We start from the raw sequence: 119,630 nt of genomic DNA, 5'->3' as shown, positions 1-119,630 counted from the left end.
CTACTCGAAAGTTTTTGTTGAAGAAGCTCTCTCGTCATCTATTTTTCATATTTATAGGATTCAATTCTGCTTAAATAGAGTAAAAAATTTACAAACGATTTGTTTCGACTTTCGATCATTGTTTGAGAATCTTAAAGAGTGTTCTCGTCGATTTTACGAAGAGTAGATATTTTATGAGATGATATCATATATTTTTATTCAAAAAACTGAGTCAGTCTTCCTTATATTACAATAAAAATAATACTTTAGACATTAAAAATTATATTTTTTCGTGTGTGCTTTAAATAAAATATATATTTTATAAAATTGATACGTGAACACCGTATATGTTTTTTAAAATTAAAATATATTATTTTAACATTTCTCTTACAGTAAAATTGACCATGGTGGGGAGAATTGGATTCACTCCGAGATTTTATTTTGTTTTGAATAGATCTGATTCTGCCGATAGCTTTAATTGCCGGGGAGGTCACCCAACTTGACTTAGAAATTAACTATTTAAATCACGAGACAAGGAACATTTATCCTTTTAAATTAAATGATATTTTTATATTACAATAAAATATATAAGCTTAAATTTAGTGCATTATTAGTGAGCATGTCTCTTGTAAAACGATCTCACGAATCTTTATTTGTGCGATGGGTCAATCCTACAGATATTTACAATAAAAGTAATACTTTTAATATAAAAAGTAATATTTTTCATGGATGACCCAAATAAGAGATCTGTCTCATAAATACGATTCGTGAGATCATCTCACATGATTTTTTGTCATTATTATTTTGTTGAGAAAAAGGATATTGCATCAAAATATATATTATCGCTCAATAAATAAATTATTAAACCATCATATCGATATTTTATATATAGTTTTTTCAAAATTTTATAATGCATTTAATTACATATTCCAATGTGGTCATGTCGACGACATGAATTGATCTATTTAATGTTTTTTTGCAGAGGTTTGGTTGATTTTTCGTCAAATGTTATTAATATGTGGGACTGAATCTGAAAATGGCAACGAATTAAAAATACAATCAACTGATGGGATCCAGGGATTACACGAGAAAAGAAAAATTCCTTTAAATAAAAATATATAATAATATAACAATAACATTGCCAAATATTTTCTTTGTGTATATGAATATAATATATATCTTATTAATTAATTAAACTTCTTACAAAATATATCATGCTATCATGGTCCCACAATTTATTTTTATTTTGAAAAAACAATTATTAATTTATTTAAATGTTCAACACCACGCCTTTTTTATTTTTCTAAAATTTGAAATCGAGAATACACATTGTCTTATCATGAAGGGAAAATACTATTTTTCAAAATCAAATCAAAGCTTTCATTTATTCCAAAATTAATTAAATTAATAAACTATTGAAATATTTATAGAGTTTGCTAATGTTATTGTACAATGTAATATTTATTATTTATTATGTTATGTATATACGCAACGTTTGTGTATCGATGAATAGTATGAATAAAATATTCACTTAAAGCAAAAATTTGTGTGAGACGGTCTCACAGGTCGTATTTTGTGAGACGAATATCTTATTTGTATCATCCATAAAAGAATATTACTCTTTATGCTAAGAGTATTACTTTTTATTGTGAATATCGGTAGGGTTGACCCGTCTCACAGATAAAGATTGGAAAGATCGTCTTACAATAGACCTACACTCACTTGATGTGATAGCTTCTATATTTTAAGCAAATTCTTGATTTTGAATCTTGTGATAACAGTAATATGAGATGGATAATTTTTAAATTTTACTATACGACAAGAGCACAATGAAAACTATTTAGTGTCGGTAATTTAATTTGTTCGGTATTAAAAAATTGTTCAGAAAAAATTTAATATTTGCAAATTTTTTATGTCAGAAAATTTTATAATCTGAAATTATCCGATTAATATTATTAAAATAATCATTATATAATATTTTATCAAAAACTTTCTGATAGATTATAACATGGATGATGCATGCAAAAGTAACCAAATTCATGCAACTTGGATTATTAAATAAAATAATAATAAAATAACTCATGCAACTTGCAACCTTCACGGACGAGGCATCCACACATTTAGACATGGATTATAGTTTGTTTATATTCCCCATTTTGTCTATATAGTTTTGCAATGTGCTAAATATATGCCTCAAGTTTTTTTTATTTCGCCCTAGATTGAACGAGCAACATCCATAATCTTTAATTTTATTGTGCTCTGCATAGCTTAATTCTCAAGGTATAGAGATGTAGAGCATGATAAATAAGAGAATATGGATGTTGATCGCCTATTTTATGAAAAAAATGAAGTCATATGGTTCTCTCGTGTGTTGCCATCACTAATAATGTCCTCGAAGAGTTATCGTTAAGATATATCCGATAATCATCACTATATGTTTTATATATATATATATATATATATATATATATATATATATATATATCGGAAATACAAAAACTTGTGTGAGACGATCTTACGGGTCGTATTTTATGAGACATATATCTTATTTGAGTCATCTATTAAAAAATATTACTTTTAATGCTAAGAGTATTATTTTTATTGTGAATATCGATAACATTCACCAGTCTCATAGATAAAAATTCGTGAGATTGTCTCACAAAAGACCTACTATATCGGAAAATACTCAAAACATAAACATCTTAAAAAGCTAAAAAAAGCACGAATTAATAATATCTTAATAGAAATAAAAATATGGAAATCAGAAAAATAAGATAATCTCAAATTATTTTATCCGAGATATATAAATGAATCAACTCAAATTCAAACACCTTGGTAAGTCAAGCTGAAATACAGCCCTAAATAGTTCATTTTTTTTTCAGTTTTGAGGAGGCTGAAATAACTCGAACTCGAGTGCTGTGACCACATTTTTAACCACAAATAATACAATCACAAACATGCCCATCAACATACAAGGTATAATTTGGTACATGCTCAAGTTTTTTTAGAAGTCATATAATCAAATTTAAACCAACACACACAAACAACATGAACCATAAGAGCCATCACAAAACACCATAGTCAAACTGGAAAAAAGACAATGGTTCAATTCGACGCAATATACGGTTACACCATGAGAAGACGCATAACATTCGACGCAGTATACAGTTACACCATGAGAAGACGCATAACATACTAAAATAATAACCATTACTAATGCCTCTTCTTCTATGTCATCACTCCAATTTGACAGAAGAATAGAGGTACACGGATGATAATTTTCATACCATAAGCAGAGTAAGATTTGGTAAGTTGAACCCAGAGCAGACTCCAAGTACGTTTTTGGTTGACTTTCCGTCATAGACCATAAAAAGTTGTTTAACCTTTTTCAAATTATATAATTGTCACGACCAGGAAAACGTTAGGATCCTTTCACATTGCATAAATTATCTCTCCACTGCTGTCAATGTCGAGGTCAGGATCGGAATCCAGGTCTTCCATATCATCATCCATCATGTCCAGATTATACAAACCAGCAGGAGGTATGGTGGCTTCTGAAACTATCTGCATGATGACTTCCAGGCTCTGCATGGGCTGGTCCGGCTCTTCAAACTGGTTGCTCATTGTCCTCTCATCCATCAAATCCGCAGGAAGGTTCTTTTGAAACCACGGGTGATTCGTGATTTGGGGCATTGTAATTCGCTGTCCGAGTATTTGAAAGAGGTAGCATCAAATTAAAACAAGTAGCTGGATCACTAATACATTGCTTAATTAAAAAAATAAAAATAAACAAGGAACAAACTATATGGTAACATGAGACTTGGGAACCGAGTCTTGAGGTTAGTGTTGGGGTACAAATATAGACTCCTCAGACGAGCAAATTTGAGAGATGAAGAAATAGGGATATAATACGTCAAGATGGATGGTCGAGACAAAATTTGCTCACCTGAAGAAAAACTTCTGGCTACGCCTATGATGCATTTGGGGCATGTCTAGATAAGTTAAATGGGTAAGAGACGGAAAATGGATATTGGTTTTCACCAGACAAGTTTGAATTGGCTGACGAGTTTTATAGGACCTGACCTATTTAGTGAAGAATTTTTTATGATGAAGATTATTACAGAATGCCGAATGTATTTAATGACACCGGATAATTAATTTGATTGTGTGGTTTGTTATAACGACTTAATTTGAATTTTTCTATTTAATTTTTGTTGTAAATATGTTAGTTAAAAATATCAAAAACATTATGAATCCATACGAGTTGGGCTAGATATGGACCCCTTGTAATCTTGGTCAAGCCTCGGGTCCAAGCAAATCTACCCATTGCCATCCCTAGGTTCAATAGGCTTGATTTGCATTGCTACAAATAATTAATTTTGATAAAGTATCATATGCTCCATCCTACAATTAATATTACGGCTAAGGTCAATTGAGTTTGGTCTCACAACCTTTAGTAAGGGGATTATTTGAGATTGATAATTGCCCTTACTTTAAAAAGAGTGGATGATGCAGATCAATTGCTAAATTAAATAAAAAGCTGTAATGACTCACTTGTGCAGGGTCAGCAACAAAGATCCTCGAGATTAGATGCCTACAATCCTCGGATATATTGATATTTTCTGGAATCGAATACTGAACACTTAAGATTCTTTGAATTGTCTTTCGGAAGTCCTTGGGTTCTGCAGGATCCTCAAAGGGATAGGCACCAACTAGCATAACATAAAGCGTGACTCCACAGGACCACACATCCGCAATCTGAAGCAAAGGCATTGTAAATATTCACGACCTCTATTCAAAGATCATTCATAAGTAGAAAGGAATGACAATAATAAATCACATCGTTTAAACGGGGTTAACAACATTTGTTTATATCGTTATGCAGGGGTTATTATGAAACACGTGAAGACTTTCTACCAACGACACAAGGCATCCTCTATAATGCAAGATCCAAATTATCCAATTAACAAGTGCTTAAAACCACATTTATATTTCCTAGATCATAACATGCCAAGGGATATAAGGACAAATCTATAATCAATCTCTCCAGCTAGATTCACAACTGTTGACAAGCTGCAGGTGAAAATAAATTACCAATTTACATTAGAGCTACGATTGGAGAATTGACACCCAGGAACATCATATGCACATAATGGAACAACATAACGGCAGCAAGATCACAAAAAATTAACAAGAAAGTTGAGTCAAGCGTAAGCTTCAATAAGATGCAACCTATTCAAGAAACCAGAGTATAGAGACTAGGATCAACTTAAAGGGCGAGGGGAGGGAGTTGGAGATTTGAGTGTGAACTTCGTGCAGCCAAACAGATTATTTCTGGCATTAGGTCTTCCACGAGATTCACCACTAAATTTGATATAAATGACTGGGACACGGGACGGGAGCACATTTTAACATTGGTATTACTAGCATAAGAATCCATTACTTATTTCCTAATCCCTAGAAGATGCAAATATAAAATGAAAGATAAAAAAATTGGGCCGGAAGGTACAATTTACTACATTTTACATCTTCTGAACAAAGCTCCCAATAATGAACAAAAGATAAATGACGAAAGGGATAGAGAATAATTTGATGAACAAAAGTAATCGGGTAATAACCAAGCATACTGACATTTCAGCACAATATCACAATATAACTGGTACAACCGTACAAATAAAATTTGACAAAGCCAATATTTATACGACATGTCAAATTGTCTTGGAAGAAGATATACAGAAATTCTTCAAATGAAACCACATGCAGGCAAATAAAAAAGCAGATTACAGTTTCAGTCAGTGAATCTTTTTTTAAGAAGGCACCAAATTGTTTTACCTTGCCATCATATTCTTTCCTAAGAAGCACTTCAGGAGCAATATATGCAGGGGTTCCCACTGTAGATTTTGGTTGAGAATGGAGCAAAGAAGACTGTCAAAGCACAATTATGATCAAATAATGATCAGAAGATAGTAGATGACTATGTTTCAAATTGGCTTTTAAAATGATTATACAAATATTCTTCTTCAGCACGTGACAGTGTCTGGCTCAGATTACCTTTGAATAACCAAAATCACATATCTTCAACCGAGGAGCTGGGCTCCCATCCAATAAAGTGTTTTCCAGCTTCAGGTCTCGATGGCATATTTGCTTCATCAAGAAAATGAGAGATGAATCAGATTTCTATTATGCAAGGACAAAAAATAATTAAATCAAGAAACTAACTTTCCGATATAAAAGAAAGTTTTGATACCATAGAATGGCAGTAGCTGACACCAGATATAAGCTGTTGGAAAAAGAAACGAGCCTGCATGAAAAACGTGGACAATGAGTAACTCTGATCACAATCACACATTGCATAAAACAAACATATATGAGCAAATTAAGAACCTCATCCTCACTGAAACGTCCTGCATTGCATATCCGCTCGAACAACTCTCCCCCAGATGCATACTCCATCACTATAGCCAGATGAGTTGGTGTTAAAATCACCTGAAAAAGCATAAAATTAAAACTCACTGGTATGAAAAGTCAGACAAATGTGAAAATAATGATGAGAATTCAGAGGCTAACCTCTTTAAATCTAACAATATTAGGGTGCCTCAAAGACCTGTGATTGATGATTTCTCTCTGCACATTTTCATCTATCTGCCATAAAACCAACACGTAACTGTCATAGCTAGAGCACTATTTTACATAATCCCAACCCGGTCTCCAGCCAAAAAAAAAAAAGATGAATATGCCAGATATAATGTTTAGATCTTAGCTCATAAAATGAGAGAAAACACAGTGGGCAAGGCGAAGGACATAGGGACAAAAGGCAAGAATGTACCAACAAAATATAAATTGATGCAGAATTAGAAACAGATGCCAAATTTAAATTCGACGGCCACTAAAAAAATGACGAAACAATCTATTTGAAAATGGAGCACATGGTTTTTTCTCATCGTGAACAGATCTTCAATCAAGAAACTTCTTTCGGTGCAACAATGTTCTTTAATGGTTAAAACTTAAGAGTTCAAAACACACATCAAAACACATGATATAGAATAAGCACTGATGTATACACATTCCTGAGTTCAAAACACACATCAATTGATCAAAGACAATCTTGCCTAAGAAAGCAAATAAAATAGATAAACCAACAATCAACAAATATATAAATGCCCTCAATGTTGAAAGCAAAAAATATTTAAAACCCTCATTGTACTTCAAATGTTATTATTGAAAGAAAATGCAGTAATTTGCCACCAGTAATTTATTTACCAAATTAGAGCGCTAACATTTCCTAGAAAAAACAAGGACATTATTATTGTTGGAAAACCAGTTTCAATGGGAAATAAAGACAGATCAAATAGACATGTTTTGCGATGAAAATGCAAATCTGACCCGGTTGCCTCGCTCGATATACTTAATAGCAACAAACTCATCAACCTGTTTATCTTTCATGAGCCGGGCTATCCCAAAATTACCAGATCCAATATTTTTAACAAATTCATATCGATCACTGTCGTGCAAGATGGGTACGTCACTAGGAGAATACTTTCTGGTTCCAGACTCCATATGGCATATACACAACCAAATTCTTGCTAAGACCTCTAGAAGTAATAGAAATCAGCACACCCTCATCACTTAAAGGCCATCCATAACAAATGATGAGACGACAAGGAAAATCAGAGATAAAATTTGCCTTGGTTTCCAAATGGACTATATTAATTGATTCTGTAGAAGACAATTACTTTCCTATTTTCGATTTTAGAGAAAGGGGGATACTTTTCTCTGCGTTTTGATGGAGTATGAAACAGGAGGGTGGTGGAGATATAAGTGATGCTGACTAATACATTGTCGTTTAGTGCCAATTAAACGGTGGTAGATATGAACATTTTCTCATCTTAAAATGAAAAAAGTGTCATTTGTATCTTCATTTTTCCGTGACGCGGTTTTAACACGTGATTTAATTTAGGGATGAAATTACGACCGCATCCCTAATAAATAAACTACTAAATCGCCAGTGGTCAACAGAAAATACCTTGTTAACTGTTATTGACTTAAGTATTAATTATCATTACTGAGCTCAAGTAACATTCATATTCTGGGGAAAATTGTTTCTTAAAGTACAAGCTTGGTTAACATAAAACATTATAGGATCAGACAAGACTGTTGTTCCTACAAGTTATAAATGTGATATACGGGCACCTGCCTTTCCCAGCTTATCCTCTCTACCTCCTCCTGATCAACAAAACTTGTAACATCAGTATGTATACAGTGGGTTTTTCCATGGATTTTTAATTCTGAGCATATGTTCACAATCAATAATTAATTTACAATTAGGAGTTTCTGATACGCATGTCTAACCCCAGTAACAAATTTCTCACGAGCAATGGTAACTTCTCTATGAAGTCAGATCTTAGGATGATCCTGCCGAGCCTCTCTAAACCACTAGACCATAATGAAGCACATGACCAGTACGATGGAAGACAGGAGATCACAAAGAATGGGAAAACAATTCACATCCAATGTCCACTTGAAAATTCTCTATCACAGAATTAGCGCCAAAATCGAGGAGTGCTTCTCAGAAGTCGGAACATAGACGACAAGATCGAGTAAAGCTCATAATTACAAGACTTGGAAACAAAAAAATCATACTATCTTAAGTAAAAACGAAAAATGGAATATATCAAAGTAATTCCATTACACAATTATACAGGAATTCGTTAACCAACACAGAAAAGAAATACGTGACCAGTGCGTTTGGAAGATAGGAGATCACAAGCTAAAGAATTTAGGGAAATCAATTCAGACCTAATGTCCCCTTGACACTAGAGAGTTCTGTTACAGAATAAAATTAAAAGATTTGAAAATCAATAACATAAAATCTTAATTAAAAACAGAAATGGAATATTTCAGAGTAATTCTATTACGGCCGAAAGGTGTGGAGGAAAACATTTTTATAGAGTTGTTCGTTAACCACCACAGAAAAGGAGAATTTCCCCAGAACAGACGAAAAGATGCAAGAAAAACCAACACAAACCTTAACAGAATTTCTTCGAAAAAAAATCTCAATCCCATCACAAGCAGAAGAGATCTCTCTGAAACTAGAAAACCTTCTGTACAATTCCATTCATAATCCATCCATGAACATTAATCACAATAACACACAAACCTCAACCTAACAAAATAACTAGCTCCGAAGAGCTGATTACAAGCAGAGCCGCAGAATCTCAACTTTATTATATAAACTAATCATATAACGATAATCTCCAACTTTAGCAGAAAAAAAGAAATAAAAATGAAAACAAATATCAATCCGGTCTCGGGAATAGCAGCTTTTTCACGACTATCCAATGTCAAAATCAATGAAAGCTCTAAAAATCCCGACCATACCAACAAAATTTCCAAAAATAGACATTCCATAATTGCGGCATCAGAAACGTTGGACCCGAGCTAAAGGCCAGCACGACTTACCAAAACCGGAACCAATAGGAAAACCTACTACAAAAAAGCACGAAACTGACCTTATCCCCTCGTTCAATGTATTTAACCGCAATCAACTCCTTGGTCTGCTTATCTCTCATCAACCGGGCCACGCCGAAGTTGCCCGACCCGATGTCCCGGACTAGGTCGTACCTATCACTGTCATGCATGATCGGCATATCCATACCCGACCCGACCGTAACCGCCGCCCGATCCATTTCCACTACCAAGTCAGCACTCAACCTAGGATTCAGCTGGATTCACTCGCATTACCCAAGCCTCCAAAACGACGGCGTAACGTCCACCGGCGACGATGATTGCGGAGCAGTTGACCCAATGGGGGGAGGCGAGGCTTGTGGTAGTGATAAGTCTGTTTTGCCCCGGGAAGGAAGTCAACTTATAGGGGGTGGCAAGAGGGGCATCTCCGTAATTTCAGTCCTCTGTGGTCGGCCATAGGGATAGGATTAATCTGTTTTTTTATTCCATCGAAGCGTGGAGAAAGGAAGCAAGGCCGATGAAACGGCGTCGTCTAGCGAGGGGCCCCTAAACGACGGCGTTTAGCGCAGGCTCGATCGATCGATCGATCGGGCGGGCGGAAGATTTTGCGTTTGTTTTTGTTTGTGGGGAGTTTTTGTTTTAGTGGGGTGTGGAATTACTGAAATGTCCTTGACTGGATAGGCTTTGGCGTGACTCTCGATGTCTCCTCATATCTTTCTTCCAAACAATGATGCTTTTGGAATATGGGGGCTGGTTTTCACCAAATTCTACCACTAGCACTTTCGCGAAACCAAAAAAAAAAATTATATTTTTTTACGAAATTAGTAACTGTTTGTTTAGATTGTGGCACACTATGAAAAAAATTTAGAATCGTAACAGATAAAAATTTGTGTGAGATGGTCTAACGGATCTTATTTGTGAGACGGAGTTCTTATTTGAGTTATTCATGAAAAAGTATTATTTTTATGCTAAGATTATTACTTCTTATCGTGAATATGAGTAGGATTGCTCCATCTCACAAATTAAGATCCGTGAGACGGTCTCACATATGACAAATTCATATTATTATTAGTTATATTTTTTTCTAAATGGACAATTTTGTGGTTTTAAAAATATTTTACAACTTTATTTTCTTCTATGTGTGATAACGTTGAACTTTATACTAAACGATCAGTAAATATGAGGAGTTGTATGTATTTGAATGATAATGACTCATATTATTTGGCTCATGAATTCGAAAATAGACATAATTTATTGATGTTGTCTCGTATCATTTTATAAATATCTTTTTGTTTTTTTAGGTAGTTGTCTGTAACCAAATATCACTTTTACTTTTTAAGATCTGATTTTATTTTTTACTGTTCACACTATCAATCAAATCATGTAACTACATCGAGAAGTTGTCGATAGAGACATTTCCAAAAAGTCATTAATCTTAACATTCTCTAGTCCAAACATGTTTAACCCAAAAATCTGTATCCTTGAAACTTTAATGCAAAGATGACTTTATGATTTCGTTCGCGGGGTCACCATCTCAATTGCAATGATTATGTTTTAAATTTTTATGATCTGTGATCAAAATCGAATCGAATCGAATCAAATTATGAACCATCAATTTTGATTTTTATTTTTCGAAAATGATTTTAGTTACAATTTTCAAAAACTAATCCCAAATTCATGAATTCACCGCCAAATCAAATCAGTTTAAGCCAAGTATATGTCGCCCAAGGAAAAACAGGAAGAAAAAAAAACCGTCGGAATAAACTACATTTGGTGCAATGCATCAACAATAACAAACATTTTGCATCTTATAAATAGGTTGTCTGAGTTAGTATCGATTTCTTCTCTTTCTCAAATTGAAAAAAATCGATCAATGTTTCAGCATGTATATTTTTATGCTGATCTCTTACAGTTCTTTCATGGTCTCTCAAATCTCCTTACGTGCAACCTACACGCTCAATCCTTCTAAACTCAATCTCAAACAATCACATTTATTGACAAGTTGCATCGGCTGTTGCAAACTGTTGATTTAGTGTTTTTTTTTATGCAGAAACACTATGGTGTGAACATAACAAATAATACATTTGAAGATGTCAAAAATGGATGATTATGACTTTATATGAATATAGCGACAAACCAATCAGGACCATTTTATTCATTCACAACTGAAATCTTTTACTTATATCTAATTCTAACATCTTCGCGAGCTCTTTCTTTTCTTGGTTGATAACTATTTATTTATTTACTCAATCGGTCATTTGTTTGCCCTTTTTTAAGGTATATAATTTTTTTTAGATAACTTCCTTTGTTTTCGTACTTTTCTTGATATTGCTCATTCTCGCAATTATCATGTATATTGGTTATAGAAACCAAAATACATCTTCTAACCATTCAAATTTCATCCCAATCTCAGAAGTTGTCTCCAATTTGGGGGTGTATGCATCCTAGGGTGCATGAGATCCATGAGCTAGCGCCCATGTGTGTTTTATTTTATTTTTTAAAAACGGCGGTCTGATTTAAAAAACTTAGAAAATCAATTGAATCTCGAGAAAAATCACACATTATTTTCTTTAATTTCTATATATAAAATATGACAATCACATATGTTTACATAATAATTTATAATCAAACGCAAAATAATTTTTTTAAAAAAAGTAGGTATGAGAAAAATTCTTAGCGATGACAAAATAATCGATAAATTCAAATTTTTATTTTTATTTTTTTAAAGTGATGATATAGAATGTAAGTAGATATTATTTTACAGAGATTTTTTTGACAAGATATCAGACATTACCATAGAATCTGTTTTATTATAGCAAGATTGAATTTAGGAAATACACGAGGCCAAAAAAAAATGATGATATTTATGTGCTGAATCTACTTACAATAAGACCGTGTTTATATTAATCAAATCATTAATTATTTATTTTATATCAATTAGATTATTGAATTAAAATTAAAATATTATATTATATATTTATTTTATTTTATATTAACTGACTATCGACAATGATAAAAGTATATATTTTATATAGTTTTATATCGAATTTAATGAATTAAACTAAAAACATTATTATTTATTCAATACTATTCTACAACAGACTCAAATATTTTAAATAATCACAATATTTAGGGTTTTTTTTAAAAATAATGTTAATTTTTTTTTCAAAATTAATGTAAAAAAAAATTGTTTGCAGAAATACGGCAAACCGTGCTTGTGAAGCACGGACGCTGCTCACGTGGAGCAGAGTTTCGTGCTTTGTAAGCACGGATTGTGAACCACGTTGGCATATTAGCCACGGTTTTTAACATTCGTCGCTAAAAGCGACGGATTTAGGACCGTCGCAAATAAAAACGTCGGCAATAGTGATGATGTGTACAAAACAATCGCCGATTCAAAATTTGCGCCGGTTTTCTTAACTCCGTCGCTATATAACAAAAATGATGAATAATAATATTGACGACATACGATTAATGTACGTCGTTAATGTCTAGATATGATGTTTTTAAAAATATTTTACTATTAACAGTGCACATAAACATATCTTTATTGTGCGCTGCGAATATGCATTTATTGTGATAATTAAAATAATAATACAAATTTCATATTGTCAAAGAGGTTGATTACGAAGCTTTGGTCTTTGTTAAATATTGGGATTTTTAATTAAAATATTTGAATTGATATCATTATTTGTAATTTTTTTTTATCTGGCTGTAATACTAATGTAGCAATTGAAAATGTATTTATTTAATTAATTTATTATATTTGTGTTGTAATATATTTCATATTGTCAATAATGGAAAATAAAAAACAAGGTAGCAGATCTTTTATTTGGGTGCTCCATGAAAATGTATTATTTTTTATGATAAGAGTATTAATTTTTATTGTGAATATCGATGGGGTTCATCCGTTTCACGGATAAAGATTCGTGAGACCATCTCACAATAGACTTACTCAAAAAATAAACGTTAGTAATCATAAAAGAAAGCCTTATTTGAATATTAAAGACGCCATTTGATTCTTTATTATTAGGTAAAAATATATAATCAATATGCATAAATGTACCTGAGAACAAATAATTATAATGATTATTCTTAATTATACGATTGCATCCGATGGGAAATTCGGAATGCCTACCCTTAGGGGGTGTATTCAATCTAAACTTTTAATGACTTTTATGGAATTTTAAAATCTAGAGGTATTCAATTTAAACTTTTAATGACTCTATATATGTTTAGTGATATTCAACATGGATTTTGATAGAGTTTTAAAAAGTCATGTGGTATTCAAACTTGACTTTTTAAAACTCTACAAAAGTCAAGAGCTATCCAAAAAATCCATAGATTTTCAAGGATTCTTATTTTATTATTCATGTACAAACCTTGAAGCCTTATGTACAATTGCAGAAAATCTAAAATATTCTTCCACCTATACCAAAGATTTTGATGGACTTTCTTTTTTGAAAAATACGCTATCTCTCTTCAATCTCAAGCCATCTCTAGGGTTCTTCTCTCTCTCAAAAAAATTTCTTCTATTCAAAGGTATTATTGGTAAATCTTGAATTTATTATATTGCCAATATTTATGTGTAAAAATAGATGAATTGTTGTTTTTTTCTTGAATCATTATGATTATTGTATTTCATAAATTGTTCATTTTAATAAAATTTTATTATGAACTTATAAAAATATTGTTCATTAATATGTTGAATTGACATAAAGAATTGAAATTTTGATTTCAATAAATTGGATAGTTCATTTGTCGTTTTTCACAATTAAATTATTAACCTTTAAATAAGTAAAATTTATTTACATTTCATAAATAAAAAAAATTAAAATTCATATGTTATACATGTTTCCAATAATTATTTAAAAAAATTAATAAAAAAATACACCAGAAACAAATTCTAAACGTTTACAAAAGTTTACAAAAGTTACAAAAATTTGAAAAAAAGTCTATGAATATGTTTTATAATTCCATCAGATCTATAAAGTCGATCAAAATCCATCCACTCCACAAAAATCCACCTTTAAAACCAAAATCATTAAAAATCATTAAAAATTTAGATGAATACACCCTATTAGATTTTAAAGTTGGTTTTTTAAATTTCGAAGTTACCATCAAGGGTTAAAATGATAATAAAAATAGAAATAAAGGAGCAGGAATAAATTTGTACTTGGTCCTTTTACTTCAAACAACACTGTATTTCTAAGGTCCATTTTGTTCCAGCAAACCTTTTATATTCCAATCCAAACCTAAAAACACAGAAGATAACCGGGGGAAAATGGCGTCGGATTCGGAGCTGATAGTCCGGATGCGAGAGTTCCTCAGCACGTCGGACCTGGACACGACCACCACAGCTATAGTGCGCCGGCGGCTCGAGGAAGATTTCGGCATCGATTTGTCTGATAGAAAGGCGTTTATCAGAGAACAGGTCGATATCTACCTTCAAAGCCAATTCAAAAATGCTGTTGATAATGAAGACGAAAGTAACGGCGAAGGAGATATTGCTGAATGCGTTGGAGAGGTAATGGAAGAAGAAGGGGATGTGGAGGAGGAGGAGGAGGTTGATGAAGAAGAACAATCATCAAATGCAGCCGCAACGGGAAAATCCTCTTCCAAAAAACGGTTAGTATCAATTCTTTATTTTTTGATATTTCCTGCATGTTTAATTTATGCAGTTGAATCGGACTGCTGTTAGTTTGGGGTTTCTGCTGTTTTCCTTTGTTTTTCGTATATTCGGCGTAATTACTTGATTTTCTGATAACGATAATGCTATTCCTGCAAATGCTTGGGCGTGGTTACGTGCAACTTTTCTTGTTTATCCACTTGGAAAATTAGGAATTCAATCGAGTTTTCGTTTCTCTGGAGCGTAATTATTTAAGTCAAATACATGATTGGAGATTTGTGCTTTTTATTGATTTATTCGGCTGAAGATTGGAGATTAATTCGTTAAATTTTACGATTACGCATATAAACGTGGGAACTTTTTGCGTTCTTGCGAATTTGGAGAAGGGGTTGATTATTATTTTTTTAAAAATAATTATACCCATTTATTCTCACTAATAATTGGTTGGTAGGCTCGCATTGTTTGCTGGGTGCAGCAATGTGGGGCAAGTCAGCAATTAGCTAAGAAGTGGAAAGTGTCAAGACATAATATATATTTGTGATTTAGTTCCAAGTTAATGCAAATAAATAGCTACCTCTGAAGTATGATGTTCAATCAGCTAAATTGAAGTTTATCATTCAGTGGCAGTTCATTGCCTTAAAATTTGATTTATCAAGTCTTCATCTATGCACTTGTGTATGTATATCTGTCATTTTAGAGGTAGCAAATAGTTTCTCTTTTGAAATGACATTATTTACATCTTGGTTGGTGTAGAAAGAAGGAGGTGAAGAAAAGAGGTGGCGGGTTTGCCAAATTATGTAAGCTTTCACCAGAACTAGAGAAATTTACTGGAGTACCTGAATTGGCTCGGACTGAGGTTTTTCATCTGTGTTTCATGATTTATTCGTTGTGTATTTTAATAAATTTGATATATTGATCAAAATGTCTTTGTTTTGTAAAAAGGTTGTGAAGCAATTGTGGAGCTATATTAGAGAAAATAACTTGCAAGACCCAACCAATCGGCGGAATATCATATGTGATGATACACTGCGCAACCTTTTTGCCGTAGATTCCATAGATATGTTTCAAATGAATAAGGCACTGACAAAACACATATGGCAATTAGATACTAGCGGTGGTATGTTGTCTATCCTCACTTTCTTAATATTAACTCTTGATAGTAGTTGTTTTGCCTACCTGTTCCTTTCTTTGTATTTACAAATTCTGTTGGAGAAATAATTATTCATTTGTGCAATAAATAGGGAACCGGTATTTCTGATTTGAAAAAAATTGCTTATCGGGAGAGGAAAAAGCAGTAAATGAAAGAGGATAATGGTGTGAATGATCTTATAAGCTGATTATTGGAATTACATGTATTATGTATAATCAAAATATTGTAATGCATTAGTTTCGGAGAGAAACTGAAGTTTCTGTTCAGCATTTGACCAATGATGCCAATATTACTGTCTAGACTCTAGCCCATTGAAGGAAAGGAACCACTGGCAAGATTTGTGCATAGGCACATGGTATAATCCTGTGAGGATGTAAGATCATGCATGGAAATACCTGTGGTTTGAGAACTGAAAGATTAATTGGTTAATGCAGATAATAAGCTTGAAACTAGATAAGTATGGCAACCTTCGTAAAATTCCTAAATGTCCTAGGCGAAATTTTTTTGTAATGATGGGCGTGTCCTCGGTAGTTTTTATTGAACGGTTGAACCTCGGACAAAATCTGTCTATTGTTAGTTATAGCCGGAAAAGATTTCATACAAACACTTCATGATGGTTTTATTGACCTTTAGGGTTCTTATGGTGTGGCATCGCATTTATGTTGACAATAGTTATGCTAATTGTAGATGAGCTAATGATGTGGGCTATTTTCATTCAATCAACTTATTTAATTTTGTGCCTTTACAATCTGGCAGTTGCAGTTATTTCTGCTCCAAAGGACAAACCTCGGAAGCAAGAGAGAGATAAAGGTTGGGAATCTGTACCGAGCTCTTATAATGCTGTGTTATTCTTTAACAGCTGATTTCCTTCCGAGGTGATTGCTCATATCTTTTGACCTGCTTGAACTGGTGATAAAGTTGAAATAGGTTCGAGAGAGAGGGCCAGTTATTGTGGCTTGGTACTTGTATAACTCTTGGAAAAGAACTTCTTTTTGGCAAATAGCAGGACAAGGTTCTGGAAATAGGGGTTAGTGTGAAGTTGTTGTTCTTTCACCTAACATGAGATTTTAGGGAAAAAGGAAGGAAATATTAAAATATCCAGAGGAAGGAAGGGAATTAATGTTTATTCCTGCATGTTCCTGCTCTTTTTCTATGTTGTTAAATGCAGAGATGCCTGCTACTCTTGGAGCATGCTTAGGCTTTGCTTGATTAATCATGCAATTTTTTTCTTATGTTATGAACTCTGAAATTACTTTCTATTTTGTCTTTTTTAGATCAAGATGAACTGCAAAGAAAAGAAAAGCGGCAGAGGGGGGGAAATTCTGCTTTTCTAGCTCCCCTGAAACTTTCTGACGCTTTAATGAAGTTCCTTGGCACTGGAGAAGGCGAACTACCCCGTTCTGATGTCATTAAGAGGATTTGGGATTATATCAAGCAAAACAACTTACAGGTATGAGATTCAGCAGAACCATACACATTTAATTTGCTTATCAGGTTCTTTTATGATCTGTATTATTTATGATGTAGAATCTACTTTGGAATACGGAATTATATCATATATTGCTACAATCGATATGTTTTTTCTTTTGTTTTTTTAACCTATAGATGGATCTATGACACTTGGAACACTTGTCTTTTGATTTATCTACTTGTTTTCATCGTTTCATATCTCTTCATGCCTATTATCTGTGGAAACTGAAAGCACTAATTTAACCTTACAAAAGTGGAAAATTTTGTTTGTCCTTCCCCCAAGTTGCTACTAAACACGAGTTCACAATTTTTTTGTTCAAGCACATGCTGAATCATCTCATAAAGCAAGTGCTACTGACACAAATGAGAATCCCTCAATTTTCATTTTGTACGCTCTGTTTCTCTTATTTTTCTCAAATGTTGCTCATACCATTTTTCTTTTTCCGAAGGACCCATCGGACAGAAGGCAAATATTATGCGATGAAAAGCTGAAAGAACTGTTTGACGTTGACACCTTCCGAGGATTTTCTGTTGCAAAATTACTCACAGCCCATTTCATCAAATCACAACCGTGAGTTACTCAACAGTTGCCTTTCCTAAACCCTTGGTAAATCACAAAGTTTAGTATGGTTACACTAGCGTACACGATCTTTGGTTGCCTCCATCTTTTTTTGATAGCATAACTGGTTTATTTTACCAGAAAAAGGAAATTTGTTAATCTCTTCAACCCTCTGACATGCCGTCATGTAACTCTTGCTAATTCACCAAGCTTATGACAAACTGTATCCGAGGTAGATCTGAACTATTCTAATTGCCATTCCATGTTTCTTCTGGAATCAGAGAAGAGTTGAAAAACATAGAAAACAATCGACACAGTTGCAGTGGTAGTTACTACTCATGCTTTGATAGAATATATGACTTCTGCCCCATATTTTCATGTAATATCATCTTTCAGGATCCGTACATTTTCTTCAAGCAAAGTATATCAAATCTTCTTTTTTGCTTCGAGCACGATGGAGAAATTCCCTGTTCCTTGATTTATTCCTTTATTTTTATTACTTGCAATCAATCTTATGGTTGAAATTATTTCATAGTTCGGCTGCATATATCTGTTATGTGGATATTTGTGGCATATTTTTCAAGAGACAAGGACTAATTATCCATTCGGGGTAGCAGAAGAGGTATGACGATATGATTGGTAAGTCTTGGTTCCTGGAGAAGGTAATTATAGTTCTTGAAATCTGGAAATATGGTTTATGATTCTTTTGTCGACCAAAGGCCATCGATTTTTAGTGCCGCGAGCGGAAATAGTTTGCTGAAATCAAATGTAATTGTGGAATCTCATCCTTTAATTTGATAAACTTTTGAAGCTCTTCACATTCCACTTGTTAATGAATCACCGTATCAGGGCATCGAGTTCTTTTGGTTTGAAGTATATCGAGCTATGGCTGATTTAAAACCCAAAAATATTAACATTAAATTTCAAATACTTACAATTTCAAGAATATGACTCATGTTCGTCTCATGGAATTTAAAAAGAGTTATGAGATATGTAATGGTTATCTCATCAGAATGACAAAATAATTGAAATCCTTTAGACATTAGTAATTTTTACTTTTAATACAATGTCTCTAATCATATTTGTCGTGGAAAAAGACTACAAATGAAAAATAGAGACAAAAACTTGTGTGAGACGGTCTCACGGGTAGTATTTGTGAGACGAATTTCTTATTTGGGTCATTCATGAAAAAGTATTGTTTTTTTATGTTAAGAGTACTACTTTTTATTGTGAATATGGATATGGTTGATCCGTCTTACAGATTAGTATCCGTGAGACGGTCTCACATGAGAATCACTCTTATTATTAATGCTCTCTAGGCCAATTTACGGGCAATTTCCGAATTTTTTTTCTGCCAACTCAGAACATTGAAGCGACTATATGTATGCATATTGCACGTGTACGTTTAAGGATATTGTAATTATTATATGTTATTACAATCTATTTTTACTATCTAATACTATTTTTAAAAATCTCACGAGAATGCGACGACTTGTGTTTGAAATTAGTCAAAAAAATGCAAATCAATTAGTAAATTTGTGTAACTTTTAAAAGATGTTCTTGCATTACCATTATTTTCTTTACAACTAGAGTATCTATTTTTACCGAGTATAATATTTTAATTGCACATGCTTTATAAAAAATATATTAGGTAATTCATAATTTTATATGTATTTTATTTGAAATATTTCGAGATTCTTGATTTTTTTTTAATTCATAAAACTGACAATAAACTTCATAGTAACATAACCTAAAATTCCCTAAAAAAACATACCCAAAAAGGGTAGTGGAATTTAATACGATTTAGCATAACAAAACAAATGTAGTAAATTATTATATAAACTCGATAATTTGTTATTATTTCTCTTTCCGAATTCTTATTTTGGTTAAAAACTTTATCTCATACCTCATTATTTTTTATTAACATATCCACCACTTAGTTCGAAGAACGAGAATTTTTAAGAATGAATAAATCTGATTCTCTCTAAAAATTTCCTCAATATCCAATGAATCATCAATCATGAATGAGAATGAAAATATTGAAATCCAAGAATAAATGCTATAATCCCATTCAACAAAGTGAGGATAAAACGAGCATAATCCCTAATAAAGTTTTCTTCTTTGAATGGCCTATAGTGATTATCTTGGGAAATTGATTACATATAAAGTAGTAATTGGTTAGAGGTGAATCTCGAAATTACATGGAATCTCTTCCCTTTAATCCAAACAAAGATTATACCAATCCTGCGAATCAGGGGCAAAATAGACAAACACATTAAATAATATTCAACGCTTATCGAATCAGATTACTCATGAAATTTCAAACTTTTTCATCATGATAATATTTCATTCCGCAATGTTTTGTACATAAACGAATTCCATATATATAGTATGTCTCTTGTGATACGCTCTCACGAATTTTTATCTGTGAGCCGGGTCAATCATACAGATATTCACAATAAAAATAATACATTTTCATGGATGACCTAAATAAGAGATCCGTCTCACAAAATACGACCGTGAGACCGTCTCACACAAGTTTTTGCCATATATATGTGTGTGTCTCAAATTTGAAGTGAAAATACTATTTGGAAATATACATTTATATTATTTTAGAAACTGTTTCCATACAATTTACAACTGTTTTTTATATCATAAAAAAATATTTTAAATAATTTAAAAATCTAATCAAGAAAATCCTTCAAAATGGAGAAAAATCATTTAAATTTCATATCCCATTACAAAAATTTCACCAATTTATGCGGCCACCAGAATATGAAACTCACAACACAAAACCTAAGGAATCTTTTGATTCTAAGAATCCCAAATTCTTTTTCCTTTTTTGCCCCTAATTTACATTTAACACTTTACACCCTACTTGCTCCACACATCTATATAAATGGGAGAAACCCCAAACTCTCCATGCACACAAAGCACCAGAAAAACCATTAGAAAGAGAGTACATACAGAAACATAAAGATTTTGTCAACATATAAATCCTTTGTTTTTTAAGATTAAAAATGGCTAAGATTTACAAAGAATTTAATGAAGAGCTGGGATGGATTTATGTTCCGAAAAGCATAGCACAGATTCTCATAGACGTTTCAACAATCGATGATGTTTCGAGGAAAGTAAAGATCCTAGAATTTCATGTGCAAGCATTGGAGGAAGAAATAAGGCGTATTGACAGCTTCAAGCGTCAGCTTCCTCATTGTATACACTTCTTAGAAGATGGTCAGTTTACAAAAATTTAGTGCCCTCGGTTGCCTTCTAGTGTCCATGATCTTTTTTATTTTTTTTTGCTTTGCAATATAAAAATCCTATGAATTTGGTTATATTTATTAATGATTTTGTGTGGTTATTAAGCTTTTCTGAAATATAATTTGGTTATATTTATTAATGAATTTGGTTATATTTATTAAGCTTTTTGAATGGTGATTTGCAGCAAGTGAGATAATAAAACAGGAGATACTGAGGTGGAATAAAAATGAAACATGCCCGATTGTAGAAGAATTCATGCCACTGAAAACTGGCATGGAAGGATCTTCAGGGTTAAAGGAGTCGAATGATGTTGGGGAGAAGAAGGAATGGATGAGTACATTTCAGCTCTGGACCGCTCCTGTTCAGTGTGACAATGTTTTGCACCAAAAATCTGTGAGTTTGTTTCATTATTTCCAGTACACAATATGAATGATTCAATCCATTAATTTCATGAATTTTTAAAATAAATTTATATTTTTAGATAGATAAAAATACAATAATGGTACTCTATGTTGACCAATTTTGGGGTTAATTAGTCGTCAAATTAGTAAAATTTGATATTAGTCCTGTAAGCATGTTCCTCTTTTTTCTTTTGATTCCATTATCATGTTGGGAGTGCTAACTTCGACTAAATAAGAATAAAAAGAAAAACTAAATTACAAGACCAAGACTTAATTTTGAATATTTAAAAGATGATCAAGTCCCAAAACAGACGAATTTAGAGAATGAATTTGGCTATTTTTTTTTTAAACATCAAATATAAAATTTATTTTTTTGGTAAGATTTGAAATGACAACAAATGCTACACACTTCTGGTACCCACAATAACTCGATAATTTTTTTTTTTTTTTGAATAAATTGATGAATAATTGGATATTCATCCGTCCTACTTATGGTTAGTGTACAGTACCGTACCGTATCGAAATCCTATACCATATATCGTACCGAAAATTTCGGTATAAGAAAATTCATACTGATATCGTACCGAAAATTTCGATAAATATAACTAGCATACCGATATCTTACCGAAATTTTTGGTTAAAATTTTACGAGTTTATTTTTTTAAAATATTATATATCTTAAAAAAAATTATATTTTTTCGGTATATCGTATATACCGAAATTTTCAAATTACATACCGATTTTACGAGTTTATTTTTTTAAAATATTATATATCTTAAAAAAATTATATTTTTTCGGTATTTCGTATATACCGAAATTTTCAAATTACATACCGTTATCGTATCGAAAATTCAGAATTCTTACCGTACCGTACCAAAATCTTCAGTATACCGAAAATTCGGTAAATTCGGCATTTTTTCGGTACGATAATCTCGATATACTGAAAATTCGATATTTTTTCCCACCCCTAGTCCTACTCACCAAATCATAAAAATCGATTGTTTCGAGAAAAAAATATAAACTAAATCCGAAACCTTTTTGTTTTGCAATGGTTTGTAATCAAAGTTTACTCAAATATTTTAATCCCTAAAATAATTAGGCGTGATGTTTATGTATTTATTACTACTCTCCAAAAATGTGTTTCCAATAATTACACCCATTTATGGCTCATTATAATTGAACTTGTGATTTGGATTTTTATATTAATTGTGGGATTGAGAATAACTATAAATAAAAGTAACTATGTCATTTAAATCTTTTAAACAATTTGACCGTACGTCCAAGCGATATATTTCGACTTTACATTTTATATGATCCAATTTTGACATTCTTTTACATTACACATCCAATTAAAATTTCATATTTAATTGGAAATATTGTCATTAAGTTTTACTTTAAATAATTATAAGATCAAGTTTTTTTTTTTAATCATGATTTCGTTTTCGAGAGTTTCTGTCTAGTTATATGTACATATGATCCCTTAAATACCTACCTGTAATTTTTTTTTGCAGAGTTTTCAAGGAGATCAAGCAAGTGGCAGTGGGGGGAAGTTTAAGCACAAGGCAGAGGCATCTATGCCTTTTAAGAAATCTACACTGAAAAACAAAGGGGTTGATCTAGTTTCTTCCTCAGCTGCTGATCAGTCTGAGGTGGAACTGATTGATTTGAATGTAACAGGGAAGAATCCACAACTACAGGAACCGTACCCACAGCCGGCGCCGAAGAAGCAGAGACGCTGCTGGTCTCCGGACTTGCACGATCAGTTTGTTAATGCACTACAACAGCTTGGAGGAGTAGATTGTATGGAGACATAATCCTTCTAATTTATTTATCATGTCATTTCGTTTGTAGTTTGAAAATTTTAATTTTGCTTTTTCATATTTCTTTCAAGTTAGTTTCTTCATTTGCAAAGATATTGAAGATTGATTTAAAAACGAAATAGGTATATTGACTTGAAATCATTTATTTGTTCATTTTACAGCGGCAACACCGAAGCAGATTAGGGTAATGATGAATGTTGAAGGCCTAACCAATGATGAAGTCAAAAGCCATTTGCAGGTAACCCTAAAAAACTATTATTAGATTGAAGGAATTCGAATAATTCACCATAAAAGTTATATATATATATATCCATATTTTATTTTATTTTTTATAAATTTTATTATCATTGGCTTCGTGCATATATTTGAATCTATAAGATCAATTATTTTCTGGTCATATATATATATATATGTGACAACGTTTTACATTTCTTCTTTTCCAGAAATATAGGCTTCACCATCGAAAGCTTCCATCTTTGGCCCAACAACTGAGTCACTCGTGGCTGGTACGAGACAACCAACGTGGTGGTGCGGCACTGGTGCCAGTGGTTGCAAACTCCGGCAACTCACAAAGCCCTAATATGCATATATAGAGCTGGAGGATCGGTTTCGAGGGGTTGCATGTAGTTTTGATCTGAACCATTCTAATTGCCAATTGCCATTCAATATTTCTTCTGGAATTAGAAAAGACTTGAATAACAGAGAAAAAATCGACACAGTTTGTAGTCACTAGTCATGCTTTGATAGAATATATGACTTCTGCTCCACATTTTCATGTAATATCATCTTTCAGGATCTGTACATTTACTTCAAGCGAAGTAAATCAAATCTTCTTTTTGTTTAGGTCCTTAGTTTGTCACCTTTATTTTTAGTAGTACCGCGAGGCTGCAATCTACTACACGGTTAAAATTATTTCGTTGTTCGCCTGCATATATCCTGTTACGTGGCTTATTTTTCAACAGACAAGAACTGATTATCCATTTTTCTAAAAAAATATAACATGAAATTTAAGTTCCTTTTAACATCAGGAATATGGTTATCCTGTTCATTTTAGTCCATTCTAGCCCATATTACTATGGCAACTGCACTGGGTGTAGATCACCCCGATATAGCATAGAATTTACCGTAATGAATAGATTTGTTTATAATTATGTTCCATTAGTACTGTTTTATCAATCTAATTATGCATCTGAATAATCCTTCATATTGGATAAGAACAAAAATTTTATACACGTAGATCAAGGGTTTGATGCTGCTACTTTAAGCTTGAATATATAAAGTGGAATAATCCGAAAAGGGAACCTCGATTTGCCTAACATATTTTTTATCGAATTAACTTTTGAACACGGAGGAGTGAGAATCAGTTTCTAACCCAACACTCTATCAAAGAACTATTCAGAGTATGACCGTTCAACTCTAAGCAGGTGTAAATTTTGAATGAAAGCTTTTCTTATTTATAGAAGAGTGGTAAAAATCTTACAATAATTCGATTGATATCCCTCCCTAATTCGGAGATACTACTTCCATAATTTCGAGATAATCCTTTCATAAATATTAAGATACTTCTTTGTTGAGAAAAACTGTCTTGTATGTAATATTTCCTTCTAATTAGATGGATATCCAGCCTTAATTTATCGCGTATCCTGAACTGAATTTCGAATTCCATGTATTTATTGGCTTGGAATTTCAAATACCGTGTATTATTTAATATTTTCGAATTTATTATTTTTACAATAATACTCGAAAGAAATTCTTATACATGTTTATATTTAAACAAATAATTACACGTCCAAAAATCTAGGTTCTCACATAAGCAGATTAGGAACTGATGAATGTTAAAGTCATAACCAATGATGAAGTCAAAAGCCATTTGCAGGTATCCTTAAAAATACTATTGGAATGAAGGAAATAGAATAATTTACTATAAAAATTTCATATATTCATAGTTTATTTTTTTATAAATTTATTTATTATTGGTCCCTAATGTTTCTTGCATATCTTTTGATCCTATATGATCAATTCGTTTTCTGGTCATAAAATTTCTTTGTTTGTTCAGAAATACAGGCTTCACTTTCGAAAGCTTAAATCTTCACTGAGTCACTCGTGGCTGGCACGAAACAACCAACGTGGTGGTGTGGTACTGGTGCCGGTGGTTGCAAACTCCAACAACTCACAAAGCCCTAATTTGCATGTGGCTGGAGGATCGGTTCCGACTGGTTGGAACAATGCTGGTCTAAGTGTGGAAAGAGCAGATGAAGAGAAATCTGAGGATCCGAGCAAGAATGTGCGATTTGGAAAGGATCATGGAAAAGGTCCATAGGTTCTTCGATCACCTAGGAATTCGGTCCACGGTGCATTTTTAGGTTCAGGATTCAGTTCTTCAGATTAATGGAAAACTGATAGGGAGCATATTCGAGGTAGCTAGCTAGCTCCTCAAGAATATAAGAACAAGATAGAGTTTAGAGAGAAATTCTCATTATGATTACCATTTACTGAATGAATACCATTGCAAGTCTTTTTCATCTTTAATTTGCATATGTATAATTAATATATATGCATGGAAGGTAATTTTATAATAAATTTGAAAATTATTTAATTTGAATAATTAATGCAACGGAATAATTTCTTCTTAAACATCCAATCACCCAAATTTAATTATCATTATATTATTAAATTTATAAATAGATGTCTAATTCTTTATTTTATTTTAATATTTATTTATTTTTAAGAAATACAAATAATTAATTAATGGTTTAATTTAATGAATAAATAATATAATAGTCTCGTGATATTTTTTTTATTAATTTTAAAAAAATTGTTATATTTATTTATTTATTATTATATTAAAATTTTTCCATTATATCTTTAAAGAATTTTACTTTTTCCACATATGATTTTAATTGTCATGCCTAGCCACCGCGAGAGAGGTCTTATTTTATTTTATTGGACTTTTTCCTGCGTGATTATTTATGTATGATGTCTTGGTTTCAAGATCGGAATAATTTAAGATAGTGATCATGTTATTATCAATCGAATGAGTGTCGCATGTGAAGACATGCTTTATATGGAAACTTATTAATAAATCGCACGTGTGTCGCACATGAAAACATGCTATATGTGGAAACTAGAAGGTGACATCAATCGAGAAATTTAACATTAAAAGATTTCAGATCTTTCAAACAAATCTACCTAAATTGTTTTTAAAATTTCCTTTTAAATAAAAGTGAAAAGTGGGGACAAATTATTATTAATCCTATCTATGCCAATTTAAGGGGGCAATTTTTCGAATTTTTTTCTGCCAGCTCAGAACATTGAAGCGACCATATGACAGCAAATTATCGACATCCAATTAAAATTTCATATCTAATTAGAAATATTGTTATTAAGTTTTACTTTAAATAATTATCTGATCATTTTTTTAATGATTTCGAGAGTTTCGATCCAGTTATATGTACTTATGATTCCATATACCAACCTGTTATTTTTTTTTTTGTAGAGTTGTCAAGGAGATCAATCCAATGGCAGTGGAGGGGAATTTAAGCACAAGGGAGAGGCATCTAAACAAAGGGGTTGATCCGGTTTCTTCCTCAGCTGCTGATGATCAGTCTGAGGTGGAACCGTGGAACTGATTGATTTGAATGTAACATGGGAGAATCCACAACTACAGGAACCGTACCCACAGCCGGCGAAGAAGCAGAGACGCTGCTGGTCTCCGGAGTTGCACGAGCAGTTTTCTGCTGAACCTTTCCATTTTCTGAATTATTGATGCTGATCACGAGTTTGTTTCAAGACTCCAATAATTTATAGTACAATGGACTGTTTTATATTATTCTGAATGGTTGTGTTAATATTATTTATGTTGGGTGCACGACAGTCGCACGGACTTTCTTTTTGTGCCTCACAACCGTCGCACGACACATTAATTAACCTAGTATGAATCGAATGATGATTGATATTATGGGAGAAACATGTTTTTTTATTAGCGCCGTTATGTGCAAGTGGGAGATGTTCGACTTAGTCGCACATTTGGGTTTTAACCCGTTCAAAGTAATGAAATGAGATATTCATTAGTTTGAACAGAATATCTATATGATAGATTTTTGATTAGATATCAAACAACTTATTTTTCAGAATATTTATATATGATTGTGGTTTCTCCATATGTAAATTGAAATTTTTACTTACCAAATTCTTTCAGGGAAATGATGAATGTTGAAAGCGTAACAAATGATGAAGTCAACAGCCATTTGCAGGTAACCCTAAAGAATATTTTTAGAATCGAGATATATTGTATGTATCTGCAAGTATTTTATGCCTGAATATCTGAAGTATTTATGTCTGATGTTTTGGTTTGAAGACTTCAATAATTTACAGTACCATCATACCATGAATTGTTTCATGATATATTGTATGTATCTGCATGGAGGAAATTTGTAAAATAAACCTAGTCAATTATTTTTTTTGAGAAAAAGATCACCTAAAGTGTATTTGAAATATATATATATATATATATATATATATATATATATATATATATATATATATATATATATATATATTCGAGGAGATTATTTTCTTAAAAAAAAAATAGTTGACCGATGTGTGCGCTATATATATCGGCCTCGGTGCGATTTAAAAACCTTCTGCAAGAACACCATATCGAAGATAAACACGGACCATTCAAGATGATTCTATGAAGGAAGCTGGATCCACAATCAACTTTCTGCCCTCCTCTTCTGTCATTCTCTTCCAGTGGCTCCGGCTATATGATTGGCCCGTTTGTTTTTTTTTTTTTCAGTTTTAGTGGTTCTGATCTACGTCGTATTGGTGTTTACAAATACTAAGTTTACAAATACTAAGTAAGAATAATGGCTAAAGGATTTCTATCTAAAGATAGAGAAATTTAAACAAAATAATTTAAGTGGATTTGTTTGAAAGATTTGAAATCCTTTCATGTTTAATATCTCAATCCAATGCAACCTTATAGTTTCCATATAAAGCATGTTTGTGCCATACACGTGTGACTTGCTAGTAAGTCTTTACGTGCAGTACTGCGACTTGCTAGTAATTATATAAAATAAATTATTCCCGTCTTAGCTTGAAACCAACACCTGATACATAAAAATTTATTCTCCCTAAATAAAATATCTCATACGGTTTTTTGATAAAAAAAAAATATTCGAAATTTTAATAAGAAAATTTGTAAAATGTTTCAAATGTTCATTAACGTTTTGTGTAACAAATGTTGATGGTGAGATTCACGAAACTGGTTTCATGAGTTTTTCTTGCATTAAAAAAATATTAGTATCATCAAGAAATTAAATAATTAATGTATCCATATGCCCTTAGTTTTTTATTTTTTTTAATTTATTAATACTGGTCACTATACGTGTATATATTTGATCTGTGAGATCAATTGTTTTCTTGTCGTATCAGTATTGCATTGATAAATATATTAAATATAGGAAAAACAACAATTTTAGTCGATTTTTTGAGTTTTAATTAGTAATGTAACTTTGATTTTTTTCATCTATAGCCATTAAATATACCGAATATTATTTATTTGAAATTAATATTGTTCTCTTACATGTCTCGTATATATGACGAAAATAAAACACATATTAAATATGTTAAAATATTTTTAAGCAAAAATTAAAAGTAACAACAAGTTTTTTCCTCTCATTTTGAAATTTTTGGCTGTCTTCTGTCTTATTTTTATTTAAATTATTTTAATGTGGGTAGTATAGGTTTATTCTTGCTACATGCAGATGTTATGTGAAAGACCGTCAATGCTAAATAAATAATATTCAATGGTTTATTTGTTTATGGTAAAAAAAAAGACCAAAACAAAAAAAAATCCAAATTACTAGATCAATCATATATTGATGAGTTATATTAGTAAAATTCAAAACAGACTAACTTGTACATCGATCTAAAATTATGTTTTCTCCTAAATATACTTTTTTTTCCAGAAATACATGCTTTACGTTCGAAAGCATTCATCTAAAATTATGTTTTCTCCTATATATATATATATATATATAGATATAGATGTTGCCCTTCAACTTTGATCACGTGCGGGAAACACTCACATATCAGATATAATGAATCATATCAAAATTATATGCGAGTGTCACCTCATTAGTGGGTACACAGGTGAGCACGGTTAGTGAACACTGAATATCATAACAAAACTGTATATATATATCGAAGAAATACATAATAGAGTTCTTGAATCTACGCAGATCTACATCTGAATCCCATTATAAATTAAGTTTTCTACACATATCAGGGGCAGACCCCTATTTGGGGCGCAAGAGTTAGATGCATGTAATAAGTATTATATTTGTAAGAATTTTGAGAGTCGTCATTTTTTATACTTATAAATTAGTAAGAACAAACTTCATTATACAATAACCTAAAAGCCTCATGGAATATAGTTAGAGTTATGAGACATATAATAAATATTCAACTAGCACAATGAAATAATTGTAGTAGAGTATTATATGAAACTCGATTATTTGTTATTATTTCTCTTTCCGAATTCTTATTTTGGTTAAAATTTCGTTTTATTGCTGTATACCTTGTTTTTTTTAACGTATCCGCAATTTATTTTGACGAACGAGACTTCGAAGAATGAAAAAAATCTGATTCTATCCCTTAATTTTTCCTCAATATGTCATGAATGATAATGAAAATGTTGAAATCCAAGAATAAATGTTATAATCCCATTCAACAAAGTGAGTATCAAATGAGCATAATCCCTAATTAAGTTTTCCTCTTTGAAATGTTGAAATCTAAATATTTTGTGAGATTGATTTGCTTTAATCCAAACAGAGGTTATACTAATCTTGCAAACTAGGGGCAAAATAGACAAAACCACCAAATAAATGAATTCCATATATGACATATTTTTGCAAATTTGAATTGAAATATTATTTGGGAATATAAATTTTTATTATTTCAAAAAGAGTTTTCTAACAAGTATTTGAATTTTGATGTGTCTTAATTTTAATCACAAACTCTTTTTATATACTTGAAAAAATTTATTATGAAGAATTAAAAGAAAGTATTATTAACAAATTAAAATTCCAAGTAAAAAGTCCAACCAAAATGTGAAACATAAGACACAAAACCGAAGGAATCTTTTGATTCTAAGAATCCCAAATTCTTTTTCCCTTCTTGCCCCTGATTTACATTTCACACCATCTATATAAATGGGAGAAACCCCACAACCTCCATGCACATAAAGCACAAGAGAAAAAACATTAGAAAGAGAAGAGTATACACACAAGATTTGTATCCCATATATATTCGTTTTTTGGATTAAAAATGGCCGGAATTTATAAAGAACATTATGAAGAGTTGGGATCGGTTTATGTCCCGAAAACCATAGCACAAATCCTCGTAGATGTTTCAATGAACAATGATATTTCAAGGAAAATAATGATCCTGGAATTTCATGTCCAAGCATTGGAGGAAGAAATGAGGCGAAGTTGCACCTTTATGCGTCCACTTCCTTACAGCATTCACTTCTTACAAGACGGTGCGACATATATACATATATATTTATACATACATACATATATATATATATATATATGTATATATATGTATAGAATTCTATGAATCGGGTTTTTGAAAAAAAGAACTAAATGAATTTTTTCATTTAATTCGAGAAAATTGATTTTTTTAGACAGTTAACTTATTCAATTTTGAATTTTGGTTCATTATGTTTTAAAAGTTTGGTTTTGATACACTAACTTCTAATTTTTTGTAATTTTGATCAAATTGCTAACTTTACATCTGCAAAGTCAACAATTTTCCATGTAACGTCAGCATTTTTCGATATCATGTCAGTATTTTCCGGTGTTACGTCAGCATTTTCCAATTTCACAATAACAATTTGATTAAAATAGACGAGTATTAAATGTTAGTTTACAAAAAGCAAAATATTGAAAATGTAGTGGACCATAACCTAAACTTGAACAACTTCGCGGACCAACATAAACTATTAAACAAAAGCAAAACTTTTTATTAATTTTTTTTGTTAAATTATTGGTGATTCGCAGCAATTCAGATAATGAAGCAAGAGATACAAAAGTGGAAGAAAAGGGAAACAAATCCAGTTTTTGAGGAATTAATGCCACTGAAGAGTTGCTTTGAAGGGTGTTTGGGGGCAAAAGAATCGAAGGACATCAACGACAAAATGGAAAGGATGGGTTCAGTTCAGCTATGGAACACTCCTATTCAGTATGACAATAATTTTGGCCCCAAAAATCAAGACTCTCTTTTGCACCATAAATCAGTAAGTTTATTTTATTACTTGTAGGAGAAGTGGGATGGTATACGTATCAAAAACCGTAACGAAAATAAGGTTTTTCCCCCTAAGTAGAACATAAAAAAATAAGAATTTAATTTTTTTTTCTCCTGATACCTAATCAAAAACACCGGGACCCAAATATTCGGAAGCCCGAAAGTTTGGGATCTCTTCGGGTAGGGAGATGATATCCCGTAAATTCAGTACCTTACAGGACATGGAGATGATATTATGATAAATAGAGATTGAACAACGATGTGTTCCTTCACTTTTCTAAGTTTAGGCTGAAGTGGAGAAAATGATGATAAATTCTATTTTTATTTTGTACATTAATTTAATTTTAATTATAGTATTTGTTTATGTGATTATTATTTTTTATTTGGATGAATTAGTTAATAATTTAATTTAAGCCTTAAAATCGTCATTTATGTGCTAACATATTTTAAACACGTTGCCAATTTCTATTTGAACTTCGATCTAATATTTTTTTTTATTTAAAATTACAATCTTTCAACTCAATGTATTAATAATATTATTATATTTTTTTAAAAAATATTAAAATAATCGAGTCAGTTCGAGAATCCCATTAGGTGGATATCGGTTTCTCAACCCCTCTCTCGAGATTGATCGGGATGGAAAAAATCCCGAAAACTGGGTGAAGAAAAATGTGGGTCGGGATTTTTTCAGGATGGAAAAAAGTTGGGATTCAGGAATAATCAAGATAGATCGGGATTTTCAATTTTTTTGCCGGCCCTAGAAATGACAACAAATCCTACACATTTTATGGTGACAACACAAATTAAATATAACGCGCATATGCTCCTCGCGTAATGGATTCGACAATTTTAATTAATAATAAATTGGATATTGAAAATATCGTATTCACCAAATCTTAAATTTTTTCTTTAATAATAATGAACAAAATCTTAAAATTATAAACTATGTATTCGAACGCTCGTCGCTTAATCAATTGCTATTTCAAGCATGATTTCATTCTATTTCTAGTTAGGAGTATTTATTATCATACCATTAATCATCTTCCCAATAATTACACTAATTAATAATTCATTACCATGATTTTGGAAAGAGCCCCCACACCCAATCAACGGCCAAGATTCTTTCATGGGGGGGGGGGGGGAATTTTTAAAAAATATATATATATAAGGGCCAGAAAAATTCTGGCCCACTGCCTGCAGGGGCAGGATGAAATATTCCCATGATTTTGATTATGATATCGATATAGTATTAAGTGCTCACTGCTTTATGAATAACTATAGTTGGTAACTGTACAACTCAAATTTATTTAACATGAAAATTATATGTTTGGTCTTGTAACTTGCATTTTTTTCATTTTTGTTCATGTTATATGTCAATCCACTATATTAGTCCACTAATTTGCTAATTTTCTCTTATTTTTACAGAATTATGAAGGATTTCAAGCTAGTGGAAGTGGAGGAAATTTCAATCACAAGGCCGGGGCGTTTATGCCATATAAAAATCCCACCATGGAAAACAAAGGAGTCGTTCCTGCAGTTTCATCCTCGGCTGCTGAGTTTGAGGTAGCACCAATCGATTTAAATGTGAAAAGGAAGCATCCAAAACAGCGGAAACCATACACAGGGGCAGAAAAATTCTGGCCCACTGCCTGCAGGGGCAGGATGAAATATTCCCATGATTTTGATTATGATATCGATATAGTATTAAGTGCTCACTGCTTTATGAATAACTATAGTTGGTAACTGTACAACTCAAATTTATTTAACATGAAAATTATATGTTTGGTCTTGTAACTTGCATTTTTTTCATTTTTGTTCATGTTATATGTCAATCCACTATATTAGTCCACTAATTTGCTAATTTTCTCTTATTTTTACAGAATTATGAAGGATTTCAAGCTAGTGGAAGTGGAGGAAATTTCAATCACAAGGCCGGGGCGTTTATGCCATATAAAAATCCCACCATGGAAAACAAAGGAGTCGTTCCTGCAGTTTCATCCTCGGCTGCTGAGTTTGAGGTAGCACCAATCGATTTAAATGTGAAAAGGAAGCATCCAAAACAGCGGAAACCATACACAGAAGAGCCAACGCAGAAGAAAAAAAGACGTTGTTGGTCTCCTGAGTTGCATAAGCAGTTTGTTGATTCACTGCAACAGCTTGGAGGAGTCGAGTGTAAGAAAAATAATCCTTTATACTAATTTATTTATTTATTATGATAGTTTTTTATTTGAAATATAATTAGGGTTTTCTAATGATAAATATATTTTTAAGTAAAAGTTTGCTGGTGGTATTGAAGCTAATTTATTCATCTTCATGGTAAACAAATTTCGTTATTAATAAAGAATATTATTTTTTGAGAAGGGAAACTATATATCTATTTTTAATAAATTAAAAGGGTTCTTGACCTTTGGAATTTTTTCAGAATACTTATTTATGATGGTGGTTACTCTATATATCATGATCCCTTTCCTTTTTTCTAACTTTAATTTAGAAAACAAATAGCTAGGTATATACAGTTTAGTAATTTATTTGTTCATTTTACAGCTGCAACTCCAAAGCAAGTTAGGGAAATGATGAATGTTAAAGGACTAACCAATGATGAAGTCAAAAGTCATTTGCAGGTAACCCTAAAAAGTATTATTAGAATCAAGAAATTAGAATAATGTACCGAGAAATATCGTATGTTCCCGCTAAATTTTTTTTTTTTTTGTAAAACTATATGTCCCTAGTTTTATTTTCTGATAAATTTTGTCTATATTGATCACTGTATATATATTTGATTCTATGAGATCAATTCGTTTTGCTGGTCATACCAGTATTGTGAGAAAATATTATATTTTTTTGTTTTCAGAAGTACAGGGTTTACATCCGAAAGCTTCCATCAACAGCACGACAACCGAGTTACTCGTGGCCGATACGAGACAATGGGGAACGTGCATAGGTGATCTCTAGCCACCGCAAGAGAGGATTTCTTTTTAATCGGATATTTTCTTGTTTGAAGTATTTATGTATGATGTTTTGGTTTGAAGACTATAATAATTTACAGTAGTAATAATAACTTTATGCTATATTACATCATAATAATTAAATTTCAGACGTTGCTAGCTGTGCATGCTATTATGGTTGTTACATGTTGCCCTAATTTTGTGCTTTATCTTTATGAACTTTTTTTATGTATCTGCATGTGTGTGTAATAAAAATCTGCTGCAAGAAAGAGGAACAATAGATCTCAGGTAAACACGAACCATACAAGATGATGATCCTTTCAAGGAAGGATCAACAACCAGCTTGCATCTGCCCTCCTCTTCTGAATCTTTCTCCTTTCGCTCTGGCTATATGATTGGTCCGTTATTTTTTTTTCAATTTTAGTCTTTTTTCTACGTGACATTGACACGTTTTACAAATATATTCACAAAAAACTCAAGTGCATTTCCACAAATAAAGTTTGATATGATTAAATTCTCTTTGAACCAATTAGGTTTCCTTTTGATTGGATGATTTGAGTTATTTCAAATCATTAAATTCAAATGAGTCCGTATAGTAAAGATTTGAAATCAATCATTATCATAAAAAAAAACTAAGAATGATGGATAAAGGATTTTATATCTATAGATTCAGAAATTAAACAAACAATTTAATATATTTGTTTGGAAGATTTAACTTGAAAGATTTGTTTGAAATATTTGAAATAATTTCATGTTAAATCTTTCATATAAACATGCATGTCTTATGTGCGGAACTCGTTAGTAATATAAAATAACATAATCTCAAGTACTTTGAATTATTTCAAGTCTTGAAACCAACACGTCATACATAAAAATATATTTTCCCTAAATAATAATATAACAAACGTTTTTTTAATAAAAAATATTGAAAATTTTAAGAGTAGGTCTCTTGTGAGACGGTCTCACGAATCTTTATCTGTCAGGCATGTCAACATTACCGATATTTACAATAAAATGTAATATTTTTTAATGGATGACCCAAATAAGAGATCTGTCTCACAAAATACGATCTATGAGACCGTCTCACACAAGTTCTTGTCAAATTCATTAAACAAATATTATTAGATCAATAAATTAGAATAATGTACCATGGAATATATCACTTGTCCCTTTTGTGATAAATTTTATTAATATTGGTCACTATATGTGTATATATTTTATTCTACGAGATCAATTCGCTTGCTGGTCGTAACAGAATTGCATTGACAAAATATTTCCGAAATACAGGCTTCACATTCGAAAGCCTCAATCTTCGGCACGACAACTGAGTTAGTCGTGGCCGACACGAGACAACCATCATGGTGGTGCGCCGATGCCAGTGGTTGCAATGACATAATATCTTCCATCTTAGGCACGACAACTGAGTTACTCGCGTCCGACACGGGACAACCAACATTGTGATGCACCGATGCCAGTGGTTGCATAATTTGGGACCTCATAACGCTGGTTCAAGCGTGGGAATTAAGAGAAGAGGGTGAGAAATTCCCCATTGGTGATCTCACCTAGGAATTCTGCCGATGCAAAGTTTGAGAATTATGTATGATGTGTTGTTTCACGACTTGGAATAATTTAAAGTAATTTGGATTGTGTTATTTTATATTACTAGCTAAAAAGTCACTCGAAAACTAACTAAAAAGTCGGACGTGTGTCGCACCTGAAAACATATTTTATTTAAAAATTCCATTTACGGCATCCCTCAGTTGTCACTTCACATCTCAGAACACACCGTGAGGTTTTATTACAATGATAGATTTCGAATTTTTTACTATCTTGACTCATTAGAAATTCATGATTTGAAATGAAATAATCCAATTTAAATGAAGCTTAATAGAAATTGGTTCAAAGAAAATTGAATCAAATCCTTTATTTGTAGAAATAAATGTGAGGCCTTGGGTCGAAGAGGACGGGGGTGGTCGCCGGTGCTATGAGGTTGCACAGACAATGGGGGGCTCCTGGCAGACTTCTAAGCGGAGGGAACATGAATGAACCGATCTTACACAGGAAGGAGAGCGATTTCGAAACTGTTCAGGTATGAGACTCTGCACTTATATCAAGAAGGTGCATCTTCTTTTCGGTAGCTCATTACATAAGAACTCCAAAGTTAAGCGTGCTTGACTTGAGCCAATTCTGAGATTGGTGACCCTCTGAGAAGTTTACTAGGGTGCACCATGTGAGTGTGGACATAAGCACGCTGAAAAAACTCGTCTTGGTACAGTGAGGGCAGTTGTCGAATCTGAAGCGTTACAATAAATGGATGTGTTTTTTCGTGAGAATTTGTAAAGAAAAAAAATTATATATAAATTAACCTACGTAATAATTATTGATTAATTATATATGAATAAAATATCAATTCCAATTTATAATCTCATCAACAATATTTGTAACACTATAACGTTAACGAACATTTTATGATTATATAAAATTTTTATTAAAATTTGCAATATTTTTTATTAATTTTTTTTTAGTTTTTTATTTATTAGTGTATTTACGTTGTTTTCCATTGTATATTAAAGAATTTTTCTTTTGCACAATATAAATAAATATAATTCCTCACCACTAGCTCCTTTATATATATATTTCCACAAATATCTTTCTTCTTTATTTATATATATTTCCACAAATATCTTTCTTTTTTATTTATATATTTTCACAAATATCTTTAGCAAATATCTTTCAAAATCTTTACAATAATCCTTTTTGTGTGGACTGATGGCTACTTCTAACGCATCATTTGTTTTCAATCCCTCTATGATTAAATATTCTATATTTTAAATTTCAATCTAAATTCTTTTATACAAAACTAATAAATTAATTTTTCGTATTATTACATTTTTATTTATATTTTTAAAATCTATAAATAAAATCCTCTGGCTTTCTAAGCAAAAAACTTGTGTGAGACGGTTTCACGGATCGTATTTTGTGATATTGATCTCTTATTTGGGTCATCCATAAAAAAGTATTACGTTTTATGCTAAGAGTATTACTTTTTATTGTGAATATCGATAAGTTGACGCGTCTCACTGATAAAAATTCGCGAGACAATCTCATAAGAGACCTACTCCAAGTTCCATGGCGTGTCATTGTAGATTTCAAATTTAAAAGATGAGAGGATATTAGCTCATTACTTTTTATATAAAAAAAAATCGAAAAACACAGGTTTGTATTTTGCGTTAATTAAAAATAAGATTTAATGTACTAATTCGACTTATTTCATACTATTAATCCACTTTTGTTGAAATTACGTTAATACGACTTGATGAAATATGAAATTTTTTTCCAACAAAATTACAATTTTTTCCGAACAATGTTGTGATCTTTAGTAGTCCGATTTTATGATACCAATCAGTTTTTTTTTTAAAAAAAACTTATTTATTTAGATAAATAATATTTTTTTTATATAATTTACTCATAACAATAATATCTATTCTACTTTAAAAATACAAAAATTCACCTATTATTTCTACAAATTACATATTTAATATAATTACATTATCTTTATCCACATGTCTTATTTTGTGAGACTGATCTCTTATTTGAGTCATCAATGAAAAAATATTATTTTTTATGCTAAGAGTATTACTTTTTATTGTGAATATCGGTAGAGTTGACCCGTCTCACAGATAAAGATCCGTGAGACCGTCTCACAAAAGACCTACTCTTAGTATATATAAATGAGTGATGAAGAATTATATTTATTGAAATTATTGGGACTCAATAATTGTGAGTGTATGTATGTATATTCACAATTATTGAACACATGTCTGTATTCACAATTATTGAGTCCCAATAATTCCAATTTAGATGCGTGGCATAATAAATACATGGCCCACGCAATCAATAATGTAAGGAGATATGAGATTCAAGGTTGAGGAGAATAATTGAATGTAATTACAAAAAATATTTAACGTTGAAATTTTTTAGTTTGAGACATACATAAAATCATCATTTGTGCCTATTTTAAGAATAAATCATTTTCCCAAGTTATAATCAACAAAATCGATCCTATTGTAATTGAATGGGCTTACATAAATTGTTTCGTTCGAAGCCAAAAATACCATATTTAATCTATTAGTTCCGAAAATCGTACACCATATATATAAATGTAAATATCCAAATCCTCAAGAAAAAAAAATATCCAAAAAAAATCTAGATATTATAAGTGTTCGAGAGGCTAAGACGAATTTCCCAGCTAGGGAAAAGTCAAATGGAGAAATTGCTAAGGAAAAGTCAAGTGGAGAAATAGAGATCCAATCTATATTTTACTAATTTACGTCTTAGTCAGAATAAACACATTTGTAAGAAAAAAATAGAATAAATTTCAAAAGACGCAATTATTACTTGAATTCGAAATACACCCTAATTAAAATGAAACATTATATAAAGTATAAACATGCAAAAGTACGTAGATATGAAGTTCATGATTTAATTGTTTCTCTCAAACGACAAAAATACATTTGGATTGATCTATTTGGATATAGGGATTTCAAATCCATTAATTCTTTCAGGCAAATCAACTTGTCAAATGATTTCAAATATCAAATTGTTATTTTTGAATGATTATGGTGGACTGTAATTAAGTCCATCACAACATGTATTCATTTCAATTATCCCTTGTCCGCAGTTGAAACTTGAAATCAATACATATTAATTTCCTGAATTTGAGTGTTTTTTACTTGAAGACGCATTATTGTTAATTAATTATATATATCGATAATTATATGTTATATATACTTGCCAAGATTTCGTGATGGGTCGTTCAAGAAGCTGGGAAGTACAACATATAATATAAAGTTACAATATTACGTGGGCCAGGTGTTTGCTTGTTTTTACTATATTATTATAAATCATGAAAACTATTTTGGAGAATATAATTTATGTGCTATGCTCCAATTTTTTTAATGATATTATATATTTCTTAGTGATATCACATGAAAAAAATAGCATATAAATTTTTAAATTGTGTATGCTAATTTTTTAAAATTGCCAATATTTATTATAAATTTATAATAGTTGAACCAAAAAAGAGAATAAATAATTATAATTGAATACAATACCGACATGTAACATTAGTTATTTATTGAATAGAAGCACTTCATGACATATTACATAATAAAAAAGATACAGACCAAACAAATACAATCAAAGGAAGATGCCAATATAGGCTCGAACATACCAATTCACGACTTAAGCATATAAAAATAATCCAAACATATATATTGGATACAACTGATCAACAGAACTTGCGTTTCGATGGACTTATTCGAGGATGAATTCCGCGGTATTGTTCAAGAGGTGGTTCACGTCGCCCCAAGTTTTAACGATCCATTCGCCCTTATCGGACACGAGAAAAACATTGAGAGAAGTGTTTATAACCTTCCCAATGGGCTTCCCTTGTGGAGAAACCTTCCTATGAAGTGCTCTTATGGTAACATCATGAGACACCACAACCACCCTTTCACCTACAAATGAAATTATTTTTTAATTAATTAACTTATAACTTTGCTTCTTCTTTTTTTGTTAAGTTATTATGTGACATCAGATATCGCCGATACATCCGATGTCAAGTCAGTACTTCGACGAGAGAAATACTGAAATTGTATAAAGTACTTATTTATATGAATTAATATTTTAAGAATATGGACCTTGGTGTTTATTTGCAATCCTTTGCAATGCGGATGTGCTACGCTCATAGAGTTGATTCAAACTCTCTCCACCACCCTGCACCATAATTATATACTTTGAATATATAATCTTAACTTATATATCTATTTTTTTAATGCTTGTGTGTGTGTGTGTGTGTGTTATATATAGATATAGAGAGTGTATGTATAATGTATGTATATATGTGTATATACTGGAATCTCTTGATCTCTTCGGAGAGAGACAAAAGCTTTGTGGGCCTCGGGATGAGAAATGGCTGTTTCACGAGCGATGACACCTTGGAGGACCCCGACATGTCTTTCCCGCAACTTTGGATCTTTATTTACCTTTATTTATTTATATATAAAAAGTCAAAACAACTGCTCCCATTAACTAATTCACAATCATTCAGAGAGAGTGTGTGACTGTGTGCTATATAGATATACCTGGTGCACCCCACATTTTTTGGCTATTAACTGGGCAGTGTAGGAAGCTCTTTTCAAGTCAGAAGAATATACAGCAGAGATTTTAGGCTCCTTGGAAAGCCGCTCAGCCACCTTTAGCAATACATACATATACATACAATTACCTCAAGAACATAAAAAAAAGAATTAGCAATTTTCTTATAAGTACCAGAAAGGCTTGCAGTCTCCCAGTCTCATTCAAATCCACATCCAATTGCCCCTACACGCAATATACATTTTATCATGCTTTCATACTATACATCAGAACGTATATAAAACACACACACACACACACACACATATTGGTATTATGCATATCTGTGTATTTGGAACATGAATCGATCTCACGGGACAACCATGCATGAATGCAGTAACTAAAATGACGATCATGAAAACCTGGAGTCTTCCATCCACATTCCATCCAGTTTCTCCGTGGCGAATTACGATAATCTCGGCATATTTGGAACCATCATTGATCGAATCATAAGCCATTTGATTATATGAATAGCTATACAAAAGTAGCTCGCAGAATTTAAATTTTTGGTGGAGAAGATGAGCAATGGAGGGGAGATTTTATATTACCCCGGAAGCCATAGAGGCGCGGGAACATGCATGGTGGTGGGGTACCACCCCACCCATCCACCACAGCTACCTCTCAATTATTACAACAGAATTATGTGATATTAGGTCCCATCGACACCAATAATTATAGAAATTCATGTGCCTTTGCCTAATAACATTCTTCCTTTTTTTACTATTTATAAACAATGCTCAACCATAAATCGGTTAAATGTATCAATTAGCCAGATGTTTTATATGATCATATACCTTTGTAATAAGGATCTTTTGTGTTACGGAATCATATACTTTCTGAGTGATTGATGATATATTAGCTCTATATATTTATGACACACGCAACGCGTATGCCTCGGTGGCTAGAGATCAATTTGTTTGTTCTCGTCTATGTGTTATTCAAAAAATAACACCAAAATTAGAAATAAGTATTTTATTTTATTCCAAGTCACATAAAGTAGGTATTATAATTTTTATTTTTATTTTTATTTTTGAGCATGTATAGTTTTTTTTTTTTAAAAAAAAAGAACAGTTATATAATATAACTGTTTTGTGGACCAATGTTAATTTTTTATACGTATATAAATTTATAAAAAGGAGTCCAATTCTGTGGACCAGTGCTAATTTTTTATACGTATATACTTTTATAAAAACGAGTCAATTTTGTGGACCAATGTAGTAAATAATTATATTGACACGTTCTGAAAGTAGGAAAAGATGTATCGATTTCTTCGATCAGCATGTTTAGGGATGGAAAAAAATATCGAAGTATATGCCAAAGGTTTCTATACGATATGATAATGATTTGACATTTTCGGCGCAATAAGTATGAATTTTGGAAATTTTCGTTATATGTCGAAACAACATATAGAAATTAGAAAATATACAATATTTTAAATAATAAAATAATAAATTAAAATATATGTAAGATTTTTTTTAGATACGAAATGGTATATATCAATACCATACCGAAATATCGATATACCGTAAAATTTCAGTATAATTGATATGCTAGTTATACTTACTGAAAATTTACGTATACCAAGACTCAGTATACAGAAATTTTCGATATGGTATCAGTATAAATTTTTTATACCATAATTTTTCAATAATGGTATACGATATATATAGTTTTCGGTACATTACATATTTTACCCCTTGGACATGTTATAATTTGTAGGAGAAATTTTGATTAATCATCCATGTGCAGGTGCATGCCGAAATATTCTCTTTTTAATACGTCGCTTTAATAGGGTCGGAATCACACTTTGAAATTTTGTACGTATTAAATTTATGTCTCCATTGCTTGATTGGTGCTTACAACTATTTTTCAGTGAAATGATAAATAAAATATTGATTTTAAACTATTATTTGATTAATATCATATCGACATTAAGTTTGAGTGAAAATTCCAATTGGTTTCAATGTTGGTTTGTTTTTTTTTTTTTTAAAAATTGTTCATTTTGTGGAATTTTCCAGCTTAGACTTTTTTTGCATAATTGATGATATATCACTGTACAAATGAATTTCACGTCAACATCGTATCAAAAAATGATTAAGATTTTAAAAAATCAATTATACCATATTAAAACTGAAATTTAATAATATAAAAAATTATATATATATATATATATATATATATATATATATATATATATATATATATATATATATATATATATATATATTACAAAGATTACAATTTTCATTGGATTGAAAAGCTGATGAAATCAATATTGAGTTAATAAATATATAAAAAGAATATGAAATAGTATAAGATTGGACCGGAATACATATGAGATAAGTGTCTTATTTTTGTAATCAAATGTCTTTTATTTTAGTACCATTATTCGGGAAATTGTATACATTACTCCAATGAAATCACGAGATTGCTGATAACTCTCATTAAAAAAATTATCAATCAATGTCACATATTTTCAAACGTTGTATACTAAAAGACATATAAACAAGTGTGTATATGCTCAAGATTTAAAAACACGAGAATACATGTGCTCGAGATTTTAAAAAATAGAGTTAATAAATTATTATTTTTATAATAGATTTTCAAGCATTGCAAGATTTTACAATCATAGTATTTTAATGAGCACTTTTTGACTTTATACACCATATACACGTATATGATATATATGTCCACTTTTGCGTGGGGTCGGTCACAGAGAATCTAATATCTAAATATTGATTGATTACATCTTACATGTAAGGGTACTACCTCATGATAGAATCAATGGCCTAAATTTAGCCACACATACATGATGTTCACTAATTTTTTTAAAATCACATATGTACGTGAACCTTATCCATCCAAATCATATGGAGACACTGCCCCCACATGTAACATCGAAGCAACCCTAAATATTTCACAAGATTTTGTATGTGGTTCTCATTATTTACGGTTGAAAATTGTAGATTGGATTGGGCTGATATCAAGCCCAATAGTTCAACAGACTTCTGATTGTCTTAAATATTTCAAAACTGCCCAGAAAGCCCAATTGACTAGCATGATAACAATACAGTCGGATTGATCCAAAGGTCGAAAATAATTTAGACATATCACTTGCATGTAGGGACCTCATTTGTCCAAATAAATCCGATTCTTGCTTGATGCCGGAACCTCTCGCATTTTAGGGAACAATGTTATATAGTTTCAAATTAATGAATCAAAATAAATAAATAAATAAATAAATAAGACATCTTTGATCTAACATGAGGGCAATACACTCACACTAGCATCGACCTTCCTAAACAGAATTTTTTGAAAGAAATGGTTGAAGTGGTGACGGTGGGTGATCGCTCATATAATACTAACGAGCTCGAGTTGAGCTCTATTATGATTGCGGAAGCTCAACCTAGCAAGTTACTCGAGCTTGAGTCAAGTTTTGACGAAACTGATGGCTCGTCTGACTTACACGAATAAAAAACGTCTGATTTTCAAAATTTCACAAGCCCAAAAAATCTAAGGTATGTGCCTGATTTGGAGATGTCAAATAGATTCTCGGACTATAGTTTTCTATAAAAAAAAATTCTTCCTTTTTATGTCAAAGGCTTGCAAGTTGTTGAATTCATGGTCAGATCATGTGATTTGTATTCTATCTGATGCCATAAAAATTTTCTTCCTTTTTATGTCAAAGGACAGATCATGCTTGCCCTTGGGAAGAAGATAGCCAAGCCACGATCAATAGTCTATGCGGAACTAGCGACAATTAGAGAGGGAATACGCATAGTGCAGTTACCAATTTTCTTTTGGCAGTGCAGGCTGAAGAGGATTTTAGCTATTATGGAAGAATTGCAACAAACATCAAAGACTTACTTGGAGTCCACCTTCATATCAAGTTAAGTTTCATATTCACTTGTTATAACATAATTCGGAAAATGAAATAAGACCATCTTAAAAAAATATACGTCAATTGCCTGCAAAATCCAAGAAAACCACGTGCGTATTATATATAAATAAACGCACCATTGATTACCACCTCACGGTGTGATACTCTTGTCTCATATCTTAAAAATTAAAGATTTAAAATGAGTTTATAATGAGCTTAAAATGAATTTCTATAGCAACTTGGGTTAGTCATTTTCGTAAAACGAGAACGAATATGAAGTTGCTGTAGGGGTCCATTGTGCAGTCACGCATGCGCGGACCCGGGCTCGGGACGTGACACACGGAGTGTCTAAGTGTGGTGGAAAGTGGGAACGAAGTCAAATGATCACGATTTCGATTCTCCTATCAACATTCTCACGGTCGAATTTATCGATCGCACAAGACTTGTCTACTGCGATTTACCTGATTTTGGGTTAAGCTCTAGTATTTACCTGGTATGTGTCCTCAAAAAGTAATGATTGTCAGTTATCTGTCACAAAAAAAAAAAATTACACAATTGATTTTTTTTATTGTTTCCTTCATTTTTTCCATTTGCATATTTGTATATGTAATTATGTTAGCTTAATATGGCGATATAATATGATTACCTGCATATATTGGTCATTATATAAATTTTTTTTAAAAAAAATTTATGCATTGTAATTCGGTTTCGAATTTGATATAGCCATTTTTAAAAATATTTTTTTGCCCCCAAAGAGCTAGCTAGATTAATGTAATACATTGGGAAAAAGCCTAGAAGAGTTGAATCCTTCAGTTGCTGACCATGTACGCCTCTTCTATACATGAAGAAGACCGATTCCCTTTTTGAAAGTTTTAGTCTTTACCTCGTGCATTTATCTAGAGTTATTCTAATCAATCTCAACTCTAGATTTCAACTAATCACTCACCGACGTGCATGTGAGATTATCAATTTTTTTTTAAATTTAATTAACCATGACGACGAAAAATCGAAACGATTTTTATATCTTATAGCAATTTGATTTAACCGTTTTTTGCATAATGACTGCTTCAGCCTACAAGAACATATTATTCAGTCGCACTAGCTTGCACGATACTATAACTTGAGAAAAAATATGTATGCAAGCTAATAACCAGGTAAAATTCTGAATGTTGAATGACTATAGAACGATGAAGACATTGATACTACAACTTAAATTGTTGACCCGGTGAATTAAAACCATGTCACCATTTTTGACGCATAATAAAATATAATATACGGAAGGGAAAATGTTTTGAGCTTATACCAAATGAGATTAATCTAAACTAAATATAATATCTCGATTCAATGGAGTGGAAAATATATCCAGCTTAAGAATTTCTGTTTCATTTGACTGAGAATAAACTGTAAGCAACTATGCTTCATTTTTTTTATAAAAAAAAAATTTGGGTCGTGATATCCACTTATATTAAAGAAAAAAAATTCATAAAATTTATAACAGAATTTATTGGGAGACTGCTTAGTCCAAAGAAAATTGATTTTTAAAAAAGTTTGTGTGTAACTGAATCTGTTTTGTAATTTTGCACTTAAAAAATAGACTTTGTATTTGTTAACTTGATGTACTGTTTTAATAATTATATATATTAATAAAATGTTAAAATTTTAATGTAAGTTATATGTAATTCAGTGGATATGTTTAGATTATAGGTTCAATTCTCACTGAGGTCATTTTTTTATTTTTGTATTTTTCAATTTATTTTTAAATTTATACATCAGAATTACAGTGTAATCTCTCATTATTTCTTATAATTATATTTTGATGCTCATTTAAATATAAATCAAATGAACTATAAAAATTATTATACGTTGCGTGTATCGGTGCATTAGTGTATATAACATTATAATATTAAATCTTAACTAACTTGCATATGAATAAAATGAGATTGAAGCCGTAATTATCGCTTTCCCGTTTTGCCCCTATATATTCTTTCTTTCTTGTAGGAGATATGGAACACTATTTATAGCGTATATTTGAATTGATTTTGGAGCATCAACATTTTCCATCCCAGGGTTTTCATCTTTCATCCTCGGAGGGAAAATTTCCCATTTTCTTCTGAATTTAGTCATCCTACCAATGCAATTTCTGATCCGAAGTCTAAAATCTGATATCAGGAATCGCGGTTACCTGTAGCCATGCACTGGTGGCAAGGCGCGTTCACGTCCGCTTCGAAATCGCATTCCGACGATGATAGCGTCATCATCGGAGGTGGGGATAGCAGGTACTCCTTGAAACCCAACTTCTTTTCATCGGGTCGGAGCCGCCACCTCACGCGTGCGAGGAAATTGCGGCACGTTACGGAGAACGACGTCCAAATGTGGCGGTCTCCTAGCCAGATCACGCATTCTAGGTCGTCATCTGCGTCGCCTCTGCCGCTCCCTTTACCGGAATTGCAGGTTCTTTTAAGGCGTGACCCCAAGTTCGCCTCTTCCAGCTCGAACGGTGTTCCCCTGCCCTCGCCACGAGATGTGATTCAAAATCAAAGAGGATGCGAGGAGAAGCAGATCGGAAGAAGTAGGGAAAGGGATGCAACGGAGGGGTTGGACGCCGATGCCATTGATGGACTCAATGGTCTCAAAAGGTATCGTGAAAATGGAATTAATTGCTGTAGGGACGGAACTCATTTTGATGGAATTGTGATTTCGTTATTGAACTTTAAAGAAAAAAAACATATTTTACTGAATGTATATGTTTTATATCGTTGGTTATCATCATCAAATCATTTATATATTTTATATGAATTTTATTTATTTTTAATTCTAATGATGTTGCGTTGTTATAAAGGTTGTGCATTTATATGGTAACATCCCCTAGCATACTGCAATTGGCTTAGGCATGCAAGCAATCCAGAATCTGCACCTCCCGTGTTTGATATAAATAATTGGTTTCTCTTTTTAGGTCGATGTGTTTTCCCTTTGACCTCAAATTGATTAGAAAATTTTTATGAACCTATAAACTCTCTTTCTATTTTAAATATAACCTCATTAGCCTCTTCAGATCAATTTTCATGCGATTTTTATCGGAAGTTGTTGCTTTAGTTTATAAAAACTTCAAATTTTCTTGCTATGATTGCAACTCGTTAATGTTAATTCTTATTCAAATTGCTACATATTATTGTAGAACTATTTATTAACGTTAAATTGTCCTCTAGACTTTGGTTATAGCTTCTTTTGAACTGTTGGTTTTCGTAGTTGGTTGCTCTATGTTATTGGTTCCATTCATTAATCTATCTAGGATTTTTTGTTTAAACATTGTGTAATGTTGTTTCTCTGTCCTGTCTTTGTTTATTCTCATGCCAGCAGATTAGCAGGTCAAGATACAAGAATAAATTCCATACTTTCTGATGTTCGGCCATCCAGGAAGTCGCCTCAGAAGCTAAACGTCAAAGATAGGTCATCTAATAATTACAGTATTTGTATCCCTATAAGTGCTCCAACGAGTCCATATTCAAGCCCTGTGCTGAGCCCCCCAAGAAGTGATATGTTGGCAAATCACTACATAACTCCCCCCAGCATTTTCCAAGTTTGGTCCGCCCCGGAGATCCCTCATTCAGATGGGAATCCAGGTCTAGGTATCTTCTATCCTCATCTGGCTTCCCACAAAGCTTCATTAAGTGTAGATAACTCACCACTTCAAAGTCCAAGAGTAAGTTCTCGTGTCTATGGAACAAGTCCTCCTATGACAACATCACCATTGCCTACCAAAATGGCCCATGAAACCTCATTGGCACCTTGGGAAAGTAATGCTCAGGCCACTGTACATCCCTTACCACTTCCCCCAGGGGCTGTCAGTCCTTCACATCCTGCATCACCGTCCCCAGTTGCAGCAGCTAAATCTGATTTATCAGGAGCTTCCGTGCCTTCACATCCCACTCCAATTTCCCCACTTGTAGTTAAACCTGAAGTTTCAGTAGCTGTCAAACCTTCCTGGACCTCTCCGGTTTGTCCACTTGCAGCTAAACCTGAATTGGTACCCATCAAACAGCAATGGCAAAAAGGAAAGCTTATAGGGAGGGGGACGTTTGGAAGTGTGTATGTGGCCTCCAACAGGTATGCTGTGCTCAGGCCACCGTACATCCCTTACTTTCACGATTGACTATCAAGTCCTTTGGTTATTACTTTTTTTCTGTCGACAGAGAAACTGGAGCCTTATGTGCAATGAAAGAAGTTGAAATTTTACCAGATGATGCAAAATCTGCTGAGTGTATAAGACAGTTGGAGCAGGTTGTTTTCGAATTTATTTGGTTGCGATCTGTTGGTTTTTTAGATTCAAATTTGCCTGTTTTCAAATGTAGATGATACTAGACTTCCTTCTGTACTTCTGGCATCGAAATGCCACACTGTGGATTTCTTTATGGCCTACGATGTCTGATCGATCTATATGTGAAATCAAAGATATCAATGAATGTGATTGCTTACTTCTGTACATTTGCATTTTATTCATACCGGAAATGGAATAACAATATAATTGTATTGTACTACAGAGAAGAAGATTAAAAAAATAAGAATATAGGTAGTTAATTGAGAAATACTACTCCTTAAGAGATTGAAAAGTCTGAATCTTTCATTCCATCCCGTGAACTTTGGTACTTATTCTCTTGCTTTTCTGAGGAGTCTTGTGAAACACATTTGTTTTTGTCAGCTCCGAAAATTTGTTAGCATGAAATTGTTAGGCAGGCCATACCTTCCACAAAATTAACCATTGATATGTGAAATAGACCTCGTTGATGATTAAACATAATTATCTTCCGTTTATAGGCTGTTTTATGTTGTGCTTTCTTACTTGAAACTTTCATGCACAATTTGCATATTCTTCTTGCTACATGTATTTTATCAGCAGTTGGACTGGACACTTAAGTTTTCCAAATGCTTTCAGGAAATTAAAGTTCTTAGTCATCTGAAGCATCCAAATATCGTGCAGTATTTTGGTAGTGAAATAGTGAGTAATTTTCTTCAGTAATACGAACTTATATTTTTGGTTTCTTTCTGCAAGATGCTGTAGTTAAATCACGTTTCATGTAGGTTGGAGAAAAGTTTTACATATACCTGGAGTATGTCCATCCTGGTTCAATCAATAAATTCATCCATGATCATTGTGGGGCTATTACAGAATCCGTGGTTCGCAATTTTACTCGTCATATTCTCTGTGGATTGGCCTATTTACACAGTAAAAAAACCATACACAGGTAATGTCAAATGTGTATGTCTTGATGTCATGAAAATGCAAAATATACTTTTTCCAATGAATCATTGTCGTCAAAGTTTGAACTTATGTCAATTGAGAAGAGATAGTAAGAAGCATATGTACGGGCTACAGAGGCAAAGAACCCATGCAAACAGGGCATGTGCGCACAGCAGTTTCCAAAAATATAGCTACAAAGAGAGATTGTTTTGAGTTACTTGGAAGTTGGAACTGCATTTCATTTACATACGACGATCTGCTGTTTCAAAATTAAATTGATTTATCGAATATTTTTTTGACTACTGTAATGTAATCAAACAAAAACCTAGATCTTCATCATTTTCTCTTAAAACAGTTTGCTAAAAAACTGTTCGGTTGGCAAACACATTAGGTGTGACCACTCTGCCCTGCGCTTGTCCTTTGATGCGTATCATTATATCCTTAGTGTATCACCAAAATGTTCTCGGCACATCTTGGGTAGAGGGAAATATATAATACATGTAGCTAATATTTGTGTTATTTCGATATCCTGTTTGTAGATGATGCTTATATTTATTTAGCTAGATAAATTTGATGCATATTCTGCAACTTGAGGAACCATCTTATGTAGTTTTAGAATTGTTTTCAATATATTTATAGCACAATTATTATGTGACTTGGTTAGCTATCGTCACTTTTGTAGGGACATTAAAGGTGCTAATTTACTTGTCGATGCATATGGAGTTGTCAAACTTGCTGATTTTGGGATGGCTAAGCATGTGAGTTTATGATTTCTCTTAAAAAATGATTTTTTTCAATTTCTGTATTTAGACAATAGTTACTCAGGAGGATATTGACTAAATTAGCATTTTATGGAATGAGTAATATCTAAAACAAGGTTGTATGTCTGTCAAATACCTGCTGTCCATGAGCAATAAAAACTGCCGAGTTACTGCTTTCTCCATAAATGTTTTCTTATTCTGTTTATTTTGCTTTATGCTCTGTGTTCTGCTTGTGTTGTTCAAAGTCATTGCTAAGACGGGCTATCACTTTCTGTTTTCTTTTGCATTTGCAGCTGACCGGGCAGGCGGCTAATCTGTCAATGAGGGGTAGTCCATATTGGATGGCTCCAGAGGTACGTATGTGTTTCAACCTTAGGTTATCTATCCTGGCAACCATTGCCAAAATATACTAATGTTACATGCTTTTTATGCAGCTCTTGAATTTTGGGATGCAAAAAGATGCTAATTCTGATCTTGCTTTAGCAGTTGATATATGGAGTTTGGGCTGTACCATAATTGAGATGCTGAACGGAAAGCCCCCTTGGAGTGAGTATGAAGGGGTAAGCACCAAATATTAGTAAACAGGCTCATTTTACAAGCTTTCACTTGGAGAAAAAATGTCAGTTATTATGAACTTACTAATTGATCATATTACACTCGAACTCTGCGTGTATGTTTGAACAATAAATAAGTTCTCTGACTTTTCTTTTGCATTATTGTACTCAAGCGCAAACATCTCTAGGATTCCTCCTTGTTCCAAGCATTATATGTGTAACTTGGTGAAAGTCTTTGCTTGATTTTAGTTGGGCTTTACCAAAGATAGCAAAATAAGTTGGTGTGTTATATCTGCATGTCAACCTTGTTCATGCTATTTAAACCAGTGTGGATGGGATTCCTGAACTTGAAGAGATTTTGTCCTTTTCTTTTTTCAGGCTGCAGCGTTATTCAAGGCTATAAAGGAGACTCCTCCTATACCTGAAACACTGTCAGCAGATGGCAAGGATTTCTTGCGACGCTGCTTTTGTAGAAATCCAGCAGACAGGCCAACTGCGAGCATGTTACTGGATCATCCATTTGTGAACTATTCACAGCAGCCTGAAGCTTGCTCCCATACACGTAAAGAGAGAAAGTTGATGGTAAATTCCTTCAGAGTGTTATTGGGTTTAACAATTTGAAATCAAAACTCCCAAACCATGAATTTCAAATTCATTCTTTCTCAATTTAAGTTCTTATAACAACAAATGTAATGAATTTCATATATACCTAGTCGTGGTATCATATGGAACCCATTTCCAAATAAAATCTCTCAGCCCAAATCAATTCCTTCCATCCAAACACAACCTTATCAAACTACCCTTTTAATTTTGATAAGTTAGTTGAGCAATTTATGTAGCGGTGAATTTTTAAATTATGTGCATCATTGAACAGGATGATATGCAATTCCTAAGAGATCGTCTGAATCAAAAATCTGATTCAGTGCCTGTTTCATTTGACTCGCAGATCAAGATGGCAAAACTGTCTAATCAGTAAGACTTGTCGCTTCACTCTTTACATCTGGTTTTTTTATCTTGCCTTTGGACCGTATACATGTAAATTATATATTAGCATTTGACTTACTATGTCTCCAACTCCAGCTTCATGAGTAATTCTTTTTCTCCAGCGTGACTGGCCAGCGAAGTCATCACCAAAGACCCCAGTTAGCTGTTGTCCCCCTCATTTCTCCTCGTTCAACGCTCGAGTCTCTTCCTACTTTATCACCACCAAGCATGGGACAATACTCAAACGATCCCACCACTACAGCAAATCTTCCCAGTTCTGTCAAGCAAGGTGTCGGTATTTAATCATAAAGCGAGGGAATTGCCACGTCTTTTTTCATTTGGTGTTCCCCTTGAGCGCCTGACCCAGGATTGTCTTGGTCATCCCTGTATGTATGTATACTCTTTTAGGTATAGCTTGCAGCTTAGGGAGTTTGAGCCGGTACACCGTGTCATTGACGACTCAAGATAGGGACGTGCTTTCGTCCCTTGAGTTGGGATTGTAGCTGTAGGGTTTGGGTACATTGGGGATTATGGAGATGCGGTGTCTCGGTTCTCTGAAGAGAGGTTCACACAAGCATGCACCTGTACTTACGTCATTCAAAATGGTTCGCTAAATTTAAACGAAAGCAAGTTAGAAATAGGAATTAAAATGAATCAAGTTTCATTGGTCCTCGCTTCAGAGTTTTTGGGTTTTACCACAATCACTGTGTACCCTGTAATCTGATCCCTATTTAAAACAACGTAGATAGATACAAGGATACGATTTTTGTTGTGCAAGAATTGCAATAAAGTTAGTCACGGAAAAAGTTGTTCTTTCTGTTTGTTCATCGTACTTCTAAAGTTAGTGAGAGCCAAAATCTGCATTGATACCGAGCATACCAATCCAATAAAGCCAGCATAATTATAAATAATCATTATTGATTTTATTATAAAATTTTTTTTATGTATACTCTTTTGAAATATCATGCAATATATTTAATTGTTATTGTCAATTAAATTTTTAGTTCTATTGGGGACGAGTGCATTGAGGATGTTTTATCACGATAAGTCGATAATAGGTCTCGCCACATTGCAAAATCAACAAATCTTGTGTAATCGATAATATTTACTCATAAATCAGAATTTTCTAAACTCTCAGTTTGGGTTGTTCACAATAAGGTTTTACGCTTTTTTAAAAAATTAAAACCGAATTGTCATACATGGTCGGTTAAGATTTTTAAAAAATAATCTCGGTTTTACATATTGAATCAGTTTTACGGTTTTGAACGATTTCATGCGATTGCGGTCGGTTTACAGTTCTTTTAATGAAAAATATTAGACATATATTCTAATTTATTTTAAAACAACAAGAATATAGTATCTTTAAATATAAAATATAATTCAAATCAAACAAAGATAAACTAGATAAAACAATAATCAAATTTCAAAACTAAGTTAATAATTTAACAACACAACACACTCACAACAAAAATGATATTGTATTTTTGATTTTTTATAAAAATATTAGAAAAAATGGCGCAATACAATGCAGTTCGACGATTAATAAAAAAAATGACCACTTCCGGAAAAAAATTATCTAACATTTTGTGTTATATTAATCATTGATTACCACTTATGTATCAAATTACTATTTTACCGTCACAATAATAAAACTTAACACTGACAATCAATTGTCAACGTAAATTGTCAGAAAGAGATTTTTTCTCCTATGGTGGATTTTTTCAAAAAAGAAAAAGAGATTATTTAGAGAAATACGAGTAATCCACCAATATTATTATAATTCTCCTAAAATTACGTAAATTTCCTAAAAAAAATAAATAAATTCACGTGCCACTGCCTATTCACCGATGAGTGGTCAAGCACAAGTAAAAAAGCAAGTAATTCAACAAATCAGGTCATCTTTTTGGAGCCACTCACTCAATCTCACCACTCCCACCGTGCACGCATCAGAATCCGGAGAAGGGAGAAACCATGGATCCGCCGCAAGTTCAATCGATCGACACCTCCAACAACATAAGCTATCCTCCGGAGAAAGATGAACAAGACAAAATCATCGACGATTGGTAATATATATAATATATACACACACACATATCTTCCTCTTCTTCTTGTTTCTGCTGTTTAAACGAATCAAATCTTGAATTTGAGGTTTTGTAATGCTGCCTGCAGTTGCTCTTGCTGCTACATCTGTATGGAAAACTGCCTCGACTTCTTGTTTTGCGACTTCTGTTAGTTTCTCGTAATTTAACTGCTTGTATTCTGGAATAATAAGGTAATACATTATTGTTTTAGTTTTCTTTTATTTTGTCTCCATTTTATTTATTTATTGCAAATATTTGATTTCCAAGTAATGACATTCGAGTCAACTCCAATTGAGTTATGAACCCTTTAAATTTAGTACTCTACTTTTATCATATGAATTTTTGTTGTTTTCATGCAATGGAGGGTTTCATGCATCCAATAGATGAATGATACATCATCGGTGCTCATAAAAGTGTGCACGGTAGATGTACAGGATATCAAGACTATATATATATATATATATATATATATATATATATATATTTCTTTATAGTATTTCTTGTACTTCAATTCAAATGGAATATTTTTGTCCACAATAAGAAATATCAAAATTAATTATTCTAAGTGGCAAGCGCTGCCAAATAATATTCTATTGCATTATTATACCATATATCAACAAAGAAATTTTACGTTAATCGCAACCTAAATATCTTACAATATATACAAAATAAAATTCCACCTAGATATAGGGAAATAATCTATTGACTCTATCCAGCGTCATGATTATCATCTATTATCTAAATTTAATGTCAATTAACCATTTTTCACTAAAGATATTATAGAATCGAGCGCTTGTCGTTTTACCAATATCAAGTGGTAATGATGCAAATCAAAATTTTAAATCACACAGCAACTTAAACACCTCAGTTCAATCGCTCTTTCAGCAGGGTCAATTATTACACTCAACAATCTCACTTCCAATGATTGGACTCCTTGCAATTAATGAGCATCGAACCCGTGACCTCGAATCTGATACCAATTGTAGGACCGAGCTCTTACCGCTTTACCAAAGTCTATAGCTGGTGGTAATAGTACAACTCAAATCTTTTAGGCAAAAACTTATGTGAAACGGTCTTACGGGTCGTATTTTGTGAGACATATATCTTATTTAGGTCATCCATGAAAAAGTATTATTTTTTTATGCTAAAAATATTATTTTTTATTATGAATATCGGTAGGGTGGACCCGTCTCACAGATAAAGATTCGTGAGACTGTCTCACAAGAGACCTACTCAATGTTTTAAACTGCACAACAAGTCAAACACAACAGTTCAATCGTTCTTTTAGCCGAGATAATTATTGCACCCGACAGATATTTTTTTGTTATTCTGATTTAATATTTTTTTATAATAATTTTTTTTTATTATGAATGATACTACAATCATTTAAAAATTCAAAAGTTTGAATAAAGATTAAATAAAATATTTTAATAATTTGAATATTTTTAGAATATGGATATGGTATTGATAAAAGAATATATAAATTAATAAAATATATTTTTATTAAATGAAAATAAAGTATTTATAATAATTATAATAATAATTTTTAAAAATTAATTGGAGGCCGACCCAAAGTGGTGCCCTGCCTGCCTTGGGCAAGGTTTATGAATCCCTCCTCGGTGAGGTAATGCATCACTCGGTGACCCTCTCTTTATGGCAGTGTTTAACTCGAACAATTAATTTACTTGTACTCGAAAACAACCCCAACGATACAAAATAGGAGACTCGAATGCCAAAGTGGAATCCTTTTGATCGCATAAACTACATTCGTTGCATGAAGTTATCGATCTTCCATATATAAGCCCAAAAGATTATGTTTTTTGATAAAAATTAATTTCTAGACCGTGACATTGAAAATCAAGCGATTCTCACTTTATCAAAAACGAAAAAACACATGGGCCATGTCTCACCATTTTAAAAATTGCACACTTTACGACTCATGAAAATCAAACCTAGCGATCAAATTCGAACAATTTCGAGATGTTTATCGAGTATCACACCAACTCCCCGCAAAGAAAAGCTTAGTCTCGGGCAATTGGTGGGTGCGAGGCTTGAATTTCATATTTCTCGGACAATATCGTTTGATGATCTGATCATTTTCAAACTTGTCTTGATCCGTAAAAGTGGTGATATTTTCCACTCAGTGGATACAACTTTTGACTTATAAGGTTAATTTGATAGCGGCTGACCTCATTTTGCACTGTTTTAACTTAGTAATGGTTTCTTTTGTGCTTAGTCTTTTGACTTAAGACCGTTAAACTGATTTATTTTATTTGGGCATAGTTATCATTTGGCAATAGAATATATATATATATATATATATATATATATATATATATATATATATATATATATATATATATATATATATATATATATATATATTCAAATATTCTACTGCTCGAGCTTTGAAACTCAAATTATGACAAGATCCTCTTTCTAAATAAGGTCTTGTATTTTTTTTTTTTGAATAAAGTCTGAAGGTAAAAACTTGTGTGAGACGGTCTCACGGGTCATATTTGTGAGACGGATATTTTATTTTGGTCATCCATGAAAAAGTATTACTTTTTATGGTAAGAGTATTACTTTTTATTGTGAATATAGGTAGGGTTGACCCGTCTCACGGATTAAGATCCGTGAGACGATCTCACATGAGACCTACTCAAGTCTGAAATCATGTTTGGTTAATTGGTTTTTTTTTTGGCTTCTGGCGGTCTTATTTCACCGGAATGTTGAATTTACGCAAGACGTAGCAGTATTTTTCGATGTCATATAAGAAATTTCTAGTGTTACATCTGCATTTTTCGATGACATACTCGCTATTTAAATAACCAAAATACAAAATTGGCAACATTAGAAGATGAAGTGACTATTTTCCCTTTTGCACAAGCTAATACATATCGGTTGCATGCGAAGAATTAATAAATTAAAAATCCCTACATTTTTGAACTGATAATTGAAATTGGATGATGTATTTTGTAGTGCATATGTTTTTATTTTCTAAAGTGTCTATCCACGAAATTTCACGAAGTCGAATACGTTAATATGAATGGAAGGAAACACGAATTTTTTGTTTTGCCAAAGTGTTGGTTGGGAAATATGCTGTAGTGTAGTAGCAGTTTGATGAATAAAACAAGTTTTACATTGATGAAAACATCTATGATTTATCTGATGATTTCAATCCCCGCTGAAGTATACGTCACTTTTGAGTGATACATTTTGATTTACCGATATAAAAAAAAATTACAAAGTGAAAAATATTTTATTGATCCATCAAGTTTTCGAATTTTGGTTTTGATCGACTAACTTTAAATTTTTTGGCTTTCCATCCTATTTGCTCGAAGTACTGACATGGCTGTCTGATGTCACGTTAGCAATTTGACTAAAATAACTAAAAATTAAAAGTTAGTAGTTAGTACATCAAAATCAAAATTTAAAAACTTGGATGATTAAAATTCAAAATTGGAGAAGACCAACATTTCCTATTACAATGGCATACTTGTTTACTTTCAACTTGGGATTTATCATGCCGTCAACATGTGAAGCTAGGTTCCACCACCTTAATTCTATCATCGTTAGGCTAGGCTAGAAGTTCTCTGGTCGAGGTTGTACAAGTGAAATTGTGAGGATTAATTTAACTTATCTCCTACAAATTAACCAACAGAAAGTAGAAGCAGAAGGCCAAGAGTAGATGAAAATGCACTAATTAACCTTCCATATCTTAATTATTTAAAATATATATATTTTTTAGGAGTAACAAAAGATTGCTTTTTATGAGATATAATAATTTAAGGAAAATTGTGATTTTGATTGTCTTTTTTTGATTTTGATAATCCATGTAGTCAAATTTCTGTCTTATTTTTCATTTTGTGATTTTTGTCATTTTTCAGACATTATGCTAATGTAGTATAGCGCCAACTTCGCATCCACAGTGTTCAAACAATGGAAAATGATTAAATAAAGATACAAATATAATCTTAATTTTAACATAGAGAAAAATAATAATTGCAATACGTATATATACAAAACAAATATTACTTCTTCTCCCAAATTTAACGTTTCGAGCCCCCTCCTTGGCAGGATTTGGATCCTTTACTGTGTTGAAAACACAACATTCAGTGCTGTGCATTTTTTACACGAGATGATCACGTATATATACAAAACAAATATTACTTCTTCTCCCAAATTTAACGTTTCGAGCCCCCTCCTTGGCAGGATTTGGATCCTCTACTGTGTTGAAAACACAGCATTTAGTGCTGTGCATTTTTTACACGAGATGATCACGTGATCATCTCGTGGACATCACATCATATGAGGTAAATTTAAAAAGTTGTCAGATTAAACGAGATGATCATGTGATCATCTCGTGTAAAAAATACGTAGCACTCAGTGCTGTATTTTCAACACAGCAGAGGATCCAAATCCCTCCTTAGCACAAGCTGTTTCTAGACAAAAAGGAAAGTGACAGCAAATTCCATTTCTAGCGAAATTGTTCCATAGTCAACATGAGTCTACCATAAGTGCACCCTTCATTACTTTAATCTTCTATAGGAAACGCTTATTGGAGGCTTTAGAATTCTGATTTTTGCTAACGTGGATTTGGTTGGTTTCTCTACCCACTGAGAACTTGAGGACTTTCACCAAACTTAAGTGAAAGGGACATCTTCAGTGGCTTTGTCACTCTCTAGAGAACAAACTAGCACATTGTGTTGTTCTCTTATAAATTCCTGATTCTCCTGTGTACTACTCATGCTTCAATTTTGAAAATCTTGGTTGTTCCATTCCTTTCAAAATATGGGTCGTAGTTCTTCTGCATTTTCAGCTGTTCTTTGCCTTTTGCTCTTGCTTTCTGCTGGTTATGGTCAACTTGATTACAAATTTTATGATACTACATGTCCAAACTTGACTAAGATTGTCAGACGGGGAGTTTGGTCGGCTATAGCCAACGAAACAAGGCTCGCTGCGTCTATTTTGCGCTTGCATTTCCATGACTGTTTTGTTAATGTAACGACTTCAGCTCACGATTTTTAAATATTTCTGTAATGTTCACTAGTGTTTCTCTTGTATATATCAGTAAAAATATAAAATAATAATATTAATCAAGTGAATTTCCACATGTACAAAAACCACACTCAATCAATTATTTGACAGCTTTGGATCATTAATGAAATGATTTCAAGATGTCACATTAGTTTTAAACTAACTACATTTCAGTGATGTCTCTATTCTTTTTTTTTTTTTTTGCCTTTGAGGTGTTTAGGGTTGTGAAGGATCTATCTTGCTTGACGAGAGCATCGATTTCAAGGGGGAGAAGAATGCGTCTCCTAATCGAAATTCGGTCCGTGGATTTGAAGTCATTGACGCAATAAAAGCCAATGTTGAGAAAGCATGCCCATCCACAGTCTCTTGTTCGGATATATTGACTCTTGCTGCTAGAGATGCTGTATCTCTGGTAAAAGCTCACAAATTTTCTAGTGCTTTAACAAATTTGTAGCATCAAAACTCTTTATGAAGAACCTGATCGTGTCTATTGATTCATTAGGCCGGCGGGCCATTTTGGTTTGTGCCCTTGGGCCGTCGAGATGGCGTAACAGCGAATGAGACCGCAGCTAACACAGACCTCCCATCACCTTTTGAGTCCTTGGGGAATATCACTGCAAAGTTCATCTCCAAGGGTCTTGATTCCAAAGACGTAGTCGTGCTGTCAGGTGCGAAATCTTGTCTTGAAAAAATGTTATGAGTTTAGCGTCCTTATGAGTTCGCAGCTAAAGATAGCTACGTGCATGAACTTGAGGTCAATTTTTTTATAAAAAAAAAAAATTGTAATTTTTGTCGTGCAGAATTGCAATTTTTGTCTTCCATGGTACTTTATATATTCCAATTTTCAGATATTTTGGTTATTTTTCATCAATAATTTGACATGTCACCACACACGACGTTGTATCAACGTCATATTACTACCACATCAGAAAAAATAACTAAAATAAAAAAACAAAAGCAAAACAAAAATAGGATGGCAAAATAAAATTGAAATTTGACTGTTATAGGTCACCAAAATCGTAAAGAGACAAATATATAGGAATAAAATTGAAAAAGAAAAATCGAATTTCTTAAGATAAAAGGATCTATTGCATGCAAATCTATTTATTTATTCACTGGTCAATGAATCCTCCATGTGTTAGTAAATATTTCATCATGCATTCAGGTGGCCACTCCATTGGATTTGCTCAATGTTTCACATTTAAATCGAGGCTCTTCAACTTTGATGGAGCTGGTAACCCTGATCCGATTCTGGATGAATCACTACTGACCAGTTTACGGAGTGTTTGCCAGAATCAAGATGATTCTAACTCCAACTTGGTTCCTTTGGATTCTGCTACTTCAAGCAAGTTCGACAACAGCTACTTCAAGAATCTGGTGAACAGCTCCGGCATTTTACTGTCGGATCAAACTCTGATGAGTGACAATAAGACTGCTGCCTTGGTGTTAAATTATAGTAAATACCCTTTTATGTTCTTCAAGGACTTTGGGGTGTCAATGACAAAGATGGGTAATATTGGTGTTCTTACTGGAGTTGATGGTGAAATAAGGAAAAATTGTAGAGTGGTTAATAAGTGATTTGGCTTTGTTTGGATTCCATGAAGAATTTGGTGCCAAAATTACGGTGGACTTCAACTTTGTAAGTGTAAAATAAAAGTTTTATGGTTCTGATCATATACCTGATGTGTGTGAATGAATAATCCTACCGTTTTTTGTTAAAGGATAATAGTCCTCTATGTTTGTCCATTTTTTTTTTTTGGGTCTTATAACTATTCAATTTTAGGTTTTGGTGACGTAAGTTATGTTATGTTTTGGATTTTGCTGACAAAAAAGTCAGAAAATACTGAAGTGACACTGAAAAATATCGATGTGTACACCGGTAAATGTATGTATCCAGCGTCACGTCTAACATCCAATTGAAAAAAGCTTAAAGACCAAGACATAACCTAACTTATAGAACCAAAAATTAAAATTGAATTCTTACATTACCAAAATACAAAAGAACAAATTTTGAGGACCATACTGGCTATTATCCCACTACTTAATCATACATAAGCCAGAACTTGTTAAAAAAGAAAAAAGAATAAAAACATATATTATTGAGATACAAATTTTAATTGGGAATAAATTTTGTATGGATTTGCCATTGATCAGCACTCGGCAGAAAGATTAAAATTACAACAAAAATTATTTATTATGGTAACCTCGATTCGAAGTCACGATATTTTAGAGACGATTGTCGTCAACGTAAATCACTGTTCTACGAGCAATTCCGTGTGGAAAAATGATTCATATATCCTTGTCTCGGCTTACAATAATGCAAGACAAGATTAAACCAGAATATGACGATATCTTAGAGTAAACCCGAATACCTCTTACTAATATTGATCTCGACGCCATCAATTATTTAAAATACTTTGACAACTTTCGCACAAAAAAAGTTTTTATTCTAACAAAAATAGATATCTTCTTCTTGATCAAATAGTTCTTGTTAATATTGTTATTATCATCGGTTGGATTAGTATTAAGTTGCTGTCGCTTACTCCTTTTATCTGCTCCGCCAGGTGTTTTCACCTTGGCCTTTTTCTTATGATCAATGCCTGTTACGGGTTTCGCAGGGGTATCTTTTTTACCAATGATTTTCTCGACCATATTTCTTCGGTTGTCTCCCTTGCGAGGATGCAGTTTCTGCAGTCTTGCAAACGCCGCATCTCGGCTGTTCTCTGCCGCAAGCTTGTCTTCCTGGGACACCGAAATTCGCAATTCTCCCTTTGAAATCTGCTCGCTGGCTCTCTTTATGAGCAAGTCATACTCCTCCTGACGTAGCTGGATCATGATGTTGGCTGCCTCCGAGTTGTTGATGTAATGGAGTGCTTGAGCTGCCGAAGTTCCGAAAGCTTCCGATTCCAACTTTATTGCTTCAAGGGTGAGCTCCAATGTCTGAAGAGTCTGCTTCTTCAGCCTCAAGACTTGTTTCAGTTTCGATTTTCTTCTTCGTTTTTCATCTGTTATTATTTTGTGTTGCTCCATCTCTTCCTGTGCCTTGTGCTGTGCTTGGTTTATGTCGCTGATCATCACGTGGCATTTCTCTTCTTCTCCCTTTGCGGATTTGATGCACATATCCATGGTTTCTAGTTGTGCTTGTAGCTCGGAAATGGTGGCATTAGCTTTGATAACTCTGTCTTTTGCACTGGCTAATTCGGCCTGCATCGTTTCAAGCTCATCGATCAAGGGACGGGAGTCTAGCCATGATTGAGTAGCATCATCTTTTGCCTGCTTGAGATTCTTTTTGATCATTTCCAGTTCTCCTATTTTTTTCTCCAACTCCATCTTCCTTTTCTTGCAAAGCTTGCTTAGTTACATGTTTGTTGGCTAGTTTATAAGTATTCTTCGTTTTACTTGTATTAAATTAAACATTAATTTGCTGATGAAACATGAACTGTCATTCGGGTTTTTATTTTTTTAATATAGATTGGTCCTTGTTATTATAAATTTGGTTGATTATCCACATGTTTTTTATGGCTTTAGAGCGGCCGATCTTTCTGTCTTACAGTCTGAGTTTATCATATATCTGCTTTTATGTTTAGTTTTTTACTCCTACGTTTGAACTGTGTCCACGTACCAAATTTACTTTGGTTTTATTAGCTGCCTGATTGTGTCCCTTTCAAGTCCCTTCAAATTGTAAGCATTTTGGGGAACCAATTAATTTTTTTTGGATCTACTTCTATTTTATTGATTTGCATCTATCTATCCTGAAGACTAATATATTTTAAATTTACATATAATTTTATTACTTTCAATTATTAAAATTTGGTATTGAGAATTCTTAAAGGAATATTTTTTTTTTATTTGTAAATTTTGATATGTGTACGTTGTGTTTTGGATTATGATTTTTTTCCCCTCACTTTTCGTTTGTATTTGATAAATCAATCGATAGTTGCTTTAAGAAATACAAGGATTGTTGTATTGTTTTTGGTTCGATAATTGATTACTTCAATTTATCTAATTTCTTAAACAAAAGTCATTCTTAAATTTACACTTGAAATAAGATATCTATTTAGTAATTTCATATACTTTACCAAGTATATAATTTATACGTAGAAATTTTAATTTTTTCCGGTTAGATGTAGTCAGTCTAACAATCCCGGAGCCTAGTGATTGAACCAGAGCAAAAATTTGTTGGAGACGGTCTCACGAGTAATATTTTGTGAGACGGATCTCTTATTTGGATCATTAATGAAAAAATTTAATTTGTATGCTAAGAGTATTACATTTTATTGTGAATATCGATAGGATTGACCCGTCTCACAGATAAAGATTTGTGAGGCTGTCTCACAAGAGATCTACTCTAGAACCAGCATCATTGTGCTGTCCATTGGTTCCATGTCCACGGTCTCAAATTTTTTCAACAATATTTCTTTGGAAATGTGTGTTATTGCCAATAAGGTCTGCCAAAATAGTTCAAATTTTTGTAATTTTTTTCCTACCCAAATTAAACGTTGTGATCATTGATACTCAAATAGACCATATTTTTAGCAAAATGTTACTTTGCTAGTTGTAGGACGAATGCCAACAATTTAACTTTTAACAGAACAAATTATAGGAAGCTATATATATTTTCGAACAATTATTTTTTTGTCCCATAACTCGTATTGTCAGTGAATTCACCGTCTTGGTCTACTAATTTGTATTTTTTTTCAATTTTAGTCCTTTTTCACCAGGGATCGATTGACATAGTATCGTTCAGCACCACGTCTACAATGTTCAGTTTCATATCATTATTTTTTGATATCACATCATCGTTTTCTTATCGTTCTAAGAAAATCGCTTATACTTGAACCAAGATCAAGAAGATATATGGTAATATTAAATATCTCAATTCGCGAGAGTCCTCTAACCAATAAGGGCACTTTCTGGAGAATATTTGTGCATGCATGCATGTATATACCTGCTCTGGGGGGAAGATATTTGGATCGGCCCAATATTCTGGAGCTGATATGGTACCTATGGTTGCCAAACAGGCTTTCTCTAATGGGTCGGCCCAATAAATCCGAGAGCTTTGCGGATCAGTGGATGGTACGAAGATTCTTTCGATTCGCGTAGCATGAGTGCACTCAACTCGAATCGCATAGCATATCCGCGCCATTCCGCTGCTTCTCCTCCACTGCCCATTATTCGCAATCATCTGAACCAAATCGAATTCGAACTTCGGAGGAATTTTTCAGCAACTCGATCGAAGCTTGATCTCCGTGGTTTAATGGCCGATTCGGATTCCAGGTTTGTAAACGCCCATTTGTGCATGACGCGGTTGATTTTTTCTTCTTCTCGTTGTGTGTCATTTTTTATCGAACATAATTTACTTTTGTCTATTGTTATTGATATATTGTTCCTCTTGTGCACGATGATTTGTGGTTTCAGGGATGAGGAATTATAGAATTTGGGAAATGATAAATTATGTGTTGCTTTGTTGTCAGGGATTCAGTTTTGCCTAAAACTGAGAGTGTGGAGAATGGTGGACCAGTCAATGGTGTTGGTCCGAATTATGCGGAGGTCATCATTGTTCGCCATGGTGAAACAGAATGGAATGCTGATGGTAGAATTCAGGTTTCATTCTGCTTCCATTTCTCTGGTACGATTTATTAGTGTTTTTGAACGGAAGACGGGAACTTTATTTTGGTTCATACCGCTTCTCTATAATTTGGAGTGAAGAAAATTATGTTTATCAGGCTACTGATCAGTCAATAATCGGTAGAATTTCAAATGCAGCATTGCAAATCTTTTTGGAAATTGCAGTGTGATTAATGCCTTCATATATGTTTAGGGACACTTAGATGTGGACTTAAATGATGCTGGGAGGCAGCAAGCGATTTTGGTGAGCCATTAATTCTGAAGAAATATCACTTTTTGTAGTAGTTTGTTTGGTATTTGATACTTTGGGATCATTTGGTAAAGGTTGCTGAACGGCTGTCAAGGGAGCCTAAGATATCTGCGGTGTATTCGTCTGACTTGAAGCGGGCATTTGACACTGCCAAAGTAATAGCACGAAGCTGTGGGGTGCTTGAGGTTTGAATCATGGATCGATGTTCGACTTTGAATTCCTAAATCATTGAATCCGTAAAATTTGTGTTGATAGATATTTTAGAACTTGAAAGGTATAGAGTTTACGTTGAATATCCAACTTGATCTTTAGGTGTCGAGGCAATGGGGTTGTTACAGCTAGGTAGCAGCTGGTGAAACCAGGTCCTGTGTGAAAGCAGACTGCTTGATAAATTTTTAACCTTAAATTTCCACTTGGAGTTGGTCTTTTTTTTTCACCCGTACTGTCAAGTACTGAACATCTCGCTTTTTTATTCTATTACATACGTTATACATATAGTTTGCTATAGTGGCAGATACACTACAAGGATAAGTTGGTCTCTATAAATGATGAAATTTAACAAAGTATATGACAAAACCTGTGGAACTTTTTGGTAGGAAAACATCATTCTGAATGTCTTGCCATCAGGTAACTAAAGATCCAAACTTACGGGAAAGACATCTCGGAGATCTTCAGGGCGTTATTTTTTCTGAGATAGCCAAAGTTCATCCTGAGGCTCACAAAGCTTTTGTGTCTAACCGGAAGGATCAAGAAATCCCAGTAATCTCTTTCTCCTGGATCAGTCCATCGTTGCTATTTTCAGTTTGTTTAGACTGAACTCTATTTTTCAGGAGGTTTGCAAGCTAAAGCTAATTGACAACATGTGCAGGGTGGTGGAGAGAGTTTGAATCAACTCTACGCGCGTTGCACGTCAGCATTGCAAAGGATCGCACAAAAACACCAAGGTTGGTTAAATTTCTAGTCGACACCGAAAAAGCCGTCTTATATTTTCACTGATTTCCAGCTTTAATGCAGGGGAGCGAGTAGTTGTAGTCTCTCATGGTGGAACAATCCGGGCTCTTTTTAGAAGAGCTTCTCCACATGGGAGGGCCGTTGGGAGGGTTATGAATACATCTCTCAATGTATTTCACATATCTGATGAGGATGAATGGAGCATTAAATCCTGTGGCGATGTGAGCCACCTCAACCAGAGTGGATTCCTGAAGTCAGGCTTTGGTGGGGACAGACATTCTGGTTAGTTCCTACATTAAATACTATAGATTCAACGAAATAAAGCGGAAGAATGGATATCAGAAACATTTTATTGTTCGATCATTATCGAAACATTTGATCCTTTGATCATTATCATCAATTATATGTTGCATATTTGGTAAACTTCATGTGTGAAATCTATTTGAGGTTGCTGTAATAATTTCCTTGATTATATTTTAATATCAAATCAGTAGAATTGTGGTTAATGATAAGGTTTCTCCAGATCACCTTGTTCTTGTCCCCTGATATGTAAAACCAAAATAATCGACCGAATATATTAAATCCGAAATTCATTTGGTCTCTTTGATAAGTTCAATGTCAGTTTTTTCCTGACCGAATTTTTAATTGTTGGAACATTCTATTTTTCTAAATTTTATCATGATTTAGAAATTTTAAACATCGACCCAAAATCCAGTGCAATAATTGAAGACTAAATATCAAGAATCCAGCTTGAGTTCGAGGAAATAAGTATAAATTATCGAATTAAATTCGAAAGATGGCAACCCTAACCAAATAAGAACAAATCGCACCTAACGAAATATATCACCATCATCATTAATTGTATTTCCACTACTTTGTGTTTTGACATTTCTACCCTCTATGAATTGGGCCCATTTCCAAAGTAGGCCTTGTGAGCCCATACGTAATTAAGGTAACATGCCTGGCCAAAAGTTAGGCCTACTTCTCTCTTATTGATGTTGCCACTATTTAAGATAAGTCGGTTATTACAGGTCCAAGATGTTGACAAACTTCAATGTTCCGCCCCAGCTTCTTTAGTTCACAACCACCTAGAACTTGATACTTTTAGTTGAAATTATAATAATTTTCAAAAATTAAGTATTTTAAATTTTTTCCATTTAAGTATAAATAAAATTAGAGTTTATTATCAAATTTGTTTCACCTTTAATATATATTTTTTTCATGGAACCTTTGAAATCTATATTGGGATTGAAGGGGTCCATCACTTTGACTTTGAATTGGAACATAATATATTACACGAATCATGCTGCATCATCATAGCCATTCTTTTTGTTGTCAAGTCAATGGAAAGAAACGTGTACAATGAATCTATTGTGTGGAGAGTAGTGGGCAACTTAAAAGGATAATTTTTGGGTTCTCAAATGAAAGTAGGAATATATGAAAAATATCCTGACACTGAAATAATTTGTCCTACCAGTAAAAGATGTTATCTAGCTTTAATCGAGTGTTTTTTTATAAGTTGGTGTATACAGGACAATGTGTCACGAGTTGATTCATTTTATTAACATTTTTTTGTCAAATATGTCGTATATGACTTGTATAATGTAATTTATTTGTCTATTGTAGTTTGTAAGATACTGCACTATGGTTGACGATCTACCTAATGTGCACTCGAAAAATAACGATTGTGAGTCGTACTATCGCAAAAAAATAAAATATGCAATCTCAACTTGGTTGTTGAAAGGATGTTACTCTCAACATAAATATTTTATGTAGTTTATATAAAAATTTAAAGTTTCACCCTCACTAATTACACAAACCCCATTTTAATCACACCAAATTTATCAAATCAACTCCATAATTTAAATTTTGGCAATGCTCTCGTTGCCATTGTTTTAAAACAAAAACTTGCGGGAGACGATCTCACGGATCGTATTTTGTGAGACGAATCTCTTATTTGAGTCATCCATGAAAAAATAATACTTTTTTATGCTAAGTGTTAATTGTCCCACATCGGTTGGATAAATAACCTTTGAGTGGTATATATGGGATTGGACAATCCTCCCCCCTTGAGTTAGCTTTTGGGGTTGAGTTAGGTCCAAGTTCCAATCTTAACACCATTTGCTAGCGGAAATTCTCCATTTCCTAGATTGCAGCACACGTTTCGATTGAAGTCTCCTTTGTCGCTTTGACGCTGCTTGTTGGCTGAGATTGTGAGAAGAAAAGTAGGCAAAAAATCGGGATTTAGTTGATTGTATCTGCATATTTTGGGCTCGAACGCAATTCTTCTTGGTTCATATTTTTTCCGCAATGGTCACATGCACATCCCCTTACTTCACTCCTCCGAATAGTCAAAGGTCGGTAGGGTTGAGTTAGGTCCAAGTTCCAATCTTAATATGGTATCAGAGCCCGGGTTCCACCGTTATGTGTTGTTGGACTGCCTATAATTAGGTCACCGTTCTGTCCATAATTGGGTCATTTGTAAACTCCACGCTCCAGATGTTCATTTCTGGGCGTGAGAGTGGTGTGTTAATTGTCCCACATCAGTAGATAAATAACCTGGGAGTTGCATATATTGGCTTGGACAATCCTCCCCCTCTTGAGCTAGCTTTTGGGGTTGAGTTAGGTGTCAAGTTCCAATCTTAACACTAAGTGTATTACTTTTTATTGTGAATATCGGTAGAGTTGACTCGTTTCACAAATTAAGATCCGTAAGACGGTTTTACAAGAGACATGCTTTTGTTTTAATGTGAACCACACTGGATATGCTTTGGCATATAGAAGTTTAAAGCAAATTTAATATATTGAGTAGATCATAATCCATCCAAAACGGCACGACACATGATACAACCATACAACTATATTAGTTACATCATATCTTGTCTTTCTAGATAAAATGTCATTATCATCTCGGCAAGTTTACATCAAACGGTACAGAACCTTATCAGAACATACAAAAAAACAAAAGAAAAGTGAGAAATAGCACATTTTTAGGCACATATTTACCAAAATGGTGGTTGCAAAGTTAGGGTACTTAATCAAAAAGTTATCTCGCTTGTTTCTTGAATTTTTATATGTGTCTTGCTAATTTGAATGTTATTGTTGAAATAATAAATTTTAATATGGAAAAAGTAATAGTTGAATATTTGAATGTTGAAAATAAGAGTTGTAAAGTTAGAAATTTGTGTGTGATGATGTAGGTAATGATGTATTTTATTTTTGGATTATGTGTAATGAAACTCTATAAATAGATCTCTCATTTGTGAAGAAAATCACAATTAAGTAGAGAGAAAAATATTATAAAGTGTGTAGTTTGGTAAATTTTGAGAGTTTGAGATTTTTACTTTTTACCATAAATTTTTACTTTTTCACAACACGTTATCAGCACGAAGCTCTAAAAGTCCTACATACTTTTCCAAGCTCCAAACAGAAGAAAAAGGTAACAAAAGTAATTATATTTATTTTACTGTTATTTATTTATTGTGTATTTATTTAATATACAATATAATGTTATTATTAGAAATAATAAAAATAAATTTTTCATAAACTTGTTATAAATCCTGAGAGGATGTTAAGACGACATCCCACACTCCCGATAAGGATACGACAAGTATAAAAGCCTATAAGGTTTTTAAACAAAATAAATTATGACACTCATTATAATATTATGATATGATATACATAATTATTTAAACATGTCTAATATTATATACATCATATTATTACCATAAAATTATACAAATACATACATTTATTTTTTGTACACCAACGGTCATAAACGGTAACAAACGGCTAGTTTTTGCCCTATAAATATCATCTCACAAACACATTCAATCACTCTAACTTTATCTTCTTCTCTAAAAATTATTCATCATCAAATTTTTCGAAGAAAAAAGAAGATGGCTTTCTCAATGATATTTTTAATTATTTTAGTTATCATACTCACGAGTCTTGTATTTATCGGAGAATATCCTCCTCGTGCGTTTTCTTTATTTTTACAAATACTTGTACTTGTTGTTTATCCGTTACTTTGTATTGCAATATTTATTAACTAATAAAATGCATCGTAATTTTTTTTAGTACCACCATGTCAAATTTAACAAAGCTCGAATTTATTGCGCTCGACATCACGGGAAAGAATTATATGCCATGGACTCTAGATGTAGAAATGCATCTTGAGTCATTGGGTCTAAGCGAGACCATTAAAGAAAATGGCATATGCACGTCACAAGAAAAGGCAAGAGCCATGATATTTTTGCGTCGACATCTCGACGATGGATTGAAATGTGAATATCTGACTGAAAAAAATCTCATGGCTTTGTGGAAGGGATTAAAAGAAAGATTTGAACATATAAGGGAAGTTATACTTCCGACCGTCCGGGATGAATGGAATACACTGAGATTCCAAGATTTTAAAAAAGTCAAGTGATTACAATTCGGCGAATGTATAGAATAATCTCGCAATTAAAATTTTGTGGACATGAGGTCACAGAATCTGAGATGCTTGAAAAAACATTTTCCACATTTCATGCATCAAATATTACTCTACAGCAACAATATAGAGTACGTGGATTTGCGAGATATTCTGAGCTCATCGCCTGTCTTCTTGTGGCGGAAAAGAACAATGAGCTATTAATGAGAAATCATCAGTCCCGACCCACTGGATCAACAGCATTTCCCGAAGTAAATGCTGTAAGTAAAAATGAATTTAAACCTCGGAACCAAAATCAAATTCATAGACAAGATTTTGGTCGAGGTCGAGGTCGAGGTCGTGGACGTGGAATTGGCCGTGGTCGTGGTCGAGGCCGTGGTTTTGAAAATAATAGAGATAGTTATTTTTATAACTCATCTCAAAAGAGCGTCCCAAACCATCCACAGAAAAGGCATCATGAGAATACAAGTATTAATGAGAATCACTCAAAAAGATATGAAAGTTCTTGTTACAGATGTGGTACTCCAGCACATTGGTCCAAAGTTTGTCGAGCCCCTGAGCATCTTTGTAAACTTTATAAAGAATCATTAAAGGGGAAAGAAAAGGAGACCAACTTCACTGAACGCATTGACCGTTTGAATGATTCAACTCATTTTGATGCTGGTGATTTTATGAATGATTTCTCTGGAAATTGATCAACATGTTGGTGGGATAGAAATGAACAATTTTGATGCTACAGATTTTCTCAATGATTTTTCTGAAAATGAACAATTTAATGGTAGAATATAAATGTACAATAATTGATTTTTCATGTATTCATGTAATAATGTTTTATTGTATAATTATGATATGTGTTATATTTACATATGTATTTTCAGTAATTTTATTTCATTGCATATTTTTTTGAAGTTCAAATATGGAAAATGCTATGAGCAAAGCTGAAGTTTGCATACCCGATAGTGGTACAACGCACACTATCCTCCGAGATAAAAGATATTTCTTGGAACTAAAACCAACAAAAACAACGGTGAATACAATATCAGGTCCTGTAGACTTGATTAAAGGATGTGGTAAAGCACAATTTTTGTTACCTAATGGTACAAATTTTTTGATCAATGATGCTTTATATTCACCACAATCGAAAAGAAATTTGTTGAGTTTTAATGATATATATTCCCATGGGTATGATACTCAAACAATGAATGAAGGGAATGAGAAATATATGTGTCTTATCACATATAAATCAGGAAAGAAATATGTGATTGAAAAACTACCAATGCTCCCTACTGGATTGCATTATACACATATAAGTCTCATTGAATCAAACATGGTAGTTGATAATTCTTCGATATTAACCAATTGACATGATCGATTGGGACATCCTGGTTCAACAATGATGCGAAGAATTATAGAAAATACACATGGTCATCCACTGAAAGACCAGAAGATCTTTCAGAATAATAAGTTTCAATGTAAAGCATGTTCTCTTGGAAAACTTATTATAAGACCATCACCAGTCAAAATCCAAACTGAATCACCAATGTTTCTTGAACGTATTCAGGGTGATATTTGTGGACCAATCCATCCACCATGTGGACCATTCAGATACTTTATTGTATTGATTGATGCCTCCAGCAGATGGTCACATGTATGTTTATTGTCAACTCGAAATGTTGCATTTGCAAGATTACTTGCTCAAATAATAAAATTGAGGAATCAGTTTCCCGATTATACAATCAAGAAAATTAGACTTGATAATGCTGGTGAATTTACTTCCCAGACTTTCAATGATTATTGTATGTCTATGGGAATCATTGTTGAGCATCATGTTGCTCATGTACATACACAGAATGGATTGACTGAATCATTGATTAAACGTCTGCAAATGATTGCTAGACCAATGATTATGAAAACAAAGCTCTCTATTTCTATATGGGGACATGCAATTTTACATGCTGCTTCATTAATTCGCATCAGACCAAGTGCATATCATAAATACTCCCCATTGCAGCTTGCATTTGGTAAAGAACCAGACATTTCTCATCTGAGAATTTTTGGATGTATGGTGTATGTGCCTATTGCACCACCACAACGAAAGAAAATGGGACCTCAAAGAAATGTTGAATATATATCGGTTATGATAGTCCATCAATCATTCGATATCTTGAACCTCAGATAGGAGATGTGTTCACAGCACGTTTTGCTGATTGTCATTTTAATGAGGAAATCTTCCCAATGTTAGGGGGAGAACAAAAACATACCGAAAAAGAAATTACATGGTATGTATCATCATTGTTACATCTGGATCCAAGAACAAAACAATGTGAAAAAGATGTACAACAAATTGTACACTTGCAAAGAATAGCAAATCAAATACCAGATGCATTTGCAGACACAAAAGGGGTAATTAAATCATATATACATGTTGCAAATTCCCCTGCTCGAATTGAAATTCCAAAGAAACAAATGGAAGATACTCATGATGTCATTAAACGCCTGAAGCGTGGAAGGCCAGTCGGTTCCAAGGATAAAAATCCTCGAAAAAGAAAATTCATAGAGAAACACGATTATCACAAAATAAAGAATGATGTTTCAAAATAGAGAATGATGTTCCTGAAGAAACACATGATGATGCAAATGTTCTGTCAGAACCACAAACTGACGAGAATCATGAAATCTCTATCAATTACATTAATACTGGAAAAATATGGAACCGAAAAGATATAGATGAAATTGATGATATATATTTCTTATAATGTAGCAATCGACATCATAAATGATAATAAAGATCATGAACCAAAATCTTTTGGTGAATGTAAAAATCGGCAGGACTGGATAAAATGGAAAGAAGCCATCCAGGTTGAATTGGATTCGCTAAATAAACGTAATGTTTTTGGACCTTATAGTCCTTACACCTGAAGGTGTAAAACCTGTTGGATACAAATGAGGTTTTTATTCGAAAGCGAAATGAGAAAAATGAAATAGTAAGATATAAAGCTCGACTTGTTGCACAAGGTTTTTCTCAAAGGCCTGGAATTGATTATGAAGAAACGTATTCTCCTGTGATGGATGCAATTACGTTTCGGTATTTGATTAGCTTGACGGTATCTGAAAATTTAGAAATGCGTCTTATGGATGTTGTTACAGCTTACTTATATGGATCACTTGATAGTAATATATATATGAAAATCCCTGAAGGATTTAAGATGCCTGAAGCACAAAGTTCAAAACCCAGGGAATGTTATTCTGTGAAATTACAAAGATCATTATATGGGTTAAAGCAATCAGGTCGAATGTGGTATAATCGACTAAGTGATCACTTGATGAAAAAGGGATATGTAAATAATTCAATATGCCCTTGTGTTTTCATTAAGAAAACAACATCCGGATGCGTAATTATTGTTGTATATGTTGATGATTTAAACATCATTGTAACGAATAAGGAAATTCAAGAAGTTGTGTCATACTTGAAGGAAGAATTTGAAATGAAGGATCTTGGAAAAACCAAGTATTGTCTGGGTTTACAAATTGAACAAAAAGAATGTGGAATGTTTGTTCACCAGACAAATTATACAGAAAAGATCCTTAAACAGTTTTAATATGGATAAAGCAAATCCTTTAAGTACTCCAATGGTTGTTAGATCATTAAACATAGAAAAGGATCCATTCGTCCATGTGAAGATGATGAAGATATTCTTGGTCCATAAGTACCATATCTAAGTGTCATCGGTGCCCTTATGTACCTTACAAATTGTACAAGGCCTGATATATCTTTTGCCGTGAATCTGTTGGCAAGATTTAGCTCATATCCAACAAAGAGACACTGGAACAGAATTAACATATATTCCGTTTTCTACGAGGAACAACAAACTTGAGACTTTTGTATTCAAAAGATGCTAATCCAAGTATAATTGGTTATGGTGATGCTGGATACTTATCTGATCCACACAAGGCACGTTCCCAAACTGGATATGTATTATAAAATCACACACATTCCAAATGTATAAGTTTTATTTGAACACAATTAATACATACTATATCGATTTTAAAATTAAAAATTAAAATATTTATAAAAATTGAAAAATAAAAAAATTTATTAAATAATAATATTTATTATATCGGTTAATTCGGTTAACCGATTTCAAATTTTTGAAAACCGTAACCGAACCGAATTAACCGATATAACCGAATTTTTTTAATTTGAAAACCGAATTTCCGAAATAACCGAACCGAATTTCCGAATTGACTCGGTTCGGTCGGTTAATTCGGTTTAACCGAAATCTTGCTCACCCCTATTTACTCGTGGAGGCACTGTAATATCTTGGCGTTCACAGAAACAAACGCTCGTAACAACTTCATCAAATCATGCCGAGATTATTGCACTACATGAAGCAAGTCGTGAATGTGTGTGGTTAAAATCAATGACCCAACATATCCAAATTTCATGCGGATTATCATTCGATGAGAAGCCTGTGATACTATATGAAGATAATGCTGCATGTGTTGCTCAAATGAAAGAAGGATACATAAAAAGCGACAGAACTAAACATATTCCTCCTAAGTTCTTCGCATTCACCAAGGAGCTTGAGAAGAATAAATGTATTGATGTTCGTCACATTCAATCAAGTGAAAACTCATCAGATCTCTTCACAAAGGCACTTCCTACGTCAATATTCAGAAAGCACATATATAATATTGGGATGCGCAATCTACGAAATTTGTGAAGAATTGTTCATGTCAATATCAGGGGGAGTTTACGTGACTGCACTCTTTTTCCCTTACTATGGTTTTTATCCTAATGGGTTTTTCCAAGTAAGGTTTTTAACGAGGCAGTACAAAACACGTAATGAAGACATCATCGTATCATGATCATCATCACAAGAGGAGTGTTGAAATAATATATTTTAATATGGAAAAAGTAATAGTTGAATATTTGAATGTTGAAAATAAGAGTTGTAAAGTTAGATATTTGTGTGTGATGATGTAGGTAATGATGTATTTTATTTTTGGATTATGTGTAATGAAACTCTATAAATAGATCTCTCATTTGTGAAGAAAATCACAATTGAGTAGAGAGAAAAATATTATAAAGTGTGTAGTTTGGTAAATTTTGAGAGTTTGAGATTTTTACTTTTTACCATAAATTTTTACTTTTTCACAACAGTTATGATGTATCGTTATCTCGCATAAAACTATGTTTAAGACAACTATTTTAACCATTTTTACGAAGCATCTTCCATTCTTACGTGCGCACACACATATCTAATTTATTATTTTTACTATATTATAAAACCTGCTATTGTTAAACCATGGTGAGTAAGAACTAGGGCTGTAAACGAATAGAATCGAATCGAATTTTAAGAAATTTTCAATATTCGAGCTCGAGCTCGAGCTCGAGCTCGAATCCGAATAAACATATTCGAAGCTCGATTCGAAACTCGATTTTTTATTATTTTCGATTCGAACTCGATTCGAACTGAGACTCGAGTTCGAATGAGACTCGAGTTCGAATTCGATTCGACTTAATAATATTATATTATATATATATATATATATACTTAATAATATTTTATTTATTTTTTAGATATAATGTTAAAGTTCGCGAACAATCGAACAATATAATTTTAGCTCAAATTCGATTCGAAAAATATTCAAACATGTTCGAGTTCGGCTCGAATTCGAATCGGCTCGAAAAGTTCGTAAACGTGTTCGGTTTGTTTACACCCCTAGTAAGAACAACATGATGCATGAGCTCTGCATAAAATTTACGAGTTATTGGGAGTAAAACTCTCGATGTAAGATGACTCAAGCTAATCGGACCAAATCGAAAAAAATACTAAAATCTAGTCTTCTTAAAATTCTCTTTATTCTCACATACTTTTAGAGTGGTAAATGATTACTTTTTTCAAATTCGTGAATTTAAAATCTTAGCCGGTGACTAATAAAGTTGATGTGAAATCAAAGAATTCATGAGGTTTCCCACTTCCCAGTAAATACTTGTAAATAGATGTGACATCATTTTCTAATTTTAACTTCGTACACATACAAAAATAAAAAATAAAAACCTTAATTCCCAGATCCATACATAATCTATTCTTTGAACATTACCTAATCCACTTAAAATAAAATCTTATAAACAAAATATGATCAATCCATATCAAGGTTTTATCATTTGAGTATGTCTCTTGTGAGACGGTCTCACGAATTTTTATATGTGAAACGGATCAACCCTATCAATATTCACAATAAAAAGTAATACTCTTAGCATAAAAAATAATACTTTTTCATGAATGACCCAAATAAAAGATCTGTCTCACAAAATATGACTCGTGAGATCATCTCACACAAGTTTTTGCCTTATCATTTTTCGGCTGTATGTAAAAATATGGTGCTCAATAATAAGTGAAACAAGGAGAAGAATACAAATGCTCAACTAATTTTGACCATACATTTGGTAATTTACATTTGTATTATATTCTCGATCTTTTTTTCTCATAAAATTAAGTGCATAATTGAGATTCTTGGTTGAATAGTTCTATTACATGACGCAGCCCAATGCGTTGGTTGCTTCTGCGCCAAGAATGGATCCACATTCATTTCACACTTCATTCACATATGTATAAATAAAAAGTACATTTTAAATCAAAAATATAAAAGTATAGTTTAATACGAATATTTGTATCGTAATGTCTTATGATTATATCGTGTCTAGAAATGTAAATAAACTAAATTATTTGTGAGTTATGTGAAGCTCGATTTGATAAAAACTCGTTTGAGCTCGTTTAACGAGATTCGTTAAGATAAACGAACCAAGCTCAAGTTTACAATATCAGGCTCGTGCACATATTCATTGATAAGTTTATGAGTCATCTTTTAGATGAAAAATAATAGTTTTGATATTTGATGTATGAATTTAGCACATTATTTATGAAATATATAGAAAAATCTATTAAATTTATGTATTATAATAAATTTACAAATTTAATTTTAATATTATATTTTTCTCAAAATATATAATTTACTTTTTAACGAAGATTTAACTATATAATTCATTTTTATTACACTCGTATAGGCTTGATAAAAGTTTAAATAAGCTTGTGAGTCATGAATATATTTGTTAAATAAAATTCGAACGACTGGATTATAAACGAATCAAACTCAAATATTCAAAATTTCGGTTCGATTCGGCTCGATTACATAAACATTATGTTGTAAAATAAAAGGGAAAAACAACCCAATTCAAAATTTGGATCTTCATAAAAAAGATATGAGTAGGTCTCATGTGAGACCGTCTCACGGATCTCAATCTGTGAGACGGGTCAACCCTATTCATATTCACCATAAAAAGTAGTACTCTTAGCATAAAAAAAATACTATTTCATGGATTATCCATATAAAGATCCGTCTCACAAAATTTGACCCGTGAGATCGTTTCACACAAGTTTTTGCCAAAAGATATTTGTTCATTAAATAAAATATATGGGAAAAAAGGCCAGCATTAATATTAATCAGAAACTCAACCACCACGCATCCCAATAATTATTTTTAGAAATTAAATAACAAATTTTTTTTAACATTTAAACCAACCTCTACCAGATGGATGCCACGTGGACTTCAATCAACTGTATAGGCTGGACCACCCCCACCCTTCTTCCTCTACATTTCATCATCTTCTTTAATTATTTTTCTCACCTTTTCTTTTAACCAGAATTAATTCTTTAAATTAAATTAAATTAAATTTTAATGATTTCTTTTTCAAAATTTAATTTTTTCTTGAAAAAACAAAAGCACACATCGTCGTTTACTTTTTTTTCAGCTTCCTCCATGGATCTCCCTCTCCCCTCTCTCAAATTTACATTCGCATGTGCGTTCGCATTCGCATCGCAAGTTGCTGCAAGATTATTCGAAATGGATGCGGTTTAAATTGGTGTTTTCGGGATTTTGAAGATTTGGGTTCTGCGTAAAAACCCTGATTGGTAGCAATTTCTTGTCTTGTGGGAGCTAGGAAGTAGGAATGGGGATTTGTGTCTCGAAAACCAAGCAGTCGCCGGAGCCCAATTTCCAATCTTCTGATGAAATCAAGCCCGAAAAGATCCCAGTTGAGGATAAGGGTAACTGGATTCCGGCCAAGAGTAATGAAGAAGATGCATCAACTTCTGGGAATTTCGAGGAAAGTGGAAAAAATGAGGAGAACCCAGGAGCAGGTAAGAAGTCACCTTTTTTCCGGTTCTACAGCCCAAGCCCGGCGCATTACTTTTTCTCGAAGAAGTCTCCGGCGAGATCTCCAGCTCCTTCGAGCGGTACACCGTTGAGGTTTTTCAAGAGGCCGTTCCCGCCGCCTTCTCCGGCGAAGCACATCAGGGCGGTGCTGGCGCGGCGGCACGGCTCTGTGAAGCCAAACGAGGCAGCTATACCGGAGGGGAAAGAGGTGTCAGAGGCGGCGGGATTGGATAAGAGCTTTGGGTTTTCGAAGAATTTCTATAATAAATATGATCTGGGAGAGGAGGTGGGGAGAGGGCATTTTGGATACACTTGCAGGGCTAAGTTCAAAAAGGGGGAGCTTAAAGGACAGGAGGTTGCTGTTAAGGTCATACCGAAAACAAAGGTACATTTTTTTCTTGTTTTGCCCGTAGTTTCTCTGCCGAGTTTAGTGGTTGATCTAATGTTTGATTTTGCTTGGATTTGTTCGTTTATGGGAAATTGGGTTTAGGGTGATCTGATCTATAGGAAAATATAGATTTTTGTATGGTCTTCGTCACATTTGATTTTTGTGGATTTTGATATGCAACAGTGGTTTTCTATACTGTACTGGAAATTATGTAGAAACAATTTGCGTTAGATGGGCTATTTATATGGAATAATGTGGGGAGCTAGCTGAGGTTGCAGAAGCGGTTCCAAATCTGATATAGGAAACGTACGAAAAAGCCAAGTCACTGGAACCTAGTATTTTTATATTAATGGAGGGCTTAGTTGTGTACCTTGAACTGGGGAACAAAATTCATGCAGAAGTTTTGTTTCTGTTACGGTGTCTCTAGATGGTACTTATGGTTTAACCTGCAGATCGGACTATTTGAGAACATGTAATAATATTTCTTTAGTGGTACTTATCATGTTTTAATCAACATCATTACTTTTTGGATAGTGATTTATTGAGAAAAAATTTAAAAATTAACCTTGGTGGGATGTTTTTATCAACATTGTTACTTTTTGGATAGTGATTTATTCAGAATTTGGTACTTGAGATGGCTTGTATCTTCATATGTTTAAACACCATATTTAGTGTAATTAGTTAATATGTTTACTCTTTTAGATATAATCTTGATTTTCTGCTTAATGTGTTCTTGTGTGGTTGTATTTGTATCTCCAGATGACCACTGCAATAGCTATAGAGGATGTAAGAAAGGAGGTGAAAATATTGAGAGCTTTGACTGGACATAGCAACCTGATACAATTTTATGATGCTTATGAAGACCACGACAATGTCTACGTGGTGATGGAGTAAGTTTTGATTGCTTAATTTTAGCTGTGGCTCATTTCTGCTCTTTGCTCTATCTTCTTGGTTGCGACTTGTTCTTATGATCTGCAAATATCTCTGAATGATCCCTTTGAGGTAATTCCTCACATGTTTTGATATTCCCAGGTTATGTGAGGGAGGCGAGCTTTTGGATAGAATACTTTCAAGGTATTTCTTTGGTTTTTGATATCCTTGGTTCTGTCTGTGTTACGCCAGTGGAAACATTACCGTTGTAACATAGGCTCTTGGATGAATTAAAACATGTCTGCTTCTTACATAAAACACGTGTATGATCTACGAGTAGTACTCTCCTCGATGCAGCTTAGACTAGATAGACTGTTTTTGTCAAGGAATCAAAATATATACAATGGATTTATGTTCTCTGTTGATGGTAAAAAAACTTGTTTCTTTTCACAGGGGTGGCAAGTATTCAGAAGATGATGCAAAGACTGTGATGATGCAAATATTGAATGTTGTTTCTTTCTGCCATCTCCAAGGGGTCGTACACCGAGATCTTAAACCCGAGGTAAGAGTTTTGGACTATTATGTTGTGAGATGATAGCAGACAGTTTGCTGATACTGATTTTCCCCTCTTGATGTTTATTTGTATACACTGAATCACCATTATTTACCTGAAGAGTTGTGTACTCTTCATCCATTGCATTTGCAACTATTCTTTATTGTCTGGCCTAACCATAGCTTCTTACCGGATCAGAATTTCTTGTTCACATCCAAGGACGAAAACTCACTATTGAAGGCAATAGATTTCGGATTATCAGATTTTGTTAAACCAGGTTCGTTCTATTTAAAATTTTTTATTAATATGTTTTTTATGGTCCAGGTAGCTATAGTAATCAGTTTCTATGCAGATGAGCGGCTTAATGATATTGTTGGCAGTGCATATTATGTGGCACCAGAAGTTTTACATAGATCATATAGTACTGAGGCTGATGTCTGGAGTATTGGTGTGATAGCTTACATATTATTGTGTGGAAGCCGTCCATTTTGGGCTAGAACTGAATCTGGCATCTTTCGAGCTGTTGTAAAAGCTGAACCGACTTATGATGAACAACCTTGGCCTACTCTTTCTTCAGAGGCAAAAGACTTTGTCAGACGTCTGTTGAATAAAGATCCACGGAAAAGAATGACTGCAGCTCAGGCCATGTGTGAGTTTCTTACTCTGATAAATTAAAGAAAAATGATTTTATATTGAACAACACTTGTGAAATATGAACTTCAGGCCATCCTTGGATCAGAGATACAAATGACATAAAAGTCCCGTTGGATATATCAATATTCAAACTCATGAAAATGTATATGCGGTCATCTCCCCTCAGGAAAGCTGCTTTAAGGGTATGTTTGTGTGCCGAATTTGTTGTGAAAAAGACGAATCCTGAACATAAGCTTTAAAAGATTCTAGTGCGGAGTTATTTTAAATTTTTATTTGCGCCATCAAGCTATTGTGGTTTGTTTAATTCTTTTTCTTTTACTTTTCTTTCGCTGGAATTTTGGCAGGCTTTATCAAAAACGCTTACAGCGGATGAACTATTCTATCTGAAGGAGCAATTTGCGATGTTGGAACCTAACAAGAATGGGACCATAAGTCTAGACAATATTAAAGCCGTTGGTTTTTTGCCCATTATTCTAATCATTTCTTTGTTTCGAATCAAAACTCTCAGTTTTTTTTACTTGCTCAGGCCTTGAAGAAATACGCAACCGATGCTATGAATGAATCACGCATCTATGACTTTCTTGCTTCCGTATGCTTCTGACCACTTATTATACTCTCTTATTCGTCAAACTTCCATTTCCTCCACTGTTCTGAACTGTCCGTATCCTGTTTCTACAGCTCAACGCCCTTCAATACAGAAGAATGGATTTTGTAGAATTCTGTGCCGCTGCATTAAGTGTCCATCAGTTAGAAGCTCTAGACAGATGGGAACAACACGCTCGTTGTGCCTACGAACTCTTCGAAAAGGAAGGGAACAGAACCATCATGATCGAAGAATTAGCTTCGGTAAATGGAAGATTCAACAAGCTCTTGAATCAATACTTGCAAATTTATTAAGATCCTTCTATTATTTTTTCTGTTTTTCAGGAACTTGGCCTCAGCCCTTCTGTACCTGTTCATGCCGTTCTCCATGACTGGATTAGACACACAGATGGAAAACTCAGTTTCCTTGGATTCGTCAAGTTGTTGCATGGTGTTTCCAGCCGGTCTCTCGCCAAAGTTCATTGACTCCTGTAAATACTGTGCAAACCTGGACCGCTTTTAACATTTCCTCAGCTTGCCTAATGGTCTTCGTGAAAACACAGAAAAGGCTTGGAAGGGTCTGTCCGAAAACATTTTCCACACGTTATTAATGAACCATTTGACCTCACATCCGTTGCATAATGCATCGGGCTCATGTTTTCCTAATGATATGTGTTCGTATGGCCTCATCCGTGTCGAGGATCCGAGATAGTGCATGGCATTTCTGCAGTCTAACAAGGACTGAATTCGAGCCGATGTGTATGTATGCACCCATTGTAAAATGATAGTTTTTGTGTTTGATTGCTGGTGGGAACATTTTCAGATGTTGAAGGAACGTTCATACCTGATTATGTTATTTGTTTTCTGTTTTTCAAATTTTTTGCCAATTTCACCTTTTTATATTTTAACTGGTAAGTTAGACACAGACAAGGCAGATTGACTTCATAAGTAGTAAATGAAAATTAGATAGTTATATGGATTTATTTGGGAAAACGAAATATCCATTGTAAATGTTTGAATATTGAAAAACATGATATTCATTCTAAACTTTCAATATAAAAAGTATAATTAATTCTTCTCCTAGTTAATTTGTACTTTTTGGATTAAGTCTCTGTTGTTTTGATTAAGTTTCTTCAGTAATCTTGTTGATATACAATAATTGTCTTTGTTAGGTGTAGCGATTGAATCATAATGCTTGAGTTGCTATTCGGTTTAAAATATTTGAGTTATATTATTATCACCAGGTATAGTTTCTGATAAAACGGTAAACGTTCGGTCTTAAAATTGGTATAAAATCAAGGTCATATGTTCGATTTCATTGTAAGGATTGTGATTATTGAGAGAGAGATTGTTGATGTATAATAATTGACCATGTTGGGTAGAACGATCTAACCATGATGTTTGGGTTGCTATGTGATTTAAAATATTTGAGTTACATCATTCCACAAGTTATAGTTTTTATAAAACGACAAGCGCTTGATCATACACTTCTACTAAAATAAGCACTATACTTATGTAGTCATCACCTTCATTTGCAAGGGTCTCTTCTTTGGAAGATGACTATTTTTTTCCCGTAGTGTTGCCGTTTTGTTCGCGCTTGTACTCTTCTTACCATCAATTATTATATATTTGATTTTCGAGTCTTTGTTTTATTTGTATCTTTGATGTTTCTCTTGAATTGTTCTAGTTTCTGAAAATCATAATTATTGATAGTATTTTCATTCTTGTCTGAATCGGATTTGTCTAATCTGAAAAGAAACCCGTGATCTTCTTTGATTGAGTGATAAAGTATGTTTCCTTACTCTCAACTCTTTGTTGCTGCAATATAAAATATGTAATTATTGGAAATACCATAAGATTATTACAATAATATTGAAATGAATATTTTTAATCACCTATAGTTTGCATCTCGATGTATTTCTCAACAGAACAACCAATAAAGCCGCATCAATCTCTTCGAACAATGTCATTCTTGCTGTTTTATTTTGATCTTGGACGATTACTGTTACGTGGCACCTGAAAAATCACTCGTGAGAATGCATACACAGTAATTAAATGTACTTGAGCATAGTTGATTACCTTGGTACCACTTTTACACTGAGCTTTGCACAATTAGTACAATTAAACCCAACAGTAATATTAGTAACAACTTTGTGACAGTTATTGCAAGACATGCTTACTTTGATGGAGTAATACTTGTTTTGTATGTAATGTTATAATATTGTGAACAATGCTTATATCCGACGTGTTATTTTAGAATTCATACGACAACATATAATATAATTATTTTATTAACGATAGTTGCTTTGTTCCAGATTCTGAAACTTAACATCATAGTTAAGTTTCAATTGTCGTAGGCTTAGTTGTTGCAAAAAAAAATTTCATCTTTCAATTGTCGTAGGCTTAGTTGGTTAGACCATTTTATCATTTTCTCCATCCAAAATTCAGTCAAGGTTTTTAAATTTGTATTTTTTGCAGTACATTATCAATGGAGGAGAAATTCGTCGGAACTAAGACCTCAACGTTCAACTGACTAACATCCAGGGGCGGAGGGAGAGCTTGCTTCACCCGGGCTTTAGCCCGAGTGGTCCAAAAATTTTAAAAAATTTATATGTATAATAATATATCTCTCGTAAGGTATGTTAAGATTATTCTCTTCAACTCAAATAGCTGTGACTTGATCAACCAAGTAAGTGTCACAGCTGCGTTGATCCAAAACAATATTCTTACAAATATGTAACCCGATGTCCTCGACAAACGAATATTGATTAATACGACGTAACAATTATGTGCATGAAATATTTTTCAATATATCCATTAATACTGCCACAATTTTCTCGTCAACGTTATTTATGGCATACAATTCAGTTATCATCCCAAAAATAAAGTTGAAAATGAGTTGAACATTTATCCTAGGTACGATTGGTGAAAAATAATGAAAAATATGTCATAAAACAAGAAAATTATAAGCTCCACAGCTTGAGAATGCATGTTCTCTATCAATCCTAGCACCAAGAAATGTAAAAGAAAAAAAAGTACTATTGTAATATGATGTTGCGACGAAACTCTTTCGCGTTGGAGATTCACAATCCGTGAACAATCATCAAACTTTACGGGAACACGAGATAGACCAATTTAATTACAAGAATCAAAACACAATGAGGACGACTCAAATTCGAATTTCTTTGCATCACAAAAACGACATAAAGATAGAGAGGCTAACAAATGTTTGTACTCGAACTCGCATTCAAAAACTGAAAACGGAAAAGCAACATGGAAACCGTAAATCAGGTACTACAAAACTAATTTTCCTTAAAAGAGCACAACGGTTTTACTGAAAAAACAAACAAGAAGAAATTGTAAACAAAATTTTGACATTAACATAATAACTCACAATGGGGCATACAAGCTACACTCTGAAGGAGATGCGAAACTAACACTTTTTTTGGATCCATTTTTTATACCGAATAATTTAAATTGTAATGCATACAATATTATAAATTGCATAGATGGTTGAACTCATATAAATGAACTTCATATTTAATTTAAATAACATGATAGTTCACGAGCACTCATTAAACACACAAATAATTATAATAACTTAACATACAAACAAAATTAATCAATTAAAATATTAATTTAATACAATAAATCAAAGACAACACAAATTTAATTTAATATAATTAATAAAAGGCAAAAAAAATACATGGACCATATGAAATTTAATTCTACATAATAAATTAAAGAACACAAATTAATTTAACAAATTAATAAAAGATAAATTTAGAATACAAGGGAAATATTGTCAAAACACAAGTTTAATTTACAAATTAAATTAATAACACAATTATACAACGACAATATAAATTTAACTTTAAAACATAAATCAAAGAACAGTCAATGAACAATCTGAATATAACACAAGTAATAGAAGACAAAATTTAGACAACAAGAACAATACGAACAAAAAATAAATTTATTTAACGCAATTAATAACTAATAAAACACACAAAATTAAATACAATGACAATATGGAAAAAACTATAATAAATGAAACATCAACTTTTCGCCAGCTTAAGGTTATTCACACAATTAGTAAAATACAAAAATAAACACACAATTAAACTAAAAAAAATTATCTTGACACATAACGAATTAACCAAATACAAAATTAATTTAACACAATAAATCAAAGAGAAAAAAATTTAATTTAATACAATAGTAAAAGACAAAAAGATAAAATACATGGACAATATAAAATTTAATTTAAACACAATAAATTAAAGAGCACAAATTTACTTTAACACAATTAATAAAAGATAAAATTTAGAATGCAATGGCAGTATTGTCAAAACACAGATTTAATTAATAAAAGATAAAAAAATAAAGACAAATAATATGAAATTTTATTTTAACACATAAATCAAAGAACTCAAATTGAACTTAACACAACTGATAAAAGACAAAATTTATAATAATTTAATCTAACACAATTCAACTCACGCTAACACACAAATTAATACAAAGACAATATGGACAAAAACAATTCAACTCATCCGTTTATAAGAATATTAGATTTTAAATTAGATTTAGATTAGATGCAATAAATGGTGTAAATAAATCGAATCGAGCTGAATATGATAAAAATTTGAAGGCTCGAATTAGTTCTATTCAAGTTCAAGCTAGATTCGAAATTCAAAATTTTGTCTCGATTTCGGTTTGAATTAAAGCTTGAATTTAGCTCGAAAGATTCGAACATGTTCGTGAACTATTTGAACTATTGTTCGAAAATAAGTATTCAGAAAGCTCGAAATTTATTTATTTAATATATAATTATATTATTAATAAAATACTAAAGCTCGCAAACTATCGAACAACATAATTTTGACTAGATTCGGCTAAAAAAAAACTCGAACATATTCGAGTTCGGCTCAAATTTTATAAGCTCAAATACAAATCAAGTATATTTCGATTTTAACTCAAAAAGCTCCTGATCTATCTCGACCTAATAAATATTTCCATGCACACAATCTTGCCAATACTTTTCTCTACTAGGAATCAAATGCATTGGAATCTACCAATTTACCTAATTTATAGGAAATATTTTTCTTGTGAATTGGATCTCACGAATGGGCTCTGGACCTAAGCCCAAAATTATGTAAATAAACTAAGCCCAATTAGGCTTCATTGATCTACATCTAAAGCCCAATGGGTGTAATTACAATTTTACAGAAATCTGGGTTCTTTTGGGAATTTCAACACCTCTGCTGCTGTTTTCCATTTCTAAATTTTCCTTCGGATTCGTCCTTACTTTCTTCATTTTTTGTTTGAACGTGAAGCAAAAATCGTGTTCCCTTAGCTGAAATCTTCAATACCCGATCAAGTTATCCAAAGAACTTCATTTTTTTTTTTGCCTGAAATTGCTTTATTCAATGATCTGATTGTGCTAGGAATGACTTCATAGTTCCGTGTACATGTTTCAATCGAATCGATTGCTTCTGATTACGCGGAGTTAGAATTGATAACATATAGCTGAAACTATCTTGATATGGAGTGGGCGACGGTGCAACATTTGGATCTCCGACATACGGATCGGAGCTCCAAGCCGGTACAACCTCACGCCGCTGCATTCCACCCAAATCAGGCAATTGTATCCGTGGCCATAGGCACTTGTATAGTAGGTATACTCGTGATTCCCCTCTCCAAGTTTCACTTATTTTCTTACAAAAGTAAAGGGATGGAGCTTGTAATTTTTATTTATTTATTTATTTATGTGAATGTGTGTATAGAATTTGATGCATATACCGGAAGCAAGATTGCATCTGTGGACATTGGTTCACCTGTTGTACGCATGACATATAATCCCATTGGTGGACATTCTCTGATTGCTATACTTGAGGTCAGTGCTCAATCTTGTACTCCACAGTAATCGTAATTGTCCCGACTCCAGTAATTATGGCTAAGTGTGCAATTTATAATAAGAAGAAAATCTCTGTATTTTCTCCAGGTTGTACTAATGTTGAAACAGGACCTTTAGTTAATATGTCGAATTAAGTAAAAAAGTACTGGGATTACTTAAAATCTGTTGAGAGGATATAACAACCAACAAACCAATATTCCTTTCTGAGCTGTGAAATCTATCCACTAAATCTAGTTAGGGCCTAAGCATTCTAAAATTATATGGGCTGAGACTTTGTGGACTAGAGTAGTCTTGGGCTTGAGATTATATTATCATGCTTTGATGATGGGCTTGACATCAGATCCTTAACTTGCCCCCTCAAGCTGAGTGAGGGTCGAAGAACAACGCTGAGCTTGTCACGGATCGAGAAAACACATAAGCAGACAATGGTTTGGTAAGAGCATCTGCGACTTGATCACACAAAGGAACATATTGAACACTAAGCTGTTTCGACAGCACTTTCTCTCGAACAAAATGAAGATCCAACTCAAGATGTTTAGTTCTAGAGTGAGGAACTGGGTTTGCACTAAGAGCAATAGTGCTCATGTTATCACACCACAAAACAGGAACTCTAAGCAGTTGCACTTGAAGTTCTTTTAACAGTTATTAAATCCACAGTAATTCAGAGGCTGCATTAGCCAAACTTTGATATTCGGCTTCGGTACTGGATCGAGAAACAACATGTTGTTTCTTTGAGCTCCAAGCTATTGGCGAATTACCTAGAAACCAACAGAAACCCGAGGTTGAATGTCGATCATTGGGGTCATTCCCCCAGTCCGCATCAAAATATCCAGGGAGCGATAGACAAGAAGAAGGACGTAGGTGAACACCAAGATGCAATGTGCCTTTGATGTATCGAAGAATTCGTTTCACAGCCTTCCAATGAGTGAGAAGAGGAGTGTGCATAAACTGGCAGACTTTATTTACGCTATAAGCAATGTCTAATCGAGTAATGGTTAAATATTGTAATGCTCCGATAGTACTTCGGTATATAGTCACTTCTTCAAAAGGATCCCCATCCATGACAGAAAGTTTAACACGCGTGGACATAGGTGTTGGCAAAAGATTAGCTTGATGCATTTTAGTTTCCAAGAGTAGCTCTTGTGCATATTTAGATTGAGAAAGAAACAACGAACAATTAGAATCCCTTTGTACTTCAATACCCAGAAAGTACGAACAATTAGAATCCCTTTGTACTTCAATACCCAGAAAGTACGATGGATCACCGAGATCTTTGAGAGAGAATTGAGCGTCCAAATCATGAATAATCTGTTGTATTTGAACTCGATCACTTCCTCTTATGACAATGTCATCAACATAGACAAGAATATAAGTAACAGATGTAGAAGCAATTTTAATGAACAAAGATGAATCAGCGCGCGATGTGGTAACCCCATAAACTGAAGAACGGTTTGTAATTTATCGAACCAGGCACGAGGAGCTTGTTTGATGCATAAAGAGCCTTGTGAAACCTACACACAAGAGGAGTACCACCACTTTGAACTTCGAATCCAGGTGGTTGCTGCATGAACATAACCTCAGTAAGAGAGCCATTTAAAAATGCATTATTTACATCTAGTTGCGTGATATTCCAACCACGAGACACATCAAGAGTTAACACAATGCAGATAGTTGTTGGTTTAGCAACTGGGCTAAATATTTCGGTATAGTCCAAACCTGGTGTTTGCTAGTAGCCTTTCGCTACAAGTCTGGCTTTGTGTCGAGCAATAGACCCATCAGGTTTCGTCTTGAGTTTAAACACCCATTTACACCCAATGAGGAGTGTTGGCTGGGGCTGTAACCAAGGACCAAGTTTTGTTTTGAATGAGAGCATTGTACTCGGAACTCATAGCCTTGATCCATTCTGATGCTGCTAGGATTTTTTTACATTCTGAGGTTTACAGGAAGAAGACAAAGAAGCACTAAATACCTTCGGCTTAAAAACACCCGCTTTAGACCTTGTAACCCTATGATGAGTATTCACAGGAGAAGAGAGAGGTCTGTCCTCTTCAATATGAACAAGAGAATTTAAAGGAGCAACAACAGAAGATTGATTTGAGCTTGAAAAAGTACCAGAATTTGATAGCGGACTAGACACAGTGGTAGGAATATATGGGCTTAAAAAAGAGCTAGAGGGCCGTGAGGAAGAAACTTGAGGCAAAAATAAAGAAGATGAAGATGGACATTTCTCAAAAGAGGACTTTGAATGGATTTTAAGGAAGGAAGCAAATGGAAATGATGACTCATCGAAGGTAACATGGCGTGAAATATATATCCGACAATTTGAACTAACGCATATATACCCCTTGTGCTGAGTGCTATTACCTATGAAAGTGCAAGGAATGGGCCTAAACTCAAGTTTATGACGATTTTAAGGACGTAAACAAGAGAAACACAAGCATCCAAAATTTTTTAGAGAAGAATAATCTGGAGTTTTGTTATATAGTCGATCGAGTAAGAGGGGTTTCCCCAGAAAGCGCAGCTGTAGGTAGTATATTAATGAGATGAATGGCTGTGGAAAAAGCATCAGCCCAAAAATGCAAGGGCATAGACGCATGAGATAAAAGTGTAAGCCCCATTTCTACAATATGTCGATGTTTACGTTCGACCACAACATTTTGTTTGGATGTGTAAGGATATGAGAATCGATGGCTTATACCATGATTTTGAAGAAAGGATGACAACGCTTTAAATTCTCCCCATAATCTGTTCTCCCCCATAATCTGTTTGTAAAGTTTTAATTTTCTTGTTAAATAGATTCAACTTGAGATTCAAACAAGGGAAAAACTCGGCTTACTTCTGATTTGAGCTTAAGGAAATAAATTCAGGTGTATCTACTGTATGTGTCAACGAAACTGACATAATAACGAAAACCATTACGAGAGAGTTCATAAGATGGTCCCCATATATCTGAATAAATTAATTCAAGAGGTTCAGAAATTGTTGTTTTTGATAAAGAAAATGGCATTTGATGACTTTTACCCTAACAGACAAGCTGAAAAAAAACCGATACTTTCATTTTTTGGAATAAAAACATTACAATGCATCAAGATCTTCTTAACAACAGACATACTAAGATGTCCTAGTCTAAGGTGCCAGCTAATTAGAAGTTGAGAAAATCCTTTGGGGTGAATTGAGGACCGACTGATATTACTCGAAACTTTTGCAGAATTTATTGAAGTAGGGCTAAGGTGAAGACAAGTTGCTGGATAGCGAGAGATGGATGTAGGCTTTCCTAAGCTGAAATTGTATAATCCTTCATGCAAAATCCCTTTGAAAAGAACCACATTGGTTGCTAGATCTTTCACAAAACAGAAAATAAGATGAAACTCAAAAAAGACTCTATTATCTTGTGCAAACTTGCTGACACTCAAGAGATTCTTGGTTATGTGTGGGACTCGTAACAAATTTTTTAATAGAAAAGAACGTGATGAAGAGGATAAAAAATTAGAATGTCCAACATGAGAGATGAACAAACCGTCTCCGTTTCCCATGTGAATCTTACCAGTCCCAGTATACTCAAAGCTAGTTGAAAGATTACCCAGATCCTGAATCGGGATACTACCAGTCTTCGGCAGATGAGCTTGTTGTTGTCAATGCTAAAGCTGCAACAGGGTATTTTGTTTGTGCTCGGTGCTGATTTTGCACAATAGGATGATGAAAACCAGATTGTTTTTGAGGAGGCCCAAAATTATAGCCTCCATTCTGCCGGTAAAGGGGCACAAAATCTTTGTCAAATCGATGATGACATTTTTCGGCAACATGCCTAGTGATGCCACATATTTGACACACTGGTTGGCTAGAGGAATAGCTCAACCCTCGACCACGACCTCAAGAATTTTTCCCTCGACCCCTACCTCGATGAAAAAATGTAGGAGTTTGAGGAGGAAAGTCGGATTTCTTTTGTGAAGGGAAGGTAGCTGCATTCACTGAAGAAGTTGTGCCATCAGTATTAGAAGAGTATGATTCTATCCTACCTTCACGAGTCATTAAAAGAGCTCCAACATCAGAAACTGTGAGATCAACTCGAGACGTAACATGAACTACGACCGAGTCATATTAAAGTCCGACGCCACCCAGAACATAGAGAACTTGATCTTCCTTAGAAATGTGATGTCCACAGGCTGCCAGGATATCCATGAAGTTTTTCATCTTTCCCAGATGTGCTGAGATTCCCTTTTTTCAGAGTTTGAAGCTGAAGTTTATATTGTATGACTTTGGCCCTCGATCTTGTGGCAAATAGACAGGACACTCTAGTCCACAACTGAACAGAGGATAAGCAACCAATCATTTGGCTTTGGACACTCTGTCATGGAAGCAAGGAGAACGAGAACAACAACTGATCTTGTCAACACCAGGAAATAAAAGCTGGATTGACCATCTCGGTGCCATGTTCATCGATTACAACCTTTTGAGGAACAGGAGGATCATTAAGTATGAAGATATCTAGCCCTAATCCACGAATACCAGCGAGAATCTGGAGATTCTCGAGAAGAAAATTATCATAACTCAACTTCACAGAATTTATTTGATTTGCTGGGTTGATTATTAGATTGTTGTCACTGCTGAAGGTGTCGGACTGAGTGACGGAAACATTCGGCGATGTGGCTGCCGCCATGAGATGCTCTGATACCAAGTTAGAAAACTAAAAGAAACGATATGTTTGGGAAGATAATGAAGAACTTCATTTCATCTCTTTTAGATAAGATAATTACAATCAACCATGTTTATAGACTCCTACAACTAATGAACTATTGACAAGTGATAAAAATCTGTTGAGAGGTTATAACAACCCAACAAACCAATATTCTTTTCTGAGCTGTGAAATCTATCCACTAAATTTAGTTAGGCCTAAGCATTCTAAAATTATGTGGGCTGAGACTTTGTGGGCTGGAGTAGTCTTGGGCTTGAGATTATATTATCATGCTTTGATGTTGGGCTTGACATCAGATCCTTAACTAATAATCAGTTGTTTTACCGAAGTAACATGAAATCAGTAAATTGAGCATTCATTTCTATTCCAATTGTTGAATAACAAAAGTTAACAACTTTTTGGCCCCTTTCTCTTGAGTCTTCCCCTTATACTGAACTCATAGGTGAGGGGATTAAAAGGACCAATGATTTCCGCTGGACTTTTATTCTGTTCTAAATTGAATACTCTACTCATGAATACAATAATGTGATGTCAAATTTGTTGTGCTGATTGAACTCGATATAGAAAAACCATAAGGATACAATTTTTAAAATATAACGACTGAGACTGTTTCCTTGTTAAAATTAGCATCGCAATTATTGTCATTTTCTTCATTTTGCTGCCTGGGGTGGAAGTTGGGGGTGTTTCTTCTCCAAATTCATGAATGCTAGACACCACTAGTTTTGATCTTTGTATCATTGACTCAATGATTAAATTAGGTTTTTTCTTTCTCCAAAATTGTGTTATTGCCCAAAGTTAGTTATTCCAGTGTTTTGTTTATACTGAAACTCGCCTATGTTTCATAAAAGCACTTAATTATTCCTTTCGAATCTTCCTTATTCTACGCATCTTTGTCTCAATACACATTTTAGTTTTATTTGTTCTCTCTTCTGTTTGACTTGCCACTTTACATCTCAATTCATGTCATGAATAAGAATTGTTATGCTCCCTTTGCTTGTGTATGACTCCTGTTTTATTTATATTCAGGATTGTACAATTCGATCCTGTGATTTTGACAGTGAGCAAACTTGTGTGTTGCATTCCCCTGAAAAGAGGACAGAACAGATTACCCCTGACACTGAAGTCCATCTTGCCTTGACTCCTCTTCAACCAGTAGTGTTTTTTGGATTCCATAAGAAGATGAGTGTAACAGGTTAAGCCAATCTATTCTTTTGGCATCCATGTTTGGGGTGGGGTGGTTAGGTTAAGTCTATCAATTTTTTTATTATTGTTTGAACTTGGAGGTTTACTTCTATGAAACCATACGAAAGGTTGGAGCACTTTATTGAATTTATCATTACCATTATCATTGCCTAGTTGTTGGAACTGTGGAAGGTGGGAAAGCTCCAACAAAAATAAAGACTGATTTGAAGAAACCCATTGTCAATCTTGCTTGTCATCCTCGCCTTCCAGCTTTCGTAAGAATTTTAATTTTAAGATGATATTTAGACGTATAAAATTGCTATTGTTAGTTCTGCTACCCATGATATAGTGCCCAGAATTTATGGAGCTTATTCTTCTCTGCGCTTGTACCAGTATGTAGCTTATCAAGATGGTTTGATTCGAGCTTACAATATCCATACATATGCTGTTCATTACACCCTACAACGTAAGAGTTGAACAATACTTCTATGTTCATACTTCCTTTTTTTACAACTAAAGCAGATGATAATTTAACTTCTCAGAATAACTGTTTTGTGTTTCAGATTCGAACTTAATAATATATTGACTCCTTTGCAGTTGATAACACCATCAGGCTACAGGGTGCTGGAGCGTTTGCATTTCATCCGACGTTGGAATGGATTTTTGTCGGTGACAGACGAGGTACACTTTTGGCATGGGATGTATCCACTGAAAGGCCTATGATGATTGGAATGTAAGCTAACATGTATATTTACGCTACCCTTTTCTTTACACATGATTATGTAATCTGTGACTGTTTTCACAAGTTATTTTACTAAGATAAAAGCTAGTATCATTGGTCGCATGCCTTATAAATCCTGATCATTCATTTACTGCCTACATGACAACTTTTTCTCGATCCCATCAATTTTGTCCAGCGTCGTCCTACTTGGTGGCAAGTTCTTCAATATCTCCTTGTTTCACTTCCTTAATTATTTTTTGAATCTTATGATCTTTCTTCAGTTTTAGGAAACTTATACAGAATTTATGTGGTAGCCTTTATTGTTTTCGGTATTTTTGTGCATTGTGTTTGTCTTAAACGATGCTAATTGGTTGGAATACAGTACACAAGTCGGTTCACAACCAATCACTTCACTTGCTTGGCTTCCAATGTTGAGGTTGCTTGTCACTTTGTCCAAAGATGGAAGTGTTCAAGTGTGGAAAACTCGTGTAACTGTGAACCCTAATAGACCTCCAACACAAGTAAACTTTTTCGAGCCTGCAGGTTAGTTGAGCATGTTACTTATCCGTTATGATGTTTCAGTTGCTCTAATTCAGTGTTCTATATATAAAGTCATGACTTGGAGGTTCAGGAGGTATATGATCCTATCTATCATTCTACCTTTTGGCCATGTAAATGTTGTTTTAATGTAATTCTTATGCGTCCTTTCAGTTTATAATGTAAATTTTGTTTGTCTTTTAAACTATTTGCATGATTACATTTAACCCAGAATATTTTCTTGACTAGTGAGGTTTGACGGTTATATACGTAATCTTAGTCAACCAGTTTACTGGATTATTTAAAATTCTTTAAGGATGATTAATCATCACATATTTGTTTCCCCCTTTTCTTAGCAAGGCTTTCTATCCTTTCTATTATTTGCTTCTTAAGCATGCATATATAATCTAATTTATTCTGCTTGTATCTTATCATGCAGCTATTGAATCCATGGATATTCCTCGTATTCTTTCCCAGCAAGGGGGAGAAGCCGTTTATCCTCTCCCAAGAATTAGGTCTTTTGAAGTACACCCAAAATTGAATTTAGCAGCACTTCTTTTTTCAGTAAGCGTCACCATACTATTTAGTTGTGGCCTGTGGGTTACATTCAGATTAGTTAACAATCATAAATAGGTTGTATGCTTCTCAATAGAGCACGGCTGGTGGAGATAATAGGAAAAATAGAGCTGCTTATACTAGAGAGGGCCGGAAACAACTCTTTGCTGTTCTGCAAAGTGCAAGGGGATCATCAGGTGATTGCTTAATATAGACTCTTTACTTGATTGGTCATTTATTTTTACTTGTGTTGTGGCGGATGGGGCACCGTTAATACATTTTGGCTAGCGTTACATGGCAGATATTTCTTGTTATTTGAATACTTCTATGAATGATGAATTTGATTTTGATTTATAAACCTATTTTTCTTGAGAGAGTCAACTCCAATAATACCTAGCAGTTTGTTCAACAAAGTAAGAAAATATTTCAACTGTTTTCAGGTTTTTGTGCTGAACTTTCAACTGGGATAGATTTTTTGTGTAGCAGGATTTATCTTGGGAAATGAGTGGACAAAAAGCATTATTTTTTCTTGAATTATATACTGATTTGAGGTTAAAGGTTCTTAGGGGTAATGCAATGTCATCAAATAATTAGTAAAATGACTGAAGCCTGAAAGTTCTTATTGAGAGATTTCAAATACTATTTTATTTATTTCAATTGTGAAAAGTGTATTTAATTGAATTGAAGGGTAAAAATGATTCCTATTTTGATGTCTCTTACATGTAAAACAGCGTCCGTGTTGAAGGAAAAGCTTGCTTCCCTTGGTTCATCTGGTATATTAGCTGACCACCAATTGCAAGCCCAGCTGCAAGAGCATCATATGAAAGGGTGAGTCTTGAAATTGACGTGGCCCCTCAATGCAATCTCCAGTCATTGTATCAGCATCTATACTGATTATGTCTGTAACAAAAAGATTAACTCTAAATTGAAAAAACTTCTGTTTTACGTAGATATCTCTCCCTGTGTTTTTTAAAATTTTTTGTGCAAGTTCTGTAGCCAGATTCATTGTGATTGGTTGGTTTGCTTTTACATTCTTTTTCCTGCATCTATGCAGAAATTTTCCTGTGTTTTTTTCTAGTCTGAAATATAAGATGATTTATTGGCTCAGTTATCAACCTATTTTGTGTCTCTCCCCACAGTTAGCTAATGGTTGCTTTGATTGAATGATAGGGATGACGTGCAGTGCTCACACTAGCCTTATCAAGTCTATTAACCCACTTTCAGTAGTTATTATCTAAAGGATCAAGTTTCTAGCTTATGACCATTTACTCATTATATTCCTGCTTTATTATGACTTGAGCAGTTATAGTTCAGGAATTTTTTTATAAAACAACATTATCAATTATGTGGCATGCCAACTATTTAGTTTTTCAAGAAGAAAATTAACTGAATTATAGACTGAATTTTGTCAATGTTTTGTCATATGTCATCCTGATGCATGGGCTTGGATTTTAGAATATTTTATTTTCACATTCGTTATTAACCCTTATTTAACCTTTTTGTCAGCCAAAGCCAGCTAACAATCTCGGACATAGCAAGGAAGGCTTTTCTTTACAGTGTACGTAAATATGCTGTCTGATGATTTTGTTCAGTTTTTATTGATGTTTAGGATGTAAGAGTAGTTAATCTTGATAGATTTTAAATTTTAGGTTTTAGACTTCAATTCGTAAAGAAATAAGTTTGAGTTTAGATCAGTTTGGTACCAAGTCATAAATTTGCATGAGAAATATCCACACTTGATATTTGGATGATTGTTAGTTAATGTCAAGGGAAATTGTTCGCTAAACATGGGAGCTCATAGTTTGAAAATTGTTCGCCTGTATAAGAAAAACACAGATTAGCAGCTAACAACTATAAATTTTCTGTTCTTATAAAAGTAAATACCGTTTAACTATCAACCTTTTCTGGTTGTTGCAGCATTTTATGGAAGGCAATGCAAAGAGTTCTCCAATATCTAGATTACCTCTGATCACTGTATTGGATACTAAATATCATTTAAGGGACTTTCCTATTTGCCAGGTAAATTAGCCATACAGTATAGCAGCCTAAGCTTATATTAGATTTTATAATACATTCGGGGCCATCTCTGATAAGTTAATCTGGCAGCCTTTTCATCTGGAGCTAAATTTCTTCAATAAAGAAAACCGGGTTCTTCATTATCCCATCAGGGCTTTTTATATTGAAGGAGCAAACCTTGTGGCTTATAATCTCACTTCTGGTGTGGAAAATATATATAAAAAGCTTTACAATTCGGTAATATTTGATCAATTGAATCTTGATTTGTTCATCTAATTGTGATCAAGCCAATGAGGATATACACCTAACCCACCCTTCTTGCACTTTCAGATTCCTGGAAATGTAGAATTCCATCCAAAATATGTGGTATACAGTAAAAAGCAACACATGTTTCTTGTAGTCTATGAGTTCAATGGTACCACAAATGAAGTTGTGCTGTATTGGGAAAACACTGATTCCCGGTTGGCGAATAGTAAATCTACCAATGTCAAAGGTATTTTCCTGGGTTTTGCTTGCCATTCTTGTGCCTTTATATTGTGCAATAAATATATGCTTCACTGTTTTTGCAAAATTTTCAGGTGTAGATGCAGCATTCATTGGTCTTAATGAAAATCAATTTGCTATTCTTGATGAGGATAAGACTGGACTTGCCGTGTATATGTTAGCGGGAGCTGCTTCAAAAGAATCCATTGAGAAGAATGGAGCAGTTGATAAAAATGATGCCGTGGACATTGAAGTTGCTTCTATTAAGGGTCCTATGTCATTTTTGTTCGAAAGTGATGTTGATCGTATTTTTTCTACTCCTCTAGGTGCTTAATGGGGTGTTGTTATTCGTCCATGTGCTTGAACAGATTGAATAGAATTTGATCCAGACCTTCTGCTTTTGTAGAATCAACTTTAATGTTTTGTTCTCAAGGGGACCAGATTGGCTTGGTTAAACTCATCCAAGGATACCGCCTTTCTAATGCTGACGGGCATTACATCTCAACAAAAGCTGAAGGGAGAAAATTCATTAAATTAAAAGCAAATGAAACTGTACTTCAGGTAGTTATTCAGATTATACTCGTAAGCTACAGAAAACGAATCTGTAATCTTATGGCCGTTCCTGTCTTCTTTAAGGTTGCATGCCATTAGCAAACCTATTTCATCACGGTCCTTAAGATACTGCTTCAGTTCTGGGTCAGAAACATGTAGAAGCAGGATTGTTCTTAGTTAACCTCCTTCTAATTGGATGACTTGATGACGAATTATCAGTACAAATTATAAGAATTTGCAAATGGTTGCAATCAATTAATTGCCTCTGTGTAAAGTGTAGGGATTTTTTTTTTTCTGTTGTGATTACAAATCTAAAGGAAACTGCTGGCAACTCTGGAGTTTAAGCTTTCTGACTTTAAAACATCCTCGTGAAAAGAATTTCTCTCCGATCCTCCTCTTGTTCTCTCCTTTATCTAGGTATACAATTTTATAAAACTGATATTTCCGTCTAAGTGATTTTCCTTTAGCTCAGCATGAAATTTTGACTGATACATGTGCAAGTGTTTCTTTTTTTAAACACTGTTCCTGCTTTCCAAAGTTTGACTATGTTTATTTTATATTCCCTTATTCTATTGACCACATGTAGATAGTTTTGATAAAAGTTCTTTTGCTAAAATGAATGCTTCAAGATGAAAGCTTCTCGTGTTAGGTACAATGGCAAGAGACACTCAGGGGATTTGTGGCAGGTATATTGACCACACAACGAGTGCTTATTGTTACAGCAGATTTGGACATTTTGGCAAGCAGTTCTGCAAAATTTGATAAAGGAGTTCCTTCAATATCCTTATGTCTTTTTCTCTTTGTCTCTCCCCCTCTACCTTCTCTACTTGCACCCTGCAGCTTTTCTTATATAAATGATGTTTTTATACCCTTGTGGTCCCCTTGACTTGTGATTACTTTAGATCCCTCCTGTGGCTTGGACCTGCACTTTTATTCTCTACTTCAACTTCTATTAATATGCTTGGTTGGGATGGAAAAGTGAGGCCTATACTCTCGATCAGTATGCCTAATGCAGGTGAGATCTGATGTTTTTCCCAAACAGGTGTCCTTAGCTGCCTCTGTCTGTGTATTGTTTTGCATTTGAATGCCAGTTTGAGTTTTTCACTCTATATCTGACTCTTTACGATGTAATTATGTACAGTGTTGGTTGGAGCTCTGAATGACCGTCTTCTGCTTGCAAGCCCTACTGATGTAAATGTTAGGCAAAAGAAGAAATATGAGATAAAAAATTGTCTTGTTGGGCTACTTGAACCTCTTCTAATTGGATTTTCTACAATGCAACAACATTTTGAGCAGAAGCTTGATCTGTCAGAAGTCCTATATCAAATAACATCAAGGTTGTTTTTCTTGGCTTATAGACATGCTTTAGCTCTATGGTTGGCACTTATGGTGCAAAAATGTGATTTGGTGAAACAATGGATTTATCATACTTATCTTTTGCTTGCAAAAGTTCAATATTCCACACTTGTGGAAGTTTATTGATTGACATATTGTGATTATTTGATGAAGATTCGATAGCTTGCGCATTACTCCCCGATCACTTGATGTTCTTGCCAGAGGCTCTCCAGTTTGCGGTGATCTTGCAGTATCGCTGTCACAATCTGGCCCACAATTCACTCAGGTGTTTTTTAAACTTCTTTTGTATCGATGACCTCAAATTATGTTCTCAACTAACTTTCTACTTCTACACTAAGGTGTTGAGAGGAGAATATGCAATCAAAGCACTTCGCTTTTCTACTGCTTTGTCTGCATTGAGAGACGAGTTCTTGCGGTCAAGAGATTATCCTAGATGTCCCCCCACCTCACATTTGTTCCATCGCTTCCGCCAGTTGGGATATGCATGCGTAAGGTGTGTTGATATGTGGTTTAAAAGCTTAAGCTGTAGGGCTGTCAATTTGAGAACACTCAATTGAAGCTTATCTTTGTAGTCATCTTATAGCTTATAACTTATTGCATGCATATATGTTGCTTAAATCATTTTCTTTTTTATTTTTGATCCAGACGAGTGCTTGAGAAGTGTTCTTTTTTCCGTTTGTTCTGAATTCTCTAGGGTTTGGTTTTTATTACAACATTTCTGCTCTTTGTTTTAAACTGTTGTTGAAATTTACATTTAAATGTTTGTATTTTTTAAGTATTAATGCTTTCTGGTGTGTGGTGACAGATACTCAGTCATTCTTGTTGACTGATTTAACTGGTAAAACTTGCGAGATTTATGTCACAAGTCGTGTTCCTTCAGATTTGATGTATTTTATGATATTTCCAGGATTAAGTGTTTTAAAACAAATTCTGTGTTTGTAAAAGTCGTATTCCAGAAAACTTTGAAGTTAGAAAAATGTGGCCTTCATCATGCATCATATTTATTTTGTATCCAGGAATCATTTTGTTTTAATATTAATTGGATGGATCACAATCTTAGATGTCTGGCTCTTTGGGTTTTAGTCATCTTTATTTTTATCTTTCTACTTCTCGCTCTATGATGTTGCCAATGACTTTTTTATTACAGATATGGCCAGTATGACAGTGCAAAAGAAACTTTTGAAGTTATAGCAGACTTTGAAAGTATGCTTGATTTATTTATATGTCACCTTAATCCTAGTGCAATGCGGCGCCTAGCCCAAAAGTTGGAAGAAGAGGGCACTAATTCAGAGTTGAGGAGATATTGTGAGAGGATTTTGAGAGTTCGCTCGACTGGGTGGACCCAAGGCATCTTTGCAAACTTTGCAGCTGAAAGTATGGTTCCTAAAGGACCCGAATGGGGTGGGGGAAACTGGGAAATCAAAACAGCCACGAACTTGAAGGACATACCTCAGTGGGAACTGGCTGCTGAGGTCATGCCTTACATGAAAACTGACGATGGTACCATCCCATCCATTGTTACAGACCATATTGCTGTTTATCTAGGATTGATCAAAGGAAGAGGAAATGTTGTGGAAGTGAGAGAAGATAGCTTGGCTAAAGCATTTAAAGCTGGAGGAATCAAGACAAATGGGCTTCAGCAATTGCTTGCTTCCCCTACATCTAACAATCCCAAAGAGGCAACTGAAGGTGATTCCTTGATGGGACTAGAAATTCTCTCTCAGAAACCTGCGGGTTCTGGTGCTGAAGATGCACAGGCAAAAGCTGAAGAAGAGTTCAAAAAGTCGATATATGGTTCTGGTGCTGATGGTAGCAGCAGTGATGAGGAAGGCACTTCAAAAACCAAAAGGCTACATATTAGAATCCGAGACAAACCAGTTGAGTCTACTAAAGTAGATGTTAGCAAAATTAAAGAAGCCACGAAGCAGTTGGGTCTCCCAATTAGTAGGACCAAATCATTAACTAGTTCATCACCAGATCTTGGGCTAGTTGTACCTCAACCAGCTCCAACAACCAGTGGAACTGCTGCAGCTCATACCTCTTTTCCAGCTGATATGTTTGGCACCGATGCATTCGTCCAACCAACACCTGCGTTACAGCCTAATTCCATGGGTCCTGGTGTTGGACTTACAGCCGGGCCAATACCAGAGGACTTTTTCCAGAACACAATATCATCCCTTCAGGTTGCGGCATCACTGCCTCCTGCCGGGACATTTCTCTCAAGATTGGATCAAAATCCTCAAGGTACTGAAAGTGACAAGATCCCTGCTACCCTGGGTACCGCAGTTACCATGGATACTGGTCTACCTGGTGGTGGAGTACCCCCTCAAGTCACTCAACAACCAGTTCCATATGAGTCTATTGGGCTTCCAGATGGAGGTATTCCTCCATCTTCTGTGCCTCAACCTGCTGCACCATCACAGCCACCAACTCTGATGTCACAAGCTCCAGTCTCTACGCAGCCCTTTGATCTTAGTTCGCTGGAAGCTCCTGGGTCCAAAACATCTGCAAAACCTGCTGAAAGATCAGCTTCTCCTCCGAAGGCTGTGCGACCTGGACAGGTAAGTATTTGTTTTCTTTTAAAGACAATTCTCTGGAGCCATTAGCTACTGTCATACTGTCCTATCTTTTTTTAAATGGGTGCAACTTTTCCTTTCTTTATTTTTCCTAATTTTATGTAAAAAAGTTGCTTTAATATCTTGAACATAAGGATCGAAGATGATGTGCATGACTAAACCCTTTATTGTGCATGCAAAAGTTTTCTTAGGAGGGTTGCACCTGGTTTATGCATTGCAAGTCCGGCTCTTTGCCGAAACTTACTTAAAAACTTGGCCATCTGTAATCTATCTCACAATTGAATATGATCAACACTGTTGTGTTATATTTATGCACTAGGGAGGTGCTTAAGATGAGACTAGGTATCTATGTCTTGTGTTTGTGGAGAACATATTAACTACAGCAGAGACCTCTAGTCACCCTTTGATAATGACTTTACTCCGTACAAATGGTTTATTGAATGGACACAGTTCAACAAATGAAACTAAGAAATGTTTAACTTATTGTCGTTGTGGCCTGTTTACCGTGTGGCGCCCTCTCTCCAACCTGAGCTCCTAATTTTCCAGTGAAGGGGTATCATAAAATATGTACTTAAAACTATGTGGAAGCTCCAATATATTGTTGAACTTGGAAATTCATTTATTTATATGTTTTGGGATTCTTATATTTAGAAGCTAGAACCTTTGTTTGGGCACATCAGAACTCTGTAATTATGTTCTGGTTCCTTTTTAATCTAGGTTCCCCGTGGTGCTGCTGCTGCAGTCTGTTTCAAGATTGGACTTGTGCATCTGGAGCAGAATCAACTCTCAGATGCATTGTCCTGCTTCGATGAAGCTTTCCTAGCTTTGGCCAAGGATCAATCTCGTGGAGATGACATTAAGGCACAAGCTACTATTTGTGCCCAATACAAGATTGCTGTTACCCTTCTTCAGGTATTATGGTTCTATTTTCCTTGACGGTCATCGAGTAACTTATTTTAATACCTATTTTTTTCTTCAATTTTTTTTCTCGTGTAAACCAAGGGCGATTTTGTTGAATCCTTTATGTGTAGGTTTAGATGAATGAAGCTTAGTTCCTTTAACATGTAACATTCTCCCTTGGAAGTTTCGCTGGACCTTTTTTCCTCTCGGACACATGACTGACCAAGTGACTCATTGAAGTAATGTCAAAGCAAAATTTTATGTGAAAACACTGTTGCAAGTTAACACTTGCATGGGTTTGTCTAGTCATTTGTTACAACAGACAAAGCTGTAGCTTTCTTTTTGGGTTCAACAGAGCCACAGAATAGAATGATTGTCATTTTGCTCCCAGAGGTTTTGCATTAAATCCAAGTGATCTCTCCTATTTCACAAATCATGCGAATTAATCTCATCTACTTGTATTAAGAACCCGCTTATCCATTAATGCATTTCCACGAGAATGACAATTTTGGCTATTCTATGTTACTGCAGGAGATCAACCGACTGCAGAAAGTTCAAGGTCCCAGTGCAATCAGCGCGAAAGATGAGATGGCTAGATTGTCGCGTCATCTGGGCTCATTACCTCTTCTTGCAAAGCACAGAATAAATTGCATTCGAACTGCCATAAAAAGGAACATGGATGTGCAGAACTATGCCTATTCTAAGCAAATGCTCGAATTACTCTTATCAAAAGCACCTCCAGGAAAGCAAGATGAGTTGAGAAGCCTAGTCGACATATGTATTCAGAGAGGCTTGTCCAATAAGTCCATAGATCCATTAGAAGATCCATCCCAATTCTGTGCTGCCACACTGAGCCGTCTATCTACTATTGGATACGATGTCTGTGATCTTTGTGGTGCCAAATTCTCAGCGCTATCGAGTCCCGGATGCATTATCTGTGGAATGGGAAGCATAAAAAGATCAGATGCAATTGCCGGACCAGTTCCTTCACCATTTGGCTGAGGTCAGCAGCAATGCACTTACTATCCTTACTGGCACGCCTCTCTTAGTGTTTTAAATTGTCATCATTTTTATCTTTTTGTGTGTATATGGGCCATTTGATCTTTATTCACTTAACGGACAGTTTTGTTCTCATGATTTATTCCTCCACGCCCTACTTATTTTCGGGATGATATTGTTAGAATTAGACAGTTTTGTGTCGAATACAGTTACTGCTATTGGTGAGATTGATAAATATATTGAGTCAGGACCGTCCATATGTTGGAGACGGAATGCAGATCTGCTACTACTTTTCCATGTTCTTTGTATTTGCTAACGTTACTAAAGAGTTCGAAGGGGGAAACAAACAAGACATCAGTTTATCGCGCATAAGCAGAGTACTCAATTTAAGACACAATGAAGGTCCAGCGTGAATCATTGGTCCCTTTAGTTCCCTCACCCATGCGTTCAATACAAGGGGCTAGGAAACAGGCAAAAAAATTGTGAACTCTGAATAGAAAGGAGGAATCAGAGACAATTACTGACTTGACAAATATATACATACATGAATGACGGACAAAATATTCGAATTTCATGACTAAAAGAATGAATTTAACCCCATTTATTGAAACATACATCCCCATTTCTACCAAAATCAAGATTATTGTATACATGTATTAATTTTCCTAGGCACGATCCAAGAATATAATAGACATGTACCCATAAAGCTCAAATCTTTAATAAAATTAGACATTAACTTGAACGCTTTTCGTTTGCGGCATATATATAAGATACCGGAAAGTAAAGTTGTAAGGTGAAAATTGAACTAATTTTGAGAGTGGCTCTTTCCCTTTTGCCTCAAGGCATTTGACTGCTTGGTTCCTGAGCTGGTCCGGTAGTTGTAGGCAAACCCAGTCTAGTAGTGCGTCCAAGTCCTTGGCGAAATCAAGAAGATACCAATCTAACAACTTGGGAACTATTAACTTTTTGGCTGTCGATGAAATCCCGACAGTTGCTTGTAGATAATATCTTTTGGCTGTTTCCAGTTCTGTCTCTATTTGAGATGCAGTGTACACTCTCACCTGATAAAAGATTCAAGAAATTGTGCATCAAACAACCATAGTTGTGAGTTTACGGCTAAACATAATAAAAAGTGCCGGGGCGAGCGTGGACATAGCTATAGGACGTGTAAGCGCGACTCTGCATAATGGATTTTGTCAGGAATTAGTTCGTATATGGTCCATTCTGTGAAAAAGATAGTTGAATTGGCTAAGTAGTTTCGAACCTACCCGATAAATGGATAAGAGACAACATAGCCATCCCATTTGCAAGTCTGGTGGCCTCATAGTGTTTCTTACTATATAGATTGGTTCTTTTTCTCCTTTTATCATGCTCCGTCGTAGAATCATAAGCTACATTCTATGCAATGACTTGTTCTAGCAATTGATATGTATCCGTTCTTGTTCTATGAAAATTAATTACTCCATACTGCTAGAAAAAATACTAATTGAAAAGTCATTTAAGTGCTTTCACGTTTCACCACAAGTTGTGGCGAATCTCATTAATATATACAGTCAGTAGAAATTTAGAGAACGATTTTAGTTAAAAAACAGGAGTGATGATGAGCTTACAGCCGGGGAGGACCAACTTCCACAGGAGAGAGCAAATGTGACTAAAGGTTCTGACCATTCCAAACCAAATGCTTTGAAAACCTTCATTTCTTCATTCTTCCAAGCTTTTGTGCATGTCTATTCAAAGATTTTATAGAAGCAATTAACTGTTGAATCTCTCAGAAATACTGAATGTTTAGCATAAAAACAGTTATGAAATAATGATATAGTAAACTTACATATTTCAAGTGATATGGTAGTCTCAGGATAAAGTGTTCTATCATTATTCCAGTTAGAAGGAATCCCCCAACGTTTATTGTCGCCTGCAGGAATCGTTGTTAGTTTCCGATTTGGCGCATTTAGGAAGGGAAAGCATAAAAAATTGATTTTTGTTTCATTTGAGGGGGACGACTACGAGCGTTAGCACATCAGGTCTGCCCTTGAACATGATACTCATACCAGCTCAGGATGAACTCATTATTGATGGAAATATACATCATACTGTTTTACTTGATAATGATTCTTTTAATTTTAGAACAAAATGGAAGTGATGTGCTAGCTAAATACAATTATTTTCATCTCAAAGTGAAGAAAAAGCTTGCCTTTTGTGCCAGAGCTACAATCATGTCTGGACTCTCGGGTATTCCATGCTCTAAAAATGCCTGAAAATTTGATGTTTTGATATTGAAAAGGGCTAAGAATTGCAGCATATCATCCTATTATCCATAAAAGTTTGTTTTCGAGTAGGGGTGGCTTACATTCATGATGCATGAATTGTACACATTTATCCAGAAAGCAAGCTTCTGCTGATGGTTTAAACTCTCCAACTTCACAGAGGCTAGCTTGTCAAGAAGAATCCTGAATTTTATGCAAACAGAAAAAATTATTATCACCCTTTTCTACGCTACCAACAAGAAACAATAAGTTAAGTACATACTTAAGTCTACGAATCAGAAACGATGCATTTGTTTTCTTGTTGGGATCAAATGAACCAGCTTCCACTGCATAAAAATGCTTGTAGGCGCCAATTTCTTGTTTCTTCAATAAAGAAGAATTGAAATAAGGATCTCGGAAGTCTGATTCAAGGGCAATTTCACCAAATTCACTTGTTTCTAGAGAAGAAAAGGACTCCAGATCCATAGTTTTTCCTTTTGATGAACTTAATCTAACAAAGGTACTGATCAAGCACTTCAAGATTTCCGCAGACGTTTTATTCGCCTCACTCTCCATATGATCATCAGAACTTGTGGAGCTCTCCTGTGCTTGCTCTACAATTCTATTCTGCAGCAAAGTACCATATCGTTCAGCCCTCAGTCTTCGATTAGTCTTACCTTTTGCAAAAGTTTTGTCCTACCTGTCTGAATTCAAAATAATAAAATACCTGCATCTTAAGGGAATTATCATTATTTATTGAGTCATTCTTTAGTTGCCTCTTCACAGGGGTGCCTATAACCATAAACTTCTTATCTGGCGACGATCCATTCTCTTTTATGAACCTATTTTCTAAATTCAAAGCCAGAACATTCCGAAGTTGTTTCACATTTGTCATCTCAGAGCAAAAACTTGCAATATCAGTGAGACCGTCGGATTTTCTAGCAGTAGAACTCCTTGAAAGACGAGGAACAGGTCGTGCAACGATTGATCCTAAATTAGCTTCACTTTGTGACAAGGATCTTGAGTGCCTTTTTCCCGAGGATGATCTCAGATCATCTGCACCCTTTTTGGAGGACAAGCAGACGGCTTCTTGATACAGGCCTTGTCTGAAATTCACCACTTGTTCTTCTAGCCGAACCACCTCCTCTTCTAACACAGCCACCTCGGCTAGAAGCTCGAGTGTCTGCAATATAATGCACAAACATCAAATCAGTTACTATAACCAATTCATCTAGGAACTCCAAGTAAATATAACCAGTCGAAGCACGACCAAGATCAAATGACGATCACCCTCTTAATCAGAATCTCGACTCTTATTTCGAACAAGAATAAAAAAATGAGATTACATATTGAGGGAGATACGGAGGAAGACGAGGCAGAGCTCCTAAAGGTCTATTAAAAGCTCTCTCTAAAGCTCTGTGGACATTCTCTTCATGTCTCAGCTTCTTCTTCAGATTATCAACCTGTCATGTTGAGCTAAAATTAGAACAGAAAGAGAAACAAAACACAAACACAAAACAGATAAAAAAAAATTGGCTAAATCTTATCCAAGATTCAGCTTTCATTCTGAGAATGGAGCATACATCTTCTAATAAGGCCACTTTTCTTTCCCTTGCTGACCGCCGCCGATTCGCCCTGGTTTTGTCCGCTTTTTTCAATTTGCCTCCCTCCATTTCCATTTTCTTCCCCTACCAAGATTCAGATTTATCATTTACTGAGCAACAAAAAGGATTCTTGAAGATCGAAAACAACCAAGATTAGTAATCAATACCCACAGTTCCCATTGACATGAGAGAGCTGACAAACTTCAAGACCGTAAAATATAAACACAAAACTCACATTTTGAGGAAACAAAGGTGCTTCCTTGGAATTAATAATGGTGCCAACTCTACTGTTCATCTACTCCGAGTTTCTGCAACAAATACATGCAGAAAACCAACTTCTCCTCAAGAAACAGAACAGCAGAATCCCATTTATCTCCAAGAAATAATAATAACAATAAATAACAATAAGTAAATAAAAGCACAAGTTATCCTTGAGCAAGACAGAACTTTGCACTTTGACTGACAAAGAGCGGGAAAGTTGAAAAAGACGAAACGTGAAAATGAAATCACTGAAATGGGAGCAAATCAATAATTATTCAGTGCGCATAGAGCAAGGTATCTTCATATATATTTTGTGGATAAATAAACGAATCTTGGAGGGAGTGAAAAAACTTGGTAATAAACGAGAAACATCATCTCTGCTGACTGATTGACTGAGGGCAGATGGGAAGAAAAGAAAAGGACGAGGTTTTAGAGCTTCGATGCAACTGTTAAACAGTGCCTCGTACTTGGAGATTTAGTGATTTAATGCGTTCTAAATTTTTATCTTTTTTAACAAATTTATTGTAAAATAATCACAGTTATAATTAAATTATTGCGTAATTCTAGATAAGAATTGTGCTTGAGGATGTGATATGTCGTGTACTAGCTAGTATAATCTTTAAAAAGTCATACTTATAATTGAATTGTGTCGGACAAAAATTTTTCATAAAAATCATCGTCTGAAAGATTTTTTATTTAGATCATCAATAAAAAAAAATATTATTTTTATATAAAAAATTTACTTATTATTATAAATATGAGCATAATTGTTTTTTCTTACTGCACACGTCTCACAAAAGACCTACTATAAACATTTTCTGATTCTCGATTCGAGCTATGTGATTAAATAACATTACCCTAATGTTATTTATCGTTAAAATTTTAAGATGTTTGGTTGGGTGGATTAAATAACATTACCCTATTGTGTGTTTGGTTGGGTGGATTCGGGCTATGTGATTAAATAACATTACCTAGTTGTGTGTTTGGTTGGGTGGATTAAGTAAGGATAGATTAATAGTCAAATATTTATCGTTAAAATTTTAAGATGTTTTAATAATCATTTTGACCCGGTTTAAGATCCAATTTTATTAATCAAATAGTTATCCATAAAATTGAATCTTAAACCAGATCAAAATGATTATTAAAACATCTTAAAATTTTAACGATAAATATTTGACTATTAATCTATCCTTGTTTAATCCACTCAACCAAACACATATTATAATTATTACGAGAAAGTGGTGGGTGGTGGGAAGCAGCGGGGTTTTGCCTGGCAAGTCGTGTTGAAGTGATGTGCTTTTAAGAAACAACGAGCTTTCCTCATATGATTGAACGTGCAACAATGCTCTTGCTTTCAACTGGGCAACCTCTATGTTACGTTAAAGGAATATTTTTTAATGTTTTTATATGATATGTTTAATCGATAATTTGGTGGATCTTGTAATATTTTATGGACCTAATGAGCTTTTGGACGTACAATCATATCTTTCACGCTATTTTACTGTATATTATTCACGATGTTATCCAATTTCTGACGGTAGGTTTCTTTTGTCTTCTTAACATCGAACATAATAACTCCAGGTCAAATATATATGTTCTTAAAGTATGAGTATCAATTATCACGATCAATAATGAGATAACAGTTTGAGTAATGCACATATAATCAGTGGTGGAGCCACATGTATGTATATTCGGTATAATTTTGGAATAATATGATATTACTCTCGGGTAGATCAAATTAAAAGATTTTAGAGTTTAAAATTTTAGTATGGACAGAACCATATTTATAGGCACCACTACTGCATATAATACTTTAAGAGATATGATTGTCGACCCAAAAGATCAGTAGGTCCATGAGACGTTACAGATCTTACATATTTTTATTTTTATAAATATTATACATAGATATTTATAATTCGTAGAAATAAAAATATGTGAATATAATTATTGTAAGTACGTGCCGTACCATTCACTTAAACTTAATTAACAAAAATAATTAATTACTTAACAAAACTATGCATGTATGTATATAATATTGGCAGGCACGTGAGACTATGTCTTGCACGCACGCAACTTTCTTGATTTAGACTATTTTAATTATTCACTTTTATCATATCCCCCGATTATGAACAATTGTTTAATTATTTTAATTCAAACTCTTAATTAATTAATAATGGTCTCCCCCAAATTAATGCACATGCACACTGTACCTCATCTTGACGTAATAATTGGCATGCTTAAAAATTAAATTAAACTATATATGTTCTTGTCGTAAATTGGACTTTGTATATTTATTTTCTAGATCAAATTAAATAAATCTCTCATATTTCAATAATAGTTTAGACTACAAAGGGAATAATACTGTCGATATGTAATAGACAAGTCGGAATGCACCGTAACTACGTACGTCGTGCTCCATGCGACCACCCTAGCTAGGAACATTGATAACTAAAAGTGTGTGTGTTCGAATTTGTTAACCAAAACTTTTTAGTTTTTATCGAATATTTAGTATATGGATCCAAGTAGAGAAATTGACAAGTAATGGATGGCTAGCTCTATCATATAATATTAAAGTTGCTGTCTGAAGTGGCTCATTGCTTCAGGAAGAGAACCACACTTTAATAAAAGTGTCAAGTCATAATAGTTCGGTATGAAAGTGTGAAAAAGACAAAATGCGACTAAAATTTTATGCATTTTTTGCTATTTATATATACTAACAGTAAAACACGTTGCATGTGGATAACGAATTTGAGTGTACTATAAATATTGGTCGTAAATTTTAAAATTAATGTAGAAGCATAATTATTTTCACAAATTATTCAATGAAAAATATTATTTCATGGTTTATCTATCATTTCAAACAACAATGATTTAATTTCTCCATTCTTTTTTTGTTTGATTTTTGAATCGTTCAATATCTTTTTTAACTTTTTTTTTTATTTTTCGTGCTTCTTTGTTCGATTAAATTCAGCAATCACATCATCATATCTGATTTCCATGTTTATTTTTCATCGTTGGATTTGATGTTGATTAATCTCTTTGATAGTTATCTTGTTTTTTCTAATGACATTCTCATTTTATTTATTTGAGTCATTCACACTTCAGGTCTTACTACATCTTATTTCATCTTGTTATTTTTAAATCTCACTTGGTTTTTCGACATCTTTCACCACCATTGAAATGAAACTTCTGAGGTTTCTTATTTGGTTATTTAAGGTTCTCTTTAGTTTAAACATTTATTTTTCCTATAAATGAACTAAACTAATACTTAAATAAGTTTTCAACTCTCTCGTTTCGACATATAAAGATAATTTACAATCATCAAAAAATTTCAATCCAATATTATACGCTCACATACCTATAATTTATTTCATGTCCCAATGTATTTATATATTTCACAAAAAAATTTGTTATTTCCATATTATTATTTCACAAAAAAAATGACAAACACTACAACCTCAAAACTGATATATGTTGCATTATATTTTAGGTTATGCAGCATTCTAAATCAAATAATTATAATTTAAGTTTTTTCTTCAAAGATGTTGGATAATTATGTCTCAAAATAAAAAAATTCAATGAATAAATAATACATATTCATAAACAAAACAAACGAGTTAATTATTTAAAACCAAAGAATAGAAGTTCATATGGTGAGAAATATGAACACATATTTATATAGTAAATCTAAAATATAAATTAAATTTTTTTACTTGCGTAGTTTCTATTTTTAAGAAATGACATTCGTTCCGACGTCATAATTCAATTATATATGGGTACAAACTTTGATTTACAATCATGTTCAAAACAAAATAAGAGGAAAAAAGAAAGAATTAAGAGAATAAGAATTAAGAAATAACTATATTTTTATTTTTATTTTTTGAAATACATCAAATTTTGTCAACATTTTCATCGAATTAATAATATTAAAAAAACTGTCAATTGATAGTAAAATATTCCACTACAATGTATAATTTCTTAATAATAATAATAAAGGATAATCAATATTAAATACTCTACAAAATTAAAAGTGAACACGAAAATTCAAGAGAAAAAAAAAAATCAATCACATAAAGCTTGAGAAGTAGTAAATACAAAAATTCCAACATCCAATGTTACTGCAATAAATAATTTTCAGAATTTTTTATTTATCTTAGGAATGTTGCAGTACAGCTACATATTATTAATATGATCGAGATGTATCAATCCACATTTAATTAGTTACTACTTTACGTGAAGCAACCAATGAAATTTGGTCCGAAGTTAAACGTACGAGGTGCAATCAAAATTAGAGTCAATCTGCATTTTGTCATGTACCTTGCAAGAACGAGCAAAACTGAAATTCAAAATTCTTTCAAGTGCGTAACACCGTAATATCAGTAATCAGAGATAAAGGTAACTTATGTAATACGATTTGATATAAAGATTTTTTTCTCAATGAAGAACTTAAGGACAATAACGAGATAATTGCTTGAACATGGCACGAATTGTAATAAGAATATACAAAGGAGCAATGATCCTGGCTTGCTAGAATTGATCCACGTAGAATTTATATATGCAATCACCTAATTTTCTCGAGTCCTCGCTCCTTCTTTCAATATCAATGTAACTTTAAGGGGTCCCAAGATGAGTGAATCAATCAATGTATGGATTGTCCCTCTCATTGGCTGTTATTATTGCAGTACTGTGGTCCAAGTAGCTCTGTTCGGACCACATGCCCCCACGCAGAAAATTGCTCAAACCATACCCCCCCAATGCTACCAGTATCCAAGCACAAATCCAGCAGAAGAAGAGCACGACAGCCTCAGATAATATATTTAAAATCTTGTCAACTAGGTTCATCACTCTTGGTGTCCAGCATCTTCTCCTCAAGATGTAATTAATCCACCGGGAGACGAGGGAAATTAACTAGGGTGAGCATTCAGTATCGTGCCCGATACCCGACTAGAACAAATACGGGGTAACTGCTTTTATACGGGTATCCCAGCGATTATTGTAAGAAGATTGGATTTACTGAGTACCCGACATCATTGGGTTCGAGATGGGTATTTTTTCATTATCCCAATATGCTTGGGTACCCAATTATCATTACCATAATTGGATATATACCATTTTACCAAATCATTCAATGATCAAGTTGTAAGCATATAGGTTCCTTCTCCTAAATTCCTTAGCTCATCCTACATGCGATATTCTTGGATGACAGTAATGTCCTCGGATTTATCTATGTTAGTTACGTGAAACCAACTGTACTAATACAGGATAACACATATTGTCCACAGGTTTCCGAAGAAACAATAACTGTGGGTTTCTCCCGAGAAAACAACAAGTGTTGGATAAGAGGGAATGTGGTGGGAAGGTACAAACATCGAAACATGACAGAGCTAGCGAGCGATCATGTTGTTTATACCTTTGGTCATTTCATTTTCGAGCTGCAAATGGTCTCCGCCAGCTCTCGTGGGGAAGCAAAAAAGTTAATGGTCCCCAGGAGATTGCATATTGAATGACCGGAGATTACTCATGCACCTAGCTCTCCTTGATTGGAGGCCATTTCTTGGCTAATTAAGAGGCACACACGTACATCAATCTTAAAGGAGACGTAACCTGCCAAATAGTCTACTATTCGTCCAATAAAACAGTGGACAATAATTAAAAACCCATGAAGTTTGATATATTATAATTGTTGTACTTTAAATTATATTCCATCTTATGTAACATACCTTCATGAACAAAGACAATCACTTGAGGAACAAAGATGCATTAATTGATCATAATATATCTTTGGATTTGGATGATTGTTTTAAAAAAAATAGCGTGATCGGCTTGCACATGCTGTTACGTTTCTATCTTTTTCATGTGATTTGTTAACAATTTTGATCTCCTTAACCACAATCTTCTTAATTAAGTCCCGCCAGAACATTACAACATTCATCTGCTACATAATTTATCTCTCGATTTTTGGTTAATATAATTATTATCCTTTATTAATTTTAATTTTATTTATCTGTATTGTAATTTTAGTCTATTTTCCGCACGAATACTAACAAGTATAAAAACTTAGAATGACTAAAATTGCTAAAAAAAACACATGTACACATACATGAAAAATATTGCAATTTTCTCTAAGACATGCCGAGCGTGCATGATTACTCGGTTTCTAATGGATGGTCGTTGCTGGTTTCTCGCGATTGCACCAGGCACTAGAACACGCTGTGGGCTAATTTTGAGTAGATCTTTTGTGAGACGGTCTCACTAATATTTATCTGCGAGACGGGTCAATCATATCTATATTCACAATAAAAAGTAATACTCTTAGCATAAAAAATAATATTTTTAAAGAATCACCCAAATAAGAGATCTGTCTCACAAAATACGACCCGTGAGGCCGTGTCACACAAATTCTTGCTAATAAAATTTTCACAATTGTGTGGATTTTATTTCAAATTATTGGCTCAGAATTATATTAGAATGAATTCACGCCTCAAAGTCATCAATTATATTAATTGCATGTCTCATATATTAGCTGGAAATTTATCATATAATATAACCCAATCAAGTAACCATTTTGGCACGGCCCATGGGCCTTTGAGACGTGGGCTCTTAATGGGCTTTGGGTTTGAACTATAGTTATAATTGTACAAGCTGTCGGCCTTAATACGTACATTCATCGTGCTCCTTCACATTCGAAGGTCTTTGATGCACGTTGAACTGGACTGTGATATGTTGCCAATGAAATGGCTATTGGTAGGTAGTCTTTTATATTTTAATGTGATTTTTAAATTAAAGATCTTTCTTACATTAAATAAAAATGGAAAAATTTAATGTTTATAAACATCAATAAGAATAATAAAATAGTAATTTTGTATTAAGAAGGAGTGAGGCTCATGTGAGACCGTCTCACGGATCTTAATCTGTGAGACGGGTTAATTCTACCGATATTCACAATAAAAAGTAATACTCTTAACATAAAAAGTAATACTCTTAACAATACTTTTTCATGGCCGGATGATCCAAATAAAAGATTCGTCTCACAAATACGATCATTGAGATCGTCTAACACAAGTTTTTGCCTTTAGGCAAATGCATGTCTAACTTTTTTATAATTTAGGCAAATGCATGTCTAACTTTTTATAATTTACTTAACCATTTATAAAGAATTATCAAAAAGAAAAACAAAATATATATATATATATATATATATATATATATATATATATATATATATATATATAATATATATATATATATATATATATATATATATAGTGGAACTATTATTCCAATATAAAAATCAAAATAGCATGATTTATAAGGACGACCGAAAGCATAATGCCGTACTCAATCATCGCATGCTTCAGCTTGTCGTTCTCTTGAAATTAAGAAAGAAAAGAGCCCACCAATATCTTCTGTCCCCATGTGGACTTTTTCCAAAGTTATCATTTAATTTGAACAAACCTATATATAGCTAGGTCTGAAATAAGTATTATAAACTAACTTAACCACCATATATACTCTTCGAACTACTTGGGTCACTTTTGTGAGAACCTGAAATTCCAGCAGTAGCAGCAGTTGGCCAAGTTCAGCAGAAGCCAACGATTCCAGCAGCAACTCATATTTCAGAAGATGACATTTTCCAGCAGACAAAATCCAGCAGACCGAATCCAGCAGACAATTTCTAGCAGCAATTTCTAGCAGCAGAAGAGCGAATTCCAGCAGACAGTTACTGATTCAGCTTAGACTTGTAACTGAAGCATTTATCACGGAATAAAGATGGTTAATGGCAGATTATGGCCATTAAATGGGAAGCTAACAGTCAGAATATTTGCCTATAAATAGCACCCTCAACCTCTGAATTGGTGTTACACAAATCTTGAATTATCACTTGAAATATTTGAGATAAAAGAGTGCTTATTTTCGGGCAGTAGAAAGCAGTAGCGAGAGCAAGCCTATTCCAGAATTCAACCGAAACTCTCCAGCAAATTACTGTAAGTGGGCTTATGTATAAATATCTTGAAAACTGTTTGATGATTTATGTTTTAAAGCAAAGTATATTCTTGAATCCTGTTATCTGATTTCGAAGCACTGAAACTTAGTGAACTAATGTTAGGAATATATATTCTGAACATTACTGATTTCTGATTACTGATTACTGGCCTCACCCCTTAGAGGAGAGAACATATAGGGGACTGATATCTGTTTAGCCATGAAATTCACGAATGTGCTCAGTGCTTATTTGATAAACTTCTGATTTCCGACTACTGAATACTGATTATTGATTTCTGAACACTGAACACTGATTTCTGTTATGAAAATAAGAAATTCTGTATATCTTCGTATTACTGTTCTGTATGAAAATGATTTCGAAAACTGGGAGTTATTCCCGCCCCCGCTTACTGAGTGACAACCATATCACTCACCCACCAAAACATCTCAGATAAGAACGATGAAGAAAGGCTAGAAGAAGAGGAGCAGATTCAGTTATGGGGCTGGTGAAGAAGATTGTTAATTCTCAGTTTTATTTATGTTGTTTTCCGCTGCGTCTGTAAGACATTGTGATGTCTGGCTTGTTTTACATTTCCGCTGTAAAACATTAATTATTCGAGTTTGTATCAGACATTGAAATATTCAGTATTTATGAACAAAAGACTGGTTTCTGAATTTCGTACTTCTGAGGCTTGTTGTTTTCGAATGTAAATTTGAGAGCAACGTCCGGTGTCAACCAACCCCCGTCCCGGGGCGTGACAACTTTCACATGAATACTTTGTTTTTGTATGCGTGCCTACACGGTTATTTTTAAATTTTAAAGCACACAAATTGTGCATCAGTAATTTCTTGTGTTAAGAGAACAATCGAATTATGACATTTAGATAGAGAGTATAATAAAAAGATGACGATTGCAATAATTGTGCATGCTATATGAACGATCGAAAAGTGACGTTTGAACTGTTGTACAATATAAATTTTATTAACTATTATAATTAGTTTTAACTTTTGATGAAACAAAAGCGAGTTAGAACTTTTTTAATGTTACTTTATGCTTAAATGGTCTTATCATCTTGGCTCTTTTCTTGATCTCCATAACTTTTCCCTAATATTGTTTTTCAAAATTGATATTAATATAATGTAAGCTTTATTGAAAACTTTGATTTTTATGGTAGTGTAGAATTTTTAAAGCAATTGATGGAATATTAATTAGTATCGTTGTATAATTGAAAAAGGTAAAATCTTGTAAACAATATATCTTTTCCAAGATGATAGGATTGTTTGAACACACACGCGCATATACATACATATATATATAAAGATTCATCATTCATACATATATATATATATATATATATATATATATATATATATATATATATATATATATGAATGATGAATCTCGATGACCTTATCAAATACTGCCTTTCAAGAACTGAAGGGGTGCCTCAATTTGCCAAGATATAATAATTATTACATATAATCATAAAAACAACATCAACTTTTCCTTTGCACTTTTCCCAATTTATAATACCAATATTCAGACATTGTTCGAATCGTGAGATTAAACAATAAATGATATATAATATATGTATAACAAAATGACTTATAAATTCAATCATTTGTGGAATTTGAGTCAAACATAAAATTAAACAAAGATATGCGTAATCAATTAATATCGTACCAAACTGTACCTTAAACGACAATCCCAATTATAATATTTTGGCGACTTTCACCTTTAATGACATTTAAATATATATATATATATATATATATATATATATATATATATATATATAAAGTGAAACATTTTCATTTATAAAAATAATTTTAATTGTACTATTTTTCGGTCATGGTTCAAGTTTAATAAATTTTTTTTAAAAATAAATTTAGTACCCACTTGCTCGTTGCATGCGGCTTCCCACTAATTATTATATTAATGAATACTGATGCTGTTTTATTATAATTTGGATTTTGGACCGTTCCATTGATTTTGTCTTGAATCCCGCTATATATGTTAGAAGGATAATACCTACTTTACAGCCAACTACTTGAAGCCGAAGGATGCTTCTTTACATGATCTCTCTCCTTTTTTATTTTTATTTTGTGTTTAGTGTGTTGCATGTTAGAAAAATAACTCTGAAATAAAGTTGTAATTGAATTTCATATAAAATTGTTGGTGGTCGAGACGAAATAACTTGACATAATGTTGAGGTTTCAATTCCGATATCGGAGAGAGTTAAATTCAAATTGTCTGTGTTTGAGGCTCAGAAGAGCTTCTATTTCTCATGATACAAATAGTCGCACTTGAGCACGAGTTACTACTCCGACGGACGCATATTGCACTAGGAAATTATCTCAGAAGAACTTTGATTACGAAATGAGAACAAGAGGTCTTTTGTGTCCAGATGTGACAGTACTTATTTATTGAATGTGATGAAACATATCCAAATTATACATACAATAAGTGAGTATCACTTCATCAGTGAACATGATGAATGGACAATATATCAAAATTGTATATATATCAACTCGTCAGATGTATGCAAATTGAATTCAACTTACCTGACAAGTAATTAACTAAAAAAAGAAAAAGCTAACAAAAGGTGGTCTCCGGAGTTTGAGGAGCTGAATAAAGTGGCCTAACAAAAAGTGGACCAATCTAGCGTACGTGCGTAAGGGTCGTACACGAGTTAAAATTGCAAACCTTAACCCAATTTTATTGCGGGAAATCATGCGCATTTTGTTCCTATGTTAGTTTTTGGAAAAACCGAAAGGAGTAAAACATAAAA

General features: G+C 33.5%; 11 protein-coding genes across 17 annotated transcripts; 8 read left to right on the top strand and 3 right to left on the bottom strand.

Annotated features, from left to right (window-relative positions):
- Nucleotides 1-3,042: 3,042 nt before the first annotated feature.
- Nucleotides 3,043-10,052, bottom strand: LOC140806188 (serine/threonine-protein kinase SAPK10-like). Its single transcript, XM_073162698.1, has 8 exons — nucleotides 9,489-10,052; nucleotides 6,547-6,621; nucleotides 6,364-6,465; nucleotides 6,227-6,280; nucleotides 6,031-6,123; nucleotides 5,812-5,904; nucleotides 4,534-4,737; nucleotides 3,043-3,681 (listed from the first exon to the last, which is right to left on the bottom strand). Exons 1-8 carry the CDS (start codon nucleotides 9,663-9,665, stop codon nucleotides 3,412-3,414), a joined length of 1,068 nt encoding a protein of 355 aa, XP_073018799.1. The 5' UTR covers nucleotides 9,666-10,052; the 3' UTR covers nucleotides 3,043-3,411.
- Nucleotides 10,053-14,619: 4,567 nt separating this feature from the next.
- Nucleotides 14,620-19,014, top strand: LOC140806186 (uncharacterized). Of its 4 annotated transcripts, none has more exons than XM_073162696.1 (7): nucleotides 14,620-15,072; nucleotides 15,827-15,929; nucleotides 16,016-16,190; nucleotides 16,980-17,033; nucleotides 17,498-17,673; nucleotides 18,143-18,264; nucleotides 18,870-19,014. In XM_073162696.1, the coding sequence occupies exons 1-7, from the start codon at nucleotides 14,729-14,731 to the stop codon at nucleotides 18,886-18,888; spliced, it is 993 nt and encodes a 330-aa protein (XP_073018797.1). In that variant the 5' UTR covers nucleotides 14,620-14,728; the 3' UTR covers nucleotides 18,889-19,014. The 4 variants fall into 4 exon arrangements, with proteins under 4 accessions (XP_073018797.1, XP_073018795.1, XP_073018796.1 ...); XM_073162694.1 differs by having other exon boundaries at nucleotides 18,788-18,881; XM_073162695.1 differs by lacking the exon at nucleotides 18,870-19,014 and adding an exon at nucleotides 18,394-18,698.
- A 2,258-nt stretch (nucleotides 19,015-21,272) lies between these two features.
- Nucleotides 21,273-26,054, top strand: LOC140805641 (myb family transcription factor EFM-like). The gene is made up of 5 exons (XM_073161900.1): nucleotides 21,273-21,486; nucleotides 21,698-21,906; nucleotides 23,426-23,714; nucleotides 23,896-23,972; nucleotides 25,791-26,054. Exons 1-5 carry the CDS (start codon nucleotides 21,273-21,275, stop codon nucleotides 26,052-26,054), a joined length of 1,053 nt encoding a protein of 350 aa, XP_073018001.1.
- Nucleotides 26,055-31,066: 5,012 nt separating this feature from the next.
- Nucleotides 31,067-34,991, top strand: LOC140805640 (transcription factor HHO2-like). The gene is made up of 6 exons (XM_073161899.1): nucleotides 31,067-31,280; nucleotides 31,807-32,042; nucleotides 33,476-33,613; nucleotides 33,931-34,222; nucleotides 34,595-34,671; nucleotides 34,902-34,991. Exons 1-6 carry the CDS (start codon nucleotides 31,067-31,069, stop codon nucleotides 34,989-34,991), a joined length of 1,047 nt encoding a protein of 348 aa, XP_073018000.1.
- Nucleotides 34,992-40,110: 5,119 nt separating this feature from the next.
- LOC140806185 (phosphoglycerate mutase-like protein 4) lies at nucleotides 40,111-41,723 on the bottom strand. The gene is made up of 6 exons (XM_073162693.1): nucleotides 41,556-41,723; nucleotides 41,329-41,379; nucleotides 41,142-41,252; nucleotides 40,911-41,042; nucleotides 40,698-40,773; nucleotides 40,111-40,514 (listed from the first exon to the last, which is right to left on the bottom strand). The coding sequence occupies exons 1-6, from the start codon at nucleotides 41,649-41,651 to the stop codon at nucleotides 40,312-40,314; spliced, it is 669 nt and encodes a 222-aa protein (XP_073018794.1). The 5' UTR covers nucleotides 41,652-41,723; the 3' UTR covers nucleotides 40,111-40,311.
- A 5,355-nt stretch (nucleotides 41,724-47,078) lies between these two features.
- On the top strand, nucleotides 47,079-53,425 carry LOC140806182 (mitogen-activated protein kinase kinase kinase 5-like). 3 transcript variants are annotated; one of them, XM_073162688.1, is made up of 11 exons: nucleotides 47,079-47,709; nucleotides 48,428-49,177; nucleotides 49,264-49,351; nucleotides 50,004-50,066; nucleotides 50,150-50,313; nucleotides 50,974-51,067; nucleotides 51,364-51,423; nucleotides 51,505-51,630; nucleotides 52,003-52,206; nucleotides 52,499-52,596; nucleotides 52,731-53,425. In XM_073162688.1, the coding sequence occupies exons 1-11, from the start codon at nucleotides 47,264-47,266 to the stop codon at nucleotides 52,909-52,911; spliced, it is 2,274 nt and encodes a 757-aa protein (XP_073018789.1). In that variant the 5' UTR covers nucleotides 47,079-47,263; the 3' UTR covers nucleotides 52,912-53,425. The 3 variants fall into 3 exon arrangements, with proteins under 3 accessions (XP_073018789.1, XP_073018790.1, XP_073018791.1); XM_073162689.1 differs by having other exon boundaries at nucleotides 47,081-47,709; nucleotides 48,431-49,177; XM_073162690.1 differs by having other exon boundaries at nucleotides 47,081-47,709; nucleotides 50,992-51,067.
- A 5,669-nt stretch (nucleotides 53,426-59,094) lies between these two features.
- LOC140806183 (peroxidase 10-like) lies at nucleotides 59,095-61,403 on the top strand. Its single transcript, XM_073162691.1, has 4 exons — nucleotides 59,095-59,693; nucleotides 59,950-60,141; nucleotides 60,232-60,397; nucleotides 60,895-61,403. Exons 1-4 carry the CDS (start codon nucleotides 59,484-59,486, stop codon nucleotides 61,305-61,307), a joined length of 981 nt encoding a protein of 326 aa, XP_073018792.1. The 5' UTR covers nucleotides 59,095-59,483; the 3' UTR covers nucleotides 61,308-61,403.
- Nucleotides 61,404-64,791: 3,388 nt separating this feature from the next.
- LOC140806184 (phosphoglycerate mutase-like protein 4) lies at nucleotides 64,792-67,085 on the top strand. Its single transcript, XM_073162692.1, has 7 exons — nucleotides 64,792-65,006; nucleotides 65,204-65,333; nucleotides 65,551-65,601; nucleotides 65,682-65,792; nucleotides 66,235-66,366; nucleotides 66,476-66,551; nucleotides 66,622-67,085. Exons 1-7 carry the CDS (start codon nucleotides 64,834-64,836, stop codon nucleotides 66,843-66,845), a joined length of 897 nt encoding a protein of 298 aa, XP_073018793.1. The 5' UTR covers nucleotides 64,792-64,833; the 3' UTR covers nucleotides 66,846-67,085.
- An 11,660-nt stretch (nucleotides 67,086-78,745) lies between these two features.
- Nucleotides 78,746-83,133, top strand: LOC140806180 (CDPK-related kinase 5-like). 2 transcript variants are annotated; one of them, XM_073162686.1, is made up of 11 exons: nucleotides 78,752-79,595; nucleotides 80,358-80,488; nucleotides 80,631-80,672; nucleotides 80,922-81,030; nucleotides 81,220-81,298; nucleotides 81,374-81,670; nucleotides 81,745-81,857; nucleotides 82,020-82,127; nucleotides 82,202-82,264; nucleotides 82,354-82,521; nucleotides 82,603-83,133. In XM_073162686.1, the coding sequence occupies exons 1-11, from the start codon at nucleotides 79,005-79,007 to the stop codon at nucleotides 82,741-82,743; spliced, it is 1,842 nt and encodes a 613-aa protein (XP_073018787.1). In that variant the 5' UTR covers nucleotides 78,752-79,004; the 3' UTR covers nucleotides 82,744-83,133. The 2 variants fall into 2 exon arrangements, with proteins under 2 accessions (XP_073018786.1, XP_073018787.1); XM_073162685.1 differs by having other exon boundaries at nucleotides 78,746-79,595; nucleotides 81,220-81,670.
- Nucleotides 83,134-87,493: 4,360 nt separating this feature from the next.
- On the top strand, nucleotides 87,494-105,020 carry LOC140806179 (uncharacterized). Its single transcript, XM_073162684.1, has 24 exons — nucleotides 87,494-87,938; nucleotides 88,047-88,156; nucleotides 93,897-94,062; nucleotides 94,227-94,327; nucleotides 94,446-94,518; nucleotides 94,650-94,785; nucleotides 95,156-95,316; nucleotides 95,750-95,874; nucleotides 95,963-96,062; nucleotides 96,597-96,693; nucleotides 97,372-97,423; nucleotides 97,783-97,884; nucleotides 97,972-98,118; nucleotides 98,212-98,374; nucleotides 98,460-98,690; nucleotides 98,771-98,925; nucleotides 99,566-99,694; nucleotides 99,814-99,931; nucleotides 100,058-100,253; nucleotides 100,426-100,537; nucleotides 100,611-100,765; nucleotides 101,420-102,833; nucleotides 103,566-103,760; nucleotides 104,280-105,020. The coding sequence occupies exons 1-24, from the start codon at nucleotides 87,806-87,808 to the stop codon at nucleotides 104,748-104,750; spliced, it is 4,842 nt and encodes a 1,613-aa protein (XP_073018785.1). The 5' UTR covers nucleotides 87,494-87,805; the 3' UTR covers nucleotides 104,751-105,020.
- Nucleotides 105,021-105,325: 305 nt separating this feature from the next.
- On the bottom strand, nucleotides 105,326-109,291 carry LOC140806178 (uncharacterized). Its single transcript, XM_073162682.1, has 10 exons — nucleotides 108,830-109,291; nucleotides 108,574-108,678; nucleotides 108,337-108,453; nucleotides 107,718-108,173; nucleotides 107,274-107,617; nucleotides 107,095-107,194; nucleotides 106,939-106,998; nucleotides 106,576-106,659; nucleotides 106,358-106,474; nucleotides 105,326-105,808 (listed from the first exon to the last, which is right to left on the bottom strand). The coding sequence occupies exons 1-10, from the start codon at nucleotides 108,887-108,889 to the stop codon at nucleotides 105,473-105,475; spliced, it is 1,779 nt and encodes a 592-aa protein (XP_073018783.1). The 5' UTR covers nucleotides 108,890-109,291; the 3' UTR covers nucleotides 105,326-105,472.
- Between the last annotated feature and the right edge of the window lie 10,339 nt (nucleotides 109,292-119,630).

Source organism: Primulina eburnea, chromosome 11 (genome assembly GCF_022965805.1).
Source record: "Primulina eburnea isolate SZY01 chromosome 11, ASM2296580v1, whole genome shotgun sequence".
Classification (NCBI taxonomy): Eukaryota; Viridiplantae; Streptophyta; class Magnoliopsida; order Lamiales; family Gesneriaceae; genus Primulina; species Primulina eburnea.
Note: the sequence above shows the minus strand (reverse complement) of the source record. Positions and strands in the feature narration are given on the sequence as shown.

What these genes read in the sequence shown, in the direction of transcription:
- LOC140805641 (XM_073161900.1), top strand. Translation starts at nt 21,273, where the DNA reads ATGGCTAAGATTTACAAAGAATTTAATGAAGAGCTGGGATGGATTTAT. An exon ending in TATACACTTCTTAGAAGATG is followed by an intron (nt 21,487 to 21,697) that starts GTCAGTTTACAA and finishes GGTGATTTGCAG; the next exon opens with CAAGTGAGATAATAAAACAG. An exon ending in ACAGCTTGGAGGAGTAGATT is followed by an intron (nt 23,715 to 23,895) that starts GTATGGAGACAT and finishes TTCATTTTACAG; the next exon opens with CGGCAACACCGAAGCAGATT.
- LOC140806178 (XM_073162682.1), bottom strand. Translation starts at nt 108,889, where the DNA reads ATGAACAGTAGAGTTGGCACCATTATTAATTCCAAGGAAGCACCTTTG. An exon ending in CACCTTTGTTTCCTCAAAAT is followed by an intron (nt 108,679 to 108,829) that starts GTGAGTTTTGTG and finishes GAATCTTGGTAG; the next exon opens with GGGAAGAAAATGGAAATGGA. An exon ending in TTTCTGATTCGTAGACTTAA is followed by an intron (nt 107,195 to 107,273) that starts GTATGTACTTAA and finishes CATAAAATTCAG; the next exon opens with GATTCTTCTTGACAAGCTAG.
- LOC140806186 (XM_073162694.1), top strand. Translation starts at nt 14,729, where the DNA reads ATGGCGTCGGATTCGGAGCTGATAGTCCGGATGCGAGAGTTCCTCAGC. An exon ending in GCAATTAGATACTAGCGGTG is followed by an intron (nt 16,191 to 16,979) that starts GTATGTTGTCTA and finishes ACAATCTGGCAG; the next exon opens with TTGCAGTTATTTCTGCTCCA. An exon ending in TCAAGCAAAACAACTTACAG is followed by an intron (nt 17,674 to 18,142) that starts GTATGAGATTCA and finishes CTTTTTCCGAAG; the next exon opens with GACCCATCGGACAGAAGGCA.
- LOC140806188 (XM_073162698.1), bottom strand. Translation starts at nt 9,665, where the DNA reads ATGGATCGGGCGGCGGTTACGGTCGGGTCGGGTATGGATATGCCGATC. An exon ending in ACATTGAACGAGGGGATAAG is followed by an intron (nt 6,622 to 9,488) that starts GTCAGTTTCGTG and finishes GTTTTATGGCAG; the next exon opens with ATAGATGAAAATGTGCAGAG. An exon ending in TCAGCTACTGCCATTCTATG is followed by an intron (nt 6,124 to 6,226) that starts GTATCAAAACTT and finishes TTCTTGATGAAG; the next exon opens with CAAATATGCCATCGAGACCT.
- LOC140806185 (XM_073162693.1), bottom strand. Translation starts at nt 41,651, where the DNA reads ATGGCTTATGATTCGATCAATGATGGTTCCAAATATGCCGAGATTATC. An exon ending in GGAGACTGCAAGCCTTTCTG is followed by an intron (nt 41,253 to 41,328) that starts GTACTTATAAGA and finishes GTATTGCTAAAG; the next exon opens with GTGGCTGAGCGGCTTTCCAA. An exon ending in AAAAATGTGGGGTGCACCAG is followed by an intron (nt 41,043 to 41,141) that starts GTATATCTATAT and finishes AAATAAATAAAG; the next exon opens with GTAAATAAAGATCCAAAGTT.
- LOC140806182 (XM_073162688.1), top strand. Translation starts at nt 47,264, where the DNA reads ATGCACTGGTGGCAAGGCGCGTTCACGTCCGCTTCGAAATCGCATTCC. An exon ending in AGTATTTTGGTAGTGAAATA is followed by an intron (nt 50,067 to 50,149) that starts GTGAGTAATTTT and finishes CGTTTCATGTAG; the next exon opens with GTTGGAGAAAAGTTTTACAT. An exon ending in ATGGCAAAACTGTCTAATCA is followed by an intron (nt 52,597 to 52,730) that starts GTAAGACTTGTC and finishes CTTTTTCTCCAG; the next exon opens with CGTGACTGGCCAGCGAAGTC.
- LOC140805640 (XM_073161899.1), top strand. Translation starts at nt 31,067, where the DNA reads ATGGCCGGAATTTATAAAGAACATTATGAAGAGTTGGGATCGGTTTAT. An exon ending in ACAGCTTGGAGGAGTCGAGT is followed by an intron (nt 34,223 to 34,594) that starts GTAAGAAAAATA and finishes TTCATTTTACAG; the next exon opens with CTGCAACTCCAAAGCAAGTT. An exon ending in AAGTCAAAAGTCATTTGCAG is followed by an intron (nt 34,672 to 34,901) that starts GTAACCCTAAAA and finishes TTTTGTTTTCAG; the next exon opens with AAGTACAGGGTTTACATCCG.
- LOC140806180 (XM_073162685.1), top strand. Translation starts at nt 79,005, where the DNA reads ATGGGGATTTGTGTCTCGAAAACCAAGCAGTCGCCGGAGCCCAATTTC. An exon ending in AATGTCTACGTGGTGATGGA is followed by an intron (nt 80,489 to 80,630) that starts GTAAGTTTTGAT and finishes TGATATTCCCAG; the next exon opens with GTTATGTGAGGGAGGCGAGC. An exon ending in ACCGAGATCTTAAACCCGAG is followed by an intron (nt 81,031 to 81,219) that starts GTAAGAGTTTTG and finishes TTACCGGATCAG; the next exon opens with AATTTCTTGTTCACATCCAA.
- LOC140806183 (XM_073162691.1), top strand. Translation starts at nt 59,484, where the DNA reads ATGGGTCGTAGTTCTTCTGCATTTTCAGCTGTTCTTTGCCTTTTGCTC. An exon ending in CTAGAGATGCTGTATCTCTG is followed by an intron (nt 60,142 to 60,231) that starts GTAAAAGCTCAC and finishes TTGATTCATTAG; the next exon opens with GCCGGCGGGCCATTTTGGTT. An exon ending in AGACGTAGTCGTGCTGTCAG is followed by an intron (nt 60,398 to 60,894) that starts GTGCGAAATCTT and finishes TCATGCATTCAG; the next exon opens with GTGGCCACTCCATTGGATTT.
- LOC140806184 (XM_073162692.1), top strand. Translation starts at nt 64,834, where the DNA reads ATGAGTGCACTCAACTCGAATCGCATAGCATATCCGCGCCATTCCGCT. An exon ending in ATGCTGATGGTAGAATTCAG is followed by an intron (nt 65,334 to 65,550) that starts GTTTCATTCTGC and finishes ATATATGTTTAG; the next exon opens with GGACACTTAGATGTGGACTT. An exon ending in GGAAGGATCAAGAAATCCCA is followed by an intron (nt 66,367 to 66,475) that starts GTAATCTCTTTC and finishes CAACATGTGCAG; the next exon opens with GGTGGTGGAGAGAGTTTGAA.
- LOC140806179 (XM_073162684.1), top strand. Translation starts at nt 87,806, where the DNA reads ATGGAGTGGGCGACGGTGCAACATTTGGATCTCCGACATACGGATCGG. An exon ending in AGGCCTATGATGATTGGAAT is followed by an intron (nt 94,786 to 95,155) that starts GTAAGCTAACAT and finishes GTTGGAATACAG; the next exon opens with TACACAAGTCGGTTCACAAC. An exon ending in GATCAGTATGCCTAATGCAG is followed by an intron (nt 99,932 to 100,057) that starts GTGAGATCTGAT and finishes AATTATGTACAG; the next exon opens with TGTTGGTTGGAGCTCTGAAT.